This window comes from Bos indicus, chromosome 17 (assembly GCF_029378745.1).
Source record: "Bos indicus isolate NIAB-ARS_2022 breed Sahiwal x Tharparkar chromosome 17, NIAB-ARS_B.indTharparkar_mat_pri_1.0, whole genome shotgun sequence".
Classification (NCBI taxonomy): domain Eukaryota; kingdom Metazoa; phylum Chordata; class Mammalia; order Artiodactyla; family Bovidae; genus Bos; species Bos indicus.
Genome location: NC_091776.1, coordinates 63,706,236 through 63,842,834, shown reverse-complemented (window position 1 = coordinate 63,842,834; position 136,599 = coordinate 63,706,236). Strand labels below are relative to the sequence as shown.

At 48.4% G+C, this 136,599-nt stretch overlaps 3 protein-coding genes across 12 annotated transcripts; 2 read left to right on the top strand and 1 right to left on the bottom strand.

Moving 5' to 3' along the window:
- Window positions 1-14,957: 14,957 nt before the first annotated feature.
- Window positions 14,958-57,413, top strand: MYO1H (myosin IH). The gene is made up of 32 exons (XM_070768935.1): window positions 14,958-14,978; window positions 15,723-15,884; window positions 16,658-16,773; window positions 19,007-19,205; window positions 21,104-21,184; window positions 23,451-23,630; window positions 24,668-24,766; window positions 25,699-25,812; window positions 26,138-26,209; window positions 27,228-27,347; window positions 28,346-28,413; window positions 28,762-28,867; window positions 29,157-29,237; window positions 30,455-30,546; window positions 34,653-34,747; window positions 38,670-38,716; window positions 39,136-39,216; window positions 39,964-40,069; window positions 41,448-41,565; window positions 43,825-43,938; window positions 46,984-47,060; window positions 47,536-47,604; window positions 48,848-48,932; window positions 49,620-49,779; window positions 50,571-50,654; window positions 51,466-51,559; window positions 51,770-51,825; window positions 52,588-52,723; window positions 53,274-53,344; window positions 53,707-53,804; window positions 54,999-55,098; window positions 56,334-57,413. The coding sequence occupies exons 1-32, from the start codon at window positions 14,958-14,960 to the stop codon at window positions 56,355-56,357; spliced, it is 3,126 nt and encodes a 1,041-aa protein (XP_070625036.1). The 3' UTR covers window positions 56,358-57,413.
- Window positions 57,044-86,446, bottom strand: KCTD10 (potassium channel tetramerization domain containing 10). 4 transcript variants are annotated; one of them, XM_019977759.2, is made up of 8 exons: window positions 86,362-86,422; window positions 85,345-85,453; window positions 74,202-74,415; window positions 67,752-67,921; window positions 64,633-64,722; window positions 64,255-64,307; window positions 62,770-62,965; window positions 57,044-59,802 (listed from the first exon to the last, which is right to left on the bottom strand). In XM_019977759.2, the coding sequence occupies exons 3-8, from the start codon at window positions 74,407-74,409 to the stop codon at window positions 59,578-59,580; spliced, it is 942 nt and encodes a 313-aa protein (XP_019833318.2). In that variant the 5' UTR covers window positions 74,410-74,415; window positions 85,345-85,453; window positions 86,362-86,422; the 3' UTR covers window positions 57,044-59,577. The 4 variants fall into 4 exon arrangements, with proteins under 4 accessions (XP_019833318.2, XP_019833316.2, XP_070625817.1 ...); XM_019977757.2 differs by lacking the exon at window positions 85,345-85,453 and having other exon boundaries at window positions 86,362-86,446; XM_070769716.1 differs by lacking the exons at window positions 85,345-85,453; window positions 86,362-86,422 and adding an exon at window positions 86,232-86,320 and having other exon boundaries at window positions 64,633-64,719.
- Window positions 86,447-86,728: 282 nt separating this feature from the next.
- UBE3B (ubiquitin protein ligase E3B) lies at window positions 86,729-133,165 on the top strand. Of its 7 annotated transcripts, none has more exons than XM_070769713.1 (29): window positions 86,731-86,877; window positions 88,244-88,387; window positions 90,716-90,892; window positions 92,109-92,290; window positions 92,805-92,925; window positions 94,680-94,739; window positions 95,520-95,624; window positions 97,144-97,240; window positions 98,866-98,951; window positions 99,822-99,904; window positions 101,063-101,168; window positions 101,443-101,563; window positions 102,544-102,721; window positions 103,160-103,323; window positions 104,458-104,625; window positions 109,410-109,581; window positions 111,131-111,249; window positions 112,039-112,153; window positions 112,936-113,035; window positions 114,921-115,040; window positions 119,041-119,217; window positions 119,326-119,436; window positions 121,246-121,383; window positions 121,738-121,803; window positions 124,943-125,001; window positions 127,813-127,995; window positions 128,482-128,593; window positions 130,174-130,266; window positions 131,101-133,165. In XM_070769713.1, exons 4-29 carry the CDS (start codon window positions 92,130-92,132, stop codon window positions 131,290-131,292), a joined length of 3,207 nt encoding a protein of 1,068 aa, XP_070625814.1. In that variant the 5' UTR covers window positions 86,731-86,877; window positions 88,244-88,387; window positions 90,716-90,892; window positions 92,109-92,129; the 3' UTR covers window positions 131,293-133,165. The 7 variants fall into 7 exon arrangements, with proteins under 7 accessions (XP_019833095.2, XP_019833092.2, XP_070625814.1 ...); XM_070769714.1 differs by having other exon boundaries at window positions 86,731-86,888; window positions 90,716-90,818; XM_019977534.2 differs by having other exon boundaries at window positions 86,731-86,888.
- Window positions 133,166-136,599: the final 3,434 nt, after the last annotated feature.

Sequence of the window (136,599 nt, the reverse complement as noted above, 5' to 3'; positions counted from 1 at the left end):
GCAGGACCTGTTTCAATGGATTATCTGCCAGCGTTTCTATCCCAAATGGGAATCAAAGGCCGCCTTTGGCAAACTAATGTTTTTCAAGATGGCAGCCATGAAACACATTTAGTATTTAAAGTTGTGGGGTTTAAAGGAATGTTTGAACTCTGGAGATTTTCTCACTTACTTTCCCCCTTTTGATTTGGGAAAGGGCAGAGGCTCTCCCCACCCCCACCCCCTCGTCCTGCTCCAGCAGCAGCCGGTCGCTCTGCCTTTACCAGACTCTCGGAGCGTGTTTCATATAGACAAGCAGGAGGTCCCAGGCATGGGTGGTTGCCACTTTCTCTGGACTAAATACCATTTTATTTTTTCCTGAGTGTGCGTGGGCATGATTATGAGACTGAAGAGTATCTCAGATGGCGCATTGTGGTGAACTTACTGAGAATCTCCCAGTGGGTTTTTACTGAGGAAACTGTTGGGGTCTGAGTGGCTATTCAGTGTCGAAGCATTGAGATCCTTAGGTCTGTGTACCAGCTCTAATCGGTTTATGACAAAGCTAACAGGAGTTTCTGTGCTGCTTGAATCGGTGTGGAGATGTCAACTTCAGAGTTTCAATACTGTTTTGTTGCCAATGAGACAACCGCTGTACCCAGGGTCTTCTCTCTCTCTCCTTGGAATTTTCCTAATACGAATGTTAGGGAGACAAAGGCAAAAATAGCTGTGATGTCTGATGCTCATAGGTAAAATGTTCCTGGAAGGTGGAACATTCCAAACTCTTGGGTCATCTACCTTCATGGAGTGGAGGGTGAATGTGTTTGTTCCCTGGAAAAAGTCTCTTTGGTCCTCATGGATGTAGCCAAAAACATCCACAGTCTCAACTTTTTTCCATGAGATTAATGTATGGAAGTATTGTACTAAGAAAAAAAAAAAAAGCTAAGCATTTCTCATCTGTGAATTAAAAATGTTGGCAGAAGTGGGTCTTGCTTACAAGACTCTGCCTGAAATCCTCATTGGTTTTTAAGCTTTAGGCATGAGAAGCCGCCACAGGATTCTGTGTTAGAGGAGAAATAGATGCAAGAATCAATACTTTTAAAAGCTGCGACAGAATGTTGATCTTCCTTCCGACATGTGAACATAACTTCCATCCTCCCAGTCTTTCTCTTGGTTTATCCTGTTTACCTGCTGTCTCCACAAGTCTACCTAATTTTCACTGAAGCAAAGCTTTCAATGACTCAGCTTCCTGAGCTCTGATTTTATAGCGAATAAGTGAAAAATAAACGTGGACTTCCTCAGAGCCACTGCACCCTACAGTCTTTATCTTGAGAGGAAACAATTAAGATATGATGTTTTCAAAAGGTTTTTAATTGTGGGCTATAACCCACACACTGAAAAATGTATAAATAAAAGTGTGTGCATGCACGCTCAGTCACTCAGTCATGTTGGACTCTTTGTGACCCCGTGGACTGTAGCCCACTAGGCTCTTCTGTCCATGGGATTTCTCAGGCAAGAATACTGGAGTGGGCTGCCATTCCCTTCTCCGGGGGATCTTCCTGAGCCAGGGATTGAACCCACATCTCCTGCATTGGCAGGTGGGTTCTTTACCACCGTGCCCACAGGGAAGCCCAAATAAATGTGCAGTTTGATGAATTATCATAAAGCTCACACCCATGCAACCACCATCTTGGTTGCCTCTTTCATTCAACTCCCTTCATACTCACCAAAGTGTGAAAGTGAAAGCGTTAGTCACTCAGTCAGGTTTGACTCTCTGTGACCCCATGGACTGTAGCCGGCCAGGCTCCTCTGTCCGTGAAATTCTCCAGGCAAGAATACTGGAGTGGGTTGCCATTTTCCTTTCCAGGTGATCTTCTCGACCCAGGGATGGAACCCACCTCTCTTGCATGTCCTGCATCGGCAGGTGGATTCTTTACCACTTCACCACCTGGGAGCGCCCCCCTCCCCCGCCCCGGATTTTAATGACTTTAAAAAAAAATCATTTGCGCAAATAAAAATTATACTTTTCAAAAAAATCAGACTAGTTTCACAAAGTGGAAGCATCTAGATGATTTTAAGTGGTACAGAGATGGCATAGTTGTGTGTTCATGTGAATTGGAGAAAAAACTAGCAAACCTGATACATCACTCTTCAGATCCTACGCCTGAGAACAAGCCAAAAGGCCTTGTCGTGCATCTTGAAAAAGGCGGGACTTGGACACGGCAAAAGTCACAGCTGAAACATGGAGTGACCAGATTCATTCATGATTGTCTTTTGCATGGAGCCGATTGCTTCCGGTTTAAGTTTGGAAAGAGAAAACAGACCCAACATCCTTTACTCTTTGGCCACCAAAGGCGTTGTAATCCTGTCAGCAAAAAATGAGAGCTTTTACCCACGAGCTACAAGTCACCAAGCAATTGTTCGGGAACCTGCAGGTGTGGCCTTGTTATTTAGTTGATGGAGGGAAGGGACCTAGTGATCATGAGACTTGTTGAAAGGGCTTGTTGTTGTTCGGTCGCCCGGTCGTGTCTGACTCTCTGTGACTGCCGGACTGTAGCACAGCAGGTTTCCCTGAGCTTCACCATTTCCCGGAGCTTGCTCAAAAACCATGCAGTTTACAATGTGAGCTCCAGTTTGAGTCAAAAGATCATCTTTTTTCTTCTGGATTTATTAAAATTCTATCCATTATGTTACTGTTATCAAACCTAGGTAATGCAGAGTGAAGCCAAACAAACCAGAAACCTTGGAGTTCGGAGCAGAGAAAGGTTTATTGCAGGGGTATGCAAGAAGACAGGTGGCTCGTGCCCCCCAGAGTCCTTGAAGGGTTTCAAAAAAGCAGTTATAAAGGCAAGTGGTGGGGGGCATGCTTAGTTGTTGCAAACTTCTCAGTGTAGAAATCCTTTGTTTTTTGCAACTGTCCACATAAGCCAGGTCTTGTCAGTTCATTTCTTTTCACCAAAACTTCTTAAACCTGTGCCCATCAACTTTAGACACAACAAGTGAACCCAGAGCAAAGGGATCCATAGCGAGTTTTTAGCCAAAGTATAATCTGTCCAAGATCGGGACAGGTTTGGAGAAGTCTGGGGGTCCCTTTCTGTACCTATCAAGTCTAACTGCATAGGGATCTTTGAAGCAGCCCTAGAACTGACTTTGAGACCATTGTAGCTAATGGGTTTATTTTGTGGTTGAAGTAGGATAAGCAAATCTATTCAAGGTTCCAATTTCATTGCCACAGAATCAGAAGTTCCAAATGCAGGACAAATCTGTGGTTCTCACTCAGATGCAGTAAACCTCTTCTAACCTGTTATATACAAAAGAGATGAAGTACCATGGTGGAGCATTGAAACGAACATGGAGAAGCGCTTATTTGCTATGCAAGAGGCTAAATTGAGTAGAGTTAGAAGAGAGACCGGAGAAGGCAATGGCACCCTACTCCAGTACTCTTGCCTGGAGAATCCCATGGACGGAGGAGCCTGGTAGGCTGCAGTCCATGGGGTCGCTAAGAGTCAGACACGACTGAGCGACTTCACTTTCATGCATTGGAGAAGGAAATGGCAACCCACTCCAGTGTTCTTGCCTGGAGAATCCCAGGGACGGGGGAGCCTGGTGGGCTGCCGTCTATGGGGTCGCACAGAGTCGGACACAACTGAAGTGACTTAGCAGCAGCAACAGCAGAAAAGAGACAGGTGTGTGTTGAATCCCAGCTGGGTCCCTAACTGGCTGTAAACTTAGTCCTCACTATTATTGGGTTGGCCAAAAGATTTATCTGGGTTTTTCCATAAGATGTTACAGAAAAACCCCCAGTGACCTTTCTGGCCAACCCAATATTACTACATTCATTGCTATTTTTATCATCTACTACTTCTGGAGGACAAACTACTATTTATTTGGTGCTACCTCATATCCTCACAAAAAATCTGTTAAAGAAATATTATGACCTCACATTATATGGTAGCGATCTATTGAGAAGAATCTGTACCTCTGTAGAGTTCCATTGTGCTTCGTTACCTGTTTCCTTATCGGTGAATATTTGAATTTTAGCTTTGTGAGATCATATATAATAGATTAAATATCTATAAGTGAAATTATTACATGAAAGAACGTGTACTTGATTTTTAAGATATATTATCAAATTACATTTCATAGATGTTCTACAATATACATGTCCTCTCACCTGTAATACTGCTGCTGCTGCTGCTAAGTCGCTTCAGTCGTGTCCAACTCTGTGCAATCCCATAGACAGCAGCCTACCAGGCTCCCCTGCCCTTGGGATTCTCCAGGCAAGAACACTGGAGTGGGTTGCCATTTCCTTCTCCATCACCTGTAATAGATGCAAGTAATCGTTTGCCACACTCTCATGAGGACTGTGTTCTCAAACTACCTATCAGATTGCCAAAAATGAGAAACGGTATTTTAGTGGCATCTCAATGTATTTTAATAGCATTTTTCTTCGGAGTGAGGTTGAGTATCTTTCTCTACTGTTTAAAAGAAAAATTTTCATATTCATTTCTGTGAATTGTTCATATCCCTTGCCCACTTTTGATGTGATGCATGTTGAGGGGTGTTGAACTTTTTCTTATTGATTTATGGAAGCTCTTTATATATTAAGGAAAATGAGTCATTTGTCTGAGATGTGAATTGCACTTTTTTCCCCCCAAAATGTTTTTATCTTTTGACTCTACTTATGATGCTCTTCCTAGCCTGAAATTTTTCTTTGTAGTTGGATTGATCAGTGTTTTCTTCTCTGGCTTCTGAATTTTGTATCATACTTAAAAAGGCATTCCTCTCTTCACCTGTATTTTCTTCTAATATTTTATAATTTTCTTTTTTGATGTTTCAACCTTTGATCCTTCTGAAATTTGTTTTGGTTTCTGTTGTTTTTGATAAGTGTAATTATCAAGACAGTTGAACTTTATCAAGTGCCATTTCAGAATCTATGAAATGTGTAGTTTTCCACTCTTGATCAACTGATATGATAAGTCTATGATTAATAGATTTTCTAATATGCCTTCCTGGAATAAATCCTTGGTCACATTTTGCTGCTGCTGCTGCTAAGTCGCTTCAGTAGTGTCCGACTCTGTGCGACCCCATAGACGGCAGCCCACCAGGCTCCCCCGTCCCTGGGATTCTCCAGGCAAGAATACTGGAGTGGGTTGCCATTTCCTTCTCCAATGCATGAAAGTGAAAAGTGAAAGTGAAGTCGCTCAGTCGTATCCGACCCTCAGCGACCCCATGGACTGCAGCCCACTAGGCTCCTCCATCCATGGGATTTTCCAGGCAAGAGTACTGGAGTGGGGGTGCCATTGCCTTCTCCTGATCACATTTTACTATCCCTTTATTGTTATATTGAATTCTGTTTACTAATCACTTATTGAGGAATTTGGTATTGCTATACCTAAATGAGGTTGGCCTAGATTTTTTAGTACTTTTATTGCAGAATAACATACATGAAGAAGAACATATATGTATAACCCAAAGAATAATAACTATATGTTTTTACCCAGTGTTAGATAAGTACAGACCTTTGCTTTCCTGTTAGTTGGATGACTTGTGAATGTATCCTCAAGCAGCATATTGCTTAATTTTGCTTGTTTGGGACCTTGGTTAAAATAGAAACTACATACGTATGTGTATATTCTAATGTGATTTGCTTTTCTTTGAACAATGTTGTTTATTTGAAATCAAGTCATGTTGATGAGCCTAATTGTCCTTCATTCACTTTCACAACTGCGTACAACATAGTAGTTAAATTAAACATCTCTCAATCTCCTTTTCCAGGATCTGACATGTATTTCCATTTCTTGAAATCTTGTTTTGTGTCCTTCTGGAATGTGTAAAAAAGAGTGTGGATGGTTTAGATTTGAATATAAATGGTTTAGATTTGAATCTCTGTCAACTCTGCCATCCTTGTGGCAAGCTATTTAACCTCTCTGAGCCTCAGTTTTCACATCTGAGAAATGGGAGTAAAATATCTGTTACCTTATAGGGTTGTTGAAAGGTTTCAAATGAATCCATATATGAAAAGTACTTAAGGCAGTGCATGGTGCTCTGTAAAGCTCTGAATAACTGTTTGATGTGATTATAGCATTATGTGGTAGTGATAGCCATGTATTTTATTATTGTTAGAACTTGAGGTTTTTTCCTGTTTTGAGGCTTTCCCTGGTGGCTCATATGGCAAAGAATCCACCTGTAATGCGAGAGACCTGGGTTCGATCCCTGGGTTGGGAAGATCCCCTGGAGAAGAAAAAGGCAACCCACTCCAGTATTCTTGCCTGGAGAACTCCATGGACAGAGGAGCCTGGTGGGCTGCAGTCAATGGGTTCAAAAAGAGTTGGACATGACTGAGCAACTAAACCTGTTGTAACTTGTTACAAATAATGCTGCTTCATGCTTCTCATGTTTGTCCCTCGCTGCACTTAAACAAGAAGAATGAAGATGCTTGGCTACAGGGCATGTGTCCTCAACGTTTATTAGGCTGTGCTGAATTGTTTTCCAAAGCAGCTATACCAATTTACACTCCTATCAACAGAGTTTGAGAATTTCTCTTGCTTGACATTTTGAGCTGGAATCAAGATTGCCGGGAGAAATATCAATAACCTCAGATATGCAGATGACACCACCCTTATGGCAGAAAGTGAAGAGGAACTAAAAAGCCTCTTGATGAAAGTGAAAGTGGAGAGTGAAAAAGTTGGCTTAAAGCTCAACATTCAGAAAACGAAGATCATGGCATCCGGTCCCATTACTTCATGGGAAATAGATGGGGAAACAATGGAAACAGTGTCAGACTTTGTTTTTCTGGGCTCCAAAATCACTGCAGATGGTGACTGCAGCCATGAAATTAAAAGACGCTTACTCCTTGGAAGGAAAGTTATGACCAACCTAGATAGCATATTGAAAAGCAGAGACATTACTTTGCCAACAAAGGTTCGTCTAGTCAAGGCTATGGTTTTTCCTGTGGTCATGTATGGATGTGAGAGTTGGACTGTGAAGAAGGCTGAGCGCTGAAGAATTGATGCTTTTGAACTGTGGTGTTGGAGAAGACTCTTGAGAGTCCCTTGGACTGCAAGGAGATCCAACCAGTCCATTCTGAAGGAGATCAGGCCTGGGATTTCTTTGGAAGGAATGATGCTAAAGCTGAAACTCCAGCACTTTGGCCACCTCATGTGAAGAGTTGACTCATTGGAAAAGACTCTGATGCTGGGAGGGATTGGGGGCAAGAGGAGAAGGGGACGACAGAGGATGAGATGGCTGGATGGCATCACTGACTCGATGGACGTGAGTCTGAGTGAACTCTGGGAGTTGGTGATGGACAGGGAGGCCTGGAGTGCTGCGATTCATGGGGTCGCAAAGAGTCGGACACAACTGAGCGACTGATCTGATCTGATAAGGTTTAAAAATTTTTACCAATGTGTTAAGTATGCAGTTGTATTCCACTGGGGTAAAAATTTGCATTTAAAACATTTTTATTGGCCATTTTATTCTTCAGCAAAATGCCTGTTAGTCATTGAGTCAGTTGGGTTTCTTTTTTATTCATCCCTAAATTCTCTTTGTGTATGTGTGTAGTCAGTCATGTCCGACTCTTTGCAATCCCATGGACCTGTAAGGCTCCTCTGTCCATGAAATTCTCCAGGCAAGAATACTGGAGTGGGTCGTCATGCCCTCCTCCAGGGCATCTTCCCAACCCAGGTGTCAAATGCAGGTCACCTGCATTGCAGGCAGATTCTGTACCGTCTGAGCCCACTAGGGAAGCCCCAAATTCTCTTTATGCTTTATTTTTTCACTCTGTACTTTTTCTTTTCACTTTCTAAATATCTTTTGATAAACAAAAGCTCATTTTTCATACAGCCAAGATTGCATGTTATTCCCTTTATGGTTGAGTTTCTCTGGTGGCTCAGATGGTAAAGAGTCTGCCTGAAATGCAGGAAACCCAGGTTTGATCCCTGAGTCAGGAAGATCTCCTGGAGAAAGAAAGGCAACCCACTCCAGTATGCTTGCCTGGAGAATCCCATGGACAGAAGATCTTGGCGAGCAAACACGTCACTTCTCTTTATGATTGATATCCTTTTGTATAAATTATGAAGAAACTTTTCCCTATCCCATGGTCATGAAGATAACTTTTACATTTGTTTCTAAAACTTTATAGTTTTGCCTTTCACCTTTAGATCTTGATTTTGTGACAGTTTTGAAATCTAATTCACATACCATTCAGGAAATTCACCCTCTGAAGTACACAACTCAAGTTTGTTAGTATATTCAGAGTTGTGCAACCATCACCAAAATCAATTTTAAAACACTGTCATCTTGTTAAAAAGAGACCTTAATGGGGCTTCCCTGGCAGTCCAGTGGTTAAGACTCCATACTTTCACTACAGAGGGCATGGGTTCGATCCTAGTCCAGGAACTAAGATCCCACATGCTGAGCAGCCAAAAACAAAGAAATAAAATACATATTTTAAACAAAGAAACATTTTATCCTATAGCAGTTACTTCTCACTTTCTCTCAACCCCCTGCCCTTGGTAACCACTGACTACATTTCCATCACTGTAGATCTGCCTATTCTGGACATTTCGTATAAATGGAATCATATACGTGATCTGCTGTGACTGGCTTCTTCCATTTAGCATAGTGTTTTCAAAGTTGACCCATATATGCATCAGTACTTCATTCCTTTCTCTCTTTTTTTGATATTGTTTTTAAAAATATTTATTTATTTTTGGCTGTGTCACGTCTTAGTTTGACACGCAGGATCTTTCACTGAGGTGTGCAGACTTTGTAGCCCCATGGCATGTGAGTTCTCGATTCCCTGACCAAGGATCAAGGATGCATCTCCTGCATCAGAAGGCAGATTCTCCACCACTGGACCAGGCAAGTCCCACTTCTTCCTTGTTATTGCCAACTAGTATTCCACTGTATAGGTGCACTGCATTTTGTTTATTCATTCATCAGTTGATGGACATTTGAGTTTCCACTTTGGGAACATTATGAATAACACGGCTGTGAACATGTCTATTCGAGTTTTTGCGTGGACACATTTCCATTTCTCTTGCGTATATACCTAAGAGAAGAACTGCTGGGTCATAGAGGAAGTCTATATTTAACCTGTTGAGGAACTGCTAGGCTGTTTTCCAAAGTGACTGCACCATTTTCTACTCTATCAACAACATCTGAAGATTCCAATTTTTCTGTTTCCTCCCCAACACTTGCTATTGCCTGACATTTTGATTGTAGCCATCCTAGTGGGTATGAAGTGACGGCTTATCGTGATTTTGATTTGCGTCTTTCTGTTTCACGTCTTTTAATATGTAGATTCTCTTGCAGTGTTCTTCAATAAATGATGAAGAAACTAGATAGTCTGTCCCATAGCGTTTCCTAGTTTGAATTTAGGTGACTCCTGATGGAAGTGCTTTTTTTATTGAAGTGTTTCTCATTCTTTGTTTTCCTTTGAACTGGAAATTAGATTCCAGACCTGTGCAGCCTAAACACTAGTCACTAGCCACCTGTGGCTATTTAAATCTAAGTTAATTTAAATTAAAAATTAAGTTTCTCCATCCCATCATATTTCAGATGCTCAGAGGCCACATATAGCTCATAGCTGTTGTGTTGAACAGTGAAGCTACAGTACATTTTCGTCATCTCAGAAGGTTCTATTCCGTTGAAGTGTTGACCTGATCAGAATCAGTGAGGCTTAATCAAGATTAGGCTTTGTGTGATTTGAATCCATTGAAATCTGAGATTTGCTTTATGACCTAGGTTGTGGTCAATTTTTATAAATGCTCTGTGTGCAAAGCGTATACTGTGTGATTGTTGGGTGCCATATTACACTTGTGTTAGCTAATTTTTCTACCTAGATTTTCTCTGTCCTACTGATTTTTCTGCCATGGTTTTCTGTTAATTTCTGACAGAGGTTAGTTAAGATCTTTTACTGTTGGACTTCCTGAATAAACTGTAGTACAGTTGACCTTTGAAAAGCATGGGGGGTTGGGGTACTGACCTTCTGTGTAGTCAAAAATCCATTTATAACTTAGGGTTGATCCTCTGCAGAGTCAACCAATCACAGAGTCTGTAGTCCTGCTGAAAAGCATTTACTATTAAAAAAAAAACTGCATATAAGTGGACCCACAAAGTTCAAACCTGTGTTGTTCAAGGGTCAACTCTATAGTGTGTACATACAATGGAGTACTTTGCAACCCTGAAAAGGAATGAGGAATGGCATTATAAACAGCTCTGAAGGTATCTCCTGTCTCAGTGAAAACACTGGTGGAAAAACAGCATTTTGAGTTTGCAAGCATATGCCTAAAAAAGGAGGAAAGCAAATCTTCGTGTGTATTTGCTTCTAGTTAAGAAAAGGAACAAGTTTTAGTATTCTAAAGCTTTTGAAATGATTGTTTACAGCAGGAAAAAGGTAATAGGGTAGAAAGGACAAGTATGATAGATCTTTGAATATGACTTACTTTGTTTTTGGCATCATTAGGTATATTTTATATAATGGTAAAATAAAATTTCAAAATCAGTCTCCCCAAATAAAACAATAAAAGTGAACCAAAATATGTATCTCATGGCTGGTATAGATAGTCACATGGAAATCAACTATTTAAAGGGAGCTTAAAGCACAGTAATGTGCCTATACAAACCCAGTGAAGTACTCTGAAGACAAATACTTTTTTAAATTATTTTATTTATTTATTTGTTTTTGGCTGCTCTGGGTCTTTGCTGCTCTGTGTGGGTTTTCTCTGGTTGTGGTGAGTGGGAGCCACTCCTCGTTGCGGTGCACAGGCTTCTCATTGCAGTGGCTTCTCTTTTCACAGAGCACAGGCTCTAGCCGCACAGGCTTCAGTAGTTGCGATGCATGGACTTAGTTGCTCCATGGCTGTAGAATCTTCTCAGGCCAGGGATCAAATCTGTGCTCCCTGCATTGGCAGGCAGAATCTTATCCACTGTGCCACCCGGGGGTGTCCTGAAGACGAATAACTTTTGGACTTCCCTGGCTGTCCAAGACTCTGCACTTCCAATGCAGGAAGCAAGGGTTTAATCCTTGATCAGGGGAGTAAGATCCCACATGCCGTAGCACAATCAAAAAAACAAAACAAAAAATAGAGAAGTATCTCTTTAAAAAATATTTCAAACGCTCTCTGGTAATCATATTGATGATCGTGTTAGTATTGCTGTGTTGAGACTGTTGTGTGACTTATGGAATAAAGCCAATGAATAATTATGTCGCTGAACTGGAATTTTACATAGGAGAAAGGGGAAGAGATACACGTAAAGTAAGTTTAAGTACAAACCCCTTAGTTGTGTATTTAAATTGATAGAATAAACTCATGTATTTTATTTTTAAAAAAATACTTTTTTGGTGTCTCTAATGAAAAGGTTTAGAAACAGTGAGCACCCCTAGTGTCTGATTGTCGTATCTACCACCTCCCCATTGAAAGAAATCAGAGCTCCTGCGGCAGATTCAAGGTCCAGGTTGAGAACACATAAAATAAACCTAAAAGCAACTTGGCATCTTGATAAGCAAGGAAAGCTATCAAAGACTGTTAAGGTCATGTCAAAGGACTCAAGAGCCCACTTAAAAGGTTCCCCCACTTTAAAAGGTGGGATAATTTTAGCATGTGAAGTGAAAGTTGCTCAGTTGTGTCTGACTCTTTGCGACCCCATGGACTATACAGTCCCTGGAATTCTCCTGGCCAGAATATTGGAGTGGGTAGCCTTTCCCTTCTTCAGGGGATATTCCCAACCCAGGAATTGAACCCAGGTCTCCCACATTGCAGGTGGATTCTTTACCAACTGAACTATCAGGATTCTTTACCAACTGAACAAGCCAATTTTAGCATCAATAAGAATAAATAATTGCCATGGAATGAAATATATCAAATACAGTTAAACCTGCAACCTCATAATATTAAAAACTCATCGTCCCCTTTGAAAAATGCTATGGAACCAACTCATTCTGAAAACAGGCAAAGCAAGCATTTATCCTGCCTTTTTTTTTCCCCAAACTGAACCTTGGGGCAACCAAATAGTTGATAAAGTTTCTCTTTATAGAAAGATTCCAGCTAATAAATAAAGAAGTGGAAGAGTTAGAATATTACCATTCTTTGCAGTCTCTTAAGAAAATCTGGATTTAGGCATGTGTATCAGAGCACTGACATCTTAAAACATCAGCCAGACCTTATGTACTTCTGTTGGAAGTCCACTGTACTGCCTGTAAAATCTTTTTGCCTGAATGACTCAGTCCTGCATCTGATAAGTCTTCTAGCTCAAACTAGCAGTTTTCAGAAAATGCATGAGAGAGAGAGAAACATGTTACATGACTCCATAAGAATGCAATCCATAAAATCCAGAATGTGGGGGATTCTACAGGGCAAATTGTCCATAAAATTCTGTGTTTAAAACTTTTCTTGAAGAATTGGAGGGTTTGGCAACACAAGCTGGACATCCCTGCCTGGTGTCAACCAGCTCACTCCGAGCAGTGGCTGCATGTAGATGGCCATTCACTCGCTAGTCTGAATGAGTCCCTGCTACCTACAGCTTGACTCAGTCCCAGTACCTGCCCTTTAGGTAGCAGAGTTTGTGATCCCTGCTCTTTGTGTTTGCATAATAGTATCTCCTAGTCTTATCACTCCAGAGATGGAATTCTTTCTTAGGTATAGCAAAGATCTCTTACTCTTTAATTTCCCCCTTGTCTGGTTGTTTATGGTATTAATGCATTCTTAATGACAAAGTCTCTTTGGTCAAGATGAAACCCTTCAATTTCTTCATTACCCTTTCTCCTGCTCCAATATTCATCTCTCTGACCATTATTGTCAATATCATTAGGACCCTCTAGCTTGTCCATGTCCTTCTAAAGATATTTTGAAATAAACTAGATAAGAGAAATCCAGATTTTAGTACTGAAATACTGCAACAAACAGAACTCCAGGCTGACATGGATGCACTGTGCTTTGGCCATTGCAAGTTAAAATCATTGTCACATTCTTTAATCTATGAGGTTTTATCAAATCTCTTTGAGCCACATAAAGCCCAGGGGCTGAGGGCTGGACTCACTCCAGTAAGCATGTTGCCACTCCCCTCTCCAGGACTGGAATAAGAAAGAAGCTTTGTTAATCTCTGCAACTCTCCACATACAGAGATCGGACTGCTGTAATATTTGTGGGTGCAGCTCTAGAGATTACTTCAGACTCCAATGCAGAATGAAGAGTGTGCACGCTCAGTCATGTCCGACTCTTTGTGACCCCCTGGACTGTAGCCCCCCAGTCTCCTCTGTCCATGGGATTCTCCAGACAAGAATACTGGAGTGGGTTGCCATTTCCTCCTTCAGGGGATCTTCAGACTCCAGCCCACTCCCAGTTTCATATGGGGCTTGTTGACTACTCACCAGCAGATTTCTTTTTTGCTTTGTTATGATTTTGTTTCTAACAATCTAATTATTAATAGTCATGGGGACGGAAGCAAGAATTCACAGAGCTGATATTGTTTCTGGCACTGTTCCAAGAGCTTTCCACGGTCCTGTTCAAACCAATAATCCTATGAAGTAGCTACACTTATGATTCCATTTTACAGACAGGAAACAGACAGGGGCTTGGAAAGCCTAAGACTTTCCCAAGATTATACTATGCGGGGGGCAACAGAGATGAGATTTGAACCTGACAGACTCATGTTCCAAAGTCTTTGCATCTTTCATCACTATGTTATACTTATAAAATATAAGTCTCTTATAAGACAGAAGGGGACGACAGAGGATGAGATGGTTGGATGGCATCGCCAACTCGATGGACATAAGTTTGAGCAAGCTCTGGGAGTTGGTGTGCTGGAGTCCATGGGATCGCAAAGAGTTGAACATGACTGAGCGACTAACCTGAACTGATACGTCTCTTAATCTGAACAACTGAACTGAACTGATAATCATCTTTTTTTTTGGTCAAGCTGAAACCCTTGAATTTCTTTATTATCTTTCCTCCTTCTATACTTATCACTATGCCTCTGTTATAAAAACAAATTTTTTTAATGGGAATATTTGTAATCTACTAGAATGTGTGTGTACTCAGTCTCTTAGCCATGTCTGACTCTCTGTGGCCCCATGGACTGTAGCCCACCAGGCTTCTGTGTCCATGGGATTTCCCAGGCAAGAATACTGGAGCAGGTTACCATTTCCTCCAGGGGATCCTCCCGAAATTATTTGATCTAAATGCTTCATTTTTATCCTTTGATTACTCATTATCATGATTACTCCTAGCTTCATTTGGCTAGTGTAGGGAGACACCTGGTGGTGATCCAGTTTTTTAAAACTTCTCATTATGGAAAATTTCACACATACACACTGGCGTGCTGCAGGCCATGGGGTCACAGAGAGTCAGGGACACGACTGGACAACAACAACATAAACAGGAGAGGATAATAAACCCCTTCTATAGCCATCACCCAGCTTCAACAATTAAGAGCATTCTGCCATTCTGTTATCATCTTCACCTCCATCCACTCTGGATCCTCCACTCCCCCCCACCCTTTGATTATTTTTATGGTTCTTTTCAAAACAGAATTTACATGTATCAAAATGCACAACACTGTAGCCATTTATCTTGACAAATAGATACACCCGGGTAACTCGTAGCTGCACCAAGTTAGAGAATGTTTCTATCACTCCAGAAATGTCCCCGTCCCCCATAACCAGGCAACAGTTGTGATTTTCACTGTAGATTAGCTTTGCTTGTCCTAGAATGCCATATAAATGGAACCATGCAGCATGCAGTCTTTTGTGTGTGAGCTCTTTTGCTCGGCACAATGTCTGTGTCACCGTGCACACCTGTCGTTTCTCTGTTGCTGCTGTACCCATTCTATTGTGTAGATGCTCCACTTATGCGCTCTGGTTGATAGGAACTTGGATTGTTTCCAGTTTGGGGCCATCGTGAATAAACTTGATGTAAACCTTCATGTTCCAGTCTTTTTGTGGACCTATGTCTACATTTCTCTTGTGTAAATACTTCGGAATGGAACTGCTGCATCAAAGGGTACGGGCTTGGTTAACTTCATTAGAAACTGCCAGACGTTTCCCCACTGATTCGTCCAGTTGATCTTCCTGCCAGCAACGTGTGAAAGTTCTATCGTTTTACATCCTCGAGAATGTCCGATGTCGTCTTTTTCATTTGAACTCTTCTGGTGGCACCTCATGGTGATTCTAAGGGTACATTTCTCTGATGACTAATGATGTTGAGGACTTTTCTGTGTGCTTATTGACCATCTGTCCGTTTTCATTTGTGAAGTCTTTTGCCCAGTTTCTGTTAGGTCTGAGTTTTTATTTTTTCTTTTAACCAAGCTGAGTATTTTATTCTAGATACAAGTTCGTTGCAGGTATATAACTCATGAATATTTTTTGCCAGCCTGTGGCTGGCTGATTTATTTCTTAACAGCGTCTTCTGATGAGAAGGTTTATGTTTGATGACGTCTAATGGGCATGACAATAGCACGTCATAGGGTCGGAATGAGGATCAATAGAGATAATACTTGTCAAACGGTTAGTGTCATGCTGAAGCAGTGGATGCTGAGTCCCTGGCAGCGCTTCTGGTGCTATAGTCACTGCTTTTCCTATCGTAACTTGGATCCCTAACCAGATCATAAATGCTTAATGAAGAAAGCAGAATGTAATCTCTGCTCTCAGCTATCCCCAGGGTCTGGGATCTTGCTATTTCCATACTAGACATGCGATAAAAATGACATGATAAGTGAGTTGCTGAGGAAGGTTGTGTTTTCCGTAGAAAGAAGAAGTGAGACGCAAGCACATCCGTCTGCACGTGGAGGGCGCGCTGACCGCCCGGGACAAGGTTGGGGTGCAGGATTTTGTGCTGCTGGACGCGTACACCAGTGAATCTGCTTTTCTGGACAACCTCCGCAAGCGTTTCAGCGAGAACCTCATCTATGTAGCGTAACTCATTTCCCAGCTGTTTTTCCTAGTGTGGTGGTTCCCTTCTGGTCCTTGGCCTTAAAAAAAAATTTTTTTTTAATTTATTTAATTTGTTTAGCTGCACTGGATATTAGTTACGGCATGTAGGATCTAGTTCCCCAACCAGGGATCAAACCTGGGCCCCCTGCATGGGGAGGGTGGAGTTGTAGCCACCAGACAGCCAGGGAAGTCCCCCGGTCTGTAGTCTTGATGGCTGTGAACAGTATCACTCTAGGCTAACCATCAGAGGGGGCATGTCCAGGAACCACCGGCAGGTGTACTGTGATCTTTTGTATTAAGACCTTTCCGGCTGCCAGTGCTGGAGACCCAACTAAAGTCAGCCTAAGCCCTGAGAGAGAATCTGTCGACCTATGTACTTCAGGGTCCAGAAGCAGATCTCCAGGGTCTAGGATGATGTCTTGAGGACTCTTTCCCATACTCTGCTTTCTTTTGCATCGGTTTCCTTCTGCAGCAGCCTCTCTGCATGGTGGCAAGGCGGCTGCCAGCAGAACCAGGCCTTTCTTAACACACTAAGTGGGGCAGTCTCGATCACTTGGTTGTTTGTCTGCCCGTGCCAGCTAGGTTCCATAACAGTGGAGACATCCCCCCCAACACACACAAGCTGACTTATTTATTGTGTTGTATCCCCAGTAGTGAAGGGGCACATGGGGATCATAGCACATGATGGTCTTTTGCCAGAGCCATTTGCACCCTGGAATTCCTCACTAGTGCTTTGGTCTGTTCCTCTAGACGTATATTGGGACCCTCCTTGTGTCTGTGAACCCATACCAAGAGCTGGGAATCTATACTCTGAGCCAGATGGAACTTTATCAAGGGGTCAACTTCTTTGAACTGCCACCACATGTGTAAGTAGCACCCATGGAATCAGCAATAGAAGTATTTTTCTCTTTCTGCCTCTCTTTCCTCCCCCCACCTTCACCACATATGTCCATCTATTACCCACCCACCTACCCATCCATCCACCCATCCATCATCCACCCCATTCATCCATCCATCCATCCACTATCCACCCATCCACTTGTCTACTCATCCATCCATCCACCCATACACTCACCCACATACCCACCCACCTATCCATCCATCCATCCACTAGTCTATGCATCCACCCATCCACCTACACATCCACCCATCTACCCATCCATCCATCCATCCAACATCCACCCCATTCATCCATCCATCTACTGATCCTAATCATCCACTTGTCTACTCATCCATCCATTCACCCACCCACCCATCCACCCATCCGTCATCCACTCCATTCATCCATCCATCTGCATATCTACCCAGCCACCCACCTACCCATCCATCCATCCACCCACTCGTCCATCCATTCATATACCCATCCATCTACATTCTTGATGCATGCTCATTAGGTTCTGTACCTCATTTAAATTACTCCCTTCTTCTGAATTAAGTCTTTCAACACAATAGAAAACATCAGCAGATCATTATCAAATCTCATTTTAATTGTGATGAAAAGTAGAATCTTTGTATGACCCCTGTAGCTAGAGTTTCCTTCTCTGGGAAGTGGATTGCTATAGTGCCACCTACTGGTGCTTGAATATCATGGCAGCTGAGAAGAATGCCGGTGACTAGGAACTTACCCGGAGAAGGCAATGGCACACCACTCCAGCACTCTAGCCTGGAAACTCCCATGGATGCAGGAGCCTGGTGGGCCGCAGTCCATGGGGTTGCTAAGAGTCGGACAAGACTCAGTGACTTCACTTTCACTTTTCACTTTCATGCATTGGAGAAGGAAATGGCGATCCACTCCAGTGTTCTTGCCTGGAGAATCCCAGGGACAGGGGAGCCTGGTGGGCTGCCGTCTATGGGGTTGCACAGAGTCGGACACGACTGAAGCGACTTAGTAGCAGCAGCAGCAGCAGGAACTTACCAGGACTGGTGATCCGTTAAGAAAAAAAATATTCTGCCTGGTCTGCATGTGACTCTCGGGCTTTGCTGAATTTCCCTCTTCTCCTCCTTGGTTGACTTTTGGGCTATTATTTAGGGTCTTGCTTCCTTTTTCTTGATGATTCACCTATTCCACTCCCAAGGCATTTATAAATCTTTCTGCCTCACCACCACCAGCGATTACAGAAATACTCAGCTTTCAAACGGCCACATCCTAAAAGTATACCCCGGGAAACCTTCATGCTTCAGTTTCTGATCTTGTAGATAAAGCCTTTATCATAGTATCTGATCTTGTATATAAAGCCTCTATAATAGTGCCCTAAACTTCTGTTTTTAAAACAGAAGTTTTAAATAATTTTTTGTTTCCTATCTCTATATATTTAGTATTTTAGGTTTTGAAGGAAAAAAAATGAGCTCTTTTATCTGTTATATTATTTCCACCTACATTTAATAGAACATCTCTTGGAGATGTAATTTAGTATGTAGATTATTCTAATAAGAAATATTGATTTTTTTAATTGGTAAATTCTGAAAAAATTTTTTATTCCTGCCCCAAGTCTTCACTTTAACTTTTCTACTCTGAGAGTTTGGGGGCTTCCCTGGTGGCTCAGATGGTAAAGAATCCGCCTGCAATGCACGAGACCCAGATTCCATCCCTGGGTCAGGAAGATCCCCCCGGAGAAGGCAATGGCACCCCACTCCAGTGTTCTTGCCTGGAGAATCCCATGGACAGAGGAGCCTGGAGGGCTACAGTCCATGGGGTTGCAAAGAGTCGGACACGATTGAGTGACTAATACACACTAGAGGCTTGCCATCTAGTGAGTAATGGTGAAGATTGCTGGCTCTCTGAGCTAAGTGCCTGGAGCCACAGTCTGGATGTGGCTTCTGAGAGTCCGGGTAGTTTGTCCTTCTGCTCTGATGGGCATCAGAGACAAGGGAAGTAGTGTTATAGTCACTTCCACTCCGTCTTTTAAAGAATTGCCTGGTCTTTATTGCAGCAACGTGGGATCTTTAGTTGCAGCCTGAACCGTTAGTTGCGGCATGTGGGATCTAGTTTCCTGGCCAGGGATCCAACCCGAGCTCCCTGCATTGGGAGCTCAGAGTCTCAGCCACTAGACCGCCAGGGAAGGCCCTACTCCTTCCGTTTCTGTCTCACTCCTTCTCCAGCTATGCCATAGCTGACAACGCTTACCGCATGATGTGCTCTGAACTAAATAACCACTTCATCCTCATTTCTGGAGAGAGCGGGGCAGGGAAAACAGAGGCCTCCAAGAAGATCCTCCAGTATTTTGCAGTGACCTGCCCGATGACTGAGTCACTGCAGATAGCCCGTGACAGACTGCTGTTCTCCAACCCAGTGCTGGAGGTAAGTGATCTTTAAGGACCTAGAAAGGGGAGTTCCAGGGAAGTCAGTAAGTAAGAAGAGCCTCTGCTTGGGTGGATCAGTTAAAATGGGCAGGTCTGGGAGTTAAGAAGAGAACAGATCACAAAGGTAGCACAATCGGTCCCTTATATACGAACAAATTGCATTCTGATAGAGTGTTCATAAGTCCAATTTGTTTATAAGTCCAACAAAGTTAGCCTAGGTACCCAACTAACACAGTCAGCTGTACAGCACTGTGCTGTAATAGGCTTATAATGCTTTTCACACAAATAATACATAAAAAAATAAATAAACATTTTTAGGCTTATAGTACAGTACCTTGAAAAGGACAGTAGTACAGCAGCTGGCATCCAGGGGCTGGCATCAAGTAAACAGGCAGGAAGAGGTACCGACTGGTGGGGGGAGAGGAGGTGGGACATGGTAGAGCTGAAGGATCATCAGCAACAGGAGATGGAGGGCAGGCTGCAGGTGAGACGCGCATTAACTCACGAGACTGGACAGCAAACACGTGTTTGCATCTTTGAAAGCTCACACCTCGAAGGTTCGTACATGGGGGACTTACTATACTATTAGTATATAGTTAATTGTGTTGCTTGGGTACCTAGGCTAACTTCGTTGGGCTTACAAACATGCTTTCAGAACAGAGCTTGTTTGTATGTAGGGGACTTACTGTATCGTGGTGAAAGGTGTGACCCTGAAGTCCAGCAGGCATGGAGACTAAGCCCAGGGTTATCACGTACCAGCAAGCTTCTTCATATCATTCATATCCTGGAGCCAGTTCCCCATCTGGAAAGTGGGCCTACTCATAGTACCTGCCTCTTAGGAGGTTTTGAGGATTAAGCAAGACGAATGCAGGAAAAAAAATGTGATTTGTAGCTCAGTGGGTAAAGAATCTGCCTGCAGTGCAGGAGACCCAGGCTCAATCCCTGGGTTGGGAAGCTCCAATGGAGAAGGAAATGGCAACCACTCCAGTATTGTTGCCTGGAGAATCCCATGGACAGAGGAGCCTGGCAGGCTACAGTCCATGGGGTCGCAAGAGTCGGACACAACTTAGTAACTAAACCACCATGCATAAAGAGCACACAGCAGAATTAGTAAGCACTAAAATAATACTCTATTATTCATTAATATTTTTATTAATTAAAATCATCTTGATTATTATTTTTACTGCTATAATTCTCTGACTTGTTGGATGATTTTGAATATGTTATTTTCTCCTGTGTTTTTGTTGCTTTTTGTGTAAAAGGCATTTATGGTTGAAGGGATTTTCCCAGTAGACCTTTGGGCTGAACAGTTTACATCTATACTATAGGAAGATGTCTGCTGATGGGGGCCAGCAGTGATGCCTTCTAGAACAGCCAGGGCCTAGGGTCCTATCTAGCTCTCCTTGCATGTGTGTTAAGTCACTACAGTTGCTACAGTCGTGTCCAACTCTTTGCGACCCACCAGTCTCCTCTGTCCATGGGATTCTCCAGGCAAGAATACTGGAGTGGGTTGCCATTCCCTCCTCCAAAAGATCTTCCAGACTCAGGGACCGAAACTGCATCTCCTGTGACTCCTGCATTGCAGGCAGATTCTTTACCACTGAGCTACTAGGGAAGCCCCAACTTCTCCTTAGGCCATTTCTAATATATTCCTAGAATGGATTCTAGAGAGAAGATATTTTTCCCTTCTTTTCTCTGTGTCCAACCCCAATATTTGGCATCAAATACTCTGTAAATAGTGATTTCTTCTTAGCAGATAAAGTGGCTTCCATTCCTGGCTCCCCCTTCTCTCCTCCAATGAGCTTGTCATTCAGGGTCAGGAATTCTATGAACAGGAGAGCTTCAGTGTCAGAGAATGACAGATGGGTTCAGTGTCCCCTCCCTTTGTATTCCAAGGCTTTTGGAAATGCCAAAACACTCCGGAATGACAACTCCAGCAGATTTGGAAAATACATGGACATACAATTCGACTTTAAGGTACACTGACGTTCCTATTACTGCTTCCCGGGGACCCCTTAACTTGAGAGCAACAGAAAGTCAACTCAAGGCATCTTAAGAGAGGAAGGGTTTCTTCTTGGCTCAAATAGTTGAAAAATTTAGGGTTTGCAATAGTTTTAGGAAATGCCAATGAAGACCATGATGACAGATCATATGAGTATATGGGCAAAAATGAAGAAGTCTGGTGAGACCAGATGTTGGCAAAGACGTGGATCATGAGTTCCAACACACGGCTGGTGGCAGGGGTGTACGTTGGTCAAACCCATTTGGTAAACAGTGTATCATCTTGGGGTGCTGAAATCACACAATCTAAGGTGGGGCCATTCCACTCCTGGAAATATTCCTACGGATGGGTAAGCATGGCCTCAGCAGCGCTGCTCATGAAAGTAAAGGGACTGGAAAGAACCAACATATCTGGCCAGGATTGGATGCCCATCAACAGGAGAAGGGCCCAACTGTGGGGTGCTCACACGATGAGATGTTTTATGGCAGCGAGAGCATGTGAATGCCAGCTGCATGCAACCTGGACAGGTCATAAGAATGTACTACATGTCAGCGAGATGCCATTTCTTACAAAGCTTGAAAAGATTCCAGAGTAAACAATCTATTGCTTAGGCGTACATGACTTTATGCCATGAGTTGGCAGACTTACATGGATAGGGTCTTGGGCTTTGTGGACCGTACAGCCTCTGTCCCAACTACTCAGCTCCACTGCTGTAGTATGAAAGGAGCCAGAGAAGATACATAACGTATTGTACACAGAGTTTAAATGGGGGCTCACGCAAGTAGGAGGGGTAGGCAGAGCTCTCAGGGACATGTAATTCCAAGTGACACCTTAGGCTAGAGAACAGTAGCTGGCTGGGCGTTTAGTATAGTGAGGAAGACAGACCGACCAAGGATTTCCCAGAGGCTGGAACACGGGTTTCTGGTCATGCATGCACAGACTTGGAAAACATTTTAATAGCATACATATTTTTAAGGTTTTTTTTAGAATCCAACACATACTAAAAAGGACACAGCTCATGGCCACAGCTCAATAAATTTTTCCATTTGAATCTACTTGTGTAACCACCACTCATCTCAAGATATTAACATTTCCAACACCTCGAAATTCCTCCTACCCATCTCTGACAAATATCTCCCCCCCACCCCCGCTTCCCAAAAGTTATCACTGTCTGGCATCTATAATCACAGATTCATTTTGCTGGTTCTTGAGCTTCAGAAAAAATGGAATTATATAGTTGTTCTATTTCATGTTTGGCCTCTCTGAATCAGCGTGTCTTGTAAGATTCGACTGTGTTGCTGCATGGAGTTGTTCGTTTTTTGATTGCTCGACTTTTATCACTGTTTATAAACACATCATTGTAAAACAATGATGTAAACACTCATTTATGCCGGGTGTAGTCCCAGAAGTTGCACTGCTGGATTCTTACCAGCAATGATATCACTGAGTTCCAGTTTCTCCACGCCCTTGCCAACATTTGGTATTGTCAGTCCTTTACATCTTAGGCATTCTGGTGGCATATAGTGGTTTCTCTGGTAGGCTGCCGCCTATGGGGTCGCACAGAGTCAGACACAACTGAAGCGACTTAGCAGCAGCAGCAGCAGCAGCAATTTTAATGAAGTTTTGCTCATTGGTCCCTTAAAGACCTTCTTGTATATTAAAGTCTTTTGCTCATTTTTAATTGGGTAATTTTTTCTCATTGATTGGCAAGTGTTCAATATATGTCATGGAATACAAATCCTTCATTGAATATATTATTTAAGACAATAATTAAGACAATAATAATTAATATTGGCATAAAAATATATTGACATTAAGAGGCTGATGACCCAGAACAGAGGCTAGAAGCAGCCCAGCTCTCCTTACCTATATGTCACCAGACTTATGACCAAAGCACCACTGAGATTCAATATCGATCAAATTGTCTTTCCAATTAAATGGTGGTCAACTGGAAATCCATATGGATAAAGAGAACTTTGGCCTCTGTTTCACTCCATAAACAAAAATTAAATCACGATGTATCATAGTCTTAAACATGGATGGTAAAACAGTTGATTCTAAATGAAAACAGAAAATATCTTCATCACCTTGGGGGTTTAGGAATGGAACCCAGAAAACGTGAATCTTAGAAGATGGATAGATCAGGTTGATTCAGACTCACAATTTCAGTTCATCAGGAGACACCAGTAAGAGAGTGGCCTTGATTGTTGTCTTGGCTGGATTTTTTGTTCTCTTTTGAAGGGCATTCCCGTAGGCGGGCATATCATCAGTTACCTGATAGAAAAGTCTCGAGTTGTCTATCAGAATCAGGGCGAGCGGAATTTCCATATCTTCTACCAGCTGCTAGAGGGTGGAGAAGAGGAGCTCCTTGCTTACCTGGGACTGGAGCGAGACCCCCAGCTGTATAAATACCTCTCACAGGTTAGAAGGACCATAACCTGTCTCTGGTGCCCCTTTGGCGGTGAGGGGTGGGGTGGTGTTAGTTCTGTGGGATGTTCAGTAACTTTCTCAGGGCCACGTTACTGGATCCTGATGCCACAGTGCCTTTGGAAATGGCTCAAGCATTTCACCAATACTATTTTGATTGATTTCACGATCTTCTGTGACTTTGGCAAACTTGGTGCCTGTGCTTTGCAGTATATTCTCACTGTTTCCAAACCTCTAGGTGTTCTTTAAGGTCTGACTTAAACTAGCCCTGTCCTTGAAGGGGAGGGAGTGCACGGTGCTGGTTGTGCGGGAGGGATATTTGGGAGGTTGCAGATTTAACATTCCAGTTCACCGGTGAATATTTTCATGGTATGACACCTTTGTTTTTGCTGTGCAACAAGGAACTCTTTTAAAATGATGAATCTTCAGGTAATCAGGAAAAATCTGTACTACAAAAGCAAAATAATAGTAAAAAAAAAAACAACCCTCATGTAGAAGATTTTCCCTTTAAATTCTGACACTGGTAGTCTGTTACTTATTTAAAAGACAACTTCTAGACTTAGTGGGAAAAGTCTTCTCACACCTCCTGTATCATCTGTATTTCTCTAGATACAAGCTTTTATTTCCTTCAGGGAAGATCTCCTTCTATCTAATCCTGCCTTGAAGTTTTTGATGCTGGTTACTAAGTGTATCAAGATTGTTTTCTTGAATTTAAACACTGTCATTTACTGTATGTTTTGGTAGATACCTAATGACATAAATGTCTTCAATTTGTTCAGCAAAAATGGCAAGAAAGCCTACTTTAAAAAACATACACACAGAAAGATATAGCAGATTTTTTTAAACAAAATTCCAAATTTGAAAAAAGCTGCAGTTGGCAAATCATCAGGTGCTAGACAAGTAGAATAAAACCTGTTTTTTCACAGCTCAGAACATTATAGAACTAGCTTTTTAATGCTCGCAGAGAAAAATTTTGACACCTAACTGTCCTTATGAAAATGCTGTTAAGCGGCCCAATTCTGTGTCAACAGGGTCGCTGTGCCAAAGAGTCATCCGTTAACGACAAGAATGACTGGAAAACTGTTTCCAATGCCTTTTCTGTCATCGATTTTACTAAAGATGATCTTGAGGTATGAGCCCCTCAAGGGTGGAGCTCCCTGTGGTCAGACTTGGGGTTGAGGAAACCATCCTGGTTTCTTGGTGATGACACAGAGTTGCCAGAGGGAACAAATAAAGATACAGGATAACTAGGTACATTGAATTTCAGATAAACACTGGCTGGGTTTTTAGTAGAAGTATGTCCCAACATTGCGTGGGACAAGCTTCATGCTAAAAAAATCAGACACTGCTTACTAACACAACATTGTAAAGCATCTTTACTCCAATACAATTTTTTTAACTAAAAAGAATTAGACATTAGACATTGCTTATTTGAAATTCAAATGTTAGCTGGGCATTCTGCATTTTATCCAGCAGCCCCATATTTCCCCAGTATGGGGTGTCAGCAGGTAGTCATGTTTCTTCTTCCTCTCAAACCCAGTCTCAAATATTTAATCCCCTAGAATTCTAGGAACATCATTTATTTATGCTTTTATATTGGAACAAGTTGGACCAAATTGTAGGCTTTATAAACATTTTGTTTTTACATCTTTTGTCTTATTTGGGGGGTGAGGGGGATTGTGAAACTATTGACTTTTTGAGGACCAGAATACAATTTAAGAAAAATTTACGTGTGTATGTGTGTACCTGGGGCCATGGCATTTGAACACTGGATGGCTTATTGGCAGGGACAAAGGGAGATACCGGCAGAGTGGTGTTCCATGCTGGACATAGTGAGGGAGCATCCTGCCCCCCACTGAAGTGCCTTCCCTCTTCCCTTAATATCAGAAGTGGATAAGAGCCCACAGGGCCAATTTCTAGGGGAGGATCTGTGATCTCCAGTCTGGAATTAGGGGTGCGGGGGTGGGCAGGTCTCCCCCGGGTACCACCTCTGATGACGTTTATCAATCAGGCGGCCGCCGTCTTCTCTCCCTGCCCTCCTCACCACTTCCCACGTTCCTAGAATCTCTTTGGCATTATTGCCAGTGTCCTGCACCTGGGGAACATTGGTTTTGAAGAGAACCAGCAAGGTTGTGCCTCTGTACCAGACACTCATGAGATCAAATGGATCGCCAAGGTGATGGTCCACTTTGGGAGAGTGGGGGTGGCAGGCAGGAGAGGCCCCAGACCCTGTCAGGGATGGAGGGGTAGGGGAGGAGAGCAAGACAGCTGGGTGCCAATGTCCCAGGTGGCTACCATCTCGTTCTCCCACTTGACGCTGGTTAGGAGGTGGGCAAGGGAGCGAGTGAAAGCCAGTTGGCTGAAAGACCAGACATGCTCTGTGTTGCACCAGAACACGATTAGCAGGTGGGAAAGGGAACCTGAGCCCGGAGACACCACCGACTTTTTACTAGGGGGTCAAATTGGGTTGCTGAATGGCATTTTGTTTTCCATTTATTCAGCTCCTAGGGGTCGACCCATGGGTCCTTCTGGAAGCTCTCACCCACAGAAAGATTGAAGCCAAAACAGAGGAGGTAAAAATGGCTCTAGTGGGGAATGTGCCCACCCTCCCCACTGCTGCTGCCAGTAGGATGGTGGCCCCAGGGGAGGCCAGACTCCTGGATCCTGCCCACCAGGTCCTGTGTGGTCCAGCTTGTCAGCATCTCCAGCCTTAACCTCCCCCATCTCCCGACATTCCACCATCACGGGCTCTTGGTGCTTCACGCTCGCCCTGCCTTCCCTCCATGGGGTCTTTGCATATACTGTTCCCTCTGCTGCAACACCCTTCCCTGTCCTTCACCCAGTTAAATCCTTCCCATCCTTCAGTTCCCAGGGATCACTTCCTCAAAGACCCTCCCCTGCTCATCCCATCCCTGCCCTAAAGCACCATGTGTATCTCTGAATAGCGCTTGTCACTTTCAGCTTCAGGACTGTGATGCTTCTCTGTGTGAGTTGTTAAATGTTGTGGTGTGCTCAGTCACTCAGTCTTTGTGACCCCATGGCCTGTAGCCCGCCAGGCTCCTCTGTCCATGGGATTCTCCAAGCAAGAATACTGGAGTGGGCTGCCATGCCCTCCTCCAGGGGATCTTCCCCACCCAGGGGTCGAACCTGCGTCCCTTATGTCTACAGCATTGGCAGGCGGGTTCTTTACCAGTAGTGTCACCCGGGAAGCCCTGACTTGTTGAATGCCCTCTGCCAGATATGAGCCCACAGAGGCTGAAACTCTTTGTCTTGGTTGAGGCTGTATCTCAGCACAGTGCCTGGCACTCAAGGAACAGCACAGGCGGGAGGTTCCTCCCCCATCAAGTATCCTTCTCTAGTCATCTTTATTTATTTATTTGGCTGTGCCAGGTCTTCATTGCAGCATGTGGGATTTAGTTCCCTGACCAGGGATCGAACCTGGGTCCCCTGCCTTGGGAGCACAGTCTTAGCCCCTCGACCATCAGGGAAGACCACCCCTCTCCCCCAGTCATCTTTAAACCTGGGTTGAAAACTCTGAGGGCTTTAAAAAAATTTTAACCTCTGTAATGATGTACCTGTTGTTCTTCTCAGGTGATATGCCCATTGACACTAGAGCTCTCTGCCTATGCTAGAGACGCAATGGCAAAGGCAGTTTATGGGCGAACATTTACTTGGCTGGTGAACAAAATCAATTCCTCCTTAGTGAACAAGGTTGGTTCATGCATATTTTGTGCCCTGTGCTCTTTAACATGGCCGTGTTTTATAACCAACACCTTTGAAGAATTTGTGAGAATTGAACGTAAGCTCCTGGTGGGCAGAGATACTGTCTTTTCACGTCTACATTTCCAGTCTCTAGCACACAGTAGGCTCACAAAAATGCACTGACAAATGATCTTGTCAATGTGTCCCCAAGTCTGGGATGCACAGCATTTGAAGTGTACACAGAACCTTTTCATTTTAACAGTAATATATTTTAATGTGTATAAGAAAAAAAAAAGACAGCTCCTTTGAACTAACCCTAAAGGCATATTTCCTTTTTAAGCAGAATTATTTAAATTAAAAAGGGAGCTGACGCAAAGCTGGAAGCTGAGGCAATGATATGAGGGCAACGGGGTGCATGGATATGGTGAGACTCATGGAGGAAATGTGCAAAGGATGGATTTGGATACATTGACTCAGCGCATCATACAGAATGCTACATTGCGTCCCTTAAGAAGAAAAGTCATATTCTCCTTCAATAGCCATCCTTGCCTGACAGCACTTGGCCCTCTGTTGAAAATGATCCAAAATATCTGCTTTCTCTCCAGGGTGAACATCTTCTTCCTGATGTCAGTAGCTTCCTTCCTTCCTCCTTCCCTCCCTTCCTCTCTCCATCTTTCTTTTTCTTTCCCTTCCTCTTCTCTTCCTCTTTCTATCTTGCTCTGCTTTTTTTTGGACTGAATGTGGGTTTGGGGGGCTGAGGAGGGCTGAAGCAAGGAAGTGAATCAGAAGGGGAAGGTCAGTCTCTCTACTCTGATGATGAATATGAAAGCCAGGATGGGACCTAGGGAGGCTGCAGGCAGGAGGAGGCAGGCTGGGAAAATTATCTGCACCCTATTTCTTCTGAAAGCCTTGTTGGAGAGATGAGATTTATAGCCACATCCCAGATTCAGGGGCAGTTGCCAAAGTAAATAACCTCAATGATTAATGGTGTGTGTTACTTTGACTAGGACTTTACTGGGAAAACTGTGATTGGATTGCTGGATATCTATGGGTTTGAAGTCTTTGACAAGAATGGGTGAGTTTGTTTGATTTCATTGTGATCCACTGGTTCTTCATTTTCCTTTGAGGTCTTAGTCTGGTTTATGGCATTTCTGATGTTATTGAAACTCATTTTCCTGTTCCTAGAAATTCTCCAGGTTTGCATAGCCCCTGCCTCATAAACTTTTCTAGAACCAGAATAGCCATTAAAAATGCAAATGTCTTTTACTTTGACTCTTCTTATCAGTTTATTAAATTATTTGTTTAATAAGGACTTCAGTTTTCTGTATGGAAAAAGCATCCTTAAAAATAAGTAAATATAATTTTTTGGAAAAACTTGGTCTACTCACGTAGCTTTAGTTACTTAAATCTTTTGCACCTCCAGTTTTGAACAGTTCTGTATAAATTACTGCAATGAGAAACTCCAGCAACTGTTAATTGAGAGAACCCTAAAAGCGGAACAGGCAGAATATGAAATGGAAGGTATAGAGGTAAATGTTTCAATGTTTTCTCCTCATTTGATTTCTTAACCAAGCAAAAGACATTTCCGTGAGAAATATAATTTCATTGGAGGTTTTTCCTGATGAGTACTAAGAATTATTTTTTCACTCCTTCTCTGCTTGTTTCCTGGGAAATTATGTTGATATTCAGCAAGTATTCTTTTTGAAATGTTAGAGATAAAAATCAGAAAAGAAAAGCTGGACAATCAATTTAAAAGAAATATATTTGATGCTCAATCTTAATCCTTCCTGGAGAATTCTTTCCTCATTGTCATTTTAGTGGGAACCAATTCAATATTTCAACAACAAGATCATCTGTGATTTGGTAGAAGAGAGACACAAAGGAATCATTTCCATTCTGGTGAGAAAATTAACGTTGACTTGGGGCTCACTCCATGGTATCCTCAATACTCAGAAGATCTTCCCCTGGGCTTACAGAGAGTTAAGAGTGAAATCCACTGTATTATTGAAGGATGCAAGTTGAACTCTTTTGCTGAATTTTTGCTCCAAGTTTTAGACTGAGCTTTCCCCTCTTATTCAAATTCATCTATGGTTTGCCACAGATGGATTCAGAGAGCATAGAAATGTTGCTTTGTAAGAATTGTCTCACCAACCTGAACCCAGTTTTCTTGTTGTTGTTTTAATAAAAGCTACAGGGTTGATTCATTTAAAAAATATTTTATATTAGACTTCAGTACTAGTTTCAGGTATACAGAAAGTGATTCAGTTACATATATATATATATCTATTCTTTTTCAAATTCTTTTCCCATTTAGGTTATTATAGAATACTGAGCAGAGTTCCCTGTACTACACAGTAGGTCTTTGTTGGTTATCTGTTTTAAATATAGGAGCGTGTATATGTCAATTTTGATTCATTATTTTTTAAGCTTTATTTCTCAGTTATGTTACATATTATGGGTCTGTAAGTGGTGGGTGTAGAAGACGTTCTCTGCTTCTGTCTTTTGGCCATACTGCTTGGCATGGAGGATCTTAGTTCCCTGACCAGGGATTGAACCCACTCCCCCTGCAGTGGAAGCACAGAGTTCTAGCCGCTGGACCACCTTGGAATTCTTTTGATTCATTTTTTTTTTAAGATGGTCATTTAAATGTTATCACTGTTGAGGACCCAAAATAGAAAGTAAAAACAGTTTGTGAACTGGGGAAGGTTAGACTTAACTAGTTTTATGACTTGCTTTTCCTGAAGGCTTTGCTCCTCATTAAAGAGGGTTTGTTGTTGGCCAGCTGGCTAAAACTGGTTAAGAGACACCGAAGTTGAGTGTCTCAGCTAGTTATGGAAGCTGCGAAGTGTCCCTGGGAAATCTTTGGAAATAGACGTCAGATAGGTGGGAGAGCTGACTTTTCATGGAGTTTCTAGTCCCTCTGGTTCCATGGTTCCTTAATCAGATTTGATACGATGATTACCCCTTCCTCCTCCTGGTAATGTTGACCCAGACTTGTGCACAAGATGATATATTTCAATCCACTGCATTTTGCCATAGCTGCTGGAAATTCCATTTAAACTTGGAATTGATGGAGTGTGGTGCAGTGACCGGAAACTTCTGCTTCTGTTTTGAAGGATGAAGAATGTGTTCGTCCTGGTCCTGCTACAGACTTGAGTTTCCTGGAGAGGTTGGAGGAGAAAGTGGGAAAGCACGCACACTTTGAAACGTAGGTGTCTCATCTGCCAGGCTGTTGCATGGGGGAAGGTCATGCGTTGTGGAGTTGACTTCTAGTGTGTGTATATGGCTGTGCTGGGTCTTAGTCATGGCATACAGGGTCTTTAGTTGCAGCATGCAAACTCTTTCATTATGGCCTGTGGGATCTTGTTCCTGGACCAGGGATTGAGCCTGGATCTCCTCCATTAGAAGCATGGAGTCTGAGCCACTGAACCATCAGGGAAGTCTCCTGTAAAGCTAACCTTTGAACAATACTGGTTTGAACTGTGCAGATCCACTTATACATGGGTTTTTTGTCTCAATAGTAAATGCTATAGTACTACATGACCCCCATCCCCTGCTGGTTGAATCCATGGATACAGAAGGCCAACTATGAGTTACACACAATTTGTTGACTGTGTGGAATCCCTAAGCCCCATGTTGTTCAAGGGTCAACTGTACATCCATTTTCTTAGGTCTGTGGACAGTTCTCCCCAGTAGTACGAAAGTGAAAGTGAAAGTCGCTCAGTCGTGTCTGACTCTCTGCAACCACATGGACTATACAGTCCATGGAATTCTCCGGGCCAGAATACTGGAGTGGGTATTCTTTCTTTCACTTCTCCAGGGGATCTTCCCAACCCAGGGATCAAACCCAGGTCTTCTGCATTGCAGGAAGATTCTTTACCAGCTAAGTCACAAGGGTAGCCCCCTTAGTATAGCTCCCCAATAGTATAGCTACTACAAATTCCAGCTGAGCTGTTTCAAGTCCTGAAAGACGATGCTGTGCAAGTGCTGCACTCAATATGTCAGCAAATTTGGAAAACTCAGCAGTGGCCACAGGACTGGAAAAGGTCAGTTTTCATTCCAATCCCAAAGAAAGGCAATGCCAAAGAATGCTCAAACTACCGCACAATTGCACTCACCTCACACGCTAGTCAAGTAATGCTCAAAATTCTCCAAGCCAGGCTTCAGCAATACGTGAACTGTGAATTCCAGATGTTCAAGCTGGATTTAGAAAAGGCAGAGGAACCAGAGATCAAATTGCCAGCATCCACTGGATCATTGAAAAAGCAAGAGAGTTTCAGAAAAACATCTATTTCTGCTTTATTGACTACGCCAAAGCCTTTGACTGTGTGGATCACAATAAACTGTGGAAAATTCTGAAAGAGATGGGAATACCAGACCACCTGACCTGCCTCTTGAGAAATCTATATGCAGGTCAGGAAGCAACAGTTAGAACTGGACATGGAACAACAGACTGGTTCCAAATAGGAAAAGGAGTACGTCAAGGCTGTATATTGTCACCCTGCTTATTTAACTTATATGCAGAGTACATCATGAGAAACACTGGGCTGGAAGAAGCACAAGCTGGAATCAAGATTGCCGGGAGAAGTATCAATAACCTCAGATATGCAGATGACACCACCCTTATGGCAGAAAGTGAAGAGGAACTAGAACGCCTCTTGATGAAAGTGAAAGAGGAGAGTGAAAAAGTTGGCTTAAAGCTCAACATTCAGAAAATGAAGATCATGGCATCTGGTCCCATCACTTCATGGGACATAGATGGGGAAACAGTGGAAACAGTGTCAGACTTTATTTTTGGGGGCTCCAAAATCACTGCAGATGGTGACTGCAGCCATGAAATTAAAAGATGCTTACTCCTTGGAAGAAAAGTTATGACCAACCTAGATAGCATATTCAAAAGCAGAGACATTACTTTGCCAACAAAGGTCCATCTAGTCAAGGCTATGGTTTTTCCAGTGGTCATGTATGGATGTGAGAGTTGGACTGTGAAGAAAGCTGAGTGCCGAAGAATTGATGTTTTTGAACTGTGGTGTTGGAGAAGACTCTTAAGAGTCCCTTGGACTGCAAGGAGATCCAACCAGTCCATTCTGAAGGAGATCAGCCCTGGAATTTCTTTGGAGGGAATGATGCTGAAGCTGAAACTTCAGTACTTTGGCCACCTCATGCGAAGAGTTGACTCATTGGAAGACTCTGATGCTGGGAGGGATTGGGGGCAAGAGGAAAAGGGGACGACAGAGGATGAGATGGCTGGATGGCATCACTGACTCACTGGACGTGAGTCTGGGTGAACTCCGGGAGTTGGTGATGGACAGGGAGGCCTGGCGTGCTGTGATTCATGGGGTCGCAAAGAGTCGGACACGACTGAGCTACGGAACTGAACTGAACTGAACTGAACTGAATTTGGTTTTGGCTGTGCTGTCCAGCATCTTAGTTCCTCAACCAGAGATCAAGTCCACATGCTCCGCATTGGGAGCTCAGAGTCCTGACCACTGGACTGCCAGGGAAGGCCCAGCTACTAATTCATACACAGAAATAGCATGATGATACACCAGCTGCACAGCTTTCATTGGTAGTAGTCAAGCTCATGTGAATTCCAAGTAGAATTATTTTTTTAAGATTTTGTATCTTTATTTATCATCATTTCATTTTGGGCATGTCCACATGCATGAAATAGTCAAAAAATGCAGGTGTAAAACATACGCAGTGATGTGTGTAGATCTGAAGTGTGCAACCTGGTGAATCATTATATGTGTGTGTACTCACATCAGCTCCCCACAGATGAAGACACAGAGCATTTACAGAGTCCCAGAAAGTCAACTAGAAATGGAATGCACTCTGAGACAAGGAGGAGAGAATGTAAGGGCATGTGCTCTGGAGTCATAGGGACCTGGTTTTGAGTCCCAGCTCAGACACTTAATAGACACGTGACTTTAGGCAAGCAGTAAGTACTCCTGAGTTTGAGTTTCCCCTTCTGCTGCTGCTAAGTCACTTCAGTCGTGTCCAACTCTGTGTGATCCCATAGACGGCAGCCCACCAGGCTCCTCCATCCCTGGGATAATTAATATGCCTACCATATAGCATTGTAAATGATCATTTAAATCACATAGTGTAATTTCTGGTCATGGCAAAGGGGAGCCTGGTGGGCTGCCGTCTATGGGGTCACACAGAGTCGGACACGACTTAAGTGACTTAGCAGCAGCAGCAGCAGCAGCAGAAGCTTTATCAAACCTATAGAATATTGAAAGGATAAGTGAGCGGAATTGGATAAATGTATGAATCCAGATTGGAAAAATAGGACTTCCCTGGTGGCTCAGTGGTAAGGAATCTGCCTCCCAATTCAGGAGACACAGGTTTGATCCCTCGTCGGGGAAGATCCCACATGCCTGGCAGCAACTAACCTCATGCACCACAACTATTGAGCCTGTGGTCTAGAGCCTGGGAACAGCAACTGCTGAGCCCTGGAGTCCCTGCTCTGCAGCAAGAGAGTAGTCCCTGTTCTCCGCAGCTAGAGAGAGGTCTGAGCAGCAACAAAGACCCAGCACAGCCAAGAATAAATAAATAAATTTTTTAAAAAAGATTGGAAAAATAAATTGTGACATCTTTACAGATTGGGATAATATATGGCCGGGAGAATGAACAATCTAAATACATGCAGTGATGTAAATAAACCGCAAAAACAAGAGAAATGAGACACACAAGAGCACACTATATGGTTCCATTTCCCTAGAGAACAAAACCAGGTACAAACAACCTATTCTGTTAGATGTCAGGCTGTGCCTGGAGAGGGCTCGAGGTGGGGGTTTCTCAGGGCCTAGACATGTTCTGTCTTTTGATCTGGTATTATTTACGCAGGAGAATTCGGTTTGCAAAAATTCATTGAGCTGTGCACTTCAGAGATGAGTGCTATCAATACACTTGTGTATGCTTTTCAAGAACAATTGTAAAAAACTGTTAATCACCTGAATCTGAAAAACAATGTTTCGTGACTATTTAGTCTCTCCATGTCATAAAAATGTAAAGTAGTAAAATCGGGTTTTAGTCATCACCAAGGAAAATGAACATTATTTCATTGTACAAATAAATGTGTTTGTGTGGCTCATGTAGGTTTTTCATCCCTCAGAGCTCGTGAGAAGGAAGGGTCTAATTTTAGTGAGACCTTGGTCTGTGGCTGGAAGAAATAGTTGAAACAGACTTCAGCGCTGACCTGCAGCTGATCGTCACACTCCTAAACAGCTCTTCTGCTTTATACGCTGCTGCACTTTGCTGCAGTGAGGTAGGAAGGTTCAGCTCCTGTCTGTTTCTCTTCTGCTACAGCCGGAAGCTGGCGGGTCCGAGGGGCAGAAAGAAGATCGGCTGGATGGAGTTTCGGCTCTTCCACTACGCGGGAGAGGTCACGTACTGCGCCAGGGGTGAGTGTCTGTGGGGTAAAGGTCATAGGTCACGGCCACGCAGGTGCCCCCGAGTCCACTCTAAACATGCTGCATATCCATCTCAAATGTTCCCTAGCCCCACCGCAATCATGGCATTTCAGAAGGATTTTAGGGACTTCCCTGGTGATCCAGTGGTTAACCATGCCTTAAACGCAAGCATGGTTGGGCGCTAAGATCCCTCACGAATCGCAGCCAAACAACCAAAATGTAAAACAGAAGCAATATAGGAGAAAAAAAGAAGCAATACTGTAACAAATTCAATACTTTTAAAATGTTCCATATCAAAAAATATTTTAAAAAGTATTATAAAATGTAGTAATTGTATATATAACTACTTTCTTGAGAGAATTCACATAGCCCCTGTTTCACTCATTTAAAGTGTACAATTGATGAGTGTTTAGGGTATTCACTGTGTACTTGTGCAACTGTCACCAATTCTATTTTAGAATCACCCCATCACCCCAAAAAGAACCCCTATACACGGCAGCAGGCACTCTCCATTTTCCCCTAGCCCGTCTTCCAGAGCCCTGGGCAACAAACCAGTCAGCTTTCTGTGGATATTTGCCTATTCTGGACATTTCCTAAAAATGGACTTACACAGCGTGTGGGGTTTTGTGTCTGGCTTCCTTCCCTCAGAATAACGTTCCCAAGGTCCACCCGTATCCTCTTTCCTGTCTAATCGCCAAATAGCGTTCCCCTGTGCGACTCTGCTGCCCTTGTCAGTTCACTCATCAGCGGGTGGGCATTGGGCTCTTTGCACTTTGGGGCTGTTATGAATGATGCTGCTGTCCACATGACTGTGTTTTTGTGTGGCCGTATGTTACCCTTTCTCTTGGGTAAATACCTGGGTGTGGCGTTGCTGGGTCCTGTGGTAACTCTATTCTTAATTTCTTGAGTACCTGCCATACTGGTTTTCCAAAGTGGCTACATCATTTTGCTTTCCCACCAGCAGTGTGGAGGGTCTCGGTTTCCCTATTTCCTCACCAACACTTGGCATTGTCTGTCTTCTGATTCCAGCCATCCTAGCGGGTGTGAAGTGGTGGTTTGGATTTGTATTTTCCTAATGCTTAGTGAAGTGGAGCATTTTTCCTTGTGCTTATTGGCCATGAGCATTTGTTCCTTGGAGAAATGTTTGTTGAGATCCTTTACCCACTTTTTAAATTGTTTTTGTTACTAGTATTGAGTCGTATGGTTCGTTATGTTCTAGCTACAAGTCCCTTATCAGATAGATAGTTTGCAAGTATTTTCTCCAATCTGTGAGTTATCTTTTTCACTGTCTTGATGGCATCCTTCAAAGCCCAGAAGTTCTTAACTTTGATAAAGGCCACTTTGTTCTCTATTACTTAGAGTAATGTTTTCATGGTTCATCCCTGCTGTTACTATTTTTTAATTGCCAAATAAGCTCCCACTGCACGGTTACAGCACATGTTGCTTATCCCTTCATCGGTTATGTGCATGGGGGTGGTTTCTACTTTTTCGCTTTCATGAATAATGCTGCTGTGAACATTTTTGCAACACATTTTTCATACATTTTCTTTTGTCACCTCTGCTTTAGGTTCTAGATAATTTTTACTTCTATATAAATTCATTTCACCAAAAAGCTTTAAAAAATAAAATACCATGTATTAGGGGTTTTTTTCCCTTAAATATGTAGAGGTATAAAAAATAAAAGTGAAAGTCACTCAGTCGTGTGCGACTCTTTGTGATCCCATGGACTATACAGTCCATGGAACTCTCCAGGCCAGAATACTGGAGTGGGTAGCCTTTCCCTTCTCCAGGGGATCTTCCCAACCCAAGGATTGAACCCAGGTCTCCTGCATTTCAGGCAGATTCTTTGCCAGCTGAGCCACAAGGGAGCCCAAGAAGGAAAAAAAAAAAATGTTAAACAGGACAAATCTCTTTAAGTAGATAACCTACTGATTTTTGCTTAAAGAATAAAGTAACTAAAAAAAAGAATAAAGTAATAGACATGTAGGGTTTCCTTGGTGGCTCAGTGGGGAAAAAAAAAAAAATCCACCTGCCAATGCAGGAGATGAGGGTTCAGTCCCTGGGTTAGGAAAATCTCCTAAAGAAGGAAATGGCAATCCACTCCAGTGTTTTTGCCTGGGAGATCCCGTGGACAGAGCCGCCTGGTGGGTGCCAAGGGGTCAAAATGAGTTGGACACGACTTAGTGACTCAACAATACACATATAAGGCTAGAAATTGCTCACAATACAGAAAGGTACAGAAGGAAAACTAAAAACCCCTTTACCTCCTAGTCTCTCCCTGAGGTAACCACAAGAATCAACTGGAAAATAAAAATATCTTATGCATATAATTACATACGTGGGGACACGTATGCCCACGCATCTAAAGAACACAAATACACATCTAAACAATAGGGATTGTTATTTTGTGTTATCTCCTTTGCATTTTTCATTTAATAGATATTGGCGGTGATTTGGACTCCAGCTAACATCCACTGAGCACTTTCTGCGGACCAGGTCCCGCCCCAAATGCTTTACCTCTGTTGCTTGTTTAAACCTCACGGAACGCAGGGAGCTGGGCAGCCTTATTGGTCCCCTTTTAATCTTTGAGGCACTGAGCTCAGAGATGTTAAGGCACTTGCCCGCGGTCACTCAGCTATTAAGCGGCAGAGCTGGAGGTCAGACCCAGGCCTTTTGCCTCCAGACCTGCATTCACTCTCCATAGTGGCAGATTCCTCCACGTTTCTTCTGAAAAGCTACACGCACGCCCCATGGGGCCGTGTCCCGTCACCTGTCTGAAGGCCTCTGATTGTTTCCAGCTTTGTCTCTTGTAAACAATGCTGTGTTTGACATCTTTGTATATTTCAGTTAGCCAGTCTGTGCTCCTTATATGCCTGCTGCTGCTGCTGTTGCTAAGTCACTTTCCGACTCTGTGTGACCCCATAGACAGCAGCCCACCAGGCTCCCCTATCCCTGGGATTCTCCAGGCAAGAATACTGGAGTGGGTTGCCATTTCCCTCTCCAATGCATGAAAGTGAAAGCGAAGTCACTCAGTCATGTCCGACTCCTAGAGACCCCATGGACTGCAGCCTACCAGGCTCCTCCATCCATGGGATCTTCCAGGCAAGAGTACTGGAGTGGGGTGCCATTGCCTTCTCCGTCTTATATGCCTAGGATAAGTTTTTCAGAAGTGGCTTTGCTAAGGTCATCAAAAGTTTATTTTGACTACTTCTGGGTAGCTACCCAAAAGAACTGAGAGTAGGAATGTGAACAGGTATCTGAACACCCGTGTACACAGGAGCTTTATTCACAGTAGCCAAAAGGTGGACGCACCCAAGTGTCCATCGATGGATGAATGGACACACGAAATGTGCTCTGTCCTTACAATGGGACATATTTCAGGCTTAAAAAGGCAAGAAATTCTGACACCTGCTACAATGTGGATGAACCTTGAAAACATGATGCTAAGTGAAATAAGCCAGACAGAAAAAGAAATATGAAAGAATTCCACTTATGTGAGGTATGCAGTCCAATCCATAAAGACAAAAAGTAGAACAGTGGTTATCGAGGGTTTCAGGAAGCGAGGAATGGGGAATTAGTGTTTAACCCGTACAGAATTTCCACCAGGGGAAAAGGAAAGGAGTTTTAGAGATGGATGGTGGTGATGGTTGTGCAACAATGTAAATTCACGAAATGCTCCTGAACCGCACACTTACAAATAGTTTAAATAGTAAATTTTATATTGTGTATCTTAACAGTGCCCAGGACAGCCACCCAAGAACAAGAATGACCCAGCCCCAAATGTCAGTATTGCCCAGTCTGTGAAACTCTTAATTAAGAGATCATTTTTAGGATTTCCCTTTGCAACCAGTATGGAATTATATTTTTAATCAAAGCCATTGATTCAAGAGGGTTTTTTTTCAATGTTTTACAGGATTCTTGGAAAAGAACAATGATCTTCTCTACAGACATCTGAAAGAAGTAAGTCTGAAACTTAACTCTATGTATTTTTGAAGGTTATGAGATATCACTCAGAATACTGATTTGGGAGGTTTGGCCTTCTGGATTTTTCTCGTTAATGTATTGCATTAGAATTCCAGTACGTCATGGCCAGAACAGACAATTCAAGATCATCTCTGTTTTCATTTTTTGGCCGTACCACACACGGCATGAGGGGATCCTAGCTCCCCACCCAGGGTTCGAACCCTCGCCCTCTGCAGTGGAGGTACTGAGTCTTAACCACTGGACCACCAGGGAAGCCCCTTTTCCGTCCTCTTTTTCAAGTGCTCCCAAGGCAAACAGCTCTGGTCTGTCATGTACACACTGATGTGAACTTTCCTGAAGAGCCCTTTGTGATTTCTGAGGCAGCCAGTGTGGTGGTCATCTCTCTCTGCCTACAGGTGCTGTGCAGGTCCAAAAACAGAATCCTGAAGGAATGCTTCCTGGTGGCTGAGTTAGAGAACCGGAGAAGGGCACCGACAGTGAGTGTGTGTGTGGTTGGGGGTGAAGGTGCTGTGCAAAATTGGAAAGGCAGCAGAAACCACTCAATTTGCACCAACATGCAATCACTTAACTGTATTTTGTAAGCTGTCCACTCCTTTTTCTGGAAATATCCTCCTCTAACAAGTTTTACTAAACATATATTTTCCAAAGTTAGCAACCAGTGTGCTCATTGGCAGACGTTCATTGAACACCTACTGTGTGTCAGGTGCTGTTCTGGGCACAGGGGAATCCAGGAACAACCAAACAGATAGGGGTCCTCCTCTCCTTGTGGGGTTCACCATCTATAGGAGGATATTACCCATCAAAGAAAGAAACTACTATAACGAGCCTCTCATAAAGGAAGCTTGGTAACAAGGAGACTGGCTCAGCGGTAATGCTGGCTCCTGCAAGGCGCTTGCTTCATATTTACTGGGTGATAAAACCATCCTGAGACAATGCTTGCCCAGACTCCGCTGCACCAAACGGAGTTCGGGCTTCTCAGGCCAGGACATCCAAACCCTTCTCTTCACTGGCAAAACAGCTCGTGACAGGTAGTAAGTATTGGGTTGGCCAAGAAAGTTCATTCTGGTTTGGCAGTACCATGCCTGAATGAACTTTTTGGCCAGCCCACTAGAACTGGTCTGTTAAGAGTTTGGGTCTGAAAGATCAGTCACCACCTTGAGCCAGTCTTCTCTGTATAAATAGGGAGCAATGCTGTGTGGTCAGCTCATTCTGTCTCCCTGCAGGTGGGGACTCAGTTTAAAAACAGTCTGAGCAGCCTTCTGGAAATTCTCATCTCCAAGGAACCTTCGTACATCCGTTGCATCAAGCCCAACGAGAGCAAAGAACCCAGTGAGTTGAGAATCGTTTGGAACCCCAAGCTAAGGGAAGGGAGGCCGGGAGGAAAACCAAGATGGTAGCGGGGTAAAATGCTAAAACTCAGCACAGGTTTGCTGCTTGTCATCAGTATTTAATAATAGAAGGTAAACGGGGCTTCCCTGGTGGCTCAGTGGTAAAGAATCTGCCTGCCGATGCAGGAGACACAGGTTTGGTCCTGGATCCGGGAAGATCCCACATGCTGCAGAGCAACATGGCTGTGCAGCACGTCCACTGAGCCTGCGCTCTGGAGCCAGGGAGCTCTGAGCCCTGGAGCCTGTCCTCCGCAACAAGAGAAACCACTGCAGCACAAAGCCTGCGCACCGCAACTAGCTACAATTAAAGAAAAAGCCCACCCGGCAATGAAGACCTTGCACAGCCAAAAATAACATTTTTAAAAAAGAATACTTTAAAAAAACATAAAGAAATAGAAAGTAAATGAATAGGGAGGAAGGTGACTTGTGGGCCCGTGTGAGCATGGCTCAGAGCCTGGCCAGTTTAAGGCCAACGCAGCTGGCCTGGCAGAGCTCAGTGGTGAGGGGAAGCCACCTGCTTCTTTCCAGCCAGTGCACAGTTTTCGAGATGGTCTAGGCCTCAGGTATTTGCTGAACCTGTGCCATGCTTTCACAATAAGGTCATGCAGTCAAAGGCTTACAGCAGCCAGGCGGGAAGAGCAAATGAGGGAAGCAGGCTGGCTGTGAGGCAGTAGGGAATGGAGGGGACTGCGGCAAATTGCAGCAGGCACACCCTGTCTACAGGGCACTTATTGCCATATGAGAGTCTAGGTCCAGAATGACCAGATCTTATGGCTTTTCTTAAGATATTTTTTTTTTTTTTTTGGATGTGGGCCATTTTTTTTTTAAGTCTTCATTGGATTTGTTACAAAATGGTTTGTTTCTGTATTGGCTCTTTTGGCCACAAGGCATGTGGGATCTTAAGACCCTGATCAGGGATGGAATCTGCACCCTCTGCCCTGGAAGGTGACATCCTAACCCCTGGATCACCAGGGAAGTCCCATCGTGGTTTTTCAAGAGAAACCAGAAGTTCAGATTTTCCTGTTAAACCCCACCCCCATCCCCCACTAAAAGAAACACACTTAGAACCTAACAGGACATATCTGTGGCTAATGGCAACCCACGCCGGTGTTCTTACCTGGAGAATCCCAGGGAAGGGGGAACCTGGTGAGCTGCCGTCTATGGGGTCGCACAGAGTCGGACACGACTGAAGCGACTTAGCAGCAGCAGCAGCAGCAGACCTAGTCCAGAGATCGTCAGGGTGTAGCCTCTGTTCTGGTCTTAGATGAAGCATGCCCATGGGGTCCTTTACCGTCACTCTTCCTTCTGTGTTTCCAAAGGCAAGTTCGATGACTTCCTTATCAGGCATCAGGTCAAGTACCTGGGGCTGATGGAGCACCTGCGGGTGAGACGGGCCGGCTTCGCCTACCGACGGAAGTACGAGCATTTCTTGCAAAGGTAAAGTTTGTTTTGTGGATCTTAAGCCAATGAAGTGAGCGGCGATGAATAAAAGGTCATCCCCCCAGGGAACTCATTTGCTTCTTACCTGCTGAAGCTGTGACAGTGATGGCATTCCAGAGAATAGGAAGCTGACTTGGTTTACCACCTTCCCTTCATTTCACTAAACCACTAATGTATTGGCTTGGCCAAAAAGTTCATTTGGGTTTCCCAAAACCTGAATGAGCTTTTTGGCCAACCCAGTACTTCATTGGAATCTCGAAAGTACAAGGGCCAATGCACAGACTTGCCACCAGAAGGCAGACGTGGGCCACACATCCCTGGAGTCTGAAGTTGGCTGGATAAGTCTGTTTCCATGGCTGCTGGTTTATTGTGGGTCAGTCTGGGAGCAATCCCCTTGGCCTCATGGGCTGTCAAGAGACGCAAGTGTTAAAAAAAAATTAAGATGCAGGGGTAGTGGTAAGAAGGTGGGCATTGGAGCCACAGATTCTTGGGTAGGAATCCCCAATCTTCCTCTTCCCCCATGACCTAATTGCTCACGTGCAACACGGGGATTAAGCTGCTCTCAAGGATTTGGTAAGGATTTAATGATATATCCACCCCCACCACCACAGCCCAAATTGCTTGTGCATCAGTTGGGCTGCTTGTGTGTGCAAACAACACATTTTTACCCTTTCAAGAAAAGCATAATAAAATGGTTGTTTTTGTAGGTTAACATGGTTGAATATTGTTAATTCCATATTTTAACTTAACATTCGACTTCTTTTGAACTTTTTTTTGGGGGGGGGCATGCCTCACAGCAGGTGGGATCTTAGTTCCCTGATCAGGAATAGAATACACAACCCCCTGCACTGGAAGTGCAGAGTCTTAGCCACTGGACCGCCAGGGAAGTCTCTGAAGTACAACTTCTTTATAATTATAAAAAGCACAGGCATAGGTTACACTTTAAATCTAATTCTTTGCATTATGCCACTTAGGTCAAGATACTGCACTCTGAAATTTCAGCATTTTGGGGTGTTTATTTTCAGTCTTCATTTAATATCAGATTTTTCTCTGCCAATGGTGGTGCTCAGTTGCTCAGTCATGTCCAGCTCTTTGTAGCCCCAGGGACTGTAGCCCACCAGGCACCTCTGTCCATAGGATTCTCCTGGCAAGAACATTGGAGTGGGTTGCCACTTCCTACTCTAGGGGATCTTCCTGACCCAGGGATGGAACCCGCCTTTCTTGCATATCCTGCTCTGGCAGGCGGATTCTTTATCGCTAGTGCCACCTGGCGGAGAAGGCACTGGCAACCCACTCCAGTGTTCTTGGCTGGAGAATCCCAGGGACGGGCGAGCCTGGTGGGCTGCCGCCTATGGGATCGCACAGAGTCGGACACGACTGAGGCGACTTAGCAGCAGCAGTGCCACCTGGGAAGCCCTTTCTCTACCGAGGATCTTGCTTAATTTTCTCCCAGAAGCCTTGTGTCTTGATGTCTGTTTATATGCATTTATTAAGTAACAATCTCTTCCCCCACTGCTATTTTAATAATTTATCTACCTGCTAATATAAACCTCTGATGAGTAGTGTCCTCCTTCCCAAACTGACATCCACTTAGATCCTCAGAATGTGATTCTTATCAGAAATAGGGTCTTTGCGATGTCAAGGTAAAGACTGAGATGAAATCACACTGAATTGGGGCTTCCCTGGTGGCTCAGAGGTTAAAGCGTCTGCCTGGAATGCGGGAGACCCGGGTTCGATCCCAGGGTCAGGAAGATCTCCTGGAGAAGGAAATGGCACCCCACTCCAGTACTCTTGCCTGGAGAAACCCATGGAGGGAGGAGCCTAGTAGGCTACAGTCCATGGGGTCGCAAAGAGTCAGACATGACTGAGGGACTTCACTTTCACTTTCACAGTCCAATGAGAGTGTTCTTACAACAGAGAGACTCACAGAGGGACACAGGGGAGAAGGCCATGTGAGGACAGGGGCAGAGACTGGAGTGATGCTTCTAGGAGACTTTGGTGTGAAGTCTCCTCTGAGTGGTTGGCATGCCCAGAAGAGCAAAGCAGATCTCCAGGGGAGCCCGTGGAAGGTGTGTGCATGTGCATGCTCAGTTGCTCAGTTGTGTCCTACTCTTTGTAGCCCCAGGGACTGTAGACCACCAGGCTCCTCTGCCCATGGGATTTCCCAGCCAAGAATAGTGGAGTGGGTTGCCATTTCCTCCTCCAGGGGATCTTCCTGACCTGGGAGCTTTCTAAATGTGCCTGTCCTCTCCCCAGGTATAAGTCCTTGTGCCCAGACACCTGGCCGCACTGGCACGGGCCTCCAGAAGAGGGCGTAGAGCGGCTGATCAAGTACATTGGCTACAAACCCGAGGAGTACAAGTTAGGGAGGTGAGTCCCGGAAATCGCTGTCACAGTGTTTTACGCATCGGTTCGTCTCCATCTTGAGCCTGGAGGTTCATCCTTCAAGAGTTTACGTAGATTTATAAGCAGATACTTTCGTCCACTCAATTTAAATGCAGTTTTGTAAAGAAAACGCTCCTCTGTGTGTCTCCTCCACTCTCAACACTTCACTCACACTCAGAACCCTCCAACACACACACCAGCTAGCTGGGTGTCCTGCGATGAAACTCACGTCTGTCAGCTCCCTGGAGGGGGTGTCAGGTCCCACAGGTGGGGGGCTCAGTCCCCCAAGACTGTCCTCCCCTCAGAAGCCAATCACAAGAGCTGTTTGTCACCTGAGTTTCTGACCAACGAGCTATACGCTGGAGGTTCTCATGACCCCTGTCTTGGGTTTGATTCATTATTCTAGAGCAGTTCAAAGAATGAAGAAAAATAGAGGGTTGGTCAAAAAGTTCATTAGGATTCTTCCGTAACTTCTTATGGAAAACCCTGAATGTTTCACCAACCCAATATTTTACTCACTGGATTACCAGTTTATTACAAAAGGATATAACTCAGGAACAAGGGTAGCAGAGATGCACAGGGCAAGGTATGTGGGAGGGGGGACACTCTTCCAGGTGTCCCCAGAAGATCTCCAAATTGCATGCTTTGGGGGGTTTTCTGGAGGCTTCATTACGCAGACATGATTGATAAAATCATTGGCCAAGGGTCATTCATTCCACCTCCAGCCCCTCTCCCCTCCAAAGCAGTGGGGCTGTAACTTCCAACTCTCTAATTTCAAGACTGGTTTCCCTGGCGACCAGTTCCCAGCCTTAGGTTATTGAGGGGCTTTCCAAATATCACTTGTTAGGTGATAGTGTGGTTGAAAGGGGTTTGTTATGAATAATAAACGATACCCAGGGAAAAGGAGTTTGGGGGATAAAATAGAAGTGTGGGATCGGCATATAAAACTATATTTAAAATCGATAAGCAGCAAGGTCCTACTGTATAGCACAGGGAACTATATTCAACATCCTGCAATAAACCATAATGGAAAGAAATTTTTAAAAAGACATCCATTTCACCTGTATCGCTTGGAAGCTATTTCAGGAGCAAAAACCAAGAGCGTCAACAAGAGAGGCCCCCGTCGCTCTAATCACTTGGGAAATCACACAGGTTTGGGGAGCTGAGACACTGCAATGGGACAAAGACCAGACAGATCTCTTTTATAATAAAACCCAGTATCGCAAACTCTAAATGGCAAGAAAGAAAGGCTACATCGCTGCCTACTGGAGATTAAGTATAAAAGAGCCCTGGGTTCTTAACCTGCATCAGGAGCTGGGAAGAACTTGGTGTCAACGGGAGGACGGGAGCCACGTGAGCCCCTCACCTCTATGTGCCTGGATTCCTTCCTTTTCCAACTGTGGGCCCGACTTCTCAAGGGGTAGTAGGACCTCTGTGATGTGAAAGCTCCTCCAGCTCCCCAGAAGGTGGTGTTCTGGAACTCGGGGTATCATTACTGTAGACCTGTCATTGTCGGCGAGCAGAAGGACTCTCATACATGTTGAAGGCTTGAGGCAGAACTCAATGGGGCCAACCAGGATGATTTTCATCCGCTCTGTTGGTCATTCTGCTGCTGCTGCTCCTGCTAAGTCGCTTCAGTCATGTCCGACTCTGCGTGACCCCATAGACGGCAGCCCACCAGGCTCCCCCGTCCCTGGGATTCTCCAGGCAAGAACACTGGAGTGGGCTGCCATTTCCTTCTCCAATGCATGAAAGTGAAAAGTGAAAGTGAAGTCGCTCAGTCGTGTCTGACTCTAAGTGACCCCATGGACTGCAGCCTACAGGCTCCTCCGTCCATGGGATTTTCCAGGCAAGAGTACTGGAGTGGGGTGCCATCACCTTCTCCAGTTGGTCATTCTGGTCAGCATTAATTTGATTGCATAGGACAGGGTACAGGCATGAAGAGGCTCCATTCTCAGGCCGCAGAGATTGCGGCCTTAGGGATCTCTGCCTTTGAATCTGCCAATGGGCTTTCCCTGCCAACATGTATATCCCATCCTTTACTCTTGTATTCTGGGCCCTGCTCCAAGAGGCAGTGGCCTTTCCAAACCGGATTTCTGAGGAGAATTGGGCGTAGCACATTTGAAGGGAGGTGGGTCATGGGGGTCAGAGGTTGTATCTGCTCCCCATCCATAACCTCCAATGAGAAAGTGGGTTCCGGTGACACCACGCAGTGCTGCCCCCCAGTGGCTGCCTTGGGAAGTTTCCCTTGAAGTGTTGGGGCTGGGGGAGGGGGGTGGGCTGACAATATGAGATCCGTGAGTGGCTCACTGGTAAAGAATCCACCGCCAAGCCGGAGACGTGGGTTGGATCCCTGGGTCAGGAAGATCCCCTGGAGAAGAAAATAACAACCCACTCCAGTGTTCTTGCCTGAAGAATCCCATGGACAGAGGACCCTGGTGGGCTTCAGTCCATGGGGTCGCAATAAAGAGTCAGACACAACTTGGCAACAACACACACACACATTTCTAATTTATCTTTGCTGCTTGGTGGGATCTTCTCTTAAACTTGGACCCGTATTCTGTGTCATCACCTTTTAAAGCTCAGGGAAGTAACTTGGGGTTTGGATGGTGAATTAGTTTCCTAGGGCTGCATTACAAATTAACTGTAGGCTGGCTGGCTTAAAACAAGGGAAATTTATTGTCTCACAGTTCTGGAGGACAGAAGGCCAAAACCCAGGTGTCAGCAGGGTATGTTCCCTCCGCAGTCTTGCTGGGAGGCTTCTCCCATGCCATTTCCAGCTGCCTTCTCCCTGTGTTCCTCTGTGTGTCTTTCTCTAAGAACACTCTCATTGGATTTAGGGTCCACCCTAATTCAGTGTGGTTTTTTCCTCAATCTTTACCTTGATGACATCTCCAAAGACCCTATTTCTGATAAGAATCACATTCTGAGGATCTAAATGGCTGTGAATTTAGAGGAAGGGATACTAGTCAACCCACTACAGACAGTGACGACCGGTGAATAATGAAATGATTTTTTTTTCCTTTCTAGAACCAAAATATTCATTCGCTTCCCCAGAACTCTGTTTGCTACTGAAGATGCCTTTGAATTTAGTAAACATCAATTAGGTATGGTTTTTTCCTCTGCCTTGATTTTTTAAAATTTATTTATAACGTTTGGCTGTGCTGGGTCTTCATTGCTGCATGTGGGCTTTCTCTAGTTGCGGCGAGTGGGGGCTCCTCCTCGTTGCGGTGCTCGGACTTCTCACTGTGGTGACTTTTGTTGTGGAGGGCATGGGCTCCAGGGTGTGTGGGCTTCACTATTTGCATAGGAGCTTAGCTGCCCCGTGGCACGTGGAATCTTCCCTGACCAGGGATTGAACCTGTGTCCCCTGCATTGGCGGGTGGATTCTTAACCACTGGACCACCAGGGAAGTCCCTGCCCTGATTTTAATAGGGTCCTTCCTGTCACATCCCAAGGCTTCTTCGGTCACCTCTACCCTGCGTGCCCCCAGGGCCACTGCTGATACCCGCTTCTGAAGGTCATAACTGCTAAGATGCCCAATTGAAAGCCGCTTCACCAAAAGCTTTGTTTTCTTTTAAGTTGCGAGAATCCAAGCCACGTACAAACGCTGCCTAGAAAGGAGAGCGTATGTGAGAAAAAGACAAGCAGGTAAGAGCTGGACAGGACCTCTCCAGTTTCCCATGGCCCACCATGTCATCCACAGTGAACACCCAGGACTGATTTCCTTTAGGACTGACTGGTTTGATCTCCTTGCAGTCCAAGGGACTCTCAAGAGTCTTCTCTAGCACCACAGTTCAAAAGCATCAATTCTTCGGCGCTCGGTCTTTTTTATGGTCTGACTCTCATATCTGTACATGACTACTAGAAAAACCATATCTCTGACTATACGGACCTTTGTTGGCAAAGTAACGTCTCTGCTTTTTAATATGCTGTCTAGATTGAGTAGAGATTATAACACTGCAGCCTCTACTTGTTTTGTGGACATGTTTTATTTGATCCACAACATATATGTGTGTTTAAAGAGCAATTTTCTTTTAAGGTTATTAACACCATGACTGTTCTTGGAGCCCCTGTGCTCTGTCCCTCCCAAATCACTTCTCAGCATCACCCCCTCCCTCCACACACACCACTCTTCTGAACTTTGCATTATTATATCCTTGTTTTTCTTTATAATTTTATCATCTCTGGATGCATCATGAAATACTACACTTGTGGGACGGTTTTGAACTCCATAAAATTATACCATTTCTATTTTTTTTTTTTGCAACATTATTGTTGCAATAAAACTTTATTTACAAATGGGGCAGTTGGTCCAGGGGGCCACAGTTTGCTGACCCCTGGTGCTCTATGAGCATACCACAATTTAGCTGTTCTGTTGACAGACATTTGGATTGCTTCCGGTTGTTTGTAACAGTGTTGCCATGAGGAACGCAAGCAAAGCACTTTGAGTTTCATAATTAACTGGAAAAAAATCTGAAAAGCTTTTAAAAATTGGGACGCGAGCCAGAAGTCTAATTTTTGTATGTCCCGATTTTTAACGTAGATGACTAAAATTATACATGGGCTAGAGACAGGGCAAATGCAGGGGCGAGACCAACCCATGCCACCAAGGGCCACTCTGCTCCCTCAGAAAGGCCTGGGGAACCCGGCCCCCAGCACGATTGCAGGCCTTCCCTTTACACGCCCCAGTTCCCTCTGTTCCTCTGTCCCCCTGGTTCAGGGGTCTCTCTGGGTAGAGACTGAAGACTCTCGCCCCACTTTCCATCTCGGGGGCTGGCGGAGTGCTGCAGCGGCGTCCAGGCATTTGTGGAGGGGGTGCGTCATTCTTGAAGAGGCTCTTGTATTTAAGGGATTGCTGTCACCTTCTAATGCCAGCGGTGACCTCTTTCAGCCATTACACTCGAAGCCCACTGGCGTGGAGCCCTGGCTCGGAAGGAGGCCAAGAGGAGGAAGTGGGCGGTGCAGACTGTAAGAAAGTAAGTTCTCCATCAGCTTTGGTAAGGCGTGGAGGTTTCTGAGTGCTGCCGCCGTACTGCAGAGGGTGGTCGTGGACTTGGCTGAGATTTTTGGCTTTGGGCAGAAAACCCGTCTTTCCTGCAGGACGTCAGCCCTGAGGACTTCCATTCCATCTCCTTTCTCTGAGTACCCTCACTGGACAGTGATCACAGCTCACAACATTTGACGTTTCTCTTAGCCTAGTTCTCAAGTCACAAAGTCAAATGCCTTCTGAGGCCAGGCTGGTGCAGCAGGTCTCATAAGCTGGGATGAAGAAGAACGGTAGGGTGGGTACCGAGGCCAAAAGAAACCCTCGGTGCACCTCAGAGGGGCGGTCATCACCCCGCTTCAGCCCACGGCTCTCAGGCCAGTCTGGCCAGACCTTTGGCTTTCTTTCAAGGAAAGCTGGAAACCTGGCTTTCCCGCAATACCTCCAAATTGTTTCTTTTGGCAACAGATTCAGGTTACTCAAAACAAAACCAAAACATGGTGTGGGTGAAATAGAACATGTCTCTGGGGGCAGGTTTGACCCTCGTGGCCCTATGTGGTGAGCAAATTTAATCTCCCATCGTTTTGGCTGACGCTGAATCAAACCAGTGTGGGAGAGAACTCAGTGAAGAAACAGGAAGTGAGGAAAGAGGCAACTAACAACTCTCTCTCCCGTGTAGGTTCATAAAGGGGTTCATCAATCGCAACAAGCCCCTCTGTCCTGACAACGAGGAGTTCATCGTGTTCGTGCGCAAGAATTACATCTTGAACCTTCGGCATCACGTCCCGAAGAATGTCTTGGACAAGAGCTGGCTGAGGCCTCCTGGCATCTTGGAAACTGTAAGGACCATTCCAGAACACATGTGGCAGATGGCGTGGGTGGAGCTTAGTGAAAGTTGCTCAGTTGTGTCCGACTCTTTGCGACCCCATGGACTGTACAGTCCATGAAATTCTCCAGGCCAGAACACTGGAGTGGGTAGCCATGCCCTTCTCCAGGGGATCTTCCCAACTTAGGGATCGAACTCAGGTCTCCCGCATTGCATGCGGATTCTTTACCAGCTGAGCCTCTAGGGAAGACTGTTGCTTTGTGCTGCCTCACCAGATAAAGCATTTTCCCGTGAGGGTGATGCCTGAGAAACTGAACTCAGAATCTGTCATATTCTCTCTCGAAGTATGACACCAGAGGAGCTCTGTTTACACACAGCACTTCTGAATGGCTTCTGTCTTTATTGGAACCTTTCACATGGGTTCAGGGACGGTCGCCTAGAATAGTGTTTCTCAGAAGATGCTCCGGGGACCCTGTGTGTCTGGAGCACAGAGTAGGGGCGATTGTAAGATTCCTGGGCCCCCTCCCACCGGGGCCCCTGAGTCGGTGTCTCTTGGAACATCCTAGCCAGCAATCCAGGGGACTCAAAACTCATTCAAGGTTAAAAACCACCAGTTCAGCCATAAGACAGTTTAGCAGAAAGACTGGAAGATGAGCAGCTCTCTTTGATCAGAAAATATTAACGCTGTGCTTTTACATCACACTGAATTCAGCCCTACTTTCAAAGCTTCTGTTTTGGTGGCTGAAGCCTAAAAGTGGGGGCAGGTGAGGGAGGCAGGTGGAAAACGGCGTGTTCCCCACACAGGCATCCGATCTGCTCAGGAAGATGTGCACCAGGAACCTGGTCCGGAAGTACTGCCGTGGGATCACCGCCGAGAGGAGAGCCCTGGTAGGCACACAGCATGCGGGCAGGTGGTAGGACCAGAGAGGGGTGGGTGGAGCCCCGTGAGGGCCATTGGTCCTCATTCACGTCTCACCTGTAAGCCAAGGCTCACATAAGGCTCATGCCTCATACACGCCTTGAGGATAAGATGCATGTGGCCACTTAGCACAGAGCCCTCCTGAACTGGCAAGTGGCATAAGCACCATCACGCTCTTGCTAGCACTGTTACCATGGAAACACCACCACGCTCTTGCTAGCACTGTTACCATGGAAACACCATCCAGACAGCCCCCTCTCTGGAGGTGTGGTTTTATGTTCATCTGCCAGTCAGCAGATTTTTTTTTTTCTATAAAGAGCTAGAGGGCAGTATTCTAGGCTTTGTGGGCCACACCATTTCTGTTGAAATTACTGTGCCACGGCAGCACGCAAGCTGCCGGAGACAACCTGTAAATAAAGGGCACAGCCATGCTCCAAAATATACACCACTCACAACACTTTACTGGATTTGGCCCGCAGGCTGTAGTGTGTCATCTCTGACCTAGAAGAAAGTGCTCTCTGAAACAGTGAACATTCTACTTCCAAGAAGTCAGTGCAAGTAGAGACAAGCCCAAGCATCAACCGCAGTCTCTAAGCAGTAGAGTGTTTGGAGCTTTGGCCCAAGCCAGATGTGTTTGACTTCTGCGTGCTCTGACTCCTCAGCAGAGGTGTGGCAAGGCTCACCAGGGAGCCTGACTTGTTCAGGAAGTCAGTGCTAACATGGTCCTCTTTGGATCCCCAAAGCCTCATGGCTACCGTTCTGTACTTTTAACTCTACCAGATGCAGGAAAAGGTGGTCATGAGTGAAATATTCGATGGAAAGAAAGAAGGCTACACAGAAAGCCTACATCAACCCTTTGCCAACAGCCGAGTAGGTAAGTCCCTTTTTCCATCTACATGCTCATTTGCCCTATTTGAAGAAAAAAAAAAGTCAAAGGACGATGTTTGACACCTAGCATTTCCTGACAGCTATCTCCCAGCTTGAGGTCTAGGTCACAGGGGGATGTAAAACCAGCCGATGCCTCTGGCTTCTGCCCAGGGCTGGTACCCAGTGATGACTCGCTGTGTTCTGGTTGCCTCCTTAGATGAAGGAGACATTAATCCCAAAGTGCTTCAACTCCTCAGCAGCGAGAAAATCCAGGTAGGGAGCTGTGTGTCCTTGCCTGAGACGGGACTTCCCCACAGGGTCTGCGAATAGGGTGTCTTCTACACAAAGCGGGGCTGGAAGCAGTATCTAAAAGCAGGGGTGCGTGTGTGTGGCCCCAGCTCTCAGCTGTGCTGCTCCAGAGGCTGAGATCATGGGGACCCATAATCTTGGGTACCCGCTGCTGTTCTTACGGTCCTTATCTGTCACGCCACTGTGTCTGATGTCCTGTGAAGCTGAGTGGAATGCGGCCATGCACGTAATCATTAAACATCCTGTTAGAAGCAGTGTGGCGGGGGTGCCCGGGAACCCATGTGGGCTTCGTAACTGAGCTGTGCAACCCCTGGGCAGGTGACTTACGGTCTCGGTGCCTTCGTGTTTCTGTGAATGGGGAGGACGGAGGGGTCGGGGGGTGTGAGGGGTGCAGGCACGCAGCACCCAGTGACTGTGGCGGCTCAGGGGCTGCTGGATCACTTGGTCTCCTGGGCACCAGAGACCTGTGACTGGGTCATCTCTGCTGAGTTTTCAGAGCAGCCTGGTGAGGCCGACGCCAGGGCCTTGAATTCCTCAGGTCAGCACCATAGGCAGAGCCAGGAATCATGTCTATCTCACAGAGAGCCAGGGTTCAGAGAAAACCCATCTGTGCACCATCTGAGTGCCTGAAGCCACGATGCTCGAGTCCGAGGAACAGGGAACTCAGTAGTCTGCCCCTCGCCCATGATTCGAGCATCCCTCGCAGTGACGGCCACCTCCTTGCAGTACGGCGTTCCGGTCATTAAATATGACAGGAAAGGCTTCAAGACGCGGCAGCGGCAGCTCATCCTCACTCAGAAAGCAGCCTACGTGGTGGAACTTGCCAAAATCAAGCAGAAAATAGAGTACCCCGCCCTCAAAGGTAAGAAGCAGGCAATCTTAAGCTGACTCACTGGGTGGACTCAGCTCCCAGGAGCACCAGCAAGGAAGCAGCTCCTTCACTGAAAGACCAAGTGAGGGACTTCCCTGGTGGTCCAGTGGCTAAGACTCTGCGCTCCCAACGCAGGGGGCCCAGAGGGCCCAGGTTCCCTGTTCAGGGGGTCCTGGACAGGGAACCAGATTCCCACATGGCACAACTAAGACCCAGCACCGCCAAATAAATCAATATTTTAAAAATGACCTAAGTGAAGGGTGCCCACAAAACCCAGGGCAGCCCCAGGCCTGGCCTGTGCCTCTGATTCTGGCATAAAGGCCCATGGCATCTCACTCCAGCATCCAGGTAGGATGCCAGACCTGTGACAGCTTCTTATTCCAAGCACAGATGCTGACTGCTGGAGTATGTGCCCGCCACCCCATAAAGCCCAGCCAGGAGGGAAAAAGCATGGGGTTGGGAGCCCCCAAGTGGGCCTCTTTTCTTGGTATTCGCGTCAACTTGTCCAGTTCCTGGCCCCTGACTTTGCATCTGTCCTAAGGTGTCTCCACCAGCAGCCTCAGCGACGGGATCTTAGTCATTCACATTTTGCAAGCAGACATCAAGCAAAAGGTAACTGCTGGCCACGGGGCTATTAACAGGGAGAAACACTGCAGATATCTTTAGCTGCCCCCAGTGAAACCTCAATGGTATTTTTCCTTGAAGCCACTACGGCTGAAGGGCTTCCCAGGTGGTGCTAGTGGTAAAGAACCTGCCCACCAATGCAGACTTAGAGAGGTGCGGGTTTGATCCCTGGGTCGGGAAGATCCCGTGGAGGAGGAAATGGCAAGCCACTCCAGGATTCTTGCCTAGTGAATCCCCATGGACAGAAGAGCCTGGCGGGCTACAGTCCATAGACTGACAAAGAGTCGGACACAACCGAGTGACCGAGCACACGCCGCTGAAACGGCTGTGTCCTCTCCTCTCTGCCACAGGGAGATGTCATCTTACAGTGCGAACACATATTTGAAGCGGTTACTAAGCTCGCCATGCTGGTTAAGAAGGAGAACCTCGTAAATGTTGTTCAGGGAAGGTAGGTGGTTGCATCTGGACTCAGTAAGTCCCTCAGTGTTAAATGTCTATTATCTCATTATTGACTGGGGGAATTTTACAGAAACAAACATCTGTGGCCAGTGATTTTTATTTTGGCTGGCCAAAAATATAATTGTTAATTCACTAACTATTGAATATAACACTAATATATTCAAGTTACACCTGACACCTGTAAAGTCTTCCCCAGCACCGCCTCATTTTCACTTTCCAGATCAGAACCAACCACTCAGGTTTTTTGTCTTTTTGTTGGTCTAACATGCACACCGTCTGAATCAGAACTATATTCTGAAGAACTATCGTCTTCTGAGACACTAGTATCTATGTTGCTCGGGCAATCAGAGAAAGTATCTGCGTAAGATTCACCAAAACATCCTTCTCCATTCAGAATTTCACGATGCGTCAATTTTGAAAACTACAGTAATAAACTTGGCATTTGTGATACACACAAGGTTGGAACAAAAATCTGATGGGGCAAAACGTGAATGATAATGACAACCGTAAGTTGTATACTGAACCTTTGATCAATTTTAAGCCCTAACAACTAGGTACAGTGATGTTAATTGCATCTCTCTCTAAAAATGTATTGATACAACTCCAGTCAATAACATTTGGGTAACAAAAGACATATTAATATGTCTCTGGTCAATAATGTATTAACAGATCAAGGAAGATGCAAATGTTCATTGATTCACCATGCCTGCCCCTCCCCGAAAAGGAAGCACTGCCTACCTGCAACAACTTTCTTCCCTCCTCAGCTCCTAGGACAAGGGCTCCAGAGAAATGAAGTCAGTGATCACTCGTTTTCCTAAGGGAACCAACAGGGGTCTTACCATCTAGTTTTCCAAAGAGGTGCTTATGGTCTTAAGGGAAGCTGTCACCAGGTGAAAGGGGTACCCCTGAGCCAGAGCAGGTGACAGCCACGCCCCTGCTGCTGATGCCTGCGGAAGAGCTGTGCCAAATTGATTTCAGAGTCACTACAAGAATGCATGACCTAGCTGCAGAAATGGTTTTCTTCTGATCACTCAAATATACAATTAAAGTCTGTAATGAAACAGGAATTTGATCTTGAAACCAGTAAGCATCACAAGTGAATTTCTTTTGCAGAACCAAAGGTGGGGGAGAAAAATAATGGAGCACGTCGGTAATTTATCACTTTGTGTATTAATATTTTAAGTTTACAGTTTTGTATTAGTCCTGGAAAAGAAGGCACAATAGTTTTTGACACCGGACCAGAGGAACAAATCTATAAAGATAAAAACGGACAGTTAACAGTGGTGAGTGGCTGGGTCTGGGGGAGGGAGGCGTAAGCTGTTATTTAAATGAGACTACAGGTTAAAATCCTCCTAATTTCAGTCTTCCTTGGGCTTCTTTGGTGGCTCAGACAGTAAAGAATCTACCTACAAAGCAGGAGACCTGGGTTCAGTCCCTGGGTTGGGAAGATCCCCTGGAGAAGGGAACAGGAACCCACTCCAGGATTCCTGCCCGGGAAATCCCATGGACAGAGGAGCTTGGTGGGCTACAGTCCATGGGGTCACAGAGAGTCAGACATGACCGAGTGACAAACACTTTCATAGACTGACCGCAATCACCATCTAGTTTGTTTCTTCCTCTGTCTGAAGCCACACTGAACAAGTCAGGAATGGGTACTGGAGGGACAGATGCAAACACTGAATGAAAAAGGAAACAGTTTACTCACTACATTTAGTTGTCAGTGGACCAGAAGCTGACAGTCCATTCTTCTCAGTATTAAATATCCAAGCCCCACTCTTTACTGGGTGGCGAAGGCCTGATGCCTTACCACGTGGTTCTCAAGCGAGTCTCCATGTGGGAAACTCCCAGCGAGCTTTGAAAAATACCCAGTGTTCGTGTCTCCCCCATCACCACCCCCGAGACACCATGATGCTACCGGCGGAGGGTGAGGCCTGGGCTCTGGAATGGGAGGAGGCTCCTGGGACCAAGCAGCAGAGGTTTGGGAAACAGGTCCATGTTAAAAAAAAATCAAGCCTAGTGCTCCTCCCTAGCAAGTCTGATCCAACTTGGCTGGGAAATGACAACTATTCCACCCCAGGAGGTTTGAATCTTTAAGATTATGTTGTATAATATGTACCAAGGATTCACAGTTTGCTATAAACCAATTTGAAAATGGTCTAACAACATAGAGCATCTCATACACATTGAATGATGAAATGTATTCTGTCAACAGGACAAAATATTTAAGCGTGATTTTTAACCTAACGAATCAGGTGACTTTTCGGTTTACATGCTGTCTTAAAGCCTTCGCCCCGTATTCCTCCCTGGCTGGCTCAGGCTGAAGCTAGCAGGCCTCAGGGAGCCCATTTCTAGATGTGGCTCGGCTCACGGCAGGGGTCAGGCTGTGGGGATGGTACGGGTGGCGGGGCCGGCTGCTCACAGCCTGGCCGCGTCCGCCTTGGCCACGTGGGCAGCTGGGGCGCTAACGGCATCCTTCCAGGGAGGCGAGACCTCAGCCCCGCGTGCACCCCTTTGCCAGGTGTCGGTCTGCCCCAAGTCCTGATGGAAGATGGCGTCTGACCTCGCCCATCGCCATTGTTGCTGCCACTGAGGAGAACGCCCAGGAAGCTCGAATCTGGGGCTGTGAGCAACACCTTCAAGCAAAGGTTCCAGCAGTTCTGGGAAAAGGATCACCCTTGAGGGATGGGAAAGGCATCTTACGCCAAACCCTCAGATGTCCTGTGGCACTAAAAGTGCCTTCTAGGGAGCCAACCTCAAATCGCCCAAAGGGGTGCTTTTAAACGTCGCCAGTAGGACCTGCGCTCAATGGGCACTTGAGTATGTCATTACGGAGGGGGCGACAAGGTCTGTCAGACTGCCCCTGAGGCAGAATGAAATCGTGATCTGAGCGCCTATGGCTGCAAAATGTGAATTCTGCTTTCAGTAAGTGGAACTCAGGAAAATCCCCAATCCTTCACGGCTTTAGGCTCCGCGGGGGTGAGGTGAAGCTCTCCCCACCCCAAACCTGCACTCAGGGCGAGAGCCGCTGACCGACCATTCACGTTTCCATCAGTCCTGAAGCCTCTCCACCCGACACTTCCTGCCAGTGTTGCGAGTTCCAACACTCCAAAAAATGACTCTGCTTTTCCCATCCTGAGCAACCTGGAGGTGGATCTCTGCTCTGAACCACACCTCAGTGCAGTGGCCGGACTGTGCTGAGCGTTTCTGAAAAGACCCACAAAAACAAGATTTAAGTAGAAGCATCACATGTAACTTTTATTTTACACACGTCCACAGAGGCTGGTACAACATACAGCGACTGCTGCTGAAGCTCAGAGTGTACTTTTTCCCGTGGCACAAAGACAGAAAGGTTAGTGACACACACGTGTTACGGTGACTCTGGGTGGTAGGGAGCACACATTCCAGACGGAGGGCTGGGGTACCTGCACGGCGACCACCCCGCTGAATCACTGCAGGGGGGCGGCTGTGAGGCCTGGCCAGGAATTGTCAAGGGCAGAGGCCCCCCCAGTCACCGCAATCAATGACTTATTTGGAAAGAAAACCTGATTATGAGGGACCTAAAGCCGTATTGGTTCTTCCCACTGTAAGTTATTACAGTGTAATAAAAACTACACTCTAACAAATCTTAGGGCCAGTGATTTGCTTGGATGGTTCTTAAATACAGGTATTGACTTTTGCTGACCCTTCGTGCTCACGTAAGAGATCAGTTCCTTGAAGAATGTGTCTGATAACAGAGCCTTGGGCCAGCCAACGCTTCGTCATCATCAGCTCACGGCTATAGGCAGCTAACAGTATCACTCTCTGTGGAATGCTTTAATGAACTTGTTCATATCCCAGGGAAGCAGAGAGTCCAGACTCCAAGTGCAAAGTTGGAGGAGATGTGAAAATAGACATGGCCAGAAACATTATTAAGTCATAAGGTGTAGAAGCCCCCGACAGCTCAGACTGATCCACAAACTCACTCTTCACATAAACATTTAAACACAAAAGAGAACTTACGTGATGGCTTTTCCATTCCTACAGAAAACATCAGAACTGACATTCACTTTACCGTTCTAGAAAAGGATAACCCCAACAGCAGGGTTGGTGTTTAAAACTTCCACAGTAGAAAATATTTACAAACCATATTTAATTAAGCCCCCTCCCTCCCATCCTCAGCACTTAATAAAATCCAGGTGGCCTATATACGAAAGTTGCCCGCGCAACAGTTTAAAAAGCATCTACCCCTGTATGTGATTTTTAGGTTTGATCATGATTGTTGACAAGTTTTACTGTAGGCTTTGCTGCTGGATACAAAATAAAGGCATACAACTGTCCCAAGTAGGGCCGGATGTACAAAGTCTAAGCAGTAAAAACCATTTCAAAATATAAACTCGTTTCTTGGGGAATACACTGTCAAAGGCTGCCCGTATTAATACCTTTGGTATAAAACAGTCACTTGAATAGCCAACAAAACCCATCCAGACCGTACACACACCCTCACTTCCTGGAACTACTCTACCAGCCTAGTCTCAGCCAGCCACATTCGTCACAACTCCCTCTGGGCCGACACGGGCGTGGAGCGGCGGGGAGGTAGGTCACCGAGAACGTCCGCCCCCCACGAGCGCCGTGCGGGCAGCAGGGCTCCAGCGTGGGCCCCCCGGGCCCCCAGGCACACATCCGCATCCAGTCACGCACGTCCCTTAAACAAACATGAACACGGAAACCGACCGGACCCCAGAAACCTGCACAACCGCTCGGTCTGCTCACTGACGGCCATGTCACACTGTGTAAGACTCCGAGGCAGAGACCCGGAGGGCATCTCCGGGTAACAGCCATCCTGAGGCCACTATAGTAAGCACTGGTCCTGCCTGGACGCCAGGACAGAGTCTGGGGCCAGATTTCCTTTCTTCTAAGCAAAGGGGAGAGCATCTGCTTGGGGCAGCAAGCCCCGCTTGACAGGGCAGAAGGCCGGGGAGGAAGGAATGGAGCCCACCTGGCAGCGGTCTGTGTGCTGTGCCAGTGAGCAGGCCAGGTGGCCGGCCTGGAATGGAGTGGGTCCCCAAGGCTGGGGGGGGGGGGGGGCATTGCCCGCAGCCAGACCACAGATCGCCCGAAGGGGCAACAGGTCTGCCCTTCGGCAGAGCTGGGCAGCCAGGGCCACGCTGGGAACCGCAGCAGAGAGGCATGAACCTCCAGGGCACACCTCCCGCTGCCAGGAGCTGTGGGTCTCCACCCACAAGCTTGGAGCGGTGCCCATGGCCGGATGGGCAGCTTGCAAAGCCCTGGAGCCTGTGCCAGGCCCCGCACACAGGAGCGGGGCCAGGGCGCTGGGCTGCAAGGTGGGGAAACGTGGGGACTCCGCTGGTGACCACCAACCACAGGGCCCCGCTCCCAGCTGGCAAACTGAACCCTGGAGGGAAGGCCCCCGAGATCAGAGGCAGTCAACACCCACCAAAATAAATACTGCACAGGCGCTTCTCACATGCATGTCCACCCGTTCACCCACCCCCTCCTCTGGAAGCAGGGAAAGCCTGGCTCCCGCGCTGCTCGGATTCTCTGGGAAACAGAGACTGTGGACCCGGCTTGTTCACCAGCTGGGGTGCATTCACCTGGGTAAAGACATCAATTCACCTTGTCGAGAAACACTAAAATCGTTTGGTTTGTAGGGAAGTCTCTTCAGACTCTGGGGGAAGTGGCAGGCTGGGAGCCGGTGGGGGTGCTCGGTGCACAGCAGCGGGGGGGCGGGCGGCAGGTGGGGGGCGGCAGGGGCCCCCACCCTCTCACTGGTGGAGGTGGGCCCGGTCGTCCGGGCGCTTGATGTGGATCCGCCGCACGCGCTCGATCCGCTCCCGTTCCCGCTCCTCGTCCTCGTCCAGGTGGTGGGAGCGCCCGGCCGCCCCGCCCGTGGCCTCCAGGAGTGCGTTGTCAGGTCCCCGGCCATCCTGGGCCTCGTACAGCAAAATGTTCAGGGTCTCCTCGTAGATCCGGGCTTCGGGGAACTCCACCTGCAGCCCCACGAAACACAAGGCAGAAAGTTAGCATTTCACAGCTCCCCCACCGCCCGCCTCTGCTGCTGCTGCTGAGGACTTGAGAGCAGCGCCGTCTGGCCCCAGCAGGCCCCCAACAATCTGCAAGATGGTCATGATCACGTCCCAGGTGGTTACTGTTTTCAATGGGCAACACCCACACACGGCGCTGGATTCACAGGAGACAAAGCGGATGCGTGCAATGCGTCTCTCTGCCCCTCGTTGCCCTTCCTTGGACACTGGCATCCCTCCCAACATGGTGCTTCTAACAAACAGGGCTGCATCCTTGCACATCTGTCATTCCACACCTTAAGGCAGCATTCTGTCCAAACAGGGGCCACCAGCAGGGGGCCCTCATGAAACAGACAATTACAATCCCTCCCCGCTCGGTAAAGCACCACGTCTTTTCACCGCCCTTCAGGGTCAGGCGCCACTAATAAGAGGCAGGTCCCAGGCACCTGTCTCAGGCAACAGAATGAATCAGTGAGAGTTGGCAAAGCACTTGCGATGCTGCACCAAGGAAGATGGCAATGATGCAGAAACCCAATTGGGACATCAGTACAGTGACCTGGGGCAACAGAATCCGAGTGTTGGTGCCAAAGTTCAGCTTCTGGAGATTTGGGCTGAAAGGAGGAGGAGGAAACAGTCCCTATGAAGGGGTGGCCATTCCAACACCATCCCCCTGGAGACAGGAGCCTGACGGGATAGGACGCAGAGTGAAGGAAGCCGGGAAGGGAGTCCTGGCCTCCGTCCTGGCTCCACCATGAACCAGCTGCCCAAACAAGAGCTCAGGCTCACTCCAGAGCCCATCCAAGAATCTATACACAGTTGGGATCCGACCGTGAGGTCTCTCAGGACCTCTCCTGCCCCTTAAACTCCAAAAACATAAAGTAACTATTTTAAAGTTCAATCAATATGATGACTAGACTTTGAATATTCAAGGGAAGATTCAATTCACATACAGACACACAAAAAAACAAACTAGGAGCACTTTCCCGGTTTTCCAGTAGTTAAGAAAATGCAGTGGACTCAGGTTCGATCCCTGGCCTGGGAACTAAGATCCCACATGCAGCAAGGCAACTAGGCCTTTGAACTGTGGTGCTGGAGAAGATTCTTGAGAGTCCCTTGGACAGCAAGATCAAACCAGTCAATCCTAAAGAACATCAACCCTGAATATTCATTGGAAGGACTGATGCTGAAGCAGAAGCTCCAATACTTTGGCCCCCCAACACAAAGAACTGACTTCCTAAAGAAGACCTTGATGCTGGGCAAGACTGAGTGCAGGAGGAGGAGGGGGAGACAGAGGATGACATGGCTGGATGGCATCACTGACTCAATGGACAGGAGTTTAAGCAAACTCCAGGAGACAGTGAAACACAGGGAAGCCTGGTGTGCTGCAGTTCATGGGGTTCAAAGAGTCGGACCCAACTTAGCAACTGAACAAGTAGAGATTATCATATTATGCAAAGTCAGAAAGAGCAAAACAAATACAGTATGGTATCACTTATGCTGGGCTGTAATTAGTCACTCAGTCGTGTCTGACTCTTTGCGACGCCATGGACTGTAGCCCACCAGGCACCTCTGTCCACGGCGATTCTCCAGGCAAGAATACTGGATGGGTTACCGTGCTCTCCTTCCTCCAGTGGATCTTCCCAAAGCAGGGATTGAACCCAGGTCTTCCACATTGCAGGTGGATTCTTTACTGTCTGAGCTACCAGGGAAGCCCAAAAATACTGAAGTGGGGAGCTTATCCCTTCTCCAGGGAGCTTCCCAACTCAGGTATCTAACCAGGGTCTCCTGCATTGTAATTCTTTACCAGTTGAGCTACCAGGGAAGCCCGATATCACTTATATGTAGAATCTAAAATACGGCAGAAGGGAACCTATCTATGAAACAGAAACACAGACTTGAAGCACAGACTGGTGGTTGCCATGTGGGAGATGGGCAGGTGGATCAGGAGTTTGGGATAAGCAGATGGAAACTATTACATACAGGACGGATAAACAACAGGGTCCTACTGGAAAGCACAGAGAACTAGATTCAGTATCCTGTGGTAAACTGTAATGGGAAAGAACATGAAAAAGAATATATGCATGTGTAACCGAGTCACTCTCACAGGAATAATTTAATACCACAGTGTATGATCAACTATACTTCAAAAAAAAAAAAGGAAGGGGGAAGAAAAAAGAAAGGGCACATAAGGGAGGGAGGCAAGCAGAGACGTAAAGGGAGTGAATTCAGTGAGCGTGGGACCTGATCTCTAACCACACTGCAGCATGATGGGGCTCTGCAGAACACAGGGACAGAGGCCAACGGAAAGGTCAGGCCCACTGGCTTGCGGAGGATGACATAAAAATGGGTCCACAGCATCCAGATCAGTCAGGGAATCACGCACTGGGAAGGAAGCCCCCGGGGTTCAGGAGGAGTGCCCAGTGAGCCCCGTGAGGGCGGAGGGCTGCCCAGGTCAGTGGGGAGGACAGACGACAAGGAAGGAGTAGGTCACAGCCAGACGCTCAAGGTCAAGACCTTGGAGGGAGCACTGCTCCTGATGAGCGAGATGGATGCAGCCAGGCTGGTGGGAATACATGTCGTGTGGAGGATGGCAAGGTGGTGTCAGATCACTGACGGCAGAGGAGAAAACACGGGTGGCAGGGTACATGTGGGGACAAGGATCCGTGTGAATCCCAGTCACAGAAAAGGAACCCAGCAGCAGTGCGACTGCCTCTCCTAGCTGGGTGTCCGAAACGAAATGCCATGCTGTTTTTCCAAGCCGACACTGGGACCTTTCCAGGGCCCTAGAGATAGTAAGCACCAGTGAGGAGTTGAGTCCAGAAAACATCTTTAGAGCCTTTGCCTCTTGCAGTGGATTTGGCTGAAGGGAAAGGGAAGTTGGACGAACATGGATTTCAGCCCAGCCACCTGGCACCGCCCTCTGCAGGCCCTTACCTTTGTCTGCTTCTTCTCAGTGGCGTAGACGATGGAGGTGCAGCAGACCTCGGCGATCTTGCGGCCCTGGCCGTAGAAGGACCAGCAGCAGATTTCGTCCCCAATGACGTCCTTTATGAACAGGACCCTTCCGTTAAAGCGCAGAGACAGCTTATCAAACAGTTCGATGTTTTTCAACATATTGTCGTCAGAATTGCTGCAAAAGAGCAGGTGATAAGGCAACTGATCACCAGCAGGTGTTACGGGCCACCACCGGTGGGGCAGTGTTTCCACATGCAGACCCCTTATCGCCACCAACCCTTACCAACCTCACAAAAAGCCCAAGAAGGCGGCAGGGTAGTCCCTACCGCTCAAAGGAAAGCAAGGATCAGACAAATCAGGGAGCTGCCCAAGGTCAAAAACTAATAAATGGCAGAGCTGAGTCTCAAAAAGACAGCTCTGGCCCCCAAGGCTGTGCTCGAGTGGCTGCCCTGCTGTGCCAAAGACAGGGACGAAACGCTGAAAACACAGGGCTCTGCAGGCACAGGCGGCAGGTGGGGGACACAGAGGCATGCTCCATGGAGCCCCGTGAAAGGCTGAGCAACCAGCCCAAAAGAGACTGCTTATCCTGGGTCCATGTACTGGTCTCGACTGACTTCATCAACCCTACTTCCTGTAATTCTTGATTTGGAGCCACATGTTCCCAAGAGGCAAACGGCACTCTAGAAACCCATATATATTGCTAGTGGGAACATAAAATGGTGTAGTAGTCACTGTGGAGAAGAGTCCGGCAGATCCTCAAATGATTAAACCTGGAGTTCCTGCGTGACCCAGCAATTCCACTCCTAGGTATCTACCCAGGAGAAATGGAAATGTGTGTGCGCACACACACGTCCACAGCAGCGTTATTCCTAACAGCCAAAAGGTGGAAACAACCCTAACTGCCCAACCACAACTGGTGGATGGAGAAACAATGTGGTCTGTCTGGATGGTGGAATATTATTCAGCCATAAAGAGGAATGAAGTACTAATCATGCTACAACATGGATGAACCTTGAAAACATTATGCTGAGTCAAAGAAGCCAGACACAAAAAACAACGTACTGCATGATTCTATCTACATGAAATGTCCAGTGTAGGCAGATCCACAGAAATAGAAAACACAGCAGTGGCTGCCTAGGGCTGGGGGAGGTAGGAGGGAGGAGCAGTACGGGGAGTGACTGATAACGGGTCCAGGTTTCCTTCTGGGATGATGATAACGGCTTAAAATGAGGTAAGTGGTGATGGGTACACAACTCTGTGAACATAGTAAGAAGCACTGAGCTGTGTATTTTTAAAAGGGTGAATTTTACAGTGTGTGGGAATTAAATTTCATAACTATCTATCCAGCAGGGCACTCTAGAGGTGCAGAAAGGGAACGTGTGTTTTCAACTGAAGGGAATGTGGGGGCAGGGAGCTGGGCCTGGCAGGCATGAATACAGAGGTCTTTTCTGGCCAACACGTTACCTGGTATACGAGTATTTGTTGTTACTTCTGTTGTAGAGCAACTTCACAGCTGGCTGTGGGTTGTTTTAGGGAAAAAAAACAGAAAGAAGAGAGTTACTTGGGAGTGCAGGTACAGAGAACCACTGGCTTCCCTCGGAGTTGGGGCCCTGCCACCAGCCTGAAGAGGCAGGTAAGCGTAGCCTGCGGGGTGGGGAGGGGCTGAGATGGAGACGGCATGACCCCAATACCAGGGGCAACACAAGGTGAGCCGCAGGCTCCCATTCTTGACCCCATCTCAGACCTTGTGCAAGCAATTTTAGACATATTTCAAAACCTATTCAGAAGAATCCCCACCATTTCAGTAGCAAAAGAAATGCCACAAGGGTGCCTCCAACATACCTTATTTGACGTCGCTATAAGTTTCTGTTCTTCCTTGGATGACGTAATGACGGGAACTTTGCAGAATGGCTCGTAAGTATCTTTGTTCTGCTGGAACAAAACATACTTTCAGCCTGGGAGGCCTGCCCAGCATTGGATTATTTAAGCTGGCCTGCCAGGCAAAGACAGGTTCTGGTGAGAGGAGATGGGGCAGCCACGGCTGCAAAGAGAGGAGGACGATCTTATAAGCTGGGCAACGATCAAGAGTGGAGTTCTCCAATGAACCTGCTCTTTGGCCAGGAGTCTTACATGCCAGAGTGTTCCGTAAATACTAACTATGATAACATTTTTTCATAGCTCAGTGAAAGTGAAAAGAAAGTGAAGCTGCTCAGTTGTGTCCAACTCTTTGCGACCCCATGGACTGTAGCCTACCAGGATCCTCCATCCATGGGATTTTCCAGGCAATAGTACTGGAGTGGGGTGCCATTTCCTTCTCCAGGGGATCTTCCCGACCCAGGGATCGAACCTGGGTCTCCTGCATTGTAGGCAGACGCTTTAGCGTCCGTGCCACCAAGGAAGTCTTCTTATGGCCCAGGAAGCCACTCAAACCCTAAACAAGGCAGATGAAATATGATTGCATCAAAACTCCTACAAAGTCCACTGCAACGACTGTAGAGAAATGAAAAGGTATAAGCCCATAAGAAGAAAAGGACAGGAGAAGTACGGTCAGCAGGCAAGAGATGTCACGGATTCGAGGCTGGAAAGCAGGCCTCCGGTGAGTGATGACCAAGCAGAAGGGGAAAGCTGAAATCCAAGCCGGCTGAAAGAGTCTGGGAGATCTTCCCAGAACAGCTCTGAAGGCTGGGGGGCTGAGAGCAGGACTTGAGGACTGCCTGCTTGTTGGCAGAAACACTGGTGAGACCCCAGATGGATGTCCTGCCCCAGCCTGGCAGGAGAAAAGCCCACTTTCCTGGAGAAGTTTGTACAGGAGAGGACAAGGCTGACTTGCTATTCTGAAAAGGGGGGATTCAGTGAATTATCTACACGCTCAATGGTGATACCTACCCCTTCTGCTCAGATCCCAAAAGACAGCCAGTCAGGCTCATACCAACCAGGCTAGAGAGGGGAGGACTCCTCTACGAGAACCACCTGTCCAGAAGAAGCGTTTATAGATTCTGACGTTGAGAGTTCCCACTGAAGAAGTCAGTCTTATCAATCGCCACCGAAGCCCACAGAACAACAAAGACCAATACCTACAGTTTTTTCAGAGCTTAAATTTCAACAGACCGAGGACCATCAGATTAGATTCAGAAAGCCTCTGAAATATGAGACTGAAACCAAGACAAAGAGAACAAGTAAGAGGAGGAGCCACACGATGAAGGCAGCACAAAGGAAACTTCCAACAGTGAGACGGGAATGACAAGAGTATCACATCCTATGAAACAAGGCTGGCGTGCCACATTAAGAGCACGTGGAGAACAAGAAAGGGCTCTTGGGAGTCAGAAATATGAGAGCAGAAACGAAAAACTCAACAGAAGCCTTGAAAAGATACAACTGTCTGAGAACAATAAAAGTGACAGAAACTAGGCGGCCAGGTCCCTGAGGTTTAATCTCAGACTAACAGAAACCACAAAAAGGAGCCAGAGGGCGTCTCTAAGACGAAGGCGAAACAGATTCCCTGATGCGTCTGAGCAGACCAAAAGGAGACTGTGGTTTCTGAGAACTTGGGGCTACATTCGGATTGTGTGCTTAGAAAACCAAGCCAACAAAAAACAATGAAGCAACGACTAATTCTGGCAAACTGAAAAGTTATGAGAGAAAGGAAATAATCGCTGTATACTCTATGGCTCAACTGTTAACAATATTCATATGACTCACTGTGAGCTCTGAGTACCGGTTTAATCAGAACTTTGAGAACGATATTGAGAGAAGGAATACATGCATGCAAGTTTGGTAGTGGTTTGGGGTGGTGCATGAGCTAACTTTCCACTTTCTATAGAAATGTCAGTAGATAATGCCGAAAATGGACAATCAATAAATAGCAATGTAAGAAATATGGGAAAAAACAACTGCTGTAAGAATCAGAAGAGGCTGCTTCAGGGTGGGAGGGGGTCGAGGGCGTATGGTAGTGGTTTAGACATCAACCTTACCTACAGTACTGACTTGCCTTTGTAAATGCTTTACCTGCATTACTTTAATAAACATAAACACGAAATGAAAAGAAAAAAGTAGACTTCAACGTTCCATTAGACGTACAGTGAGTTCACAGACTCTCAGGGGAGGTGGTATGTGTAAGCTAACAGTTCCTCAGGCAGATAGGCGTGACGGGGCTGCCTCCACGGGGAGTCACGCGGACAGGCGGCTGGGAGAGGCGCAAACGTGAGCCTCACGAATACAGATCGATGCCTCTGACAACCTACAGGGACTCTTCTGATTCTCTGCCACGTCTTCACAGTTGCTGGCCCCATCAAGAGGCACTCTGGTTCTGCAGGGATTTTACTCTCCCTAGACTTGATGGTACCACACTCCAGTACTCTTGCCTGGAAGGCTGCAGTCCATGGGGTCACCGAGGGTAGGACACGACCGAGCGACTTCACTTTCACTTTTCGCTTTCATGCATTGGAGAAGGAAATGGCAACCCACTCCAGTGTTCTTGCCTGGAGAATCCCAGGGATGGGGGAGCCTGGTGGGCTGCCGTCTACGAGGTCGCACAGAGTCGGACACGACCGAAGCGACTTAGCAGCAGCAGTAGCAGCAGACTTGATCCCAGTGGTCTTGCCCCAGGTCCAGCTGAGGAGTGAGGGGTATCTGTCTAAGATTATGGTGGACTCTCAACAATGACTCATGGGTAAGTCCCCAGAAGGGTCCAGAAAACAGAACAAGTTGTATACCCCATAGCTGGGTACTGAAGGGCTGCAATGTACACAGGAGAGGACCCGAAACCATGGGGGCTGAAATACGCTGGAGAGCAATCAGGTGGCCCGGGCGTCCCAGGTAAGCCTCTCAGGGGTCAAGCTGGCCAGAGGGGAGCAGCCCCGAGGTCAACTCATTAACTCGCACAGCAGCTCAGTGAGGGAGGAAGTGCCCTCCTCCGCAGAGAGGGGAACCGGAGGCGGGTGGCCCGGCCGGGGGACACCTACTTGCAGGGCGGCCTGGCACTCTTCCACCAGGCCCTGGACCAGGTAGTACTTGGCTTCTGCCAGCAACTCTTTGATCTCCCGACGGCTCTCGGGCAAGGGGACCGCCCCGTCGCGAAGGTAGTTGAGTATCGTACCGAAGTGCTTGCCACACCGGTCAATGAGGATCCAGCCTGCGGTGGGAGGAGGCGGGAAAGAGGGGTTCGTCAGCTGGGTGTGCCTTTCCTGGAAGGTCCTGAGGGGAATGAGGTGGCTCTTGGTTCCGTCCACCTCCCGGGGTCAGCAGGACCACGAAGAAGGCAGCGGCCTCACCCGCCTGGCTCCCAGCAAAGGGCTGATGGAGGTCCTGCCTGGCAGCACCGCCATGGCCTCCCAGCCCTGCTGGCTGCAGACACCACATCCGGACTCACTGGTCTCAGGCTCTTCCAGGTTCAGGGTCCCTGCGTCCTGAAAGTGTGTTTCTAAGTTGCCTCAAAAATCCCTTTGTCAAGTGCATCCCAAGAGGACCTAATGCCCCACATCTGGATAAAAATAGGGTCCCAACGACCACAACCCATGGATGGTGGGAAGGCTTCTGGGGTGAAAACATCCACTCCTTCTTTTTCAACAATACTTTTTTCAGACTCCCACACAGCAGAGCCATTTCTAAGGAAGCAGAAGGCTCGCTGCCCACAGGCTGTGACATCTGGCTCCCAAGGGTGCCCCCCAGGCACTCACCAGCACCACCAGAAGAAATCCCATCCGTGACCCCACACAAGGCATTTAGGGACCTGAGATACAGTGGTGACCAGACAGACCCTGCCCTCGAGTGGTTCAGCCTGACCTGGGGAGACGGCGCTGGCATTTATGAGAAATGGAAACGGCTCCCAGCTGCTGACAGGAAGTAGGCATGGTGCAAAACTGTGCCTTGGTGGTGGGGGCAGGACAAGGCAAGCCCTCTCACTTATCAGCATCCTCTCCAATCTCCAATCCCACACTGGCCTGCGTTGCCCGCTTCTCCGCCACTAGAAAGCCATGCTTCTCAGGATTCCTCGGCTGAAACATACATGCTATTGGGAGGGGGAAAGTGGACTAGAGCCTGGGAAGAGGAGAAGGAGGTACCAGAAAAGGAAGTAAGACCAAGCACGCCTCGAGAGAAAATGTGAAGCCAGACAGATGGAGGGGTCTGGGCCTTCCCAACCCGTGGCATCACCCCAGGAAGGGGGCCCCCCGTCTCCTGTTGCATGCTGCAGGGGAAGGGCAGTTGGGAGGTTTACACAGCAATCAGTCACACTCTGCCTCTGCTTGCTCAGTCTGGGAAAAGCGCCAGGTTTCCACTCCTGAGACCACTATGTCCTCCCCGAGTCCTCCTCAGACCTAGGCCCTGGATCAGCAGAAGTCAACAAAGGCCAAGATCAGCCAAGGCACCTTTTCACACCCGGAGTGGCAAGTCGGCCCACCTGCCCCTAACCCAGCGCCACCAAGGGTGCGCAGGTGCTCTAGCACACGAATTGGGTGGTGCCTATCACCATCACCAGGAATGCTGACAAGGCCATTTCCATGCTTCCCGAGCCAACTACTCCTCAGTCCACAGCTCCTGGGCCTTTGGTTACAGGTTGGTCACAGGCTCTGGATTCCTGAGCACAGTGAGAAGTTTATCTGCAGTCTCGGCAAATGCAAATCAAAGATGGGGGCCTGGATCCGAGGAAGGATGAGGTCTTCACGGGGTGGCGAGTCCTGTCATCTTGACGGTGCCCGCTGATGCTATCGCTCCTTTCTCCAGTGGAGACAACACAGTACAGGCTCAGCGTCTGTCCCGCAGCTCAGATCCTTGAGCAAACAGGACCACTGAGTGTGTACGGGCGGGGCCAATCAGAGTACAGGCCCCGCTCCCCAAAGGAAGCTCCTCCCACTCTAGCCAAAGTGTGGCTGAGAGGCCCAATACTCCAGGAGAAGCCAAAAATGCAGACTTCCCTGTGAAATCTCCTGATTTTTCAGTAAACTGAAGAACTGGAAAAGATCCTGATGCTGGGAAAGACTGAGGACAAGAGCAGAAGCGGGCAGCAGAGGATGAGATGGTCAGACGACATGAGTGACTCAATGGACGTGAGTTAGAGCAAACTCTGGGAGATACTGAAGGACAAGGAACCTGGTGTGCTGCAATCCCTGGGTCTCAAAGAGTTCGGACATGACTCAGTGACTGAACAACAAAACTAGCTGTAAACCTGTCATTAACCCCCCACAGGGCAGCCAGAGCCGGGCCTGCAGGCCACTGCCTTGTGACCTCTGCAACTGTGGATCAAGTGCCCCCTTCCAATGAGCTGACGTGGTACGGTAAGGCCGGATTACCTTCCCACCAGTTCTTGATGAGAGATGCTCACTCTCTTACATTTTCCATAGATAAAAGAGAGGCTCAGAGAGGCTCAGGGACATCCCCTATTTGGGGAGGCAGCAGTAAGCCACAGAGAACAAGCGAGAAACTCGTTGGAAGACTCCTTTCATCGTACAGAACTGAGGAGCCACGGGGAACCTCGGTCTTTGGGAGAAATGGCAACCAGCTCCACTCAGCTGCTCCGGGAAGAAAACCTCTTCCCCTGCCTTCACTGAGTGGACGACTCGGCAGCTAAGAGCAAGGGCCCCTGAAATCAATTACCCGAGTGACACTCCAGAGTCTCCATAAACCAACAGGCGGACCGTGACACTGGGCTCTGGCTCAAGAATGCTGCCAGGAAATGCTTGTGGCGAAGGAATCATACTTTGGACAAATAAGGGAAAAAAAAAAAAGGAGAGCCAGGCGCGCTCTCCATGAGGTTTCAATTAGCATTGTGACTTCAAAAATATTTTTGCTGCTTTCATAGCAGGAATCGATCCCTTTCAAACAGTCAGCTCTGGTTACTAGCGTGTAGACAAGCTGAGAGAGGCCAAGCCACATCAGGATGACCTGGAGTCCCCCAGCCCCTTGGGCAGGGCTGAAAGAAGGGTGAGGGGTGCAGACCCAGAGGCTCTTGGACGGACGGGCTGAAAGACGCACCCAGCGTGGGCCTCTGCTGGAAACCCAGCTCCGCGCTTGCCTGCTGGATGACATCGGCATTTCACTGAACCTCTCGGTCCGGCAGTTTCCCGTTCTAAAATGGTGCCTCCCTGCGCTGGCATAAAGGCGAGAGAATGTACTGGAGCCACAGAGCACAATGCCAGGTCTATCGGCAGCACTCAAACCAGGTCTCTGACGCTGAGCCCTGTATACAGGTCCTCGTGACTGGAGACGGCGTGTTCCAGCCCCGGGGACAGTGGTCTGCATGGCTTCCGGGGAACCTGGGAGAAGGCTCCACTTAGGGTCGGGAGCAGCAGACCACATTCCTCCTCTCTCCTTCCTTCCCCCACCTCCTCCAGGAAGCTTTCACCGACCTCTCCTTTGCCATACTAAGGTAGATCTTTATGGCCCCAAACTTGCCTAGGTACTTGAGTCCCTGTTACAAACTCAGACTCTTGGAAGCAGCCTCCTTCCTGAATCAGGATCTCCAGGGCAGGGTTTCTCTGCCTCGGCACTCCTGACACTTTGGGGTTTTTTTGGCTGCAATGGGCCTTCATTGCAGCACACAAGCTTTCTCTCTAGTTGTGGCTTGCGGGCTTCTCCTATTGCGGCGTGGTCTTAGCTACCCTGTGGCATGTAGGATCTTAGCTCCCTGATCAGGACGTTGAACCCCTGTCCCCAGCACTGGAAGGTGGACCTTTAACAAGCAGACCACCAAGGAAGTCCCTACTGACACTTTGTGCTGTGCTCAGTCACATTTGTGTCCGACTTGGTGCAACCCTATGGACCGTAGCCTTCCAGGCTCCTCTGCCCATGGGCTTCTCCAGGCAAGAAAACTAGAATGGGTTGCCATACCCTCCTCCAGGGGATCTTCCCAATCCATACGATATACAATTCAGACAGGCAGAAGGGCGTGGAGTGCAAGAGAGTCTGCCACCACCCAGGACCCCGGGTCCCCTCTCCAGAAGCCACCAGCTTCTCAGGTATCCTGTGGAGATTTCTACCAACGCAATGCACACAGTTTGGGGCCTTCAGGGCCCTTGTTCCGTAACCAGAAAGCCGTCCTGCTGGCTTCGCCCACCTGTTTGTGGCACACTTCACTGTCACCGACAGCCTTCCCACCTAAAGGCCAGGATGATGCTGTGAGATGCAGAAAGTCTACCCTGTTTTGCAGATTTGAAGGCATGCTCAGGCCATGGGTGGGGCTGTGCAGTGTTTCCCCAGGGGCCAACAGGATTGCTCTGCCAGCACAGTGCTGGCTGGAGGACCAGACACCCAGCCTGACGTCCAGGCCTGAAAGGGCTTCAGTTCTAAGCTGGTGGTTGGGCCACAAGGCTGCCACACTCGGGCGCCCCAGCCTGAGGGCTGAGCCCACACCAAACTACACAAAGCAGATAGTAAGAGCTAGCCAGTTCTGCCTTCAGTAGCGTCCTCGTTTCCAGCTCTGTATATTTTGAAAAAGCCTTTCACCTCTCTGAGATGTGCCTGAGTGTCAGCTGCTCAGTCATGTCTGACTCTTTGCAACCCCATGGACTGTGCCCCCAGGCTCCTCTGTCCATGGGATTCTCCAAGCAAGAACACTGGAGTGGGTTGCCATGCCTTTCTCCAGGAGATCTTCCCGACCCAGGGATCAAACCCAGGTTCCCCGCACTGCAGACAGATTCTTTACCATCTGAGCCATTAGGGAGTGGATTTCTCACTGATCCGTAATAGCAGCAGCCACCCCTCAAAGGGTTAGGGTGACTCTTAAATGTAACAAAGCCCCCAAAAGGCCATACTGTGAGCTTTTCCTAATGGCTCGAAGGGGGCTGGTGCTCCCCTGAAGTGAAAACAGCTGTGGTTTGGCATATCAAAAAACCACACTCCTTCCCTGGGGACGCTGGGCTTTCCAGGAAGCCCCAGGCAAGCACATGGTCCGGCAGCTGTTGAGAAGCCCACGCAGGCCTGCTGCTGCCACTCCCGGGAGCCTCCCAGCTGGGGGCGGGAAAGCCCCGGACTGCGTCTCCTTTGTGACATGGCATCAGGCCACCACAGGCGAGGGCCCTTCAGGGAGATGAGGCTCCCACTTTGCTTCTGAAGCAACTTGGGCGCTTTTCCTGAGCCCTGCCAAGGACTGGGCAGGGCGGAAGTAAAGCCACAGTGATCCTGGGCTCTCAGATAAGGTCTGTTTCCTTCGGCAGCTGGGGCGCTATTGTCTTGATTTCCACAAACACTCCCGCGATGCTGGGTGTGGCCCAGCAGAGGGGACCCTCCCACTCCTAAGCAGCTCGGCGCGGACTTCTGGGCATGGTGTGGAGGCAGCTCTGGGGTTCTGGCCTCACTCGCCTGCTGCTGCTGGGCCAGAAACCCAAGGTCACTGGGAGCCCAGGGAAGCAGGACTTCGGGCCCCACAGACTGGCTTCTCCAGGACACAGGGAGACGCATCCACTGGTGGACAGCTCAAGGGTGCGCTCTCTTAGGATCTGAGAACATGATGTGCACACCGGGCCCAGGGCCCCCAATCCCACCAGGGGTCAAAACTCGCCCCTCTCCCAGGCACTACCATCCCCAGAGAGGCAGGGCGTCAGCACAGATGCCAGCCTCAGAAACAGGGAAGGTAAGGCCAAGCCAGGCTGTGGCCTGGTCTCAAGCAAGCTCAGGACAAGCAATGAAAGATGGGGCCATCTTTCAACCAAATGCCACCTTCCTCCGTAAACCCGGTCAGAGAAGGATGCTCTCTGTTTCAGGGTTCTGAGCGTTCCCGGTGGGTTGGAAGCAGGACCACTGGAAGCAATTCTTCATCTTGTATTAACAGGACTTTCCACGAAAACAAAAAAACCACACACTGAATGCACATATACTGAACGCTTCCTATGGACCAACAGCCCCAGGAAGTAGGTGCCACCGTGCCCATTTAGCAGATGGAGAAACGAGATGTCAGCAGATTAGACAACTTGAGGAGGGTCACCAGACACGAGAACGGGAGCTGCAACCCCAGTTCAGGTCGGTGAGTCCTCAACAGGCCCCAGCCTAGGAGGGCAAGGGTCCCGAGCAGACGGTCCTGCCTCGGTCACACCTGAGTCTCACTCAGATCACAGGATCTTCACAAAGAGAATGGGAAGGGAGCCAACCAGGGGAGCCAGTCCAGTGTCTGCTGCACAGAGCTGAGGCCTGGGGGCGGGGAAGTGACATTCTCAAAGTCACAACGCAAGCCAACAGCTAAGTGGAGACTATGACCCCACCCACTTCCCCCCAGGTCTCAGCTTAGGTGTCACCTCCTTAGGGAAGCCCTCCTTGACCACACCCTGAATAGATGTGGTCTCCATTACTCACACTCAAGGCTCCCTCCACATCTGGTAACACTGAGCATAACAGGAAACCCGAGCCGGTTTTATGTTGCTTTTCTGAACTGGAAGGAAGCCCTCGACCAGAAGCACAGCCCCAGCCCGGGACCCTGGGCTTACCTTCACTGTCCGTGAGCACCTCCATGCGCCCGCTGAACATGGCCTTCAGCATGGTGTCCTGCTTGGTCAGCGTCTGCATGGTGGTGTAGTAGAGGGCTCCACCCACGTTCAGCTTCACGTACTTGGAGCTGGGGCTCGTGCCCTTGAAGGAAGTGGTGCGGGTCGCAGCCGCTGGCACCGCTGAGCTCACCACACTTTCTCCTGACATCTCTTCCTGCCCGGGGACAAGACGCAGGGTCAGCAGGGTCAGGGCACCAGGCCTGATTTCCTTTCCTCAACCAGTGGGCTGCGGCTGGCCTCCAGATGAGTCCTACTTAGTCCTAGTGTGTCCTGCACTGAGAACAAAGTTCACTCCCGGTCTTCACAGCTCAGGAAGAGTTCAGAGGAAAACCTGGATTTCTGGCTTCTCTTAAATCAGAGGCCAGGCCTTCCTTGGTGGGTCCGGGGTAAAGAATCGGCCTGTCAACGCAAGAGACGCAGGTTTGATCCCTGAGCCAGGAGGATCCCACATGCCATGGAGCAACTAAGCCTGGAAGCAGCACTGACTGAGCCCGCAAGCCTAGAGCCTGTGCTCTGCAAAGAGAAGCCACTGCAGTGAGAAGGCTGCACATAGCAACTAGAGTAGGCCCTGCTTGCCACAACTAGAGAACAGCCTGCACAGCAACAAAGACCCAGCGTAACAGCAACAACAAAAATCAGAGACCAACTAGGCCAGCAAGGGAACGCATGGTGTGAGCTGGGGCGCCGGCCGCCCCGTAGGCATGCGTATGCAACCCCAACTGGCCCCAAACTCCACGCAGACAGATGGGCTCACACAGCGGCTTCAGCTGTTGACCCTGCAGATCTGCATTTACCACCGAGTCCTGCATTACAAGGAGTTCCTTTGTGTCTACTGCTGATATAACTAAAGGGACACCCTGGCTGTGTCCTAAAGCGGCTAAGAGCGCTACCTGGGTCTCTGTCCCCTTGTTGCCACTCACCACGCAACAGATGAAAGTGACGCCTTTCAGCTGAATTACCCATGAAACAAGCTTGGAAGAAATTGAGTGTGATCTCAACTACCATTCCCCTCCAGGGAAACAGTGTTTCCCAGGACTAAATGAAAGACATAAAGATGCGGTGAACCCAGTTACTGCAAAATTAGAGGCTTCCTGCACTAGCGTCGCCCCACAGCGCAAGATTCACCGAGTCCCTCTAAGAGCCCTGCTGGTGACCATGGGCATCTCAAGTCGTAGAAGCGGATGCCGCTTCTGATCGAAGCAGACGGATGATGGGAGACTGGAACCTGGCGCGCGTGTACGCCAAACTGTTTATAAAATTTAATTGCATTTCTGTTGAACTACGGTTGATTTGCAACGTTGTGCCAGTCTCTGTGGCACAGCACTGACTCAGTTACACACACACACATTTTAATACTCTCTTCACTGCGGTTCCCTGTGCGCTACAGTAAGACCATGTTGCTTATCCAGCCTCTATATAAGTCAAGTGGCCTTATGAAGCATCACTACAAACAGAGCTCATGGAGGTGATGGAATTTCAGCTGAGCTATTTCAAATCCTAAAAGAAGATATTGTGAAAGAGCTGCACTCAATATGCCAGCAAATTTGGAGAAGTCAGCAGGGGCCACAGGACTGGAAAAGGCCCGTTTTCGTTCCAATCCCAAAGAAAGGCAATGCCAAAGAACGCTCAAACTACTGCACAACTGCACTCATCTCACACACTAGCAAAGTAATGCTCAAAATTCTCCAAACCAGGCTTCAACAGTACGTGAACCGAGAACTTCCAGATGTTCAAGCTGGATTTAGAAAAAGCAGAGGAACCAGAGATCAAATTGCCAACATCTGCTGGCAGGAGAAATTTCAGAAAAACATCTACTTCTGCTTCACTGATTACGCTAAAAACTGTGACTGTGTGGATCACAACAAACGGAAAAATTCTTGAAGAGATGGGAATACCAGAACACCTGACCTGCCTCCTGAGAAATCCGTACGCAGGTCAAGAAGCTACAGTTAGAACCAGACATCGAACAACAGTCTGGTTCCAAATCGGGAAAGGAGTACGTCAAGGCTGTATACTGTAACCCTGCTTATTTAACTTATATGCAGAGTACATCATGCGAAATGCTGGGCTGGATTCAAGATTGCCAGGAGAAATATCAATAACCTCAGATATACAGATAACACCACCCTTATGGCAGAAAACAAAGAGAACTAAACAGCCTCTTGATGAAAGTGAAAGAGAGCGAAAAAGCTGGCTTAAAACTCAACATTCAAAAAACGAAGATCGTGGCATCCAGTCCCATCAGTTCGTGGTAAACAGATGGGGAAAACAATGGAAACCGTGACAGACTTTATTTTCTTGGGCTCCAAAATCACTGCAGATGGTGACTGCAGCCATGAAATTAAGAGATGCTTGCTCCTTGGAAAGAAAAGCTATGACAAACCTGGACAGCATATTAAAAAGCAGAGACACGTTGCTGACAAAGGTCTACATAGTCAAAGCCATGGTTTTTCCAGTAATCACATATGAATGTTGAGAGGTGGACCATAAAGAAAGCTGAATGCCGAACTGATGCTTTTGAACTGCGGTGCTGGAGAAGACTCTTGAGAGTCCCTTGGCCTGCAAGGAGATCCAACCAGTCCATCCTAAAGGAAATCAGTCCTGAACATTCATTGGAAGGACTGATGCTGAAACTCCAATACTTTGGCCACCTGATGCGAAGAGCTGACTCACTGGAAAAGACCCTGATGCTGAGAAATACTACAGAAGGAGAAGGGGATGACAGAGGGTGAGATGGTTGGATGGCATCACTGACTCGATGGACATGAGTTTGAGCAAACTCCGGGAGTTGGTGATGGACAGGGAAGCCTGGTTTGCTGCAGTCCATGGGGTCGCAAAGAGTCGGACACAAATGAACAACTGAACTGATGTAATAGTTTACATCAGCTAATCCCAACTCCCAGTAGAAACCTTTCTTGGGTAGGTAAAATTCTACAGCTGGAGAAGTGTCCGAGAATGGCTGAGTCTTTACTGAACCTGTGGTTCGGGGCTGAGAAGGCAGCCCCTGACGGCCAGCAGCTGCCTGGCCTGCACGCTGAGGCTCTGGGCTGCCTGCAGCCCATCACCACCAGACAAGGCCACCTGGTGGCAGATGGATCAAGATCCAAGCAAGTCCTCTCCGTGATTATGTCTGAACACGGACAAAAACACTGTCCCAAAAAATGACCAGTAGAAGCCAGGGCTGCTTCTTTCCCAATTAGAGCCCAAGCCCCATTCCATCCTTCGCACCTTAAAGGGAGGAATTACGGAGACCCAACCACAGAATTAGCCCTATTTCCTGACAGCATTCAACACAAAGTGAAGCCCCACTTCCCTGATTTCTCCCCAAACTCACCCACCGCCAGCCAGAGTCTCCTGAGCCACCTCACACTTCTCCTTCAATGTATCAAGGAAACAAACTCAACTTTGACTGCAAACATGCTCCTGGTTTTAGCTGGAGGGCATAAAACTATACTCTGATAACTGCAAAAGGATTTTTTAAAAATATTCTTTATTCCTTTGTCAGCCTTCCCACAATGAACATGAACATGTATTATGTTGATAACTGATAAAAACAAACAAAAAAAAGTGTCTTTTTTCTGCTGCAACACCTGGTATGTGGGATCTCTAACCAGGGATGAAACCCACGTCCCTGCAGTGGAAATGTGGATTCTTAACCACTGGACCACCAGGGAAGCTCCACAAATGTTAATTTTTAAATGGGCTAAGGGACTAACTGATAGCAACCTGCCATCCATCGGTGGTAGCAGAGACAATGGCAAATTTGCTCGACCTCCATCCCCTCAAGAGTGGCCTGGGGAACTGGTGTCAGGGCCTGCTGCGGGAAAAGATGATGAATGGCCTCCTGAAGAGTAAAGTGTTTTCTAAAGAAACTGTTCCTGCTCCATCACGCAAAAACGTCACAAGCAATTAAGGTTTGAAAAGTGCAGGCTGAGCTCACCTGGGGTCTCTGTGGCCTGATGCCAAACGCAAAAGACAGAGGCCAAGAGGAAGCAGGGCCCTCACCTCCCAGCTTCCTTCTGAAACCAGTCCCGGGATTTCAATTGAAATTCGATCCCTGGTTAGAGATCCCACATGCCAGGTGTTGCAGCAGAAAAAAGACACTTTTGTTTATTTATCAGTTATCAACATAATACATGTTCATTGTGGGAAGGCTGAAAAAGAAAGGAATAAAGAATATTTTAAAAAAATATTTTGCAATATCAGGGTATAGTTTTATGCCCTCCAGCCAAAACCAGTTGGTGACACTAACAGTCATCACCAACCACTTACCCCAGAAAGACACATCATCCATGGGATGACAGAAACAGCTTATAGGAATAAGGAATTTTGGAAAACTTTGAAGACCTGTAGCAGGGTGGTTAAAAAGCTTGTAGTTAGGGTTTTCCGGTTCAGGATGGTGGAGAAGGACTTGCGCTCATCTCCCCCTGCAAGAGCACCAAAATTGCCACTAGGTGTCGAACAGCCATCAACAGGAGGAACTGTAACTCACCAAAATAAGATAGCTGACAAAGAAGCTGCAGCAAAACGGTAGGAGGGGCGCAATCACGAAAAAAATCAAGTCCTACACCCGCCGGGTGGGTGACCCACAGACTGGAGAACGGTAATACCAAAGAAGTTCTCGCACTGCTGTGAAGGTTCTGAACCCCAAGTCAGGCTTCTCAGCGTGGGGATCCAACAAAGGGACTGGGAATCCGACCCTGAAGGCCAGCAGCATTTGATTATAGGACTCCCACAAGACTGGGGGAAACAGACTCCAGTCTTAAAGGGCACAAATGAAATCTTGCCCACACCAAGACCCAGAGGAGAGGAGCAGTGACCCCCCAGGAGACTGAGCCAGAACTACCTGCCAGTGTTGGAGGGCCCCCTGTGGAGCTGTGGGTCAGCAGGGGCTCACCACACAGACGGGGGCACTGGCAGCAGCAGTCCAGGAGTCCCCCTTGGCATGAACCCTCTCGGAGTTCACTAACTCTACCACAGAGCCCAGGGCTGGGTGGTCTCAAGCCAAACAACTACCAGGAAGGGAGTGCAATCCCACCTATCAGCAGACAATTGGATTAAAGCTTTACTGAGCAAGGCCCTGCCCACCAGAGCAAGACCCAGTTTTCCCCACCTCCAGTCTCTCCCATCAGGAAGCTTACACAAGCTGCAGCCTCCTCTGTCAGAGGGTGGACAGAAGAAGCAAGAAGAACCACAGTCCCACAGCAAATAAAACAAAAACCACATTAATCAGCATGAAAAAGCAGAAAGTTATGTCCCAGATGAAGAGACAAGATAAAACCCCAGAAAAACCACTAAGTGGAAGTAGGCAATTTTCCAGAAAAAGAATTCAGAATAATGATAGTGAAGATGATTCAGGATCTCAGAAAAAGAATGCAGGCAAAGATTGAGAAGATGCACGAAATGTTTAACTAAGACCTAGAAGAACAAAAGAACAAAGATGAATACAGTAGAAGGAATCAATGGTGGAAAACTGAGCCAGAAGAACACATAAATGACACGGAGGACAGAATGGGGGAAATCAAAGCCACGGAACAGAATACAGAAAAAAGAAATGAAGACAGCCTAAGAGACCTCTGGGACAACATTAAATGCACCAACATCTGAATTGTAGGGGCCCCAGGAGGAGGAGAGAGAGAGAAAGGACCTGAGAAAATATCTGAAGAGATAAGAGCTGAAAACTTCCCGAATATGGGAAAGGACATAGTCAATCAAGTTCAGGAACCATAGAGAATCCTAGGAAGGATAAACCCAAGGAGGAACACACTGAGACACACAGTAATCAAATTGACAAAAATTAAAGAGAGATAAAATACTAAAAGCAACAAGAGAAAAACTACAAACAACATTCAAGGGAACTCCCATCAGGCTATCAGCTGATTTCTCAACAGAAACTCTACAAACCAGAAGAGAATGGCATGATACATTTAAAGTGATGAAAAGGAAGACCCTACAACCGAGAATACTCCACCCAGCAAGACTTTCCTTCAGATTTGATGGAGAAATCAAAAGCTTTCCAGACAAGCAAAAGTTAAAGAAAATTCAGCACCACCAAACCATCTTTACAACAAATGCTAAAGGAACTTCTCTAGGCAGGAAACAAGAGAAGGAAAATACCTATCTACAGAAAATAAACCCAAAACAATTAAGAAAACAGTAATAGGATCACACATATTGATAATTACCTTATATGTAAATGGATTAAATACACCAACCAAAAGACACAGACTGGCTGAGGAGATGAAAATATGTGCATATGTGCACTTCCGCTTATCACATCGCTCTGCTTGGTCCTTCAAACTGTATGTATTTATTTTATATTGTTAGCACATTACCCTGTGGCCTGCAACTGTAATGACCTTTTATTTTTTTATCTGGCTACTGATTGTGAAAACCAATAAGCATCTTTCATTATTGTGATTATGTAACTATTACTCACTTAATAGCATTGTATGATTGGTCAACAGGAAAATAATAGAGTTTTATATCACCAAAATTATCATTTAACAGAAAACCTGTAATCACTTTTTAAAATCCAGATGCATATCAGAATTATCTTGGAATTTTTTGAAAAATACAAAAGGCCAGACATTGCTATTTTTTCTCTTTCTGCCAGAGCTCAATATGTTTCCAATGAGCAGCCATGTTTAAAAACTGGACTATATAAGGATCTTTTACTTTTATCTAGTTTGTTTCACTTTTTCTATTTCATATTCAGCGCTCCCATTTAATTTAGCTTGTTTTCCAATTTCTCCATCTCTCTTTTTTTGATGTTCTTTCTCAAGCCTTTATCAAGTGTAGTAAAGCTCTTGTATACACATATAAAAATAATATGTGTAACATATATTTTAGAAAATATGAATTTTTGCCTAACTAAAAAATTTATGACATTTTGATTCCACTTGACTTAGCCTGAATAGAATGTTAAATTTCTAATTTAAAAAAATAGATATGCAACAAGCAACAAAGGTTTAGTGTGTAGCACAGGCAACTATGGTCAGTATCTTATAATCACCTACAAAGGAAAATAATTTCAAAAATAATATATATGTATATCGCACATTTCTGTGTACCTGAAACATTGTGTCAACCACACTTCCATAAAATACAAATATTAGAGGAAAAAAGCTTGTATTTATGGATTTTGGGGGGGTCTTGGGTGGGATGGGAGTTCATTAAGGAAATCTGCCCCAAAATGTCAATATTTTTTTAAGCACCCTTGTCAGATCAAAATTTACACAAAAATAAATGTTTTGGGGAAATGATGTAGCATTTTGTAAGGCACCTAACATGAAACAGGTAAATAAAAGTCGTAACAGATAATTTTGTGTACTGTACTTGCTTTGCTTTCCAATACCTTTTTAAAGATAACGTATATACAATAAATGTTTTTTTATATCTGTTTTGGTCACATTGGGTCTGAGCTGCAGCACGTGGGGTCTTCGTTGAGGCACATAGGCTCTCGAGTTGTGGCACGAAGGCTTCAGAGCTGGAGGGTTCAGTGGTTGCGGCATGGCCTCTGCCTTGAGGCATGCGGGCTCTTCCCGGACCAGGGATCGAACATGTGTTCCCTACACCGCAAGGCAGGTTCTTAACCACTGGACCATCAGGGAAGTCCCAAAAAAGTGTATTTTAAGTGTAGAGTTGGATGAGCTTTGATCAATGGATGCATCTATGTGTACGTTAGCTGCTCAGTCAGGTCTGACTCTTTGCAACCCCAAGGACTGTAGCCCGCCAGGCTCCTCTGTTTATGTGATTTCCCAGGCAAGAGTACTGGAGTGGGTGGGCATTCCCTTCTCCAGGGGATCTTCCCGACCCAGGGATGGAAGCCTGGTCTCCCTCACTGCAGTTAGATTCTTCACTGTTTGAGCCACCAGGGAAGCCCATATATGTAGCCCCTACTCAAGACAGAGAACATTTCCATCACTCCAGAGAGCCCCTTTCCTGAAGATGCCACTGTTCTAATGTGTATCATCACAAACAACCATTTAAAATCCAAATAGGGACTTCCCTGGTGGCCCAGTGGCTGAGACTTCGTGTTCCCAATACAGGGGGCCCAGGTTCGATCCCTGGTCAGGGAACTAGATCCTGCATGCGGCAACGAAGGCCTGGCGTAGCCAAATAAATAAATATTTAAATAAATAAAATCTAAACAGTGGTGGAAGACAGCTATCATTATTTCCCTTTTGTGAATTTGGATACCTTGAGCCCACATTCAGTCACTTCCTGAAGTGCATGGTGACAGAGGCGGCCTGATAACAAAGCGAGAGAAGGACGTGGGCAAGTCCTGCCTGGCCTCAAGCCCACGATTTTATCAATGGTCACACTTGGTACATACAGAGCTATGACACAGAAATTGAGAAAGGAGACCTCACCTCAGTCGTCTTCAGAAAAGCTCCAAAATAAAGACAGGAAGCCATGTGTGGCTGAGGGCTTGGGTTTGCAAATCAGACCTGAGTTTAAGCCCCTGGCCCTGTAACTGACCAGCTGTAGAAGCCTGAAGGAGCCATTCGAGCCTGTGCTTAGCCACTCAGTCATGTCCAATTCTTCTCTACCCTTCGGGCTGCACCCCGCCAGGCTTCTATATCCGTGGGAATTTTCAAGCAAGAATACTGGAGTGGGTTGTCATTTCCTCCTCCAGGGGATCTTTCTGACCCAGGGATCGAACCTGCATCTCTTGGGTCTCCTGCATTACAGGCAGATTCTTTACCTGCTGGGCCATCAAGGAAGGCTGTCTGGAACCTAGTCTGATCTAGCAAGCGGGACAGGAGCCACGCCTCCCTCCCAGGGCTGTGGTGACAGAAGCCCCAGAGGGTGCTGGGCCCAGGCCCTGGCTCAGAGCAACATGAAGCACCCAAAGCATGATCATCTGAGGATGCGCTCCAAGTCTCAAATTCTCTTCTCTTCAGAGACCATTTCCAGCTCTTCTGACATCTGACTGAATTACTAAGAGGACGAAGGTGGAAAATATCTTGGTCTAGCTTGAGAACTCTGAATAGACAAAGCAAGCCTTGCACCTTTTTGGAGCACACTTCAATACTAGGAGAGGACCTTGGGAAATACGGTTCTGGCTGTTGTCTGTCCCTAAGCCCGAGTCAGATGGAGCGGGGACACAGAGCAGCAGACAAGGAGGCTCTCACAGCCAAACCTCTCTTCGGAGGACTCCCCAGCCATCCCCGCTGGGGTCCTGCTTTGTTCCAAAGGCTTGAGTTCATTATCAATGAGGTTGGGGAGGTGAGGCAGGAGAGAGCAAAACTGGCTATAAGAAACACAGGTAATCAATACTTGACATACTAGTTACCAATTTTATTCAATCAAAAGTTTACTCTAATTATATCAGTAAGTCTGGCTTTCTCTTTCCCAACTCAGAATCAGCACACTGTTGCTGATTCTCAATGGTGGCTCTCCACTTACCAAAAAAAAAAGAGAAAAAAATACTGATGCCTGGGCTCAACCCAGGGAAACTCTGATGTAACTGGTCTGGGGATGTAGCCTGGAAATAGAAATTTAAAATTCCAACTGCCTGGGTGATTCTAGCGTGCAGCCAAGATTGCAACCCTCAGTTCTAAAAGATCTGTGTCACCCCCGGGTCAAGCAGGCTACATTTAACTTCCTGGTCTTGCAGAAGCTGCCCCTCCTCTGGCTCCATGGGCCCTATGAATTCTAGACCACACATAAAAACAAGCCAAATCAGAAACAAAAGCAGGCCTCTGATTCACAGCTTCAGGCCACACACAGAGAGGAAATAACTGTACACTAGCTTAAAAAAAATAAAAAAAAAAAAATCAGCCGTGGGGGAAAGCCCTTGACTTGAAAAGAAATCCAGGCAAGTAAGTACAATAGGAAAAAGATACTGAATCCCTCAACCTCCGAAGTGTTCTCTACCATCTCTCTGCAGAACTATGTTCCTTGTTGTGTGTTGGAGGAGACGTGTACGTGGAAGGTTTGGACGTGAGTTTAGCAAACTTGGACTGCAGTTCTGTGTGACGCTTAGACACACCAAGTCTCAGTTTCTTAACTTTTTTTTTTAAACTATGGGTTCTACCTGGGAGGATCTGATAAGGGTATTTATTGATTTATTCGGCTGAGCCGGGTCTTAGCTGTGATACGTGGGATCTTTGACCACTGTGGCATACAGAATCTCTAGTTGCGGCATGTGGGATCTAGTTCCCGAGACCAGGGATCAAACCCAGGCCTCATGCATTGGGAGCACGGAGTCTTAGCCAATGGATCACCAGGGAAGCCTCTCAGTTTCCTTACTCGTAACATGAAGTTAAAGTCAAAATCTTCAGAATAATCCTCAAGGAATAAATGTTTAAAAAAAAAGAGTGTCCTTTTCCTTCTGCTCCTCAAGCTATCCTTAAGACCAGAGGGTCCTAGCCCTGGCAGTACTGGAATCACCTGGGTGCTCTTAGATGTGCTGAGAGTTGGCTTCAGCCCAAAACAATTAATCAAATTGTGGAAAGGTGTGGAAAGAAAGGTGTGGAAACTCAGAAACTAGTGTTTACAAAGCTCTTCAGGGTGATTCTAATGTGCAGCCACAAAGCTCAGGTGTTCCTTTAACTAACTAGATCTAAGGGTTCATTGCCTTGAGGCTAATTATAAAACTTCCCAACTCTGGGCACTTCTGCAATTCAAAAAAGTCTGTTCCATTTCAAATCAACTAAATTCAACCAGCCACAAAACTGTAGCATTATCTGATATCTAAAACCTACAGGACAACCACTGCTACTTCCAAGTGTTCTGTCAAATTACTTACTCTTCCAGTGTTGAGCACACAGACCATTGTCCTATGAAAAACGTCATCATTAATCCCATTTTCAAAGGGAAAATTTAAGTATCACAACTATTAGGGTCCTCTGACTCCCACTCTCATGCACTTCTCATAACAGCCCAAATCAAGAAATCATGACTTTAATCGTTTGCAGGGCTTGCTGGGCCTTACCCCCAGATTAACTCAGTAGTCCGGTAGGGTTTGAAAACTTGGCCATTTCTAACAAGTTCCCAGGTGATGCTGCGGGTCTGGGGACCACAGTTTGAGAACCACTGCTTCAGTGCCGCCTTCCCTTAGGGTGGAACTTACTTGGCACAGAAATGGAGTAGTTCAAAGTCAGATACAGGTAGAGTCATTTCTTCTTCCATATTGGCCTTGGGACTGGTGTTCCCTAAGACTGCACTTTTCAGGGAAGAGACTCCGGGCAAACAAGTGAAGAAAAAAAAAAAGGGTCTGGGCTGAAGTTTGGTCATTCCCACTCAGGGACAAAGCCAAACAGCAAAGCCCTGAAGGATTCCAAGCACAGAGAAACATTCCCACAGATAGGTGATGAGAGGGTGAGACACCCCGAGCTTCTTAGGTGTGGCCACCCCGGTCTCGACGGAAGTTGACCAGATACGTACCCGGGCACCAGTTAAGGTGCTGAACTCCGTGGCTAAAGTATCCTGACCTGAGGCCCCTGGCATCCCTCCGCGGAGTTCCCAGCGTCTAATCCACGCCCTCCCACATGCTCCTTCTCGTTTCTTTTCTCCACGCCACTGGCCCGAATACTCAGACGCACCTTGCCCACTTCCCCGAAACCCAGAGACTCTAGCACAACTTCCAAAAACCCCAAACGCCCCGCTCCAAGCAATCTCACTTCGCTCTCTGGTCACCTACACATCCACCTTCACAATCCTTCCTATTTTCCTCATTTTCCACCCCAAAAGTCCACTTTCAATGACATCTCTTTGTTCTCTTTGCAATCACCAATTCTCATTTCTAACCAGCACTCAAGTCTTAAGAGGTGGCCCGGCTCACCACTACCACCCACCCCCCACAACTTACTCAAGTACATATCTACTCCCCAAGCCCAAATACCCTTTCCCGCGTCCCCAAGAGCCAGGGATAAGCCCCCCACCCTACAACAGAGGCACAATTCTCCGCCCAGAGCCCTTCCCCCACCCCCAACCTCGCCCCCCATCCAACCTCCCAACCTCCTCTCCCCTATCGCGACAGTCCATCGTCGCACCCCTTCCTCTCGGTCTCTGCCCTCTCTATTCTGCCTCTGACCGGCTCTCTCAAGCGGCTCTGCAGCCCCTAGTCCGCGGGCAACGCCCTCCTTACCATGAAAAGCCGGAGGAAGCCGGAGTCTCCAAACCCGGACTGAAAGAGACAGGAAACACCCAGCTCGCGTGAGCCGCGGGCGGAGGCGGGGCCGGGGCGGGGACTTCCGCTGTCTGCACCTCACTTCCGCCCCGCAGAGGACACCTTCCTAAAGGGTCCGTCGTACTACTACTAGATAGAGACCAATTTTCTTCCAAGCTCCCTAGTTAGAATGGGTTGCGTCTCTTCTCGGCTGGGCCAGACGTTTATCCCTCTCCTGAATGCTCCGCTTTTGCAGCTCCCATAAATTACAAGATGCAGGGAGGTTTTCCCATCCGGACGAATAAGCTCTTCGGAAGTGTCGTTTCCGGAACTGGTTGTTGTTTTCCGACGGAACTCTCAGAGTGAACACCCCGGGGCAAGATGGCGGTCGGGCCTCGGCCGCTGCCCCGGGTCTGGCAGAACTCGGGGGTATTGGGCTGAAGCGGTGATAACTGCGGCCTCGATCCCGAGCGCCGGGGCCTCGAGCAGATAAAGGTCTACGGCCTGTGGGTAGCGAGTGGGAACAGGGTTGTGGGTTCTCCGGGTGGTGGGATCGGGGTCTGGGAGGGAGTTAGCCCTAGGGCCGGGTCCCTGCTTCGCCTGGTCGGGGTTGCAGGTGCTGGGGGCTGGTTTTTGGGCTTCAGGGGACGTTTCTCCGTGGCCTTTTTATTTCCGGAGCTACTGAGATAAAAAGAGGCAATAGGCCTTTATAAACAGACTTGTGCTGGATGAAAAAAAATTGTTATTGTGATTGATGCCGAGGACAGACGCCGGGCCTCAGAAGTCATCCGTACCGGAGTTCCAACCGATTCTTTATAACCTTGAATGAATTCCCTCCCTTCTCTGTGCCTCAGTTTCCAACTCTGTAAAATGGAGTAACTAGCTCCTGTCAAATGGAGGATCTCGTGTGACTCAAGTTTTAGTACGATGCCTGACGGCTCTCAATAAAAACAGCTGAAGTCAATAGTAACAGTAAAGAAAAAGCTGGTAGTAATCTGACTCTATCTTGGCCCCACGGGCAGTCTAGCATTCTTGACTTTGCCTTCTGTGAATGGGGGCGTCCCTGGGTCTTCTCTGTTTCACTTGAAATAAGTAATTGTTTTGGAGTTGGAGATGAGTTCAAAATCAGGAGCCTTGTGAACTATGACAAGTCATGTCCCTCTCTGAATATCGTTTTCTCTGTGGGAAGGTGGTAGCATGCACCTATAAAGGTTATAGCCTTCAATAAATGATAGTGATAGCTGTTATCATTAATAATCTAAGTCCTATTGCTTATTCTTAAGAAAATTAGGCTATTGAGACCTGATAGAGCTGTTGAAAAGTCAGAGGTGATTAAATATCTGTATAGTATTTGACCCATGGTCCATACTTAACCAATGGTGATGGTCGTTCAACCTGGCTGCCCAGCTGTTCCCACCATGAGTGGAGAATTCTGTGGGCCTCAGACAGCAGTTGGTATTTATGGTGCTTCACTTTGGGATGACCCTCCCTGGACTGTCAGGCTCTTTCATAGTTCTCCATGACGTTGACCTCATCCAGAAAAGACTGAATCTCTTATGGAACTGTAGAAGTAGGGTCCTAACTCTATTAAAACCTTGGCTCTGTCCCTTACTAGTGGTCTAACCTGGGCTACCTGTGTGTATGTCAGTTGCTCAGTCATGTCCGACTCTTTGTGACCCCGTGGACTGTAGCCCACCAGACTCCTCTGTCCATGGAATTCTGCAGGCAAGAATACTGGAATGGATAGCCATTTCTTTCTCAGGGGATCTTTCTGACCCAGGGATCGAACTCGGGTCTCCTGCGTTGCAGGCAGATTCTTTACCATCTGAGCTCCAGGAAAATCCCAAACTTCAATTTACAGAAAAGGAAATTGAGGCGTACAGAGGATAAGGAACTTGACCAAATGAGAAAGAATCAGAACTGAAAAAACCCAAAGGCTGCTTTGATCCAGGTCTTTCTCTGCTATACACAGCCTTTTCTTTGATCATCCAGGGCATTTAGCAGAGTAAGTACCTCACAAATACTTCTGATGTGTTTTTATTTGATTGATGAACTGTAATAGATATTATGCAGCTAGAAGAAGTGAAGAAGAAAGGATTTGAAAAACTGCAAAGTATGGACCATTACGTGGTGTAAACAAACCAGCATACAGCGTTGCCCAGGGGTTGGTGAGCTCAAGAAGAGCCCCCGGGAGAAGGGAAGTTTTGAGATAGCCTCACGGGTGCTTAGTCACAGTTTACATGCAGCCTCCCATTTTTCTGTCGGGAAAAGCTCTCTCTTCTTCTCCCTCCCCATCTTTCCCCTGCCCCCCGAGAGAGACTGTCTCCATGTTAAGGGAAGAGTATACCACGTGCTCATGGCTTGGGCAGGTTTGTTTGCAGCTCTGAGAGGCTTGAGGCTGTCACCCAGTCTAAACAGGGCCCAAGCCCAAGGGTTCATAGCCCAGGTGACAGGACTGGTGATAGAAAAAACTCTTTTAACAGGTGACCATTCTTTCCTATCCACAGACCCAGAGTGCCTGTACAGTTAAGGGCCTCTAGTAAAGAGTTTTTAAAAGGCAGATCTGTGTGTATAAAAATAATACGTCAGACTTATTGACTATGCGCCCTGTCAGCCACTTCGACGGGTGCTTGATGTCATCATCTCAGTCCTTATGATCAGCCTCTAAGCTGATTAACGGACAAGACAGGATGGCTCAGAGCTGTATCCCCGCAGTACACGGCACAGCTATGGCTCGCTCCTGCTCTGCCTGACTCCAAAACACTCGTGCCTCTCACAGTGCCATGTCGCCTGACCACATGCCTTCTGTGGAGAATTCAAGAAAACAGACCAGTTAGGGAAGCAAAGTGTCGCACAGTCCCACTACCTCAAAGCAACCATTCTTCTTTAATTGAAATATAGGTGATGTATAATACATGTAGGTTACAGGGGTGCAGTATATGGTGACTCAGGTTTTCAAGGTTGTCCTCCATTTGCAGTTGTAAAATATTGGCTACATTCCCCCATGTTGTACAAAATATCCCTGCAGCTTGTTTTGTTTTCTGTTGTTGCACTGGGCTTTGTTGCTGCATGTGGGCTTTCTTTAGTTGGGGCGAGTAACAGCTACTCTCTAGTGGCGTGCGGGCTTCTCATTGCTGTGGGTTCTCTTGTTGCAGAGCTCAGGTTCTAGAATGCAGGCTCAGTAGCTGTGGAACACGGGCTTAGTTGTCCCTCGGCATGTGGGATCTTCCCAGACCAGGGATCGAACCCCTGTCCCCTGCATTGCGAGGCTGATTCTTAACCACCAGACCACCAGGAAAGCTCCTGCAGCTTATTTCAAACCTTCCAGTTCGTACCTCTTAGTGCCTTACCCTTTTCTCCTTCCCTGGCCCCACGGGCAACCACTTGTTCTTTATGTCTGTGAGCTTGCTTCTTTTTTGTTATATTCACTGGTTAAAACAAGCATTCCTGTTTTTTCCCCAGTTTTGTATCTACCTGTCCACAGGACTTTTTCTTGATGGAATTGGGGTCATAGGGAAGAATCTTTTGTATTCTATTACAAGTTAATCCCTAAAGGGATGTCGCATATAAGCCTAAATTATACTCAGTGGCCCCTCTTTGGGAACTCTGCCTCCCAGCTAATGAGCCTTAAGCTAAAATACCTTTGTTTAGCTCACAGGAAATATCCTGACCAGGCCTACCCATGAATGACTGCAGGGAGGAAGACATGAACACATCCCCTCTGGAGGCTGACCGGAACCAAGAAATGTTTGACTTTATTGCCTCCCTTTTTAGTATAAAAGAAGCCTGAATTCTAACTCAGGCAAGATGGTTCTTTGGGACATGAGTCCACCATCATCTCGGTTTGCTGTCTTCTCAAATAAAGTCGCTGTTCCCTGCCCCAGCAGTGGTCTCTTGACTTATTGGACTATTGTGTGACAAGCAGTGTGAGCCTGAACTCAATGAGGGTATTGGTTCATGGCCAGCCCCTTTTTCATTTCTTAAGCATAAACATTTTTCCAGTTTGCTAAAAATGCTAAACATAATTTGCAATGACTTTTAAACATTCCATTCCCTGTGTTATTCTTTCTTGGTTGCCATCATAAAGCCTACAGCTCTAATTCAGCAACTTCTTTGGGCTTATTCTCAACCTGCTTCCTTGAAACTGAGGGCTGGGGAGATACGTGTGCCATTTAGATCTGATATTAATTAATTAAAGAGGACATGGGTGGTTTTTTTTTTTTTTTTTAAACCAGAGGCCCTGTTTTTATTACTTTTTTTCCCGTGACGAAGATAAGACGATGCCCTGCCTATAAAACTCAATCCGAAATCTGGATTTTTTTTCTTTTGCCAGAAAAGACAAGCTCCTCTGAAGTGAGAAGCCGCCCTTAGCCGTGAGTCCTGTGTAAGATCACTAATGATTACCTGACATTTCTGCGTCACCAGCAGGTCCTCAGGTGAGAAGACTCTATTGCCTGTCTTCTCACACTCCCTCCTGGCATCAGGTGAAAGTTTCAAGATCGAATTACAGGTACTTAGTCACAGTCTGCATGCAACCTCCTGTCTTAATATTGGTTAGAGGCTCCCTCTACTGCTCCCCTGGCACCCCCCGCCACACACACTCCAGGAGGGACTGTCTCCATGTTTGTCTTGAGAATTACTGATGAGAGACCGGCATGTTGGCAAAGCCTTGTTTACCAGCTGTGGATCAGCGTTGAACAGGGGTCACACAGGTCCCTTGGGGAGGAGCCTCACGTGACCCTTTTTATCCTGGATGTTTTCACGTGAGCATGGCTTCGAGTGAGGTAACTTGGTAAAAAGATGGTTTTCTAGAAGTCTGAATTTCTGAATAATTCATTTCAGTGCCTGTGTCAGCTAGGCTGATTATTTTGCATAAAAGGACAAAGTTTTGAAGCATGTAAAGCCATTATCTCAGTGTGAGAGGCTCCATGGACCAGTACTGTGTGCTCTAGGCTGATAGCCACAACCATCCTTTTGGGAAAAGACAGTTACTGGTGATTTAGATGACACTATAATGGCTAATTGAGAGCCTCTGTCCAAGAATGCCAGTCTATGGATGCGGGCATCTCTGCTCTAACATCTTCATAAGCCCTTGGCCGAATGGGAATAGTAAGGACAGCAGGATAAGTTGTGCTTAGAACCAAACACATTCAATGTAATGGATCATCTCACATTCTGGAATCATGTACCTTTGGCTTTCTTTATGTTTAATTGGCCTTTAAAAAAAATGAAAGGCTTCTTTTGTGCTGGGCACAAAGTAGGTATCAGTAAGTATTTGTTGAGTGAATAAATGAATAAAATGATGGTAACAGTAAATAATTATGTTTAATGTTTTGCCCTCCAGTCGTTACTCGGCAAAATAAAAGCTGACTGTTCAGTGAAATATCCAGGGACCTTTGACTTAGAGGATGCCTGGTTTGAATTAGAGCTTTATAGATGGAATCGATTCATGCTTTGTTTATTCATTAAACGATTACTGAGCCTGAACCCTATGCCAGGCTCTGTGTTCCTTCTCTTAAGAAAATGTAATTATTTAGTATAGGAGAAAGCGTCGCTGGTCTGGGGAGTTGCATGAAAGGAGCCGATAGGAAGTTGGGACTCGTGCCAGGAGAGCTTTTAGCCCCTGGGGAGGGTGCCAGGGCTTTCTGCCCTTTGCTCCTAAGCCCCTTTCCATGAGTGTTTTTTGTATCATGACTGACATCAGCCACTGGCTGTTTTCCTTGCAGGCTTTGCGCAAGTTTGCAAACATGTTCACCGTTTCTCAGACCTCAAGAGCTTGGTTCATCGACAGAGCCCGTCAGGCTCGAGAGGAAAGGCTGGTGCAGAAGGAACGAGAACGGGCGGCTGTGGAGATTCAGGCCCACATACGGAGCTTTCTCTGTCGGCGTCGGCTGCAAAGAGAAATCAGGTGGGGGGCAGGAATCCTCAGCACATTTTTTTGTTTTTTAATGTTGTTTTCTGCAGCTTAAAAAAATATATTCGTTTTGGCCATGCCGGTCTTTGTTGCTGCACGCCAGCTTTTCTCTGGTTGTGGCGAGCGGGAGCTGCCCTCCCATTGTGATGAGACGGCCTCTTCTGGTGGTGCCTTCTCCTGTTACAGAGGACGGACTGCAGGCACATGGGCTTCAGTGGTGCAGCTTGCAGCCTCCAGAGTGTGGGCTCAGTACTTAGGGCACAGGGGCTTAGTTACTCTGGGGCATGTGGGGTCGTCTTACACCAGCGACTGAACCCGTGTCCCCTGTGTTGGCAGGCAGATTGCTAACCACTGGGCCACCAGGGAAGTCCCAGCACGTTCACTTTTATTCCCAATAAATAGGAGGGAAAAGAACCAGTTGGTATTTTCTTAGAGTTCTTGAATAGCCTTCTAGCTGCTATGAGCTCCTAACTAAAAAAACCTTTGTTTTTTACCCTTCCCTCCCTAGGAGAGAGATTGATGAGTTTTTTAAAGCAGAAGACTCTGGGTCCAGTAAAAGAAGCGCACTTTGTATTTTTAAGATTGCCAGGAAACTGCTGTTCTTGTTCAGAATTAAAGAGGATAATGAGGTAAAATAACAGCAAACACACGTCATGCTTCCTATGCGTCAGATCCTTTTATAAGTATTTGATAAATATTAACTCGTGTTCCTTACAGCAGCTCTGTGAGTCAGGTTGTGTTACCCCCAGGTCCTGCCCCTTTTGTTTTCTTGGAAGCTGTTTTGTAGGGATTATACCCAGTGCTGAGAATCATCATCATTTTTTTTTTCAATAAAGAAATTTGGGGGATTTTTTTTGCTTGTTTGTTTATTTTTTACCATTTATTTATTTGGCCATGTGGCATGTGGGATCTTATTTCCCTGACCAGGGATCAAACCTGTGCCCCCTGCAGTGAAAGCACAGAGTCTCAACCACAGGATGGCCAGGGAAGGCCCTCATCACGATTGATTTCATGGTAACTCCTGTAAGCAGTTGTCCTCAGATGTGTATAGAAGCCAGACAGGTCAGCAGATGAGTGAGAGAAGCTGTTCATGAGTTACAGCACAGTACAGATCATAATTCATGGTAACTGACAGATGGTGGTGAGGGCATCGGAGGGAGAGGTAGGCTGTGCCATGACCAACCAAAGGAGCAGCCATCCCTTGGCTCCAGCCGTTGGGAGACTGATACTCTGGTATTTTTTAAAGAGATGCTAGAGATCTTTGCTACTGTTTTCTAATTTGAAAAAAAGTGAAACTCACTCATGTCCAACTCTTTGCGACCCCATGGACTATAGGCCACAAAGCTCCTCTGCCCATGGGATTTCCCAGGCAAGAATACTGGAGTGGGTTGCCATTCCCTTCTCCAGGGGCTTTTCCTGACCCCAGGAATCAAACCCAAGTCTCCTGCCTTGGCAGATGGATTCTTTACTGTCTGAGCCACCAGGGAAGCCTGGTTGGCAGCTAATTTGAAATTTCTTCTAAAATCCTGCACACCAAACAAACCATGCTAGTTGTACCTTTGGAGTTAGAACCATCAGCCTAGAAAGTAGGGTTCCAAGGAAGGAGCTAGTTATCTGTGACAGTTGTAAGGATACCACTGGGGAGTCCTCTGTGTTCCCAGGGTCAGGCATCCATCGCAGCTAAGCGTCTCGTTGCACCAGACCCTCTTCTGGGTACTGGGGTTCCCGAAAGAAACAGAATGGGTGCCATAGCCCAGCAGAGGGGAGAGGAGGACACTGGCACTGAGCCCAGTCACTCAGGTGGGGACAGTCGGTGGGGAGGGAAGGGCTCCCCAGTGAGCAGAGGAGGAGACCGCAACTTAGCGTGGCCGGGGGCCGCCGGGGCCGCACCGCTTCTAAGGGTGGACCCAGGGTTGGCAGAGCCAGAGTGTGACCCGGGCTCCAGTTTCCACTTTTCTTGCTTTTGCGTTTCAAGATACAAGTGATGATATGACAGCTTGTGAGGCAAAAGTCCACATGCATGGCGCTTACAAAACGGCAAATGGCTGAGCACGGTTGAGGAGAAACAGCTGCTGGTCTGCGGGACTCCAGGCCCAGTTTGCCAGGCTGATCTTGTTTTCCAAAAGGACCCCTACTCTAGAACACACCCAGGGCTCCTCCTGCCTGCAGGCCACCCGTTGGAGAACCTTTCCTCAATCTTTCTGATATCCTCGGTCTCCACATCTACCAGTTGGAATTAAATAGGGTCTCCACATCTGCCAGTTGGAATTAAATAGGGTCCCCACGTGAGTCATTTGGCATGCCACACCAAGGGAACATGTGAGGCTGCCTGATGTCTCTGTTCATTGTGGGAATGTATAACCCCCATTATGCCTCTCTGCAGAGATTTGAGAAGTTGTGTCGCTGTATCCTGAGCAGCATGGAAGCTGAGAATGAACCCAAGGTGAGTGGGGTTGGTAGGGGGGTGCCAAAAAGTCTCCCACCACCCCACAAGCCGGCCTGCTTGGCTCTGAAAGTTCCCCTTGAATGTTCTGACTATTGTGTATGGGTCTGCTTATGTTCATGTGGGTGTGCGCATGTGCTAAGTTGCTTCGGTCGTGTTTGACTCTGCGATCCTATGGACTGTAGCCCACCAGGCTCCTCTGTCCATGGGATTCTCCAGGCAAGAATACTGGAGTGGGTTGGCATATGTTCACATCCACACGCAAATAAGTAATGGATCAGAAATACTAACAAAGTACAGTTGATTTCCTCAGTCTCTGCGTTATCCAAGAAGCTGTGTTTAGCCCTTGCCTCTTACTCAGGACGGCAAATCCCCTTACCAGGCTGTTTACCTTTGAGTTTAGTGTTAAAATGAGTCCTGTTGTTGTTTAGTCCCTCAGTCGTGTCTGACTCTTTTGCAACCCTATGGACTATAGTCTGCCAGGCTCTTCTGTCCATGGGATTTCCCAGGCAAGAATACTGCAGTGGGTTGCCATTGCCTTCTCCAGGGCATCTTCCAACCCAGCAATTGAACCAGTGTCTCCTGTATGGGCGGGTGGATTCTTTACTGTTGAGCCACCAGGGAAGCCCAGAAGAAATCCTACTCGCTGCTTATTTATCCATTCATCCCCCACCTCGTCTGACTCTAGACCTGGCTGTTTGATCCCATTCCAGTCTCTGAAATATATGTCATTTAATCGTGTAACTGGCCATTACGTTCCTCTTTTTTTCCTGCCTGCAGGTGTGGTACGTGTCCCTGGCTCTTTCCAAGGATCTCACTCTCCTATGGATTAAACAGATCAAAGACATCCTGTGGTATTGCTGTGAGTTTCTTGAGCAGCTCAAGGTAAAAAATAAAAACAAGACTGTAAGCCTGTCCTTTGCACGTGCGGGCTGCAGGGTGTGCTTTCGGAGTCCTCGTGACTCACTCATAGATGTTACTACCTGTGTGATCTCCCAGCTGGAGTCTAGTAATGAATTACTGGAGCCCTGTCCCTGGAGAGAGTGAGTGAGATGCTGTTATCAGCCTGAGCGCCTTTTTCATGCACAAAGTTTTGAATATTGACCTGGTCTCACCACAGTCTTGATGCCAGGAATCTGTTGTTTTCCCTTCTGTCCTTTTGATGTAGTGGATACTCTAGAGTTGACATTGTCATGTGAGTCAGGCCCCTGTGACCAGTGCAGACATCCGACATGAGTGCAGCTGGTAATACACACGAGCTACGGAAGGAAGAGGACATCTTGTTGTAGAGTCTTTCTGTAAGAGGCAGCTGGGGATGACGAGCCAGGGGCTGCTGGAGTTGCCATCTCTTCACTGCTGTCCTCTGTGCTCCCTTTGGGAATCCCCTCGGCCTCTCCTGCTGTAATCACGGTGGCCAGTGGTTCTGGGCCTTACGTCCTTACTGTGTCCTGACCAAAGGGAAAAGGGAGGGCTCCCCTCCACACACCAGTTCAGAGATCTGGGCGGACTCGTAAAGGTCCAGTGGGATCCTGGCCTCAACCCTGCCCTGGGCACGGTGGCAAGACAGATGGAGTGCCGCCCTCAGCCCCGCCTGGTCCAGTGCCCTCCCTTGTGTTTCAGGAAGGCGGGCAGGGTGTGTGTGTGTGCCAACAGCGGCCATTTCCACTTCGCTCGTGTGGAGGCTAGACGTTTCAGGGGCAGAGGCTTGGCGTGGACCCTGCTGGTGACTGAGTTATGGAGCAAATGTTGCCAGAGCCCCCAGTGATCCATTCCCAGACGTCTCTCTGAAGGCGCTCGCGAATGGCTCTCTCAGCCTTGACCCAGGAGAAAGCATAAATTATAGTCATCATCATAGGAATAGCCAGTATTACCTAGTGTGATCTGTGTGCCAGGTGCTCTTCCTAGTGCTTTATATACATTAATCCATTTGTGTCTCATAACAACCCAATGGAAGAAGCAGCGTTACTGTCTCCAGTCAACAGGGGAGGAAGTACAGAGAGGTTAGGAAACTTGCCCAAGATCACACAGCTAGTAAGTGGTAAAGCCAGAAGTCTGCGCTCACTGTCCTTGTTCTGTTCGATTGCATTTCTTCTCTGTGGCTGCAGTGTACACGCACACACGTGTTAAGTACTAAACGCGTACATGTAAGCAAGCCAGCGCTGGTCATCTTGTTTTCTAAGAATTCTCAATTCACCAGTCTTAAGTGTCTTTCAGGTTCTGTGGTCAAGCCCTCATGTGCCAAAATCCCCATCATTTAACTCCTGAAGCAGTGACTCCTCGAGAGAAAAAGAATAAAAGCTTAGAATCCCGACTCGTTTGTCTGCAGTCAGAAACGTTGTAAATGGATTGTTTTGCTGCCTTGGGCTGGAGGGCGCATGTCTCAGTCTCACTCTGTTGTTTATAGCCGGAAATTTTGCAAGACTCCAAACTCATCACCCTGTACCTCACGATGCTTGTCACCTTCACGGACACGTCAACGTGGAAAATTCTCCGGGGAAAAGGTCGGTGAGACTCACTTCAAAGTCTTCCCCAAGTCGCATTTCCATAGAGAGTTTGGGAGTTTGGGGGACCTTTTCAAGAAGTGTTTTTGCCGCCATGAGCCTCAGGGAGGGGCCTGGAACCACACGCATGGAGATGGCCTTGGCGTGTCCCATCCCGCTGCCCCACGGTGTCTAGAACACGCTCAGTATCGAGAGAAGGCACGGTCCCTCTGAGCTCACTTGTTAACAGCGCCCAGAGCATCACAGCCTCCAGGCGATCATATTCACTTAAGCCTCGTCGCTTCACATGGAGGATGTTCAGCAGCAAATAATTCTATTTTAGGGACTTCTCTGGTGGTCCAGTGGTTAAGACTCCATGCTTCCAATGCTGGGGTCGTGGGTTCTCTGGAGAACTAAGATCCTGCATGCTGTACAACGCAGCCTAAAAACACTAAAAGCTCATAAGATAATTCTGCTTTGCCCATAAAACTGCCTCTGTCCCTGAATCCTAAACTCAGCCTCACGTGTTTTATACATTCATGTCGTTCATCCATTCATCATAGCGTACTCTGTGCAAGGTGCTGAGCAGGCACCAGAGTTGTGGGAAAGGTCACTGTCCTCCAGGGGCTTTAGGGCTGAACTCTGTGCGCCCACCCCTCCTCAACACACTTGAGTCTGGGGGCCGGAGAGGAGACAGATGTTAGAGAGAGTATGGGGCTTCCCTGGTGGCTCAGTAGTAAAGAATCCACCTGCCGGTGCAGGAGATCTGAGTTTGATCCCTGGGTCGGGAAGATCTCTTGGAGAAGGAAGTGGCAACCCACTCCAGTATTCTTGCCTGGAGAATCCCCTGGACAGAGGAGCCCTGTGGACTGCAGTCCATGAGGCTGTAAGAGTCAGACGTGACTTAGTGAGTGAACGACAACGTGTACATATATATATATTTATATGAATATGTGTGACTGTATGAGTGATGTATGTGAGTATGTACAGGTCACGACACCAGTGTGGCAGGTGGCGCTTGGAAGGAGGAGCCCAGGAGAAGTGAGGTGCAGTGGGGTGAGAGGCCCTGCCTTGTGTGGGGCTCAGGCTTTCCTGAAGAAGCGGTGTCTGAGCTGAGAGCTGGAGGGAGAGGTAGGGTGCGCAGAGGACGGACAGAACTTTGAAGCAGAGGAAACTGTTGTGCCAAGGCTGCAGGCCAGGAAGGAGGGATTCTCTGGGGCCTGATCCTGGACTCTGGGTGGGGGGGGGTCGGGGAAGAAGCATTTAAAACGTGTTGTGTTTTGGGCCCTGCCAGGGACCTTGTGTCCCAGTGGGAAGCGGAGGTTGCCGCAGTGGGTACAAAGTGCCAGGCCCTCGGAGGGACGTAGAAAAGGTGCTGCAGGAGCTTGGAGGCCGAGGACGGTGCTTCTGGAAACCGATAGGACCCTTCTCTTAAGAGGTGACCCTTGAACCAGGCCTTGCAGGAGGGAGAATCCTGAAAATACCGCATCTCTTCTGATACCAGGCCCAAGGGGAGCAGGAAGGCAAGCCAGAGGAGCTCTGGTTTCCTTACGGCCCGGAGCCTGGGGACATAAACAGTTCACGTGACGGTCAGAGGTTAGTTTTTTTTTTTTTTTTTCTTTCTCAGACTTTTTTCCTTCATTCAGGTGAGAGTCTTCGACCAGCCCTGAACCACATCTGTGCAAACATAATGGGCCATCTCAACCAGCGTGGATTCTACCCTGTTCTGCAGGTCTGTGACTTCATTCTTGACGTGTGGCTTCATTCTCCAATACCTCAACTTGGGTTTTACCTCTGGTTTTGGCATATCTGCCGCCCGCCTCAGAGCAGTAGTTTGTGCAGGAAGGGCTTACAGCCCAGCGCCCTCTCCGCCCTCCCCCGCCTCAGGGTTTGTGTAAAAAGGGGACAGTGGCTGGGATCCCTTTGTTGTGTTTACCTGTTAGTTGTAAGGACAGTCCAGTCACTTGAAGCTGGAGCTCGGGCAGGAGGCCTCAGGACGCGCCCCGTCAGGCTCCTTCTTGGTCAGCGCCTAGGACTGTCTTTCTCGTCCCACGTCCTCCAGCAGCCTTTGGTCCACCCTGCGTGTTATCAGGCCAGTTCGCATATCCAGGGAATTGTCAGAAATCTGTCTCATCAGTGTTTAAAAGTACTTTGGAATTCCGGAGTTTGAGAAGTGACGTGGATTGAGTCCATCCTTCCACCTGGGGCTGCGGTGGGCTCTCATCTAGTTGGGTTTCCTTTTCTCCTCATGACAGCCCTGCGAAGCGCCATGGCGGCCCAGGGTGGATTCTCCACAGCTCCTCTCAGTGGCAGCTTCTGCTTCACACCCTAACTCCGAAATGCTTCTAAAATAGTTGCGATCTTAAATCTGGTATTCTTTCTATCAGCTGTTAATTTTTTTTAGCTATTATTCTTAAAAACTTAGGTGTAATACTTAAAGTAGAGTGGGACAACGGACCTCCATACCCATTAGTTTTCTTTCATTTTTTTAGAAACATCCTAATACGTTTTTTTTTTAATCTGAAGCACTCGTTGTACCTTTTTTACGTACACGTGAATATAAAGTTGGCATCACCCCGACCAGTTACGATGTTCTTTTCAGATCCTGCTAACCCGTGGCCTGGCGAGACCCCGGCCTTGTCTATCCAAAGGCACTTTAACGGCCGCCTTTTCCCTAGCGATGCGGTAAGTAGGGAGCTGTAGCTGAGGGGCTGGTGTGCTTCTGAAGGCACCTTCTCTTGCAGACTCCTTTTGAAGAAGGCCAGCTAGCGAGTGTTTTCAGATCTTCTGTCACAGCTGCTCTGCCACTGTAGCCAGGCAGCCACAGATGGAGATGGCTGTGTGTTCCCAAGAAACTCTATTTACAAAAATCAGCAGTGGGCAGATTTTGACCTGTGGGCAACAGTTTGCCAAGCTGGTCTAGAAACCATTAGCCACATGGGACTCTTTCAAATGGAAATGTATTAAAATTAAATACAATTAAGAATTCAGTTCCTTGATTTCATTAGCCACATTTCAGGTGGCTCAGAGACCACAGGTGACTAGTGAAAACCATATTGACAGTACAACTTAAGGAATATTTCCATCATCACAGGAGGTTTGGTTGGACAAGCCTGCTCTATCTGATGAGAACTCTATGTAAAAAGTCAAAAGAAAGGGGAGATTAATGATATATTTTATTTAAACCACTGTATCTAAAATTGCCATCTTTGCATGGAATCAATACTTTTATTTATTCTCATTAAAATTGTTTGCATGCTCTGTCACGTAAGTTGTATCCGACTCTTTGTGACCCCACAGATTGTAACCCGCCAGGCTCCTCTGTCCGTGGGATTTCCCAGGCAGGAATAACTGGAGTAGGTTGCCATTTCCTTCTCCAGGGAATCTTCCCGACCCAGGGATTGAACCTACCTCTCCTGCGATGGCAGACGAGTTCTTTACCCCTGAGCCACGGGAAGCCCTGTTGGTGACTTAGCAGCAAACACACCCATGTCAGCATCACAGCGCTGGCAGCCCAGGAGCCCCTCTCTGTTTCCTTTCCTGTCACTACTCCCTCCTCCTCTCCCATGTATATAGTTTCTTATCCTGCTCTTTTTAAGTCAGTTAAAGAGTGAGGATTCTCTGATGTCAGTAAAACTTCAGTGAATTGATTTTTTCATAGCTTCATCATAAGCCATCACTGATTCAGCCCTTCCCCCAGGGGATGGGCCCATTTCACATCCAGTCTTCCTTGAAGTCCTGTGAAGCATACCTTCAGGGGATTTGGGGGTGTTGGTGGGATTGTTCTTCTGTTCCAGGTTTGCAGTACAGTCCTCTTGAGTGAGGTGATCTGTCTGTGTCTAGCCCCGTGCTTGCTGCACAATTTTCAGACAATCTAATCCGGCCGTTCCTCATCCACATCGTGTCCGTGCCCGCCCTCGTGACTCATCTCAGCACCGTGACCCCCGAGGTCAGTGGGCTCTGCACTCCCGCAATCCCATTTTTGCCTTTGTCCTTAGAATAGAAATTTTAGCCTCTTCTCCTGACGTTTCTCCAAAATCAGTAGCCACCGTAGACATACTCAGGCTGGAAGCCCAAAGAAAAGGGGTCTCATCTTTGTTTTCTCCCTGGTGATGGAGAACATGTTTGGCAGCCAGGGGGTGGTCTGCAGGTGACGGGGTTCACACTCTGGTGGGAAATTCCTCCTGTCAGCCTCCACTTTAACAGTCTGCGATTGTTCGCAGCGCCTCACTGTTTTAGAATCTCATGACATGCTCCGTAAATTCATCGCATTTTTAAGAGATGAAGATCGATGCCGTGATGTGTGTGAAAGCTTGGAAGGATGCCATACGCTTTGTCTCATGGGTGAGTACCCACGGTCAGAATTTGATGGTGTCCTGGGCATGGGCAAAAGCCCAGGGGTTTTGCTTTCCACCATTCTGGAGACCACGAGCTGTTTTTAGTACAAGCTGGAAGTGCTTGCAGTAAAAGGTGAATAGTTAAACTAGATACATAAAATTGAAAGTCACATGGAAAATGTATCAGCATGGCAGACCAGGGGAGTGACCGTAAGTGAATGTTACATTTCAGCCCTTTTGCTTCCTGGCAGCCAGGGAAAAATGGAAACGTGTGAGTTCCTGGAGAATTCTCAGCTCAGGAGAGCAGAGAGCACAATGGGTGGGGCTTAGACCAGAATGGAGTCTAGCATTTATTTTACATTTTCATTTAGATGAGGAAAGGGTTTGTGGATAGGAGAGTTTAAAACAGCAGAATTCTGTTTGCCTCATTAGAGGAAATAGAGGAATTAGAAATTAGAGGGGGAAAAAAGGGTTAGAGGAAATATAAAAAGGTTCTTAGGGCTACATTTTAAAGGAGTCGATGGTAAGAGTAAGACATTAAGTAACTTCAGTGAACACTAAATAACAGTGGTTTTCCAGGACTTTCAGATCTTCTTCAGAAGATCATTCTTTGTGTTGACCCTTGATTTTAGAATACTAGTATAATGAAGTGTTATGCTCACTTAAAAATCTGGCCTTTTGCTTGTTACTTCAAATAATCCTCACATCAAGATAGGGGATCCTTGTTCCAATGTTGCAGAGGAGGAAGCAGACTCGAGAGGTGGGTTGAGGGTCGGCCAGCTCGCCTGCAGCAGAGCCTGGACTGGAGGCCGGATCGGCCTGTTTCTGAGCCCTGACCTGTGCTGCAGCCCCAGCACCACAGGTCCCTCTCCAGGGACTTTATTCCTGCCCATGGACATGGGTGCCTGGGCCCGGGGCAGGGAGCAGGGCTGGGAGGCGAGGAAGCATGTTGGCCCCGGCCCATCGCACTCCACCTTCTCTTTGCAGGCAACCTCCTACAGTTGGGCTCCCTCAGCCCCAGGGTGTTAGAGGAGGAGACAGACGGCTTCGTGAGTCTGCTCACCCAGATGCTCTGCTACTGTCAGAAGTACGTGTCCCAGAAGAAGTCCAACCTGACCCACTGGCACCCCGTCCTCGGCTGGTTCTCCCAGTCCGTGGACTACGGGTGAGTCCTGGAGGCAGAGCCCTGCCTGTCTTGTCTCCTTCTCCTGCCTGCCTCCCACCACTGCCCCCGCCTCTCGTCGAGATTGGTGGGCCAGCTATGAAGACGACGGCGCACTAGGCATCAGGCAGCTTTCATCGACGGGGTGGTGAACAGGATGGAATCAGGATGAAGAGCGAACAGGTCGAGGGTGGCTGGGAGGCGACTGAGACCCATGGGGCCTGGGGAGAGCCGTGGGGCTGCCCCAGCAAAGGAAGCCTGGGTGGAGCACAAGCTGAGGAGGAGATCGGTGCCACTGCACCCGGGCCTCGGCGGCAGTTTGGGGACCCCACACCTCTCTTAGGGTCCTATTTGCCGTGCCGAGGGGCAGTTCCCAGCCACCCCTCCAGATGGCCTCCTGTCATGTGGGGTTGACATGCCCCCTCTCCTGCTCTCGCCCAGCCTCAACGAGTCCATGCCCTTGATCACCAAGCAGCTGCAGTTCCTGTGGGGGGTGCCTCTTATCCGGGTCTTCTTCAGCGACATCCTGAGCAAGAAGCTGCTGGAGACCCAGGAGCCGGCCCACGCGCCGCCGGCCTCCCCGCAGAACGTGCTGCCCGTGAAGAGTGAGTGGCTCCGCCTGCCCCAAGTCCAGCTCCTCAATGGCCCTGGGTGCCTGGGAGTCCCCTCTGTCACATGACCTCTGTCCTCTCTCTTGAAGATTTGAGATGGCTTAAGTCTAACAGAACAGTGAGAGAAAATCCTTAGGGAGAGAAAACAAGGGCTAGGGAATAACTGTGAACAAAATTAAGGTCGAGTGTCCTGAGCATCCATAGATGGTCCATGAGGGCGGCTGCACTCATTTCTGAGCTTCCATTCGGCTGGAAGTTTCTATTTTTGGCTTTGAATTTCTAATAGCCAGAAATGAGAAGGAATTTATGGACCTTTTCTTATTCTCATTAGTAGAAAGAAGGAGGAGGACTGATTTCTTAAGGGAGGTAGAGCTTTTCTGAGTTTCTAGTCATAAAAGATAACCTCCCCTGTGGAATTCCTAATATAGGGACAGTGGTCACTGGGCAGGCTGCCACCTCAGTGTCCCCCTTGCAGGATCCATGGAAGCGGGTCCCATGGAAAGGTTTCTCATAGCCCGTGCCGGTAAAATGAAGGCAGTGCTTCTGGCACATAATTTGGAGGGCTTACCTGCCTGTGGCAGATTGTGGGGTTCAGTGTGGCTTTTCTCCTGCCGCCCAGCGTATTGCAGAGTTCCATGTTGTAGCCATCAGTGAGCACAGGCTTGTACCTTCAGCAGGATATAAATGGGAAGGTGTAAACGAGTGCAACCCCAAACCGAATATGTGTACTTGAAGTTGATGCTGCTACTTGCCTCTGAAAGCACAGCACGTTGGGAATCAGCCAGGCCCCACACTTCTCCCCCCTTCCCCTAGTAGAGTCCTCAGATTTTACCTTTGTGGGTTCTAAAGTTAAGTGGTTACAGTAAAGGAATCCACAAACTGAATCGATACGTTCTGCTTGTTCTGAAGAGTCTCCTATTCTGAAGAGGTCTTTGTGTTCTCCCAAAAACCTGTTGTCACTGCTTTTCTGATTTACCCCAAAGAGAGGATTCGAATCACAGGAGAGCCTCCCTGTCTGGCTCCGGCTGGAAGTTTGGAGCTCTACTGAAACGCCCTTCCCTTTTCTGGGGAGGCGTTGGGCAGATGGCTGAGCTCCTACTCACATGCTCCCTCTCCTCTCGCCGGCAGCTCTCCTAAAGCGAGCGTTTCAGAAGTCAGCGTCAGTCCGCAACATACTGAGGCCCGTCGGGGGCAAGCGTGTGGACTCCGCGGAGGCGCAGAAGGTCTGCAGGGTCTGCGTCCTCTACCAGACTTCGCTGGCGACTCTCACCCAGATCCGGCTGCAGGTCCTCACAGGTCCGGGGTCCCAGGGCGGCCTTTGCCCTCGCTCACATCTGCCAGACCAGTTCTCTAAGATGTTGATTCTCTCCTGGCTTCCTTGACTCAGAAATCATGTTGAAGAAGGGTGTCTTTGCTGTTCTTCTTAGAGATTGGCCCACCTCAGCTATAGCTCGAGTTCATCCTGGGCCTAGCACTTCTAGTTTGTTCCTGAGACCTGGCTTTTATTTCCATTATGAAGTACAACTGGCTTTCTAAAAAAGTTAATTTTTTTTTAATGAAGAGAAAACTAGAAAAGACAAGAAACAGAGAAAAGAAAATTTAAACCACTCTTAATCCCCCAGTCTGTAGGTAACCATTTGGTCCTGAGTGTGTTACATATATATGTATTTAGATTGAAATGTATAGTTTTTTTCCCCTTTCTGTTAATCACATTATAAGCATTTTGTCTCAGAATTCTTTAAAACCTCACTTTTTTTAAACTTTTAATTTTGTATTGGGGTATAGCCAATTAACAATGTTGTGTTAGCTTCAGGTGGACAACAAAAGGGACTCAGCCATACATGTACATGTATCCATTCTCCCCGGACTCCCCTCCCATCCAGGCTGCCACTTAACATTGAGCAGAGTTCCCTGTGCTCTACCGTAGGTCCTTGTTGTTAAACTCTCATTTTTATTGGCTGCAGGAGACCTCATTTCATGGATGTGCCCGACATTTTCCTTTTTAGCTGAGCAGGGAAGAAAGTCCCCACTGTGAGCAGAGAATTGGGCATCAGGGCTTGGAAGTTGCAGTGCGAGAATTGTTCGTATGGTTGGTATTGTGAGGACAAAATGTAAGCCTTGAAGCTGCTGACTGCATAAAGGGTCAAGAATTTCTCTGTTGCTTTTTACATTTTTTTGAATCAAATTGCTGCTGCTTCTGTCTTTCACTCTTACCTTGTGTTGTTGTTCAGTCGCTCAGTCGTGTCTGACTCTGTGACCTCATGGACAGGCTTCCCTGTCCTTCACTCTTTCCCAGAGTTTGCTCAGACTCGTGTCCATTGAGTCGGTGATGCCATCCAACCATCTCATCTTCTGTCATCACTTACTTACTCATCTTCAAATATTTATAGAGCCTGTGAGTGTTGGGCATTGAAGACACAAGAGGGAATAAGACAGCCAAGATCTGTGTTCCCAAAAGTGTTGCATTCTAGTAGTGTGAAGACAATAATAAGCAAGAGGTAAATACATTTGCTATAATGAAGGGCGCTGTGACAGTCAGAGTGATGAGAGACGTTGTTGACTTGGACCAGAGCACATTTGGGGCCAGACAGTTGTGTGTTGTGAAGGTGGTCCTATCCATTGGAGGATGTTCAGCTGCCCCTGGCACCTTACCTACAGGGTCCAGTAGCCCCTCTTCCCCACTCATGACAACCATACGTGTCTCCCAGCATTGTCCAGTGCCCCTTCTGGGGCAAATCATTCCTGGTTGAGAATCATTGGGCCAATGGGGATGAAAGTGGGAGGATTATGATGTGTTTTAGAGGTGGAATCGACAGGTCTCACGGGTAGATTGGATCTGGGGAAGTGAGGTGAGATCAAGGGGCATCTAGAGTTCTCTTGGGCTGTGATGAGTTTAGGGTGCCTGCTGGACCCGCAGTGGAGATGCCAAGCCAGCATGCGAATGTGCTGCTCGGGGGTTGAGCAGAGGGGCGGGTGAAAGGCCTGGGGCTGAGGGCCGCTTTCCTGAGTGCAAAGGAGGGGGCACAGATGAACTGGCATCCCAGCACCCAGTGGGAGAGTCCGGGAAGCATACTGAGTCAGATTTTGAGGTTGTAGCCTGTGTCCAATTTTTTAAGATAACCAGAGTAAACAGCCCCCATTGTCCCAGTGAGAGCATCCAAAAGAAGTTTCCTGGGCAAGCAGAGAATACATGATTTTAGGGAATTCCCTGGCAGTCCAGTGGTTAGAACTCAGTGCTTTCATTGCTGGGAACCGGGTCCAGTCCCTGGATGAGGAACTACAAATCCCACAGGTTGTGCCACATGGCTAATTTAAAAAAGATAAACTAAAGTCTGTGTAGTATTCATTCTGTCAGTTTGGCTGTACACAACACTGTACACGAATGATAGAAAGTAACATAGTGGTTTTAAAAATGCTGCAGTTTTCCTGCTCTCAGTCTACAGAAGGTCTCCGTTTGTGCCCCTCACGTTCGTGTATTGGTCCTGGAGCCACATGCTGCCCCTCTGACACGGCTTCCAGACCACGGCGTCCCTGTTTCTGTCCAAGCTGCTCAGGAGGCAGCCGCAGTGAATTGGTACATCATGCTGTAAATGAGTATGTTTGCCCTGTAGAAGTACACCTGTCATCTCTGCAGTGTTAACTACTTATCCCGTTTCTTTCTTTTTTTTAAGCTGAGTTTTAATAGTTGACATGCAGCATTATCTTCGTTTCAAGTGCGCAGCATAATCGTTTGGTATTTGTACACGTTGCAAAATGATCCACACAGGCTAGTTAACATTTGTCACCATACATTGTTAAAAAAATTTTTTTTCTTTTTTTTTTTTCCTGTGATAAGGACTTTCAAGATCCACCCTCTTGGCAGCTTTCAAAACTGCAGTATATATATTGTTAACTGTGGTCCCCATGCTGTACTTTACATCCCCATGGTTTATTTATTTTATAACTTGGAGTATGTCCTTCTTTAGCTTATTTGGCTGTGCCAGGCCTTAGCTGTGGCATGCAGGATCTTTAGTTGTGACACGTGGGATCTAGTTCCCTGACCAGGGATTGACCCAGGGCGCCTGCACTGGGAGCACGGAGTCCTAGCCATGGACCCCCAGGGAAGTTTGTCGTTTTTGATCCTCTTCCCCCATTTTGCTTACCTTCCCCCGACCGCCCGCCCCCTTCCCCAGCAACCACTCATCTGTTCTGTGTCTGTTTGTTTTTAGTTCTCACATATAAATGAGATCATACAGTCCAGTTGTCCTCAGGGTCCATCCTTGTTGTTACAGGTGGCAAGATGACCGTCCTTTTTTTATGACTGAATAGTATTCCTGTGTGTGTGTGTGTGTGTACACACTGATGGATACTTAGGTTGTGTCCTTACCTTGGCTATTGTAAACAATGCTCCTGTGAACATGGGGATGCATGTGTCTTTCCAAATCAGTGTTTTTGTTTTCTTCCAATGAATGAATATGCAGAAGTAGAATTGTTGGAATCATACGGTAATTGTATTTTCTTTTTTTTTTTGAGGAATCTCCATACTGATTTCCATGATGACTGCACCAATTTACAGTCCCACCAACGGTGCACAAGGGTTCTCTTTTCTCCACATCCTCACCAGCACTAGTTAGTTCTTGTCTTTTTGAAGATAGCCGTGCTGACAGGTGTAAGGTGATCTCTTACCGTGGTTTGGTTTGCATTTCCCTGATGACGAGTAACGTTGAGCACCTTTACGTGTACCTGTTTGTATGTCTTTTCCGGAAAAATGTGCTCAGATCCTCTGACCGCTTTTTAAGCAGATGGCTTGGGGGTTTTTTTGGTGTGTTTCATGAGTTCTTCATATAATTTGGATATTAACCCCTGATCAGGTATATGATTACAAGTATTTTCTTCCATCCCTTAGATTGCCTTTTCATTTTGTGGACGATTCTTTTGCTGTGCAGAAGCTTTTTAGTTTGCTCTAGTCCCACCTGCTGATTTTTATTTTCATTGGCTTTGTTTTTTTCTGAGACCCTTGTCAAGCAACTTAAATGATTTCTTCTAGAAGTTTCATGGTTTCAGATCTTATATTCAATTCTTTAATCCATTTTGAGTTTATTTTTGTGTACGGTATAAGATCGTAGTCTAGTTTCATTCTTTCACCCATGGTGAATTTTTGTATGATGCTTCAAAGTATCTCTGCAGTGGTCGTTCACTGCTTTCCCATTTCTAAGAGATAGAATAATAGAAGTGGATGAGACAAAGCGCTGCTCAATGTGGATAAGCCTACAAGATATTTTAAAACAGGGATCAGCAAACTATGGCGCGTGGGCCAAATCAGCTCACACTTTTGTAAGTAAAGTTTTGTTGGAACACAGCTACATCCGTTTCTTTACCTATTGCCTGTGGCTGCTTCTGTTCTGCGATAGTAGCGTTGAGTAGTTTTGACGGAGACTGGTCCAGACTAAAAATCTAAAACTGCTCTCTGGCCTTTTCCACAAAAAAATTGCTAATCCCTGAAATAAAACATAAACACTGAGGGGGCGTCCCTGGTGGTCCAGTGGTTAAGACTTCACCTCGCAGTGCAGGGGTGTGGGCTCAGTCCTGGTTGGGCAGCTAAGATCCCAAGTGCCTCATGGCCAAAAAACTGAAACATACAATGGAAGCAGTGTTGTAATAAATTCGTTACTTTTCAAATGGTCCACATCAAAAAATCTTAAAAAAGAAAAACATAAACTTTGAGTCAGGTAAATCTGGGTTCTATTCTTGGGTCTGACACTTACTGGCTGTGTGATTTGGGGCCAATTACTCAATCTCTCTGGGCTTCAGTTCCCTGCCTTATAAAAGGGCAATATGGGTTTCACAAGGTAAAAGGAAGTAGTGCCTGAGTATTCAGAATGGTATCTGATACATAGTAACTAAGCACCCATTGACTCTTAGCTGCTCTTATCATTGTTCTCATGGGCAACATTGTTCTCATGATGCTTTTCTTTGTAATGGCATTTTCTTTCTGTCACACAGATTGATAAGTTTAAGTGTTTTGCTTTCCTGGAGTGGAGGAGAAATAAGGGACCAGGTGGAGCCCCACCTGAAGCTTCGGTTTCTGTCTCCTTTTTCAGGTCTCACTTACCTCGATGACCTGCTGCCCAAACTGTGGGCATTTATCTGTGAGCTGGGGCCCCACGGAGGGCTGAAGCTCTTCTTGGAGTGCCTCAACAATGACACGGAGGAGTCTAAGCAGCTTCTGGCCATGCTGATGCTGTTCTGTGACTGTTCCCGGCACCTCATCACGTAGGTTGACCACTGTGGGGCTGAGTTCCTTTCCCCGAACGTGGAGTGGAGAGACCCAACTACAGTGTCAGCAAGGAAGCCATTGCTGAGGGATTACCTCGAGCATTTGGACCCATCGTTAAAAGGGGCAGACAAGACGTTTAACAAAGTGGGGGGCTTGTAGTAGACAGCATTTGTTAGCTCCCATCCTCTACAGGAGAGCCAGGCCACTACCGCTCGATGTGGGCTTTGGGGGCCCTGGAGCTGGGTTCAGGCCACACCTTGGCTACTTACTCACTGGGCTAAGTAGTTACTCGGAAAAATTCCAGAGCCAGGGTGCAGAAGGTGGCCCAGCCACTGGCTGAGACACCCTGGGCCAGGGAGGAAGGGCCTCCGCCTCTCTGGGCCCGTTTCCTGAGCTCTAGTTGGGAACTCGTAGCGCCTCTTGGCTGTGTGGCAAGGCAAGGGAGATCAGTGTTCAGCATAGTCTCGGCACAGGAAGAGGTCAGGATGTGCTGGCGGTTCTTGTCAAGCTCACCCTGGGCAAGTTGCTCAACCTCTCTGAGCCTCGGGTTCCTCAACAGTAGAATGGAAAACAGTATTACCAATCGGATAGGGAGTGAATGAGGCAAGGAATGTCAAGGAGTTAGTATGGTGCCTGGCACGGCAGGAAATTAACAAATGTGAGCCCCCTGCCCTTCCTTTTTCTTTAAGCGTATGTGTCTACTTGAGTATTTGGTATTTTTTTTTAATTTCACTTTTTCCACAAAAGATTAGTAAAGAATTGTAAAGATGGAATGGACCTCAGGCAATTGCACACAGGTCTAGGAGGCGTTGGCAGATGGGTATTAGGGACACGTAGGTGGCGGGTTGGGTAAGAGTCACGTAGGGAGGGCTCAGAGAGCAGTTAGAGGTGAGAGCAGGGGTCTGCGGCTGCCGGTGAGAGACCCTTAATTGCCAGGCCAAGGGTGACCCAGGAGTGAGCCAAACCGTTAAGTGAGACTAGAGCAACTCCCAGGACATTTTTAGCTAGAACTGCATCATAAGGCTCATTTATTCATATGGTCTTTCAAACATTTATTCGTTCACCTTCAGATACTTGCCAGGTACCTACTAAGCGCCCCTAGTGTTTGCCACAGACGCAGAGTAAGAGTCTACTACTTCCATCCATAGACTCGTAGTCAGGATTCCTTGGTAATTCAAACATGAGTCGTGATCAAGTGTCACAGTCAGGTCCTTAGGAATATGGAAAGTATGGAGTAGAGCGTGTTGTATCTTTCCTTTCTCAGTTGTATCTTCAACTTTCTACTACAGACAATTTCAAATCAATCTAAAGTGGAAAGAATAGTATGAACCTTCATGTACCATATCAGTCACCAACTTCAACAGTTACCAACTCACGGCCACTCTTGCTTCGTCTCTACCCCCAAGCCAGTCTCCCACAGACCATCTTATCTGTAAAGTTTATTGACAAGTTAGAGCCTATTTCTTAACATTGTTTTGTCCAATGTAAGGTATAGATCTCTCCTTTTTCAGTGGGGAACTGTGAGTAACTTTCTGTCTAATTTAGGATCCTCGATGACATTGAAGTTTATGAAGAACAGATTTCATTCAAACTGGAAGAGCTGGTCACCATCTCCTCTTTTCTGAACTCCTTTGTGTTTAAGATGATCTGGGATGGAATCGTAGGTAAAGTAAAGATGTCAACCCTCTTTCACTTGACGCTCCACCCGGGGAGTCCAGAGTCTAGAACCACAGTTGATTCCTAGCCTTGTCCATCAGAGTTAATTTAAAAAATACACCTCCATTCATGTAATTAGAAGTTTTATTTCTCCAGTCTCTGTGATCCCTTAACATAGCAGTGTGGTTGTGGAAGTCTTAGCCTACCAGGAAGCCTTCAGGATTTACATGTGTATGTAGGATTATTGTTGTTGTTTAGTCACCAAGTTGTGTCCAGCTCTTTGTGACCCCCATAGACTAGCCTGCCAGGCTCCTCCGTCCCAGACAAGGATACTGGAGTGGGTAGCCATTCTCTTCTCCAGAGGATCTTCCCAACCGAAGGATTGAACCCACGTCTGCTGCGTTGCAGGCCAATTCTTTACCACTGTGCCACCATTATTCATGATTAATTTTGCCCTGAATCTCCTTTTGATTCTTTGAGTTGATCTCCATGAAGATAAAACATGCGCCTGCTCACACTTAAGTTAGAGTGTACTTTGATTAAAAGGTCCTTTAGATGACATCCAAGTGGGGAAACAGCATGCGTGATTGTGTCTGAGCGATTCCCGGGTCCCCACAGTTCCTTAGAGTGTACGCATGGAGCCTCTTAATCCTCTTGGTTCCATGTCACGTTCAGCTTGAGGGAGATGACGTCCTTGCTGGGACTCAAGGAGACGGAAGGAGACAGAGCTGTCTTCCCACCCACTCCAGTCCTGAGCAGCTCTCAGACCGTAGCTCTCCCCATTATTCACCCCACAGAGAACGCCAAGGGCGAGACCCTGGAGTTGTTCCAGTCCGTCCATGGGTGGCTGATGGTGCTGTACGAGCGGGACTGCCGGCGGCGCTTCGCACCTGAGGACCACTGGCTGCGAAAGTGAGCGCCGGGTTTGTGGTGGGGGCAGGTTACGGAGGCCGGGGTCCCTCCATTACACTGGTCACCTGAGTGCTCAGCATACCGTGTTTTAGGGCCAAGAGAACTTGGTCCTTCATCTTTATCCCGTCCTTTCATCTGCATATGTCCCTGTAAAGCACCTGTCAGGACAGGCCACCGCCCAGTCGCTTCTGTTAGGACCCGTTACACTCAGCGTGATGAGAGCTCATTTATGGCCGCAGAGCCAGATCACGTTTAGCAGATACTTCATATGCAAACTGGAAAGAAACGGGTTCTTTTCAGCCCAATTAAGCAACAGGTTATGATCATTAAAGGGCAGTTTTTTTCTGGCAGGATTAGTGGGATAAAAAAACCCATAGCTGGGTTCGTTAGGGGGTGGGGTGGAGGAAATCCTCTTGCAACAACTAAAAGTAAGATCATGTCTACCTTTTTTTTTTTTTTTTAATCGAGCAGATCAGCTCTCACATAATTCTACAAGTTGTACCACTAGAGTAGTAACTGGTAGACTTTTCTGTAAAGGGCCACACAGTAGGTAATTTAGGCTTTGCACGCCAATGTCTGTTGCCCCTACTGAATGCTGCCATCGTAGTTCAGAAGCAGCCGGAGAGAGTACATGAAGCCTGGGCATGACCACGTTCCGTGAAAGCTTGATTTATAAAAAGTGGGCAGCAGGCTGGATTTGGCCCATTGGCCGTAGCTGGCCAACCTTGTCTGGAGGATGGTATTCATGCTCTTTATCCCAAACCCGTGTCTTTGCTCTTCAGGGATCTCAAACCCAGCGTGCTCTTCCAGGAACTTGACAAGGACAGAAAGCGGGCCCAGCTGATCCTGCAGTACATCCCACACGTCATTCCTCACAAAAACGTAAGTTGCCCTCGAAGCCAGGCTCCTCCCACCACCGTAGGTCCTGGCTGTTCATTTTCGTCCCAGCAATGGTCAGACATGAATAAAAGCAATCGTTCCGTCAACGCAGGTGCCAGTGGGTATTCACTGTGTGCCAGGCACCATGCCAAGTGCTGGGAGATACAGTGTGAACTGGCCATTCAGGTCTTATGGTGTGGATGCTGCAGGAGCCCAGGGCAGGGTCTCGGGAGGGGGCGCCACGGGCAGAAGTGGACAGTGCTCACAGGCCCAGGGTAAGGGAGACTTCGGGGCCAGTGGAGGGCCAGGTGGAATCCAGAGCTGGAGCCAAGGAGGTCTGTAGGAGCTGGAGCAGGAAGAGCCTGGGGAACCAAGAGCAGCAAAGAGCCATTGGAGAGTTTTTAGCTCTGGAGGCACCTGGTCAAAGTTCTTCTTAGGAAGCTTCCTTCTGCCCGTAGCGTGGAGGACTGGCGAGAGGCAGATGTCATGGTAGCCTGGCCTGGACTCAGGCTGGGGCCCTGGGAATAGAAAGACAAGGATGTCAAGAGATTTTGAAGGAGGCCCTGGAGAATGATGACATTCGGGGGGACGAGTGGAGGAATTCAGAGGATGCTCAGGCTTCTGGCTTGGGTGAGAGGGAGCTGTTCTCGGAGGTGGTGTACAGACGAGGGTGGGGCTGGGGGATTGGGGAGCAGGGGACGGGTCTGCGACTCCTCAGTGCCAGCAGACATGGGGCTCTGGAGCTAGAAGAGGACTGGGCTGGAGGTGGGCTCAACACACGGATGACATGCACAGCTCCTCACTGCATTCGTGGACGAGGATAAGGTGGTCAGGGAGCCAGAGGGCCCTGAAGCCCGGGGGTGAAGAGCAGCCCCCCTTCCCAGGAGGTGGTTTTGGCCGCTCCTTTTTCTGTCACAACCGTACTTATTTACTTCCGAGAGCTCACAGAATGATCAAGTAAAGTGTGTTAGCCTCCCCTCGTGTCTAGTTATCCATTATTACCACTAATGTTGTTGTTCTTACAATGTTTTTATTTAACCATGCTCTTGACTTTGGGGAGATTTCCATTTTTCAAAAAAACAGCTATGGTTGGAGCTGTTATTTATACATTCTGCTGACATGATTTGAGTGTGCTATTATAGGGTGGGGTCAAAGGTTATGTGCTCCTAAGGGAGCCTGTCAGAATCTTGAGAATGCAAGAGGCTTCTTTTTATTTATTTTTAATTTTTTTAACTTTTTATTTTCTGTTGGAATATAGCTGACTAACCACGTTGTGAGAGTTTCAGGTGGACAGCAAAGGGACTTAGCCATACCTATCCACGTGTACATTGTCCCCAGAGGGTTCTTTTTTAAATGATGCTTGAGAAATATTACTCTGGGACTGCAGTGTGCTTGAGGACACAGAGAAGGCAGATAGAAAGGTCAGGGGCTTTTATACAGTAGGATCATTGAAAATTTTTTCTGCTGGTGAAAAAAATTCTGTGAAATGTGTTTTTAAATTCACGCTATTGATTTCCTCTAGAGCAGGCACGGTTATATAAAGCAGCCTCTGTAACTCGTGCTGCCGTTGGGTTTTTACGGTGAATTATTGGCTGAACATGGAGAATGATTTTCGCCCAGAGTATTCTTAGCCAGGCGCTGGCTGCAGCCAGACCACTCCTTCGGGACCCTTTCTCCCCTGGCACGGATTCAGCTATCTCTGTAATCCCCAGGAGCGAGCAGAGGACTGTTCACTCTTCTCAAAAGGCACTTCCCTCCCTTAGTGCACATCAGAGCGTCCCGTTCTGCGGGCCTCTCCCACGCTTAACTTTCATTCATTTTGCACAGCGCGTTTTCTGGGATCCTCCACTGTTGACCCCATTTCCGGTCTCACCTTTGCTCATTTCAGAGAGTTCTCCTGTTCCGAAACATGGTGACCAAGGAGAAGGAGAAACTGGGGCTTGTGGAAACCAGCTCGGCCTCCCCTCACGTCACCCACATCACCATCCGCCGGTCCCGGATGCTGGAGGTGAGGAGCTTGTCGCTGAGTGTGCTCAGCCGCGGGGTTTCTGTTTCCAGTGGATGACCCCTGAACGGCTCACAGAATGACCGCTGCTTGACCTGATGACCCTGAAGCCGAGGCTCTGGGAGCAGGAGACGCCCATTCGTCCTGCCAGATAGCCTGAGGACTGCTTAATTAGACATGGCCTCCGTGCGGGAGACCCCCGCACGGCGATTCCCTCCCTTTCCCCCAGGAAGTGAGAACAGCCTCACCTCTACAGCGAGGACAGACAGGCTCAGGTCTGTGCTGATTCCATTGTCCCAGCAGGCACTCTGTCCCAACACCCAGCCATGAGTGTGGAAGCTGGAGTGCTGGGCGTTAAGTTGCTGAGCTATCCTGGGAAACCCATCACAGGACCACAAGTTCTTTGTGGACATAAACTTAGGAAGTGCACGTGAAGTGGCCCACCTTCGCCAGACCTAGCGTCCAGGGTTCCCACCACACAGCAACTTAATGTGACTCAAAAATAGGTGCCTGTCCTCGGAAGACTCGCCTCCCTACATCAGGAAGTTGTCCTTGTATGTTTTGTTGGAACAAGACCCTGGAACGTGACCATCACGAATGCAGGCACCTGCAGTGTCTGCATCGCGCCTGCCAGCCGCTCCCCCAGGTTGTGCAGTGCACAGCCTGCCCATCTGTGCTGCTGCGCGGGTGGTGACTGAGCCCCGTGTCCCCGCTCCCAGGAGCGACTCGGCCTGTTGACTTGCCCACGCTTGCTCTTTGGACTTCCACCCACTGCACTCCGGCCACAGTTCCTCGTCAGCACGTTCTGCAGGACAGTAGTACAGTCACGGGACCCCAGGTCAGCACGGGGCCACGGTGCCAGCCGCCCGCGCCAGGCGTCCGCGGCCGCCCTTCTCCCCTCGTGTTTGCACCCCTGCCTCAGGCCGTGTGCACCTTGTTTGCCCCTCCTAGGGAACTTGCTTGAGTTTTCTTACCACTGGTGATGGACACTGACGTCTGATGGGGAGAGACAGCTGTGGTAAAAAGACGATTTTGACAGTCTCAAAAGCAGGGATAAGAAGTATAAGTCCCCTCAGGGGCCTGCCAGTCACAGGGACGAGTCACACTGGCTGACAGTGTCTCAGTGCAGAGACATTTTGGTTTTTTGCTAAACAGATAGAAATATTATCCCCTTCGCCTGCTCTTTCTTGGACCGACCCCACGAGTGCCTGGATGAGTGACAGCTGACAACCAGCCTCAGCGTTGGGGCGCAGGAAAGGGTTGGCAGGGAGAGAACACGCACCCCTGAAGGAGGCCGCCTGCACGTTGCCTTGCGGAGGTTCGGGCTCCATAACGCTCTGACTTTTTAAGAGAAGACTCAAAATTTAGGGTTTTGAAGCCCACAGATCTTGTGTTGTGAACTAGTCGGTCTTTGTAAACCATCTGGAAGGTCGGCAGTCTTCCGGGGACCTTTCTGCCCACTAAACTCAACCTGTGAGCCACCAGAGTGTTCAGCCTCTGCTTCAACTCAGGGGAGAAAAAGCCTGATAGTGTTGTAGGAACTCGATTCTCCAGGGACCTTTCTACCCACTAAACTCAACCTGCGGGCCACCAGAGAGTTCAGCCTCTGCTTCAGCTCAAGGGAGAGAAAGCCCGATAGTGTTGTAGGAACTCGATTCTTCAGCACTTTCTTCTTTGGGCCTGGATGCACCTCTCCTGTCAGACTCCTCCATCCTGCCGCCCATCATGCCCACTCTGACGTGGCCAGCATGACAGGGCGTCTGGGTGGTGGAAGCTGGTGTCTCCCGAGGGTGACAGACTCCCCGCCACCCGCCTCAGATGTCCTGGGAGAGTCGCCCGCTTACCCCAAGCCTGCTCGTCTCAGCACATTCTCCAGGGGCATCAAAGAAGGGAGGTCCGTCAGGATTTTAGGCAAAGTCCATTTTCGTCTTTTAAGCTCCTCTGGGATAGATCATGTCATTAAGTTGAACCCTGGTGTTCGTATTGAACTAGGAAGGGGAAAGGGTCATTGACTCAGTTATCTCAGTTCTCAAGACTCAGTGGTTTGGGTCAGTAGAACTCCGGAGCCCAGTGACCTTTGCTTGGTTTGGACACAAGAGGGCATCAGCAAGCTGATACTCAACCGCTGATCTCCTGGGCTTTTATTCTGTCCCCTTTTTTACGGTTTGTACTGAAGGTGGGGCTTGTGTAGGAGGTTTCCAGTTAATAGTCTGAAGTCCTGCAGGAAGGCCTCCCCTCACAGGGGTGAACAGGGGCCAGGTGCCAGCGTTTCAGAACTAGAAGGAACCTTAGACACACCCTCGTCCGCCTCACCCCATCAGAGGCCAGACTGAGGCCGGAGGAGCCCAGTGACAGCGCTGGCCGTCGGTGACAGCTCTGGGCGTGGACGCCGTGCTCCTGGCCCCCGCCTCGCCTCCCCGCTCAGGGCACAGATGGACTCTCGAGAGAGGGCAGTGGGGGCAGTAGGAGGCGTGGCAGAGGAGGCAGTGAATGCCTCTCTGCAGTATTTCAGAAGGAGGCTCATGTGGGGCTGGTCCCTCAAAATTGAGATTTGAGTCCAGCAAACATTCCTGGCGCGCCGGCCGTGAGCTTGACCCTGTGCTAAGGGCTTTCACATGGACCCTCTTGTTCCGTCTGTGTGACACTAACATAGCTCCTAAGTCTCTCTGAGTTAGGCAGGCATTGTTTGGTGCAGGGTGGAGAACCTGCATTTCCTGCAGGACCTGTTAGGATTCTCTCCCCATCCCCTACTCAGCGCCAAGATCATTATCTTACATTTAGGCAGAGTGACTTAAAAGCCCTGGCAGCTGCATGATGACTTCCTGTTTTTCTCTTCTTTTCATCCAACTTAATGGTTTTCACATTTCATAGGCATAAAAAGTCCTTTTCAGGACCATGCACTCAAAATCGAGTTCTTGTTCCTTTAGGGGACTTCAGAGGTAATTTTTCTTCCTTGCTCGCTCACTTTGGAGCCTATCTCCTGAGTAAGACGGGGGGCCCTCGTGACCCTGTCCTTGGGGGTGCCATGCATGAGAGGACAGACGTGGCTGCTGATTTGTAACCTGTTCTGGGACAGTTCTGAAGACACGGGTTTGTCCCTGGTTAAGCTGTGGGGCTTCTCACGCCAGGCCAAAGGACTACCCCTGGGCCCTGTCCTGTCCCAAGCACTGTTTTTTAGAGTCACCGCTCTGAAGTGAAAACCTAAGCAACTTGCCCGTCAGTACCCACATGCACGGAATCCATTCAATGACAGGATCAGGCAGCAGGAAGACCTCAGCAGATCAGAACCAAGAGAGAAACTGAGCGTGGTGATTTATCTTGCAGGAGAACACTGACGTCACATCCTAGGTTCTGAACAGGGATACGTGCCCGATGGCTCTGTCTCGGGCGTGGACTGCAAGCCGGAGGTGCTGAGGTTTCTCTTCCCACTGCCCCTGCCCTCCCCTAGGCCCAGCATCACCCCTGCACCCATCTCCCCACTTCCCACCAGCCCTCGGCTTTGCTTCCAAAAGAAAATCTTCCTAAGACAGAAAGCCAGCCGTGTCACTCTCTGCCTCGACCCTTCTGTGGCTCCGCAGTGCCCTCGGGTTCTAACCTAAACTTCTCAGCAGGACTCACAGCCTCTCCTGATCTGGGCAGAGGTACCAGGAGTTGAGCGGTGAGGGACTTCTTTTATTCACCTCCCAGAATTCATCTTGTCTTTGTCTCTCTCATCCTGATGACCGAGAGCTTGTCCCTCTCACTGCTAGGCACCCTCCCGAGGGCAGTCTCCCCTTGCCCAGGAGTGGGAAAGCCACATCCCCCGAAGTGAATTCCTCTTCTCCCAGGCTCTCATCTAGAAGCAGGTGAAAACCGCTGACTCTCCTCATGCCCCTGTGCTTCTTGACACGTTTAGTAATGACGCCTGGAGGGCTGCACTCGGGGGAGACGGAGCTTTGAGGAGTGAGCCCTGAATTACGCAGGGGGCCTTAGTTCCTGATGGACTGTAATTCTGCCCCTGCAGGACGGCTACGAGCAGCTCCGGCAGCTCTCACAGCACGCCATGAAGGGCGTCATCCGCGTCAAGTTTGTCAACGACCTCGGGGTGGACGAGGCCGGGATTGATCAAGACGGTGTTTTCAAGGAGTTCTTGGAAGAGATAATCAAGAGAGTGTTCGACCCAGCGCTCAATCTATTCAAGGTATTTAAAGGGCGTGAGCACGCAATGGACGGCAGCCAGATTCAAGGTGACAGATGAAAAGTGGAGGCATTTCACCTCCCTGCCCCTCCCCATCCTTCTGCCTTGCAGACGACCAGTGGAGACGAGAGACTCTACCCTTCGCCCACGTCCTACATCCATGAGAATTACCTACAGCTCTTTGAGTTTGTGGGCAAGATGCTGGGGAAGGCGGTGTACGAGGTAAACATCTTAAGGACCATTGAGCTGAAATGGAAAATAAAATGTTGTAAGTATGGAGAGCTTCGTATATGTGGAGGTGACCAGACGCGCGTAATGGCGATTACCCGTCATGAAGATCAAGTCAAGGACAGGGACAGGGACCAGCACCAGCCATGTTCTTAGCAGTGAGGTGGTGGATAAGAGCTGGTTGTCGATCGCTGTAGGTAGGAAATGAGCTGATACAGGTGAACGCCTCCTCTGGCAGGTCAGGGCTGCCAGCGTCACTGTTACCAGAAGGGAGGGTGTCTGAGCTTTGGCTCCTCGATGTCATGGATTTGGGGTGGTGTGGACTTCCCAGCCACCCTGGGAGCCCACCTGGCTCCTGGTCCCCCTCTCCTGAGACCCTCCTCCCCCCAGCCATCGGAACTGCCTCCAGGTGGTGCTGGGTCCCCAGCCCTTCTGGTCCTGCTCCCCAGGAAGGAAGTAAAGCTCCCGCTCCAGCCCATCACCGCCTGTCCTCGTGGCCTTGTCAGTGGACTCCAGAGGGGCAGGGGACCATTCCCTTCTCACCCCAGGGGCCGACCCCTGAGCCACACTCACATCCTACCCCTCACAGAGGCCAGGGAGGCCAGGACACCCTCCAGAGGCATAGCCCGCTGCAGGCCCGGCTGAGAAAGGAGGCCACGTGGGCCAAAAATGCTTTGAGTCTCGAATAATACATCATTCCCCCTGTGTAAACAGCCCATCCGTGGCCTCAGTCCCCGCCATGATGATGTCAGGGGCCCCGTCTGAGTCCAGGTTCCCTCCGGTCCTCCTCCTGCCTGACCCGGTTAGGTGGCCTTCTCTGTGCTTCCCTTTCCACGTCTGCAAAATGGTAACACTTCTCAGTTGATCCCCCTCTTTTTCTTTTTTTTACAAAACAAGCAAGCAAAATCCGAAGGCCCCTCCTGGTCGTTTGCCGTGTTTTTTTCCTTTGAATGTGTAGCTTTGACGAGACCCAGAAGCATCTGGGCCAGCTGAAGGCACGACTTCCTGGCTTTGTAAACGTCCTCCCCCACTTCCCAGGCCGAGTCTCTGCCTCCTCCCTCTCCAGCAGCAAGGACACCCCAGGCCCAGTGAGGAGCGGCCTGCATTCACTCACTTGCCCCTCGTGATCCTCAGGACAGGGTGTCGCAAAGTCAGCCTGCCTCTCCCCTCTCCGTCTCCCTGGTCCGCACACTCCCAGTGTCTGCAGGGGCCTCCCAACCGTTCCCCACAGGAAGTACAGATCCGCACGTCCCTGCCGGGAGCCCTCCCAGGCCTCGGGAGAGAATCCAGGCTCTGGGAGGCTCGTGAGCACTTCCCCGTCGGGCCCTCCTGCCTCCCTGGCCTCCCCGCTCACCCCCTCCCTCACACACCCTCCTGTGGCCAGACCTCATCGCAGCCCTGGAGCACACCTGCGGGCCTTGTACTCAGGGCCTCACACTCAGCTACCCTTCCTTCTGGAAGCGTTCCCCCACCCGGCTTGGTTAACCCTTGAAGCTGAGGCTCTGCTGGCACGCATTTACAGATGAGCAAGCTGGTGCCCCGTGACCTGGCAGCTGGGGTTTGATGCCTGAGCTGTGCGGCTGCAGAGCCGAGGCCCTCAACCACTGTGCCATGAGGTCCCCAGGAGGCACTCGGCGGTGTTGTAAGTGCTAGGGGGCATCGTCGTCCAGAGCGAACATCTCGGCAGTGTTTAGAGGTGTCACTGGGGCCCTCGGAGCCCCCTCTGCAGCCCGAGCAGCCCTGATGAGGTCATAAGATGGGGTCCCGGGCAGCAGGTGGCAGCTCCCGCCTCCTCTCTGGCAGGGAATCGTGGTCGACGTGCCCTTCGCGTCCTTCTTCCTGAGCCAGCTGCTCGGGCACCACCACAGCGTCTTCTACAGCTCTGTGGATGAGCTGCCCTCTCTGGACTCGGAGTTCTACAAAAACCTCACATCCATTAAGGTCAGTGTGGAAGGCAGAATGGCCTGGCTGAGTACCCGTAGGGACTCAGGGAAGGGATGCCCACAGGCAGGCTCCAGCTCTGCCCAGCTGTCATGGGAGGCATGGGATCACCTGCCATGGGGAAGTGGCCCACTCCCTAGTCGTGGCAGGCCCCTGTGTCCTGAGCACTTTCTCCCGAGACTGACGCTCATAGCCTCTTTCCTGCAGGGGATGAGGGGCCCCTTCCTCTGCTTCAAGTCTCATGGCAGCCACAGTGGTAGCCGTCCAAGCAGACGTCGTCAGAGGAGAGTGTTAAAGCCGTCAGGGATGTAGGACTCACCAGCCCCCACGTTGTCCCTTTCTCTGTTGCTTTAGCGGTACGATGGGGACATCGCTGACTTGGGCCTGACGCTGTCGTATGATGAGGATGTCATGGGTCAGGTACGTGGGCTTCTCTGGCCGGGCTTTCTGCTCCCTTCCTCCTTTGGCTCCCTGAGACCTGCCCTCAGTTCAGTTCAGTCACTCAGTCGTGTCCGACTCTTTGCGACCCCACGGACTGCAGCACACCAGGCTTCCCTGATCATCACCAACTCCCGGAGTTTACTCAAACTCATGTCCGTTGAGTCGGTGATGCCATCCAACCATCTCATCCTCTTGTCATCCCCTTCTCCTCCTTCCTTCAATCTTTCCCAGCATCATTCGTATCAGGTGGCCAAAGTATTGGAGTTTCAGTTTCAGCATCAGTCCTTCCAATGAATATTCAGGACTGATTTCCTTTAGTTTTGACTGTTTGGATTTCTTTTCTGTCCAAGGGACTCTCAAGAGTCTTCTTCAGCACTACAGTTCAAAAGCATCACCTCTTCGGTGCTCAGCTTTCTTTATAGTCCAACTGTCACTTCCATACATGACTACTGGGAAAACCATCGCTTTGACTAGACGGACCTTTGTTGGCCAAGTAATGTCTCTGCTTTTTAATATGCTGTCTAGGTTGGTCATAGCTTTTCTTCTAAGGAGCAAGGCTGCAGTCACCATCTGCAGTGATTTTGGAGCCCAAGAAAATAAAGTTTCTCACTATTTCCATTGTTTCCCCCATCTATTTGCCATGAAGTGATGGGACCGGATGCCATGATCTTAGTCTTCTGAATGTTGAGTTTTAAGCCAGCTTTTTCGCTTTCCTCTTTCACTTTCATCAAGAGGCTCTTTAGTTCCTTTTCACTTTCTGCCATAAGGGTAGTTGGTGTCATCTGCATTATCTGAGGTTATTGGTATTTCTCCTGGCAATCTTGATTCCAGCTTGTGCTTCATCCAGCCTGGCATTTTGCATGATATACTCTGCAAAGAAGTTAAATAAGCAGGGTGACAGTATACAGCCTTTACATACTCCTTTCCCTATTTGGAACCAGTCTGTTGTTCCATGTTCTAACTGTTGCTTCTTGACCTGCGTACAGATTTTTCAGGAGGCAGGTCAGGTGATCTGGTATTCCCATCTCTTGAAGAATTTTCCACAGTTTGTTGTGATCTGCATATTCAGAGGCTTTTGTGTAGTCAGTAAAGTAGAAGTAGATGTTTTTCTGGAACTCTCTTGCTTTTTCGATGATCCAGGGGATGTTGGCAATTTAATCTCTGGTTCCTCTGCCTTTTCTAAATCCAGCTTGAACATTTGGAAGTTCTCGGTTCACATACTGTTGAAGCCTGGCTTGGAGAATTTCGAGCATTACTTTGCTAGTGTGTGAGATAAGTACAATTGTGCAGTAGTTTCAGCATTCTTTGGCATTGCCTTTCTTTGGGATTGGAATGACAACTAACCTTTTCCAGTCCTGTGGCCACTGCTGAGTTTTCCAAATTTGCTGGCATATTGAGTGCAGCACTTTCAGAGCATCATCTTTCAAGATTTGAAATAGCTCAACTGGAATTCCATCACCTCCACTAGCTCTGTTCATAGTGATGCTTTCTAAGGCCCACTTGACTTCGCATTCCAGGATGTCTGGCTCTAGGTGAGTGATCACACCATTGTGATTATCTGGGTTGTGAAGACTTTTTTGTACAGTTCTTCTGTGTATTCTTGTCACCTCTTCTTAATATCTTCTACTTTTGTTAGGTCCATACCATTTCTGTCTTTATTGTGCCCATCTTTGTATGAAATGTTCCTTGGTATCTCTAATTTTCTTGAAGAGATCTCTATAGTCTTTCCCATTCTATTATTTTCCTCTATTTCTTTGTATTGATCCCTGAGGAAGGCCTTATCTCTGCTTGCTATTCTTTGGAACTCTGCATTCAAATGGGTATATCTTTTTCTCCTTTGCCTTTAGCTTTTCTTTTCTCAGCTATTTATAAGGCCTCCTCAGACAGCCATTTTGCTTTTTTGCATTTCTTTTTTTTGGGGATGGTCTTGATCCACGTCTCCTGTACAGTGTCACGAACCTCCGTCTATAGTTCATCAGGCACTCTGTCTATCAGATCTAGTCCCTTAAATCTATTTCTCACTTTATTTAGGTCATACGTGAATGGTCTAGTGTTTTCCCTAGTTTGTTCAATTTAAGTCTGAATTTGGCAATAAGGAGTTCATGATCTGAGCCACAGTTAGCTCTCGGTCTTGAGACCTGCCCTACTCTGGTGTTTTCCCCAGGAGACCCACAGACTGGGGCTCTGTCTGTCTGTGCGTCCTTCTCCTCTGCCTGCCCAAGCCCCTCTCCCACACTGTCAGGCGGGAGGGCACTCGCCTCCCCTTGCCATGACCCAGCCTAGACCTGGTCCCCCACAGAGACCCTGCTCTACTTCCAGTGCGTTTTGGGGTTATTCTCGAGGGAACAGTGACTCCCGCTTTTTGTTACCATGGTGAGGATTAGCTGTTCCAAACGAAGGATCTGGACTGGGACGGGGCCGAAGCCACCCAACAGGAGGGACCTCTAACAGAATCCTGTCCTTGTTCCTTCTCGGCACGGACAGCAGAGCAGGGAAAAAAAGACCCTTGAAGTTACGGTGGCAGAGGAGCTCCCCGTAGACTCGCTCTGTCTTGCTTTCCCCCACAGGGCTCCCGGCCCCTCCAGTTGGATCCCTGGACCCCTGCACGAGCCCCAGTGTGCATGTGGTCTGAGGGCTGCCCTGGAGCTCGTAGTACGAGGCCAGCTTCCCAGGGCCTTAGCAGGGTCACTGCGTCTCCCTGGGCACACTTTGCTTAGCTCACAAGTGCCACTTGTCAAATGAGTCGTTGCTGGGACCAGTGTCATGCCATCGTATCTCCTAATAGCGCCGCTGTATTCCAGGGCATGGCCAGCATGCCTCCGTTTATTTACCCATCTTCTTATGCTCTTCACTAACATGTTCCCCTCCACGACACCCCAGAGCCTTAATCCACACGGGTGAACGAGGATGAGATGAGAAGGAGCCTTTCCTATTGATCAGGCAGGGCCTGCTTGTTGATATTTGAGCCCTGGCTTTCTGTGGAAATGATTGTTCCCACACATGACTCATCTTCCTCCTGGGATTATTATGGATGTCAGCGTCGCGCCTTTTGTCTTCGGGAAGTTGTATTTCCTCATTAGAAATCTCTTGAGTAATTGCTCCCCTTCCTCTCCTCCAGCTTGTTTGCCATGAACTGGTTCCTGGAGGGAAGACCATTCCTGTTACAAATGAAAATAAGTGAGTATGGCAATTAAGTTTTTAAGGTCACCACTTGAAAGGACTTCATTCTGGCTCTCCAGGCTTACTTTGATAATTTATTAAGATAGATTGAAGTAGAAAGAGGCCATAAATATCATAATGGAATTTACTGGTTACAGTTCATAGGCCGAAGTCGTATTAAATTCGATTTGCAGAATAAGAATTGACAATTTATTTTTTTGCAGTAGCACTTCTAAGGTCAGAGGCACCCAGGCAGCGGTGTTGCTAGGAATTTAATGACGGCTGTAGGTGCAGACAGATGGGTTCTGAGCCGTTTGGGTGTGTAGTCCTGAACCCAGAGGGCGCAGAGGTGGAAAGACTCCTCGAAGGAGCAGATCACTTTGGAACAAGGGTGTGTGGCCACGGTATAGAACGCTATTCTCAAAGACAGCAGCGATGAACTCAGATGCAGCAGACAGGGCCTCATCCTGGGAAGACCCCAGGGCGAGGCGGCCTTGGCCCAGAAAGCAGCCTTTTATGAGTCTGTCAGCAGTGGTCCCTCAGAGCAATGCCCCTCCAGGCATGTGTGCACCCAGCCCGTCCTCACCTAATTGATCGCAGGGCCCGGCACAGGGAGTCGCTGTTGGCCCTTCTATCAGTCCGCCACTCTCCTCCTGTCAGCAGGCTTAGCTGAGCGTCTGAACTGCTCATCTGAGCTTTGCTGTCTTCAGTGACGGGTGAGAGCTTAGCCCTGCCCGGTAAGTCACGGGGATCAGATGCGCGTCACAGCTGCTGTCCCGAGCATCACGTCCCTCTCGGGTCGGATCGGTTAGTCCCTGCGCTCGGGTAGCTTTTATTTATTTAGACTGTCAGTACAGCAGACTGAATTATCATCACGATTGATTGATTCTCGTCATGCAGTTTTGGCTCTTGGCCTCAGGGCCTTCGTGTGACAAAAGCTGAGAAAGATCAGGGACCACAGGGTGGGAGGAAGATACCTGGGGGTGTCAGACAGCAGGGTGGGTCCTGAGCCTGCCTGCCATGTGCCTGCAACCATCCCTCCAGAGGATTTCACAGAAGAGCACACGCAGAGTATCTTCTGGGATGTCTGTTGCCACAGAGGGCCTTAATAAATGAGAGCAGTGACCCCACCATCGTCACGTGTATCCCCCCTCAGGAGGGCCCTGTTTTGCCAGGCGTGGCACGGGGGTGATGGTCAGAGCTGTATGTCCAGCAGCCAGTGGAGGTGGGTTGATGCAGTCAGAGTGAGGTTCCTGTCCTGCCTAGAAACCTACGTGGAAGGTCATTTCACAAACTCTTCCCTGTTCTTAGCATAAAACCTCAGTAGGTTTTATGAGGGCAAGGGCATTCCGTTTTGCAGGCTCTTTAAAAGGCCTGGCATCACCAGGACCCACTTCTTCAGGGGGAGGCCTGATCTTGCACCTCCTGGGTGTTCGCCAAGAAAGTCTCGCAGGCTCCCTGCCTCTCTTTTGGAAAAAGGAAAACTGTCAATCACCAGCTTCAACGAGCCCATGAAAGGAGTAGCAGTGATAGAAAAAGTCATATTTAAGTGTATCACGTGCAGGCTTGCCAATGGAAGCTTTTTTCCTTAGTGTTTATTTGGGTTGCTGAGTAGGCTTTTCTCTAGTTGTGGCGCCTGGGAACTGCTGTCTAGTTGCAGTATACGCACTTTTCATTGCGGTGGCTTCTCCTGTTACAGAGCACAGGCTTTAGGCGCGCTGGCTTTAGTAGTGGCGGCACATGGGCTCAGCAGTTGTGGCGCAGGGGCTTAGTTGCCCCAAGGCATGTGGGATCCTCCCAGATCAGGGATCGAACCCACGTCTCCTACATTGGCCGGTGTATTCTTTACCACTGAGCCACCAGGGAAGCCTCTGGAAGCTTTTTTAAAACAGGAACATTTCCAAGGTCAGTAACTCAGATCTGTGCATCATGGGGTAAACAGATTTATTTGGACTGTACAGATTTGGAATGTTGAGAGTTGCCCCTGGGCTGGGCTCACGGTCTTCCGCCTCTGAGTATATGGTTTGCTAAGAAATCGGCCGTGCTGGCAAGCCTGTAGGAGCGGCTGTCCCCTGGCCTGAGGCGTTGCGTTGTGTCGTGAGCTGCACCTGCCGCTAGGAACCCTTGCTGGTGCTCCGACTTCTCCCTAAGCCTAATCGTCAGCCAGCTGCGTGTGGTTAAAACTTTCCGCAGCCCTGCCTTCTCATGGCCTGGACTCTGTCCAGTCTAGGAAGATTTTGACCGAAGTTTCTTTTCTTTTCTTATTTTATTTATTTGGCTCCACCAGGTCTTAGTTGTGGCACGCGGGATCTTCTGTTGCAGATACGGTATCTAGTTCCCTGACCAGGGATTGAATCCTGGCCCCCTGCACTGGGAGCTTGGAGTCTTGGCCACTGGAGCACCATGGACATCCCCTAAAGTTTCAGCATGAAACAGTTTTTCTCTGGAGAACTGAATAGTATCTTAAATGGTTTATGTCCAAAAGGATGAAATGAAATAAAAGTCCCTTCGTACTGAGAAGGGCCCTCTCCTTAGCTGGAGCACGGCTCACTGTGATGCTTGATGGTGGAGTGGTACCCCCTTGTCTGACCTGCTGGCTTGGGGAGGCGCGCAGGAGGTGATGCCCTTGACACCGAGGCTGTCCCGGTGGCTGGCCATGGGCTGTCCAGGAGAGCTGTCGTCCTCGTCGCTGTTGTCCTGGTGAAATGCCCTGGCGCTCCTTGTGTTTGTGTAAGAGACGCTTCAGAGCTGACCGACTCGTCTTCCAGCCCATCCTCAGCCTCCCGCCCTGCCCCGTTAATTTCCGTTGTTTTCCCCTGTTGGTGACAGAATTAGCTACATCCATCTGATGGCCCACTTTCGAATGCACACACAAATCAAGAACCAGACAGCTGCCCTCATTAGCGGCTTCCGTTCCATCATCAAGCCTGAGTGGATCCGGATGTTCTCGACCCCTGAGCTGCAGCGACTCATCTCTGGAGACAACGCCGAGATCGATCTGGAAGATCTGAAGTAAGGAGCGAGTGCGGGGGGCAAGAGTGAGATTCTTAGGCCTCCCAGAAAGCACGCTGCTCCTTCACCGGGCTCCTTTTGGAGGGTTCTCAGGGTCCTGCTTCCAGAGAGACTCCGACTCCCTGATCTTGCCTTCCCTGTGAACTGCTTTGGAAGAAAAGCTCAAAACCCTTGTCTCTCTGGAGACTAAGAAGGGGAAGCAGAGTCTGAGGCTGTGGTGGGGGGGCTCTCCGAAGTCCTGGGAGACAGATTCAGGGTCTCCTGTCAGCTTCTGCTGGGGAGCACCAGGGCCTGCCACGCAACACTCTGCCCATTGGGCTTTCGGGACCAGGGGTTATGAAGGCATGAACTTCTGACATAAGAGCAGTTGGTCGTCATCCAGGCCGGGCAGAGTTCACTGTGCCGCTTGTCTGAATTCCATGCCTGCCTGTGTCTGCACGCGCCCGGCAGCGTGTGTGGCTGAGCCCTTGTCTGTGTTGTTTTCAGGAAGCACACGGTGTACTACGGAGGTTTCCATGGGAGCCACAGGGTCATCATCTGGCTCTGGGATATCCTTGCCTCTGACTTCACGCCCGAAGAGAGAGCCATGTTTCTGAAGGTAGTTTATACGTTACCTCTGCGTTCATGGGGCCATCGTCCCAGAAGCTAATTATCAGGAGAATCAGTTTTTCCAGGGACTTCCCTCATGACCCAGTGGCTAAGACCCTGTCCTCCCAATGCAGGGAGCCTGGGTTCAATCCCTGGTCAGGGAGCTAGATCCCACATGCCACAACTAAGATCTGCTGCAGCCAAGTAAATAAAAATTTTTAAAAATCACACCTATTGGAAAAAAAGAGAGAATCAGTTTTTCTAACAGGGCCTCTTGTAAGCATCAGTCTCTGCCAACCTATAGCATGGCTCCCCCGCCTCCTAGGAAGAGGAAAGCAGGTCTCTACTAAGCATGCACTCACGCCCCTCACTGCGGGCGAGTTTGTGTCTCTCGGTGGCCTGTCCCCGTACCTGCAGTCCCTCGTCCTGGGCTTGCACTTTTCTGTGGCTGCAGACACTGAGGAGGGGTTGGGGGCGGCCCCAGAACCTTCCGACAGGAGGGGATGTGCCTTCTTGAGACATAACGATGGCAGAGCCCCACAGCTGCCCCTGCCCTCTGACCCTCCTCCCATCCCAGGAGGCTGACCGCGCCTCCCTCCCTGGAGCAGCCCTGGACGGCCGCAGGCAGCGGGCCCCAGCAGCCCGAACTGGGAGGGGCACAGACTCTTCCCGTGTCTGTCTCCACATCCTTCAGATGGTTGGAGTCATGCAATGCCCGAGGCCTGGTTAGAGGGGATCGGGTTCACAGTGGACTCAGCTCAGGGTGGAAATGCTTCTAAACCAGGTCTGTTGCTACAGTCTTTCTGGTGGAAAACACAGGATATTAGGCTAGTAATATATCTTGTCAATAGTTTTTGTAAAAACGGCTTTTGAAGCATGACACACAAACTTCTTGGACGGTCTCAGGAATCTCACTACCATTTATAACATTGTTTAAATGGGAATCTTTATTTTTAAGACCCAAGCACTCATCTTGCCAGGAAATCTTGACGCCAGCTCAGTGCTGTCAGTAGCAGGCCCCTGGATCCCCTCGAGGAGGGAAAGTGTTGCGCTGATGTCGAACTGAAGAAAGCGAAGGGATTCTTAGGACTTCCCTGGGCAGGGTAGCACTTGGATTTCCGGGCGGGTCGATGCCTCTGTCCAGGTAGGGCTAGTCCTTCATGGAAATGACTCGGGAACTGCTGTCTGAAAGATGCCAAGAATTCCAGGGCGGAAGCAAGGACACGAGGCTGGCCCCACAGCGCCCACTGGGGGCGTCCAGTGCCTTGGTCTACCCTCAGCCTTGCTGGCTCCCAAGGCCAGGTATTGGTCAGCCTGTTGAGAGCTGGTCAGGGGCCAAGCTCACAGGGACAGCCCTGCCACCTGCAGTCATCATGCCAGTGTGCCTGAGCTGCCAAGTGGGCAGGCAGGTGCCAAGCGAGCGAGCTGTTGGTGGCGTGATGCACGTTCTGGAGCCTCAGCCCTCAGCACAGGCCTCTCCCTGCCATGCTTAGCGGGCCCCCTGCCTCCTCCCTCTCCGGTGCTGTCCTTTGGTCACCCCCCACGGACAGCATCTCCCCACTCTGACTCCGGCCCTGCCTTGTGTTGCAGTTTGTGACGAGCTGTTCCCGGCCCCCACTCCTGGGATTCGCCTACCTCAAGCCTCCTTTCTCCATCCGCTGTGTTGAAGTGTCGGATGATCAGGTATACCACTGCTGGGGTAGGGCCAGCCCCACCGACCAGGCAGGGTGCTCACCGGTTGTGTCTACAGGGCGGGCCGCTCGGCGCCTTGGTGCCCCAGGCGGTCCCTTTCTCATGACTCCCTTGGGAAAGAATACCTGTGGGGTATTCTCGTAGCTGCTCGTGCCTCCCTGAACTTTCCAGGTCTGAACTGCAGCGTGGGAGAGGGGTTGGGATGTGGGCTCAGGAATGGGACAAGCTCAGGCCTCAAGTCCAGCTTCTCTACCTTCCAGCTCTGCACACCTGGGCCAGCGGCCAACTTCCTCCTCTGCAGAGGGACAGTGGACGCCCTTGGGGTGACCGCGTCCCGTGTGCCGCTGCCTGACCCACAGTGGGTGCTTGGGTGGTGGCCGTCGTTAGACGTTTCTCATCCCCATGAAAACCCAGGGGTCTCTGAGCAGTCGCTGCTCTCCAAGGTGCCCTGTCTGCACGCTGCACCCTCCTCTTAGGTGACACCAAATGACTCTCACCCCCTTACTGAAGGAAGGCCACCCTAGTTACAGTCCGTGCTGCCAAGATCAGGGAGAAAATGCTAGGCTGTTTCAGAAATGTTACCAAAACATGTGGACGGTGAGCGCTCCGGCTCTTTGAGAATTGGTTGACTGATCGTTAGCAGTTGACCAGAAGGCCGTTTCTCAGAGCTGCTTCATGCAGGCCCCTCTCTCTGTGGGGCACCTGAGGAGTCAGGCTCGCTTCCCGGGCACCCATCTCTCCAGTTATCCTCCTCGGGGGGACCAGCCTGGCCCTCTCCCAGGGTGCCCCCCTCAACCCGAGGCTGTGGGCTGTGCTTGCTTGCAGGACACGGGGGACACCCTGGGCAGCGTCCTCCGGGGCTTCTTCACCATCCGCAAGCGGGAGCCAGGCGGCCGCCTGCCCACCTCCTCCACCTGCTTCAACCTGCTCAAGCTGCCCAACTACAGCAAGAAGAGCGTCCTGCGGGAGAAGCTACGCTATGCCATCAGCATGAACACGGGCTTCGAGCTCTCCTAGCCCCTGCCCTGCCGACTTGAGGCTCCCAGGCAGCCTCAGCCCTTCTCTATAGCCATGAGATGCCCCTGTGGCCTCAAGAGCTTGGATGCACATGAGGACACGACCCAGCGCTCTCCAGGTGACACTAACGGGAAGCGGGTGTTGGAAATAAACCTCCAGACTCGGCCATCATCGGTCCCTCTTTCCCGCTTTCCAAGGGCCTCGCGCCCGGGCCTGTGACGGCAGCCGGGCTTCTCTTTTTGATAGTCTGGTCTTTTTGTGAGTCTTTCTGGTCCTTAACTTCCTGAGCAAGCCGTGCATGAACAAGTCCCAGGAACCCCCAGGCTCCAGAGTGGTTTTCAGGGCGTGGGCCTGAACCCACCAAGCCAACCAGGCGGGAGATGCTTCCCTTCCGTTTCTGAAAACTCTCAGGTAAGGCCTCGCCACGCCTCTATGCACCCGACAGTCTCGACCTCCGGCCCTTCCACAGCGGCCTCTCTGCAGCCAGCCAGGCCCGCTGGCTCCCAGGGCAGCAGAGGCACTGCCAGGGAGACCATGGGGCACCGGGGGCTGGGGGTGCTGTTCCCACCTGGGAGCCCCGTGTTCCCACGGCAGCGGTCCCCTGCCCACTCTCCCCTCAGGGGCTCCCGAGTCCTCGGCGGCCCGCTCCCATCTTGGGCACTTACATCAGCATCCTGAGCTTGGGAGAGAGAACCCATCAGTCCTGAAGAGCAGCTGCTTCCAGCAGGCGCTGGCTGCTTGTTGGCCACCCTTATAGTCCAGTGAGGGACACACACCAGCTGAAGGTCCCTGTCCCGTCTGGCAGTGGCTTCGCTCCGTAGATGGTAGAGGTCCTCAGAAACGTGGGTCTTGCGCCCCATCCTTCCTCGGCACCGGGAGCCCTTGACGCTGACGGGGGCTCACGAGGCCAAGGAACCGTGAGGGCGCTCCAGGCTGGTGTTTGGTGTTGCGCTTCGTTTTCTTCTCAACCCGCTGGACTCATCTGCCGTCAGCTTCACCTCTGTCTCGAGGACTGTGCTCCAGATCCAGGGAACCGAGGCACAGGCCCTGGTAGTGTCTGTGTGGACAGCCACGCTCCCTCGCCCGCCGCACCCGTGTGTCCCTGCCACCCAGACGGAAGCCAGACGAGAGGTCAGGAGTGCCCGGTCCCTCAGCCCTGCAGAGCCAGTGGAGGGTGCGCCATATAACTCTCCTCCAAGCAGAGAGAGAAAAAAAAAAACAAAACCCTTCCAGAAAGAACCTTCATGTTGGTGGCAAAGCAGGCAGGACTTATCTCTGTGGCCTCTGGCAGGGGGTCTCAGCCAGGTAGTGGCATCCTGCCCAGGCCCAGGCTGGCCCTGTTAGAGCCCCGGTTCTAAAAACCAGAGCGCGTGTTTTCCCTGATGGGAAGACGGCAAGAAATCTAAGGACAGACAGGAATTTGTTATTGTTATTTAAGATACATTAGTAACCTCAGATTCTGTGGACTTGCCCCTGTCTAAACACTCAGTTCCTTTGAAAGTCTCTTCTACACGTGTGTGTCGTGCTCCGGGCAGGTGGGTACATTTATGCCGGGGCCTGAAGGACTGTCAGCCACAGGAAGAGGTCTGCTGTGCGTTCCCTAGGAGGCCGCCGGGTGGGATCGCAGAAGGTGGTTCTGTGCACCACTGTCAGCTCGCTCTTTTGATGAAGAGGGGTAGTCTGTAATTCATTTAACTTCCGGCTGGCAGAATTGCACTAATGAAGCCCCCAACCTGTACTTCTCTAGCTGGTGTTCACAGACACCGTGATGGCTCTTGATGGCTCTGAAAAGTTGTGGGGGATGGGGTTGTTTTCATAGATAACTTATGGATTAAAACACGATCAAAGACTTTATTAAATTTGTATTTCAGCACACAGTGGCAGCTTTTTTATTTTCTTGGTCCATGCCTGGTGGCATGTGGGATCTTAGTTCCCCGACCAGGGATTGAACCTACACCCCCTGCAATGGAAGCTCGAGAGTCTGAAACCACTGGACCACCAGGGAAGTCCCTCTGTTCTGTTTCTCGTGTCAGGAAGGAGCGCTTTCGACCAAGCTTCTGGAGAGCTGACGATGGGGCATCTGGGGCTTAAAGAGCTCCGAGGCTCCCGTGGTGGGAAGAGGACTCAGGACGAGACAGCAGACAGCCGAGGCCACTGCCTCCCCAGGGTCAGCGCTAGTCACCTTTCAGATAAAGTTCAAGTCCCTTAGGCACACTCCATGTCCCCCACCTTGACCCATCCTTCTCACGCACTCTCCAGAGGCAGCCCCTCCCTGGATCACACGTCTCACCGGTAACATAATACGGTGACAGGTGTCTGCTGAATCCAGATAATTCGAAAATGCTCAAACTGAGATTTTCCAGCTCCTCTGGGTGTGTTCAGCTTTCCTCCCTTACCAAAGGTTGCAGTTGCAGGCCACGCCAGCCCTGTCTCATCCTGTCACACAAGCCCAGGTTTACACTTGGCAGAAAACCCATCTAACCCTGCCCATCTTTCCAGCTCCTCCTGGGAATTCTCGCTGACTCCTCTGGCCTGGGAGCATCTGAGCATCAGGAGAGGTCTTAAAAGCCTGACAGCTGGGGCACCGCCTCCCGAGAGGAATCGAGAGTAACTCTGAGAAGGGGCTGCTCTCAGGCCCAGACGGGAACCGTGGTTCTCTCCAGCCTTCGGAGCGTGGAGTCAGAATGAAGCAGCCTCCTCATTATAACCCTCATAATGGTTGACATTTGTTGCAAGCACGCTCTTAACAGGCCACAGCTGACTCCCCGAGTCCGGCTGAGTGCAGCTCTGAGGGCGCTGGAGAGACCTGGGGCTTCAGAGCATCTGGACCTGGGTTCGTGTCCAGCTCTGCCTCCCACCAGGTGGGAGGCCGGGGGCAGGGCCCCTTGCTTCTCTGGGCTTCCACTGAATAAGGAGCAAGGCACCCTCCACTGAGAAGGGGAATGAGAAGGGCTTCCTCTCCAGAGCTGTTTTCTGCTGATCTCCTGCTGGGCTCCAGGCCTGGCCCCAGGGGCATGGCTCCTTCTCTGCCCAAGCCCCGACTGAGCTTCGAGCTTCCATGTGCACTCAGGCCAGGCGTCTCCCCAACCCAGGACTCACGGCCACATTCCCTTTGCACTTAGCTCTTGGGAATTTGGGGGTACTGGGGTGAGTCTGTGGGATTACAGATCTTCCACCAAGAAGCCAAATGGCTGGCATCCACTCAGGGACAGCAGAAGCAGTCCTGCTGAAGACAGACCCAGAGGACCCCACAGAGGAGCTGAATCAGAGTGTCATGGACACTCACCTGCACACTGAGTCCCCGGGGAGGTCCTACTTCCGCATGTCTGGCTGATCCACCACGCCACAGACCACACTGGGAGCAAGGGTCAGGGTGCTGTCTTCCACGGCCCAGCCATCAGGCGAAGACCCTGGCCTTGGCATCAGAAACAAGCACAGATCAGCTGAGTGACCCCGGGTAAGTTTCTAACTCCCTGAACCTTCTTGCCTCAGCAGCAAAATTGCCTCAGTAATAGTTGTCTCTGTCCCGAGAACCTCACAGTCAGGAAACGGGCTGTGGGCCCACAGGATGGGTGCTGGGCCCAGCCCGGCCGCCCACTGGCTGTGACCGACTTGACCACCTCTACGAACCTCTGGTTCCTTCTCTCAGAACTGGGTGGAGTGAGGCACTTGAAGAGCATCTTCCTGGTAGCAAATAGTGCACGGGTCAAAAAGAGGGGTTTAAGTAGGAAAGGGCCGATAAAAGAGGCGTTTTTTCATTTTCACTTGGAAAGAGGGTTTCCCCCTTTTTTTGGAGATGGGAAGGGAGGCATCTGGGGCAGAGGAAGCATCCAGACCAGAGGGGTGGAGGTGGTGGGGGGTGGTTAGAACACATCTGTCAGCAAGGACAGGAGTGGGGGCGTCATGCCATGAATGGTGATGATGGTAGCTGTCTCCCCCCGGCTTTCGCCCAGGCCCAGCTCTGTGCTCAGCCCTCTGCACGAGCAGTCACGTTGCATCCACCTGAGGACCCTGGGCCCCGAGGGTCACTGCTCGGTTCTGCAGATGAGGAGGACACAGTTTCAGAGAGGTGGATTCACTTGCCTGAAGCCACACAGCTCAAAAGCACGGGAAGTGGGATTTAGCCCTGCGTCAGCGTGGCCAGGGAGGTCACCCTTCCACCTCCACGGGCCCTGCGGCCATAGGGAAGTGTCCCTGACGGACACCCCATGCGGTGGGGGCTTCCGGGGGTGGGAAAGCCAAGGGGGCTGGAAATCGTGGGGTGCAAACAGACCCGGGGGAGCTTCAGGAGACGGACCCTCCAGCGGCAGGCAGGGGAGCCTGAAGGAGGCAGGAAGAGACAAGTCAGGAGGCGCAGGGACGCTTTGTCCTCCATGGTCCTTTCCCCCTCCCCCTGGCCCTGGCCCCACTGACATCCTGCCCTGCCCGTGGCCCACCCAGAGTCCAGGGAAAGGGGGCGCCACCCACGTGGAGCAGTGCAGGACCACGTGAAGTTGGCCCTGCAGCCTGGGTGGTGTGGTCCCCATTACAGAGGGTGCCAGATGGGCCTGGCAAGCTGGCAGGTGTCCCAGCCCAGGAGCTGGCCCGGGAAACCAGACTGCCAGGGAGTTCAGGCCAAGTCCATTCATCCAGCAAATATTAATAGATACCCAGGACCTACTAGGCTCCAGGCTGGGCTAGGCGCTGGCGGTTCAGGTGGAAGAACGTGGATCCCACCCTGCCCTGCAGCGCTCGCGGTGGGGTTGTGAAAGAAGCGTGACTATCCGAGGAGACCTCGCACAGGTTGGTGGCTGTGCCTGCCTGACCCTCCTGCCTCTCTGTTACAGCTTTAGGCTCGTTGCTCCTCCCTCCCTAAAGGGGTTTAGTGAGACATCCAATCCTACCTCTGCTTCCTTGAACCCTCCCCAAAGCACCCAACAGGAGCCCAAGTCCTCTAAGTTCTTTGAGACACCCGCTTCCTGCATCATGTGCTAACTTGCTGACACAAGACAATTTGCCCAACTGTGGGCGCAATCTTAGTCTTTGGCAGGAGGGCACTGTAAATCAAAAACCCAAAAGTGCCCCCCGAACAAAGCTTTTGTCTCAACTAAATGCAGCCTGGCAGGGAGGGGAGCAGGACCTGCTCCTAAAACAGCGGGGAAACAGCCCTCGAGGGAACTGAGACAAACCAGCCCAAGGAAGTGGCTTCTAGAACCATGGCTTCTGGAACCACAGCCTCTGCCCCCAAGAGACCTGCCTGCTACGTGATGGAGGCAGGAGGTTGGAGGTGGGCTGGGGTGGGAGGTGTCAAGCCATTTCTCACCAGCT

Excerpts from the sequence above, each read along its gene's own strand:
- KCTD10 (XM_070769715.1), bottom strand. The coding sequence starts at position 86,258 with ATGGACTGTCGCGATAGGGGAGAGGAG. Across the intron at positions 62,966-64,254 it reads AACAAATACTCGTATACCAG|CAATTCTGACGACAATATGT; the intron begins GTAACGTGTTGG and ends GCTCTTTTGCAG. Across the intron at positions 59,803-62,769 it reads CTGAGAAGAAGCAGACAAAG|GTGGAGTTCCCCGAAGCCCG; the intron begins GTAAGGGCCTGC and ends GTGGGGCTGCAG.
- UBE3B (XM_019977536.2), top strand. The coding sequence starts at position 92,130 with ATGTTCACCGTTTCTCAGACCTCAAGAGCTTGGTTCATCGACAGAGCC. Across the intron at positions 121,804-124,942 it reads ATGAGGATGTCATGGGTCAG|CTTGTTTGCCATGAACTGGT; the intron begins GTACGTGGGCTT and ends CCTCTCCTCCAG. Across the intron at positions 130,267-131,100 it reads TTGAAGTGTCGGATGATCAG|GACACGGGGGACACCCTGGG; the intron begins GTATACCACTGC and ends GCTTGCTTGCAG.
- MYO1H (XM_070768935.1), top strand. The coding sequence starts at position 14,958 with ATGGAACTGCTGCATCAAAGG. Across the intron at positions 16,774-19,006 it reads TTTGAACTGCCACCACATGT|CTATGCCATAGCTGACAACG; the intron begins GTAAGTAGCACC and ends CTCCTTCTCCAG. Across the intron at positions 55,099-56,333 it reads AAAACGGACAGTTAACAGTG|GTGTCGGTCTGCCCCAAGTC; the intron begins GTGAGTGGCTGG and ends CCCCTTTGCCAG.